This window comes from Orcinus orca, chromosome 13, assembly GCF_937001465.1.
Source record: "Orcinus orca chromosome 13, mOrcOrc1.1, whole genome shotgun sequence".
Taxonomy (NCBI): Eukaryota; Metazoa; Chordata; class Mammalia; order Artiodactyla; family Delphinidae; genus Orcinus; species Orcinus orca.
Genome location: NC_064571.1, coordinates 31,582,919 through 31,694,315, shown reverse-complemented (window position 1 = coordinate 31,694,315; position 111,397 = coordinate 31,582,919). Strand labels below are relative to the sequence as shown.

At 50.6% G+C, this 111,397-nt stretch overlaps 4 protein-coding genes across 4 annotated transcripts; 3 read left to right on the top strand and 1 right to left on the bottom strand.

Moving 5' to 3' along the window:
• The first annotated feature begins 4,438 nt into the window (after positions 1-4,438).
• On the top strand, positions 4,439-30,952 carry VAX2 (ventral anterior homeobox 2). Its single transcript, XM_004277044.1, has 3 exons — positions 4,439-4,676; positions 24,099-24,286; positions 30,515-30,952. The coding sequence occupies exons 1-3, from the start codon at positions 4,439-4,441 to the stop codon at positions 30,950-30,952; spliced, it is 864 nt and encodes a 287-aa protein (XP_004277092.1).
• Positions 30,953-33,172: 2,220 nt separating this feature from the next.
• On the top strand, positions 33,173-60,033 carry ATP6V1B1 (ATPase H+ transporting V1 subunit B1). Its single transcript, XM_004277045.2, has 14 exons — positions 33,173-33,356; positions 39,963-40,018; positions 52,642-52,740; positions 52,949-53,042; positions 53,633-53,710; positions 54,592-54,731; positions 55,671-55,772; positions 56,290-56,387; positions 57,366-57,489; positions 57,635-57,785; positions 58,026-58,108; positions 58,951-59,055; positions 59,252-59,381; positions 59,472-60,033. Exons 1-14 carry the CDS (start codon positions 33,239-33,241, stop codon positions 59,633-59,635), a joined length of 1,542 nt encoding a protein of 513 aa, XP_004277093.1. The 5' UTR covers positions 33,173-33,238; the 3' UTR covers positions 59,636-60,033.
• Positions 60,034-73,066: 13,033 nt separating this feature from the next.
• On the top strand, positions 73,067-78,563 carry ANKRD53 (ankyrin repeat domain 53). The gene is made up of 7 exons (XM_049696254.1): positions 73,067-73,099; positions 73,173-73,318; positions 73,600-73,738; positions 74,075-74,274; positions 75,570-75,734; positions 76,109-76,229; positions 77,844-78,563. The coding sequence occupies exons 1-7, from the start codon at positions 73,067-73,069 to the stop codon at positions 78,561-78,563; spliced, it is 1,524 nt and encodes a 507-aa protein (XP_049552211.1).
• A 654-nt stretch (positions 78,564-79,217) lies between these two features.
• Positions 79,218-87,684, bottom strand: TEX261 (testis expressed 261). Its single transcript, XM_004277046.4, has 6 exons — positions 87,494-87,684; positions 86,528-86,607; positions 84,952-85,105; positions 83,034-83,101; positions 82,253-82,355; positions 79,218-81,914 (listed from the first exon to the last, which is right to left on the bottom strand). Exons 1-6 carry the CDS (start codon positions 87,561-87,563, stop codon positions 81,799-81,801), a joined length of 591 nt encoding a protein of 196 aa, XP_004277094.1. The 5' UTR covers positions 87,564-87,684; the 3' UTR covers positions 79,218-81,798.
• Between the last annotated feature and the right edge of the window lie 23,713 nt (positions 87,685-111,397).

The following is a 111,397-nucleotide window of genomic DNA, read 5'->3' as shown; positions in this document are numbered from 1 at the left end:
CGGAAGAATAACCAGACACAGGAGCAGACCTTTGAGGTTCCAGGTTCTGAGCACCAGAAGAGGATGCTGAAGGCTCCTGCCAGAGGCCAGAGCTGCAGGCCAACTGGCAGTGGGGGACTGGAGGGCTGGGCAGGCAGGTATAGGTAGCTCCTGGGGGAACCCAGGATCTGACTCCCATCCACCCACATACACACCTTGGCTCCCCTAGAACCCCACTTCTGATCCTAGAAAGCCCTGATGCTGGGTGTGGGAGGGGGCTATTTACCCGCAGGTGGCTGGGACCCCACTCTCAGCAGCCCAGCAGCTCGGGAAGTCAATCTCACCCACTGAGGCGCCAAAAGGCATGGAGAAGGTGGGTGGGGAGGGACTGAAACGTTCTTGGAGAAAGAGTGGAATAGGCTTACTCCCTGGCAAAGTGGCAGGAGTTGGAAGGAATTGGAGACTTATGGTACTGAGCCAGGCAAGGGGGTTCTTGCCCCAACTCAGCGGGTTCCTTGAAGAAACTCTCTGGAAACCTAGTCCTAAGGGGCATCTGAGGGGAGCTGGGGTTGGTGGCCCCTTCCTGATGGCCCTCTCCCCACTTCATCTGCTGTGAGTGGAGAACCTGGACCACCACGTGTCCGAGGAACTCCTAGTGGCAAAGTGTCACCCGACTCCAGCCCGGGACTCACCAGCTCTCTGTGCCCAGACCCACTCATCCCCTAATGCCCAAGGCCACTAATTCCCGGGGACCTGCTGAGGCCGGAAGGGAGATTGATAGCGCAGATCGAGCTGGGCCTCGAGCTGCCAGGGCCCTCCGGAACCCCGGAAGGGACGGATCAGAACCTGGGGTTTGTCTGTACTCAGCTGTCTCGGGACCAGAGCCACTGAAAAAGCAGTTTAGGTTATCGCCCCGCCCCCTATCGGCTGAGATCGCCCCACATCTCCCAAGCTAAGGTTCTTCAATCGCTTTACAAAAAGGGTAAGTGTGTGGGTGGGGGCAGAGAAGCAGAGGAAATTCTAGGGGTTCCTTGCATCTTGGCCGGGTCGAGATGTGTCAGACGGCGGTTGGAGACTGGCGGTGACGGTGAGGGCAGTAGGCATAGGCCACGGGCCCTCTGGTCCCCGCTGCCCGGTGAGGAATCCCGGATCCACCCAGATCCTCGAAAATTCGAGCCAGGCGGACTCAGGACATCTGGAGCTCTGTGTCCCACTTACCCTCCTGGGAGGGAGAGTCCTGGCAGAGCCAAACAGCGTTCCAACCTGTCCGCAGGCGCGCGCGCACGTGCGCGCGCACACACACACACACACACACACACACACACACGCACACTCAACAAGGCCGATCCTACACATCCCTGCCACGTGGCCATACAGAGCACTGGCGTTCCCAGCCTTCCTCAGCCAGGGCTCAGAGGATGTAGTCCGGCAGGGCACAGGTGGGAGCCCAGTGGACTCGCTTCCTGGACGGGGAACTGGGCAGCCTAGGCAGTGTGCCCCAGGAGGGTTCAAGAGCCTGGGTTTAAGGGTCGCCCAGGCTCCCGGATCGGCTTGGTCAAGGTCTCTGCTGGGCGAGAGCGGGGGATTGACGAAAAGCTGCAACCCACCACCATCCCCAGCCATACACACACGCGCACCACAAACTCCGCCTCAGGGAGCAGAAGCCCTGCGTTCCTCACTGGATCCCCGCTCGCACAATCACGGAGGCCGCGATCCCATTTCCCAGTCCTGCAGAGTAGAGAGAGCCGGGACTTCTGCGGGACGCCAAATCCCTTACTGCCTCTTAAGAGAGAAGGAGAGGAAAGAAGAAAGGGCGCGGGAGGAAGACTGGGAACTCCCAAGAGTCAACCTGGGGCTGGCCTGTAGCCGCCTCCCATGCTCCCTGCCGGGCTCTCCCAGCAGACAGGAAAGGGGAGGCGGCCCCAACTTCCCAGGTCACGGTTCCACGGGACCCTGCGGGAGGCCACCAGCCTCTCTTGGAGAACGGCCCGACTCCCCCGGAAGTGTGCGCATGCCCGGAAGCCCATCGACTGACTTTGGAAGAGGACGCCGGGACGTAGACCTGAGTTCCTGGCGCGTAAACCATCATTCATCAAATGAAAATTTAGAAGGGTGAAAACAAACAAAACCTGGTAGGGTTCAGCAGGTGCTGTTCTATTTTTCTTTGAACAGAAACCCGGGCCTCCCATGTGGTCGACGGAACAGCGAGGACTTGGGGGCCGGGGAGATTCCAGCCGAATGTTTGCTTTCTGCTTAGAATTTTTCTACACCAGACACGTCTTACTTGAATAATAAAAATAAACTTGAGAGAGCCAGAGAGGAAAGACTGAAGTGCAGAGCGAACATGACGGGGGCTGGATCAAGCGACCAGCGTCCTACGGGGCTGGGGTGGAGGGCGGGCGCCCTGGCCCATTGAGGCGGGGTGGGGGGGATTCACAGAGGAGTTCGGCATCCCCTCAGGCACCAGGCTCCGAGGGACCAAATGCAAGTGCAGGGCTCAAGGTGCCACGCGGCATGGGTCCTTCCAGCCGAGCTGGGTCCCTCTGGGTTACACTCCCTAGACCCCTTCTGTAACTATAACCCTCCTTTTTTCCCTCTGAGAGTTAGGGCGCCACAAATTCTCAGGCCCCGCAGCTGGTCCGCGCTGCTCTCACTCTGCACACCCTGCCCTACACCCTGGGCGCGATCCCGAACTCCCCTCCCCCACCCAAACTACCTTGCGACAGTTTCCTTCCTTTCTCCCTCTCTCCCTCCCTCCCTCTCTCCCTCCCTCCCTCCCTTCCTTTCTTTCTTCCTTCCTTCCTTCCTTCCCTCCTTTCCATTAGTACGGACCAGCAGGCCTCCTCCCCTGCCCCCTTTACCCTCCCTTTTTCCCGTCCCCAACCCTGTGGGGAGGCGCCATTAGTCACCCAATTAAATAATTGGCGCGCCCCTCCCACTTCGCCTTCAGTTGCGGACATTTGAGATTGGACACATGCACACACTCAACCGCGCACAAGCACACTGGACACCCACTAAGGCACTGACTCACACGCTCACTCATTTACCACTCCTCCGGCTCAGGGAGTCATGGAGGCTGCACCAGCAACGCACTTTGCCACCCCACTGCCACTGGCACCCGGCACAGCCATGGGCCCTGCCCCCAGACACTCTCGATCGGACACAGCGAGGCACCCCCGCTCGCTAGCATGCGGCACAGAAAAGGGAAGACAAGTCTGAAGTTATAGCGTTTTAGGGAAGGGGGTCACGGGCCCTCCCGCGCGCACACACAGGTTTGCACACACGTCTTCGCTGCGGCCTCTCAATCTTTCTGCCAAGCCCCTTTCTGAGTCAAAGGAAGGGAAATCCGGGCCTGGCCTCTCCAGGCGCTGTCCAAGGAGAAGCTCGACTCACGAGAACACTAGGATCCTCATAATGTGCTTGGGACTCGGAGGGCCCAGGGGCCCCACTGCTCAGCTTCAAAACCCAGCTCGGCTTCCAGCCGCCCTCACCTCCGCCCTTCCCCTCTCCCCAGCCCGGCGAAGCGGAACTGGGACCCCGGAAAACCTCTTCGGGGCCGGGAGTGGGGTGGGGGAGACAGGGAGATTTTCACCTTCTATCTCAGTCTGAGATACCCCGTGTGAAGGCCTCAGAGCCGCAGGGGACCTGGGCGTTTGCAGCCTACCACAGTCTCGGCCTCACTCGACCCTCTCGGCTCCCGGACCCGGCTATCCGTCTGCAAATCTGTCTTCTCACCCCGGCGAGTGCGGGTCATTCCCTCAGTACCCTTGCTTCACTGTCTCGGGCTCTTTTTACCACAGTCTTGGCCTTGCCCTGCAAGGAGCGCCGGGAAGGGCCTGCGATCTGTGCTCCTGAGTGTGGGCAGAGTCTGGAGGCAAGGGCGGCCACTGAACCCCAGGCCTGAGCCCCAGCCCCAGCCCCCCACCCCGCCAAGCGCCCGAGCAAGGCCAACTTCCTGTTTTCTGCTCGGTCTCGTAGGTGTCGCCTTCCTGGAACACTTGGGTTATTGATCCCGCTGAAAGAGCCGGCGTGCGGAGACAGCGCTTCCCTGGGGATGAAGGGAGTGGGGAGGGGAGTAGGCTGGTGGTTGGGGGAGGGAGTTGATACAATTCAGGAGAGGATGTAGGGCCTCCCTGGCCTCCCTCTGCCGGCCTAAGTGTGGGGCTAGACAGGGTGGGGGAGCAGGGCCAACGAACCCCCATCCCAAGGCGCAGCTCCCTCGCGCACCGCTGGGAGTCGGAGAACCCCGACTCGAGACCAATCAGCAGGGAGGGGTGGAGCGGCCGGGCTGGGGCGGGGCCGGAGGAAGAGTAGGCGGGCGGGGGGCGCGGGGGGGCGCGGGGGGCAAGGGGGGCGAGGGGGGAGGGGGCGGGGGGCGGGGGGCGAGAGGGGCGGGGAGGAGCAGGCTTGGCCGGCCCAGGCTGGCCAGGCGGTGGCTAAGGCGAAGGTGGCGGCCGGCATGGGCGATGGGGGCGCCGAGTGCGACCGCGGCACCTCACGCCGGGAGTCGCGGAGCGGGCGCGGCGGGGACCGCGGCGGAGCGGAGGACTCGAGTGCTGATGCCTGCGGCCGCAGCCCAAAGGAGACTGCCGGGACCTCCGCCTCCAGCCCCGCGGGCTCCAGGGAGAGCGGCGCCGAGAGCGACGGGCAGCCGGGGCTCGGAGAGGCAGACCACTGCCGCCGCATCCTGGTGCGAGGTAAGAGGACAGCTCGAAGCCCTGGCCCACCGGACGCCCCTCCCATCCCCTACTGGCGCCTCCGACCTTCCTGCATCCTCCACCTCCCAATTCATATATTCATTCAGACAGTCATCATTCAGTCATTCATTCAGCAAACATTGTTTTGAGCGTCTATTGTGTGCTGGACAGCGAGCTGAGTGCAGGGGACAAAGCGGCGCCCGGTACCGAAGAAATCCCCATTTCACCGCCTTACGATTCTCAGCTTCCCAGGCCCATCCGGGCGGGTTACTGTGGCGGGGGCGGAGTTGCGAGTGCGGGATGCAGAGAGCCGAGTCCCCGCCCCGCGGCCCTCGCGGCGGGTGCGGAGAAAAGCGTCACGAGCGCTTTGCGGGGTCAGGACGAGGAGGCACCAGCGTCCGGAACCGCGGGAGGAAGAGGCCAGGCTCCGCTCAGCAGCTGGGGCGCTCCCCGACCCCTGCCCAGCCCTGTTTCCCGTTCCCAGCCACGCAGACGCACCGGGCTGCTCCCGGGAGAGGGTGCCGGGACGCGGAGGGCGGCGTGCGCCCCGGTCGCCCGCCTGGGCTTCGCTTTCTCGGTTCCCACTTCCTCGCGGCGCCTGGGCGCAGCCGGCTCTCGGCGCGGCCTTCTCCCGGCCGGGCCTTTTGCGTCTCTCCCGTTCTCCCTCACCTTTCGCCCTCCTCTCTTCTTTCCTGGCCATTTCTCTCCGCCGAGCTCGCATTCCCTTCCTGCAAGCGTCCGAGTGCCCAGCTCTGCCTGGCTTCCTCGCCGCGAGGCTGAGGCTACCCCGGCCCCCAAAGACAGCCTCACGCGAAGCTCTAGGCTCGCCTTTAGCCGGACCCGGGCCTGGCCTAGCGAGATGGGAGAAGAAAGGGAATCCCAGAGTCTTGCCTTCAGCCCGTCCGTAGGCCGTGGTCGGAGCCTGAGGTCTGTTCCCCCATCATCCCGGAGTCCCAGGACCGGGAGACCCAGCGCCTAGAAGAGGCCACTCGAGAGTAACGGCTGCCCCGGCCTCCTCCTCCAACTCGCTCCCGGCTTCCTCCCGCTGCCTTTTTCTTGCCCCTTCTTTTTGAGCACCTCTCCTGCAAGCCTAAGGGCCTAGAAAGAAATCAGCCAGAGCTGATTTCCTCGGCCACCGCCTAGGGAAGGGAAACCAGCCTGACTGACACTGGCTCGAGCTCGCTCCAGCGCTAGGACCCCGAGTTTGTCTGATCTGGGCTGGGCTGTGTGGGAGCTACCCACACGCAGACTGGGACACCTTGGCCTGGTCGGGCACAGCCGCTGGGTTTGGGTGGCTCTGGGCAAAGGGGCTAAGGTAGAGCATGGAGGCGGCCCAATGTGAAGTTGACGGATGACCATCTTGGACACAGACTCAGGGACCCTGGTCTTCAGAAAACACAGGAAACTCCAGGCCAGGTATGGTCACCCAGCACTGTTCTGGGTCAGGCTTGGGTCAAAGGACGGTATGGGGAGGTGGTCAAAGGACAGGGTATGGGGAGGTGGTCCCCGCCCAACAGGGATTCCAACAGGTATGTGGACCTGTTGGGCACCTGGGATTAAATTAGATCTCATTCCATAGACTGTGGGATGTCCTGGGTACAAGGTGTTAGCAGCCAGCTTGGAGTTCCATTAAGGAAATCTGCAGGGCTTCCAGAAACAGAGAAATCAGCCCCTTAAGCCCACACTCCCAAATTTAGGACCTCAAGTCCCTGCAGGACACTCACCACCTCATACTCCATCTATGGATAGTCATTTCCTTCTGCCTGGACAATTGTGAGTTCTGTGTCCACCTACCATCCCTTCTGCTCTACTAACTCCACATGTAGATCGAATAGATTTTGTGTATAGATGTCAGTCAAATAAATCCTAGGTAAAAAAATAATAATAATAACTCCTAGGTGTAGACTCACAAAAGGTAGGAGTAAAAAATTACCCTCCAAGAGACCACCCACTCTAGGAGCAACCCACAGCCAGGAAGAGATGGACCCCCTACTGTATGTGGGGCAGCTTGTGTGCATTGGCAGGTGTACTTTTGCAAATGCGTGTAGGCAATACAGCAGCGCCATTACACTTATACAGCATAATGGAAATAGAGCACAGAGGAGGTATTTATGCACCTAAAAGAAATAAAAGGTAAACAGGGCCCTCCTAAATCCCTCTGTCCTTTCCATTTAATGACAAGGAGGTTATTACAGGCCTGAGATACCAGGGACCTCATTTACCGCTAATCCCTCCTAGCCAGGGTCACCTGTGTCACTCCAGCCCCACTGGGCCCAGGGCAGAGGCTCTGACAGATGAAAGGCCCTGCACTGGTGAAGGGAAGTCTGCAGCATCTTGGCCCCTGGCTGAATGTCCCTCCAGTATGCTCTAAGCGAAGAGTACAGTTTACCCTTGACTTCCAAGGACACATCCTCCCTAAGTACCCTTGGAGGAAACCATAAAAAGGGGGGAGGTAGGCGGTTAGCATCTCAGCTGTCAGGTTGCTGGTGGGGTGAAGATTCTGGGAAAGAGCCCCACTCTCTCTGGGTCTTTCTTTCTGTCTCTTTTCCACTCAGCACTTGCTCCCTTGAGGGCTCTACCCCAGGGTAGCAGATCTGCTGGGGGAGTCCCAAGGTGCAGGGGAAGAAGAGGAAAGCCTGGTGCTGGAATTAAGTGAAGTTGGCTTGCAATACAGGCCTTACTACAGCCCTTTGAACTTGAACTAGTGTCTTTGCCTCTCCGTGCCCCAGTTTCCTCATCTGTACAAAGAAAGCATAGTGCTTCCCTACAAGGGCTATGCTAAGGGTCAGAGATGGTGTCTATAAAACTGCAACCAACCGACAGGATCTCCATAAATATTCCATTGAATGAAAGGGGAGAGAACTCAGGAGACTCAAACTGCTTCAGGCAGTGGGCCTACTTCCTCAGAGGCCTCCCCAACTGCACCCCCTGGGCCCAGAGGCTGTGTTAAGTGTTGGGAGGTGAACGGCCAAGGGGTCAAGGACCGGCTAATGAAAGGAGGCCCAGTGCCACCTTGCAGACCACGCAGTGCGGCCCCCCGCATCCCCTTTGAGGAACCCTTGCTCCACCAATCACTCACGTTTCCCTGCCTCTGCAAAATGTGGGTCAGGGAGCCAGGGAGGCTGACCTTGCTGCATCCCCTGCCTCAACATGGAGGCTGCTTCGTGCCACACATGGGCACGAACAAGGCCACTGGGATGACGGACGTACACACAACAGGCACCCCACACACCCCACCGGGGACACAGCTAGGCTTCCACGGGGACTTTAGAGCCGCCTAGGCTGCCCCACACCTCTGCTTGCACAGCCCCGTTGACTGATGAGGGGAAGGGGTGGGAGATCCTTTTGTTTTATGTTTGGAAAGGACAAGGCGTGGGCAGGAAGCAGATGGAAGGAGAGCCATGGCTCTAAGTTAGCTGCAGCCTTGGGCGCTATGGCTTTTTCGGTTGAGCCGGGATCCCTGCAATCAGAAGAGGTGGGACAACTCTCCCCCCAGAACTCCCAAACCCCACAGTCTACGCACACTCAGATGCACCTACGTGATTCGCAAGTTAATCGAGAGTCGAATTCAACAACCCCTCTGGAGAGAGCCGGAAATGGCTGCCTGCCAGCGTCACCCCACCCAGCAGATGTTACGAACAATGCCTAGCGCTGGTCCCAGCTCACCCAAAGCGTCCCTCTGACCTGCCAGTCTCAAAACCCCAATCGGGCCTCACCAACTCTGTGCTGCCACCTTGGCCTGAGTGGAGCAGGATTTAGAGGCTGCCGGCCGGGCACTCCCGCACCTTGAGGCCTGCGGCACTCCGGGCCTGGCTCAGCACCCCTCTGTCTGGGAGCAGGGAGACAGGAAAACTGTGGAATCCTTTGACTGAGTGAATGGCTACCCCCTCACCCCATAGCACCGACACCCACGAGCGGAAATGCTTTCATCTGGGAGCCTGGTGTGTGTGAGCAGTGGCTGGGGATGTGGGAGGACACAGGAAGTCCAGGGCCTCTGGCTGTGGCTGAACAATTCTCTCTGTGGATGTGGGTTTGCGGCAGGGGGTCATTGAATTTAGTGGTGTTGCAGCCCCCTGAGAATCCGAGTGCAGTGATGGACCCGCGCTGCAGAAATGCATGGGTCAAAACACAGCACAATGGTGTACACCAGGCAGGGCACTGGACGGATGCTGCAGACATGTCTGAGGACGCTGGGCAAGGGGCCAAGCCTTCCGGGGCTTGAGCTAGTATCGACCCATGGGAACAGACAACCCCCTTCTGCAGCCAGGGCTGGGCTCAGCGTTGACCAGCGTCGCCTCCCTTTCTACTTGAATTTACAGCAGCCCCTGGACCTAGGAGGACTCCGCCCAGACCTATCAGTCCTCTCCCGGCAGGTTGTGGCAGCTCCACAAGGGCACACCTGCCATCTTCCTGATGGGGTATTTTGGCAGTGGAGTCGGTGAGGCAGAGTGTTGTATTGGAAGGAGCACTGGATTGCGAGTCCCAGCACCTGGGCCCTCCAGACACCGGACCTCGGGACTATAGCCTCAGTATAAGTCTGCTAAGAGAGGCGATAACCCAGGACCAGCCCACCAGGCAGTGGTTAAAAGGTTTAAATGATTCATGCAGGGGATTGCATTTTGGGGTTTTTGGTTTTAGTTTTAGTTTGGGGGCTTGTGGCAGGTATTAGGTTTCTTTTATATTTTCCTGGGATTGTATTTGTTTTATGTTTATGCCTTGTTTTTGGCAGAAGGACCCACATTCTCGGGCGGGTCTGTGCTGGGCCCTTTCATTTTTGCTCTTTATTTTTCTCCTTTATATCCATGCCCCCACCCCACCCCCAACACACACAAGCAGAAGCAGACCAAATGCATCGTCTTGTTGGTGTGTCTTGCGTGCACCGTTTCATTTTCAGGGAACTGTGCAGGGCGTTTGGCGGCTCCTTGTGTTCTCAGCTCTTGCTGCCGCCCTGGGTGGGCTCTTGAACTCGGGTGCCAGTGGACCCGCTGCCGCATCCCGCGCGCGCGCGCGCGCGCGCGCGCTCACACACTCACACCTGAAAGGTCTGAGCTCCCAGGTGGCCCACAGGTGACCCAGCCGGGCAGGGAGGCTGGGACTGCATGTAGGTACTCGGAACTGGAGGGGAGGGAACGGACTGCAGCAGCGTGTGTCCCTGGGCCTTTGTACGGTGACACCAAACAGATTGGGTCTCCGCACACTGTGCACCCCCCGTGGCGACAGAGGGCTTCTAAGGCTCCTGTTGGCCCTACGCTCTTTCCTCATTTATGCCGGACTCAAGTCTGGGGCCGTAGTAAACAACGCGAGCTCCCTCTCAGTTAGCAGTTGCTTTGATTTGTACTTTAAGTGGGCGTGGGGCCGGCGGGGGCGGGATAGAGAAAAGCATGTGAATTTTGCCTTTTATTTCCTGTTTGCTTAATATAAACTAAAGATCGGCTTGACTCTCCTCGGAAAGCGGGTAGCGGATTGCTCTCCGTGCGTCCGCGGAGTTGCGTACCCCAGTTTGAACATCTCTGACAGAGGACGCCGAGGCAGAGTAGGCCTGCCCAGGGATCCCCGGGACCAGGGCTGGTCAGTGCGCTTGGTTTGCCCCACACCCCGCGCCCATCCAGGAGGGAGGTTGGAGGGTCTCGGCTAGGGGTGCCGGGGTGGCAGTGGACACTACGGAAAGAGGTGGCAGTGCCAGGACCGAATCTGGCCTACAGAGCCGGGGAGTGGGCGGACCCGGAAAAGCCAGGGCTTCGAGCGCGGCCGGGGGATGGGGGCGACCGTGGGATGCTGCTTGCCACCCCTGCCCCCAGGCCTAGTAAAATCCCCCGAACCAACTCTCCCACGTTCTCCCGTGATCTTGCCCTTTGCTTGATAGTTGATTTCATTCCACAAACATTAATGAGTACCTACTACGTGCCAGACCGACGCGGTGGGGCTGCAGGTGCTCAGCTTACCAACCGAGAGACTGCCTCGCAAGCGGGGACTTGCCGGGGTCCTGACCCGCCCCGGCGGCGGGGCCCGGGTGGCGAGGGAGCGATGTCGGCGCTAAACTCAAGGGAAGCGGGCGCCGGAGCCCGGTTCCCTTGATGCCCCGCGGGGACCACGTAGGAGGTCGTCACCGCACTCGCCAAACCCACGCGATCTCCCCAGACGCGTTCCGTACACATACAGTAGGCACTCGGTAAATATTTGCCGAACGAATGAGAGGAGGCGAAACCATCCACATCTCGTGTTTCACGAGGTAGGAGGCCGCAACGCCCCTCCCTGGGAAGAACATCTGTTGTGAAATGACCTTATTTTTTGACGTTACAGAGTCGTTCCTTACATGAAATGGTGATGACGCCAGAGCACAGAATAACTGTTAAAATATAAAGTTGACGACGCCATGTTTCTGTAATTTCGTGCAATCCTCAACTTGGGAACCACTGAAATACAAAACCTGAAGAAGTTCAAATATGGTTTGTTTTACTGGTTCCTTGGATCCCCAGGGCCGGGGAGGCCTCCTAGAGGAGCAGGAGGCCGAGGGAAGCACAGGGCCGAAAGGGCGGTAGTGAGTCTCCCGGCTCTCTGCAGCTGCTTAGGGTGAGGTTCCACCCGCAAAGCCAACCAGGTAAATAACTAGATAAATCCGCGCTCCTCCTCCCCGCCCAATTCACACGTCCCCAGTCCTCTGTTGGAGCTTGAAATAACCGGGTATTTAAAGTCACGGTTTGTTCTGTGTTTTGCTTGTCCCGCCGCCCACGGCGGAGCTGCGGGGAGCCAGGGCGCGGCGGGTGGAGGACCCCCCGCGAGAATGTAATGGCCACGCTCACGATGTAGACAGGAAGATAGAGAAATTAAATTCAAAAAGTAATACGTGCTCAAGGTAAAAACAAACAAACCGAAGTGGTAGAAGCCAGCATACCCAGTTTCAGGTGTGTTTCAGGAGGTTTCCTCGCTCTCCTATACAGACAGTAGCGAAAGCGGAATCATATTACATAAGCTGTCTTGCGATTTACCATTTAAAAAAAAATACAGTCCGCAGGGATCACCTCTTTGGCCCGTTGCACACAGTTCCGTGACTGTACAGTACTCCTCTGGTGGGGGAATGCCGGATTCTCCTATCCTCTGGGAGGACGTTCCTGTTATTTGTCCCTGGTACAGGGAAGCATTGTTTGTAACTGTGAAAAAGTAGAACCAACCTGAATATCCATCAACAAGGGATTGGTTAAATTAAATTTTATTATATCTGCTTTATGCAGTGGTTAGAGCACTTCCAGATACAAAGATTTTTTGTTTGTTTGTATGTTTTTTTGCGGTACGTGGGCCTCTCACTGTTGTGGCCTCTCCCGTTGCGAAGCACAGGCTCCGGACGCGCAGGCTCAGCGGCCATAGCTCACGGGCCTAGCCACTACGCGGCATGTGGGATCCTCCCGGACCGGGGCACGGTGTCGACTCTCAACCACTGCGCCACCAGGGAAGCCCTAGATACAAAGATATTTATTAAATAAAGTTTATCAAATAAAAAAGTAGTCTACAAAAAATCTTACTTTTGTAATATATAACTTACATATTTATTATTTTTCAATTACTCGGGAAGGTTTGGGAGATTGCGAAATGAGCTCTCAGTGCCCGGGTCTTTGTGCCCTTGAGTGTTTCCAAAGGATAAATTCCGAGCAGTGGAATTGCTGCTTCAAAAGGTTTACACACACTAAAAATTTTTTTAATGTGTTTCCTTTAATTTTAAAATAGTAACTATTTCCTTTGATTCAAATATCAAAAAGTTGTTTTAAGCACACAGTGAATAATCTCTCTCCCATCCGTGTCCCCCATCCTTCAGTTCCCACCTGGCTCAAAGGCAGCCATTACTTACTGCTTTCCACTATGTTCTTCGAAATAATTTCTATGCTTATGCAAGTCAGTGCAGCTATATTACCTTTTTTCCTTTTGTTTTTTACTCATATGGTGACATCTCTATATATTTTTCTGCACCTTGTTATTTTCACTTACCAGTGTATCTTGGGATGTTAAGAACTTCTTGTTAGTTTTTTTGCAGATGCATAGTATTCCATTTATAGAGACTGGATGGACCATAATGTATATTATATAACCCGTGCCCTAATGGCAGACATTTAGCTTTTTTCTTATCTTCTGTTACTATATACAATGCTGCAATAAATCAGCTTGTTCCTTGGTCATTTCCACATGTGTGAGTATATCTGTCAGAGAAGTTCCTGAAAGTAGGTTACTGGGTCAAAGAGTATCTGTATTTGTAATTTGAAAGACAGTGCCCAGGAGCCCTCCATAAGATGGTACCCACCCACTGCCCAGCAACGCCTGAACGTGCTTGTATCCCCAAATCTTGCTATCACAGTTCACACTTTGTATCTCGATAGATGTTAAGTTGTTCTTCCAGGGGAAAAAAATGTTTAGCAATTTATACCCCCGCCTTTGCCCTTTCCCCATATTGGACATTGTATATCTTACATACCTTTGCTAAGAGGTACCTCACCGACATTTTAATTTTTATTTCTTTGATTATTAGTGAAGTTGAGCATTTTTTCATTTTTATTGGCCAGTTGTATTTCTTCTGCTATCTATTAATTCATTTCATTTGACCATTTTAATTTTCAAATATTCCTTTCCTTACTGATTTGTAGAAATTCTGTATTATGGACGGTAGCTCATTGCTTTCAGTATATGTTGCAATTGTTTTTTTAGTTTATAAATTGTTCTCTAATTTTGTTTCTGATGTCTTGTTTTCTGAAATACAAAATATCTTTCTAATTACAAACCAATCTGTGCTGTTTTGCTGTATCATGTAAAAATGGAAAGTTCTTCATTTCCTCCACATAATACACTTCTACTCCCAATATGCAATCTCCCAAACTTTCCCTAGTAATTGGAAAACATAAATATGTAAATTATATATTACAAAAGTGAGAATTTTGGCAAACTGCTTTTCTTCATTTAATAAACATCTTTCTGTCTAGAACTGCCTCATTATTTTTAACAGCTGCATAGTACTACATTATGCAGATATAATAAACTTTTATTTAACCAGTCCCTTGTTGATGGATATTTACATTGGTTCTAGTTTTTCACACTTACAAACAATGCTTCAGTGAACATCTTTGTATCCTAATTTGAACAGATTTTTTTTAAAGTCTCATGAGACAATGTGAAAAATATGTAAACAGATGAGACATTTTATTATATTAAGAAATGGTTGTTAATGTTTCTAATTGTGACAATAGTATTGTGATTGCTTTTTTAAAGGAGTCTTTAGAGATACGTATAAAAATGTTTCTGGATGAAATGATATGATGTCTGGGACTTGCTTAAAATTACAGGGATATAGAAGGAATGGGACTATTCCTGAGTTTATAATTGTTGAAGTTGAGGGATAGGTATATCAGAATTCATTATACTATTCTCTCTCATTTTGTATGTTTGAAATTTCTCATGATAAAAAATTTTAAATTATAAACATCATTTCACATATGTCTGGTATGCATATAATTACAGGATAAAGTCCTAGAAGTGAAATTTTAAAATACAAGTATATATGCTTAAAACTGTGATTGTTATTTCTAAATGCCAAAAATGTACAAATTTATACTCGCAGAAATTGTATATAAATGTGCCATTTCTCCACATCCTCCCAACCCAGGATATACTCAATCTTTTAGAGTAAAATCTTTTCAAGTGAAAAAAAATCTTATTTTATTTGGCGTTTTTAATTACTAGTGAGGTTAAACATATTTTCATATACTTATTTTTCATTTTTATTTCCTCTTCTGTGAATTTTTCATTCATATACTTAGCCATTTCTCTATTGGTTTGCTCATTGTTTTCTTATAGTAGTAAACATTATTTATACATATTTATATATCAATATATGTTATATAAATATACTTATGTAAACATATAACATATATGTAGCATATGTAAACATACAAACATATACATATTTTAAAATATTTTATAAAAGGGAAATGATCCCTTTTTCTGTGACGTGTTGCAAACATCCCCAGATCTTTTTCTTTTTCTTTTTCTTTTTTTTTTGACTTTGCTGTGAGTTGGGGGGTTTTCTGAACTCAAATTTAAACTTTAATCACATCTCATGGTCATTTCCTTTTGGGCTTCTACATTTTCGTTCTCAACTAGAAAATTCTTCTCCAACAAAAGGTAACAATATTATATATATTATATATAATGTATATGTTATATATATTTATAATACAATACTCTTAAATTTTGTTACAAAAAATTCAGTATACATTACAATTTTTGAGTTTATAATTTATCTTTTATTTTTCTTTCTAATGTCTCTTCATTTTTGAAGTATAAAATATCCATTTTTAAAATTTTTTATTTTATATTGGAGTATAGTTGATTAACAATGTGTTAGTTTCAGGTGTTCAGCAAAGTGATTCAGTTATACACATACACGTACCTATTCTTCTTCAAATTATTTTCCCCTTTAGGTTGTTACATATTATTGAGCAAATATTAGGGAGTTTGAGATTGACACGTACACACTGCTATATTTAAAATGGATAACCAACAAGGACCTAGTGTATAGCACAGGGAACTCTGCTCAGTATTGTGTAAAAGACCCTTTAATTACAAACCTAATCCATGCTGAAATCATGTGAAAGTTGAAAATTTTTCATTTCCCTCATACGATACACTTCCACTCCCAAGACGTAACCTCCCAAACTTTCCCTAGTAATTGAAAAACATAATTATGTAAGTTATATATTACAAAAGTGGGATATTTTTGCACACTGCTAAAATAGTCTCTTCACAGAAGTGCATAAAGTAAGATGGGAGAGGGGCTTCCCTGGTGGCGCAGTGGTTGAGAGTCCGCCTGCCGATGCAGGGGACACGGGTTCGTGCCCCGGTCCGGGAAGATCCCACGTGCGGCAAAGAGGCTGGGCCCGTGAGGCATGGCCGCTGAGCCTGCGCGTCCGGAGCCTGTGCTCCGCAACGGGAGAGGCCACAACAGTGAGAGGCCCGCGTACCAAAAAAAAAAAAGTAAGATGGGAGAAATCTTCTCTCCCAGACCAGCTCCCACTCCACAGAGCAAGCAGAAAAGAGAGGTGTTCTACCTGCCAGACTTAATTCTACGTAGGTACAAGCACGCACACACACAAAGTTTAGTTTTCCCTTTTGTTCTTTATAAAACTGGGTTTGTACACATGTACTTGTTGTTTTCACGTAGCAGGATTTAATGGACATCCGTTCAGGTCAGTGTATGGAGATGTACCTCATTCTTGTTAATGTCTATATAACAGCCAAAGGCAAGACTATACTGTGACTTTATCAACAGTATTCCTGTTGATAAACATTCAGCTTTTTCCTTTTTTTTTTTTTTTTTGTCCTCTTACAAACTGCTACAAACAGTGAGTCAATCTTTATGAAAGTACACCAATATTTCTCAGGGGTAGAAACCTCTATAAAATTTCTGAAACAAAGGAACTATGCATTTTTTAATTTAGCTAGGCATTGTGAAATGACCCTCCAAGAAAAGCTTATTTTGTATTAATTTGCATTCTCACCAATAGAGCTTGAAAAAAACCTATTTTCCCTCACCTTTGCCAGCACAACTTTCCCAGCCTGATAAATAAAATATGGTATCTGAAAAAAAATTATCTCATTGCTGTTCTAACTTTCATTTTCTCTAAGTCCCTCTGAGCTTGAGTATTTTTTCATATATTTTAGCCATTAGTATTTCTTCTCCTCTGAATAACCCTTTCGTTTAATTTGTTAAGTTTCCCACTGGACTGCTTGACTTTATTTATTAGACTATAGAGGCTGTATGTGTACTAGACATTAAGACTGTTATGCATGTATCATTAACATTTTCTCCCAATCCGTCACTTGTCTTTTAACTGTCGCTCATCCTGCAGAAGCTTTTATTTCTAGGAACTCAAATCTGCCATTTATTTTTTTAAATTCTTCAGAGTTTTTATTCCATTTTTAGAGCTTTGTTTTTTACATCTAAAGTTTTAATCCATCTTGTGTATATTTTTGCATGCAGTGTGAGATAAGTTACTTTATTCCAGATAATGAGCTAATCGTCCAAAAGCCAGGTCTTTAATAATCTCGTCTTTCCTCCAACTAACTTGAAATATCTTGATAATATACCAATTCCTCATATAGGCATGGATTTCCTTCATAACTCTTGTGTCATCATCATACCATTTTAGTTGCTGTAGATATGTAATATATTTTGCTGTAATGGTAATACAAGTATTCTCTCCTCATTCTTTACATTTTTTCTCAACTATTCTTCCATTTTTAATTTTCCCAATAAACTTGAGAATGAATTTTTTATAAGGAATTTTTATAGTGATCACATTATGTTTGTTAAGGCAGGAAGGACCTTGTCACACTTAAAAATCAGCACAGGACTTCCCTGGTGGCACAGTGGTTAAGAATCCGCCTGCCAATGCTGGGGACACGGGTTCGATCCCTGGTCTGGGAAGGTCCCACATGCCACGGAGCAACTAAGCCCGTGCGCCACAACTACTGAGCCTGTGCTCTAGAGCCCGTGAGCCACAACTAGTGAGCCCGTGTGCCACAACTACTGGAACCCATGCACCTAGAGCCCGTGCTCCGCAACAAGAGAAGTCACTGCAATGAGAAGCCTGCGCTTCTCAAAGAGTAGCCCCGCTCCTTGCAAATAGAGAAAGCTCGTGCACATCAACGAAGACCCAATGCAGCCAAAAAAAAAAAAAAATCAGCATGTTAACAGCTTATCATGCAAAGGAACTACCTGGGTGCTACCTGGATGAAGTCGGGTAGGACTTTGAGGGGGTCTATTGGGAGAGGTAGGTGGAGAGGGTAATTTTTGGTCCTGGAGGTCAAGAGCATTAGCTATCTGTTATCAAGCAGGGGTCATCACCTCTCCCATGCAAAGGCTCTTTGGATGGAACTCACTCTCCCCTCTACCCCTAGGGCTCACCTCTCTTTGAGGAGATCTGAAAGACAGCAAAACTCAGCCTTCATTCCAGTTAGACTTAACGCAATTCACCCTAACAAGACCCTACCCACAAAGAGGCTCTGCAGTTAAGCTGCCCCTCCTTCCTGGTGCTTCCCCCGCAACCCCACCTAGAAAAGGAACAATTCCGGAAAGGGGGCTCTGTCAGTAGGATGGACTAGATTTTGCTGCAGAGACAACCCAAAACTTCAGAGGTTTAACAAAACACAAGTATATTTCTAACTCACTTGATAAGTCCATCACAAGTGGGCAGGGGCTGGTCTTGGTACTCAGAAACCCAAGCTTCAGCTTGGCTCCTGCCTCTATGACTATCACAGTAGGGCGAAGGCAGTGTGGCAAATCACGAGCCAGCTTTTGACGTGTTCTCCTGAAAGTGCCTGCATCCTTTCCTCTTGACTAAAACAAATTATATGGCCACATCTGATTGCAAAGGGCAGAAAATCAGTGCAACCCTACCACGTGCCTGGAAGGAATTGAAAACACTGGCGAACAGCATTCATGGCTTATACATTAACTTGACTTTGATGAGTGGCCTTCTCTGCCACTCCTGGCTAAAATAGCAAATACAAAAACACACACTATGACTCTTTATTTTTTTTTGTCTGCCTCGGGTCTTCGTTGCTGCACTCGTGTTTTCTCTAGTTGTGGTGAGCGGGGGCTACTCTTCATTGCAGTGCTCAGGCTCTAGGCGCACGTGCTTCGGTAGTTGCAGCACACAGGCTCAGTAGTTGTGGCTCACAAGCTCTAGAGCACAGGCTCAGTAGTTGTGGCGCACCGGCTTATTTGCTCCGCGACATTTGGGATCTTCCCCGACCAGGGATCAAACCCACATCCCCTGCATTGGCAGGTGGATTCTTAACCACTGCGCCACCAGGGAAGTCCCACACACTATGACTCTTGTATGTTAGCTATTTGGAGAGGATCAGTAATATCCCCTTATCTTGTTTTATTTTCTTCACAGCATGTATCAGTACCTTTCATGTTCGTTTTTAAATTTATCATCTGTCTTTCTCCCTTACACAAGGTCTATGGGAACAGGGACCTTGTCAATTTTGCCCATTTCTGTATCCTCAGACCTGAGAATACTATTTGGCACATAGTAGGCACTTATTAAATTTATGTTGAATGGTTGAATAGACACAGTTGTTTTATTTACATAAATGGGGTAGTACTACTTACTTTCTTTCACTTAATGTCAGTTCATATAGATATTGCCTCATTCTTTTACATTGCTACATGGCATTTTATAAAATATGAATGGTATAAATGTACCACAGTTTGTTCAGCCATTTCCCTTACAGGGAACACTCAGGATGCTTTCGAATTTTCAACATTTTGAACAATGCTTCAGCAAACATTCTTATATATACCTTGGAGCACGTGAGCCTGTGCTTTTCTGGATAAATACCTACTAAACTAAAATTGCTGGGGCAGTAGTTGTGTGCATCTTTAAACTTGACAAATGCAGCCTTAAACGTTGTGACAATTTATGGTTCTACCAGCAGTGAATGGGAGTGTGTTCCCCAACAGCGCATCATTGCTTTATTAATCATCTGCTAATGTCTTTCCAACCTTAAGGGAGATAAATGATTATCCATTGTTGCTTGAACTTGCATTATCCTGATTACTGTGAAGCTGTGCTCATTTTTTCATATATTTATTGGCCATTTGGATATCTTTTCTGTGAATGGCTCACATAAATTACTTGACCATTTTTGCTGTTAGACTATTGCCCTTTTTAAAAAAATTGTGTATTCATAATTGCATTTTATATACCTGGATATTATTTCTTTGCCTTTTAAAAAAAGATTTTCTTCAATTCTGTCTTTCATATTTTATCTTGGTTTTGGTGCCTTTGTCATACAAAAGTTTTTAGCTTTAATGTAGTCAAATACATCCTTTATTTTTCCTTTACAGTCCAGGTTTGCATTTTGCTTGGAAAGCTCTTCCCAAGCTTAGGATTCTAAAAATAGCCTCCTATATTTTCTTTTAATCCCTTTATCATATTATAGTCTATGATTTGCTCTCTAATCCATTTGAAACATTGTTCTTTATGGCATGAGATGTGAAGTTAACTTGATTTTATTCCAAACGGATAATTTATGGTCATCAATCTACTTAACTCCACTGATAGACTAGACCAACCTGTCCCCATATAGAATGTTCCCTTTATCATAAACTCTGTCACTATATGTACATGGCTCTATTTTGTATTCCTTATTCCATTTTGTTTCCCAATATTCAGTTATTTGAATACCAACTTTACTATTTCTATTGTATCCATGTTTCATTTATTTACTTAATATTTTAGCATAATATATTTTAAAATGAAATACCTACTTTAGCTTCATGCTAAGCATAAAATCATAGATTTAAATTTTTTCTAGTAAACCCTAAAATAAGTGCATATCTTTTGAAATGACAAAGGTTTATTTATGTACCATTTTAAATCATCTTACAAACCACAAGTGAAATGCAAAGGCATTTGGGGAAACACTATTGTATTCTTTCCACTAATGGATTTGTCATTTTCTGTGACAAAACAACATTCTAGCTTCATGGCATGTTTTGTTGTTGTTGTTGTTGTTAATGTTTTATTTTGAAGTAGCTGGAGAATCACAAGAAGTTGCAAAAATGGTAAGGAAATCCCATGTATCTACAACCTAGCTTCTCACAATGGTCACGTCCTATGTAACTAAAATAATGATCAAAATCTGGAAATTGACACTAGTACAATGTAATTAACTAGACCACTGACCTTCAGATTTCACCCATTTTTTGCATGCACTTTTTTCTTTGTATATAGTACTATGACATTTTATCACAGTTGTAGATCCATATAACCACCACCCCAATCAGATACAGAACTGTTCTGTCACCACCAAGAAACCCCTATATAGTCACAGCCTCCCTTCCCTAACCCCTGGCAAGCACAGATCTGTTCTCCACTTCTGGAACTTTGTCATTTTGATAATGTAATATACATGGAATCATACAGTACGTAATCTGAAGGACTGCCTTGGCTTTTTTCACTCAGTATAATTTCCCTGGAGATGTATCCAATTTGTTGTGTCTATCAATAGCGATTGTGGTCCCACGGTTTGTTTGTCCATTCACCTGTTGAGGGACATCTGGATTGTTTCCATTTGGGAGCTACCACAAATAACGCTACTATGAACAACTCCCTGTAGATTTTGATGTGAACCTAAGATTTCGTTTCTCTGGGATAAACGCCCAGGAATGAGGTCACGGGGTGGTTAATATAGGTTAAACTACCAGGTCAGTTTCCAGAGTGGCTGCACCATTTTACATTCCCACCAGCAAGGAATGAGAGACCTAGTTTCTTGGCATCCTCACCAGCCTATTGGCACCCTTTTTTTTTAAATTGAGATGCAATTCACGTAACATAAAACTTGACTTTTTTTTTTTTTGGCTGTGTTGGGTCTTCGTTGCTGCATGCAGGCTTTCTCCTGTTGCGGCGAGCGGGGGCTACTCTTCGCTGTGGTGTGTGGGCTTCTCATTGCAGTGGCTTCTCTTGTTGCAGAGCACGGGCTCTAGGCACGCGGGCTTCAGTAGTTGTGGTGCACAGGCTTCAGTGGTTGTGGTGCACGGGCTTTGTTGCTCCGTGGCATGTGGGATCTTCCCAGACCAGGGCTCGAACCCCTGTCTCCTGCATTGGCAGGCAGATTCTTAACCACTGCGCCACCAGGGAAGCCCCTCAGTCTTTTAATTTTTGCTACTCTGATACGTATTTCTCCTGGTTTTCATTTGTTTTCCCCTAATGGCTAGTGATGTTGAACATTCTTTCATGTGCTGATTTGTAGGGCCTGTTTGGATATCTGGGGACCAGTCTGAGGTGCCTTTGTTCCATGCTCCTGCCTCTCCTGGCCCTGAGGAGGAGGGCTGCCCTTGTCTGCTCCCCAAGGCAGGAATGCTCCTCTTAGCTCCTCTACAAAGAGGAAAGGGGGGGCGCTATATGGTTTGACCTCAGTGGTCAGGAGCACAGGCTCAGAGCTTCAGGTGGGCTCCAGGAGGCTTACCCGGAAGAGGATATGAAGCTTCCAGCACCACGTATGATACCCCTCACCCTGTCTCCTGTTCACACCACCCCCCAAGACACTTTTAATAAAATCAGTGTCTGTGGAGCTGGGCTCACTTGAGTGTTGTGAGGAAAGTTCTGAGACTGGTTTCACAGTTGTAGACAGTATAACCTGTGCAAAGGGGACCCAGTCACAATGGGATCACAAATATTATGCCACTATTTTAAAATGTAGAAAGTATCGGGGTGAGGGGAAGCTTGAGTTGTCCCCAAAGGCCTATGGTTCTACCAAGCCTCCAAGAGCAGGGCGCCCTTCCGTGTGCTGTGCTCTGCCCAGCGCCCTGGCAAGACTAGCCCAGTGGTGGGGGAGGGCAGCCTCTGGGCCATGACTCTGTCCCCCACCCAGGCTCACCTTCTCCCCGAAGGCTGACTGAGAACACGAAGGTGCTCGAACCTCTGAGATCGGGGGCAGGACCTTCGAGCTAGGAGCCCATGAAGAGCTGAAGTGCACCCCGGAGGAGTGAACATTAACTGGCCCTAGCAGGAGGCAGGAAGAACCGGTCTCATAAAATACACTGAGGGACTTGGAGGGAGAGGTCTCAGGTTCACCCTCTAGAGTAGGGATTCTGAAAGTAGGCTTTACAGTCCTGTGGCTCAGAAGCAGCCTCTTAACAAACAGCACATCCCAAATGCAATTCCTTTCCTACATCTTCCAGGGCAATGATGAACACGTTCAGAAGATTCCATTTTCTACCCATGACAAAAGTTTTCTTCACTATAACCTATCAATTGAATCACTAAGGATTACTAAAAGAGGGTATTCATCAAGTAAAATGAGGGTGTTTCTAGACCTTATTAAACACTGTCAGTATGAACTTGGGTAAGTGACTTAAAATTTGTTCCTCCATTTCCCCATCTGTAAAATGGGGATAATAACAGTTCCAACTTCACTGAGACATGCGCAAAGTTTAAGTGCTTAAAATGGTGCCTGGCCCAGAGCAAGCATTGCAGAGATGTCAGCTATTATTATGAGTGGCCACAGCCACTTAACGCTTCTGACCGCATTGCAAACTTCCACTGTGCATGCCCCCTGGAGATGGGCAGAGTTCCTGCAAGCTTGGAGGTTTGCTTTGTTACCTGTGCTTGGTAACAAGTGCTGCCTTGAGTTGGTAAGTTTCCCAGTGACACTCACCTTCCTGTGTAACAGTAAATTACTCTTAGTTTAGCTTTATCGTTATTAACAGCACGTGTTGGGAGAGGTTTGGTAAATCCTACAGAATATGATGCTGCATATTTCCACACTTTAATTTTTGACATAAAACTTTTCTAATAACTAGATTTCAAGCCATCAGTGTATGTGGTTCAGACGTGGATCATCTTTGCCCCTATACTGAAAGCTGATGTGTGTATATATATATAAAACCCCCCACCCCAAGAAAATTTGCTTTTGCTGAGTTCTTTCAGTGGGACCATATGGTGAATGTGGGCTACAGATTTTTCAACGTTTCCTAAGTAGGCTCGCAGGGGACACGGGTTCGTGCCCCGGTCCAGGAAGATCCCACCTGCCGCGGAGCGGCTGGGCCCGTGAGCCATGGCTGCTGGGCCTGCGCATCCAGAGCCTGTGCTCCACAACGCGAGAGGCCACAACAGTGAGAGGCCCGCGTACCACAAAAATAAATAAATAAAAAATATTAGAAACCCCATGCATGGAGGGCATCGGACCAGGGCCCAGGAGGGTGGCCCTGCTGAACAGAACTAGGCACACGAGGAGTGGCAGAAGTTTCCCCTCTCAAAGGCACCCCAGAAGCTTGATACAGTGGCAATGGTCCTCGGGCTCCTCTTGGGGATCCCAGCTCTACCCCACACCAGCAAGCCTCTTCATGGACCCCAGGAGGGTCTGTGGACAGAGACTGCACCCATACACACTAGACACACACACACACACACACACACACACACACACACACACACACACACACAGGGCTTAAGACCTGGCTCTGGACATTTCCTCTGGTAAGCCTTACCTGATTGATCATATCCAATTCTAATCCATCTTTTCCTCTGCACTTGAGGACTTGGTATTTCTCTTTCCATTTTTTGCTTATTCTGCTAAGGGAAGACAATCCTGACTGGGTCAGACTGAGTCCTTTCTGACCAGGCTATGATGATAGACCTGACATTTGTGCTGAGGCCCATTCGCATACATACATTAGATACAACATACTGCATTGGGTGATTAAGGAGGTAAGGCCCAGAGAGGGTAAACAACTTATCAGAGGTCACACAGCCAGGCCCAGACATGAGGAGCTCCCCATCAGATTATGCTGCCTCTCATTAAGATCCTCATTGGGGGCTTAAATCCTTAACTAGTGAACTAACTTGCCTCTTTTCATGACCCCTGCAGATGCCAAAGGAACCATCCGGGAAATTGTCCTGCCCAAGGGCCTGGACCTGGACCGGCCCAAGCGGAGCCGCACATCCTTCACAGCTGAGCAGCTGTACCGCCTGGAGATGGAGTTCCAGCGCTGCCAGTATGTGGTGGGCCGTGAGCGCACTGAGCTGGCCCGTCAGCTGAACCTCTCGGAGACCCAGGTAAAAGGGCAGGGCCAGGCCACTCCATCCCTGCCCTGGCAGCCCGGGGAAGTCCTTGGGGTGTGAGGCCTGTGGGCTGCTGCTCGGAGACCCAGCTTTGGAGTTCAGACATGTACTAGGGGAGGGCTTAAAGTTACAGATAAACCAGAGCAAATAAATATAGTGCTGACAAGAGAAAGTTGGTATATGCCAACAGGGTGTGGGTGAGGGAGTCGGGGTGGGGGTGGGGCTTCTGAATGTATCAGGTGCTACTTCCAGTGGAGTATGGGAATGGGAGGAAGGGTCATTCAAGTTGCCGGGGGGTGTCTGTTGGTGCAGGAGGGAGCCTGCAGGAAGGCATGGTGAGGGTGGGCTTGCTGGGAGCAAAGATTCAGCGGCGAGATGAGGCATTACAAAATTGGGCTCGGGACCTCTCATTTCCCCATTCTGGGCCTTTTCCCATCCTCCCTTCATCCCAGTGTGCCTCTAAACCTCCTGTTGGAGAGAAGGGGTCTGAATGCCCCCTTCACCCAGGAAGGGCTTAGCACATAGCACTGAGCACCTACTCTATGTGAATGGAGGTATTTCAAGCTGGTAATAGAGCTAAATAATAATAATAGTAATAGTACTACTAATAGTATTGGGTTGGCCAATAAGTTCGTTCGGTTTCTCCATAACATCTTAGGGAAAAACCTGAACGAAATTTTTGGCCAACCCAAAAATACTTCCCCAGTACTTACTGTGCTAAGGCACTGTTCTAAGTTAGTTGTTAGTTTACTAATCCCTCCCAACAACCCTATGATGTAGCTACCAATATTATCCCATTTTACAGATCAGGAGAGGTTCTGTCCAAGGTCATATAACGACTAAGTTCCAGAAGCAGGATTTAGACAAGCAGCCCGACCTCTTTATGCTGCCTGTAAACTGGGTAACCACTCTGGAGCTTGTCAAAAAAGACTTAGACACTCTAAGTCCAGCTACAGGTAAACAGCGAGGGAGGTCAGTCAATAAATGTATGGAAAGGGCCAAACCAGGACACATGAAGGGAAGGGGAGAGGAAGGAGAGGAGAAGGAAGCAGACAGTCTGGGGAAAGCTGCCAGAGGACCTGTGAGGCTCTCCGAGCACCGCCCGCTGCCGCCCTGGCCCTGGCCTTGGTACCGCCGTCCCGCGGCAGTGAGGTCAGGATCATGGGCAGCTGGGAGCAGCTGCTGTCCTGCAGGCCGGGGCATCTGCGCCTGGACTGTTTTCCTCCACCTGCCCCTGTAGAGCCCCAAACAACCCGGGAAATGGCCTGGGGCAGCTGGGCCCTCGTCCAGCTGAGTCACTGGGGCTGGAAACCAGGCTGTGTTCAGGGGGCCTGCAGTGGCCAGGCGGGGCCAGAGCTCCAGGTGGAGAGTCAGGGAGACCCCCTCAGACCCTGAGGTCTAGGCACAGAGTCACCCCTCCTCTTTGCCCTAATTTCCCTCTGCGTTGCCTAGCTTTACCCCCAAACTCTCCCCTGAAACTTTCTTTCCAAGGGCACCTCAGATGCCCAGGCCAGAAGCTCCTTCTCAGCGCTCATCCTTCCCCTGCCCTGCCTGCAGTACAGGCTACATTTATCTGCCCTTGAAGGTCAAGGCCAAGCCCCTTCTCCCCCAGGAAGCCTTCCCTAAGCCTTCTTGACTTTGCTGCAAGACCTATTCCACATGGCTTGACCTGTAAAAGTGTGTGTGTGTGTGTGTGTGTGTGTGTGTGTGTGTGTGATGTGGTGGGCACCAACCAGTATGCACTTCCCAAAAGCAAGAATGTATTTGAAAGCCACATCTGCTCCTCAGCCCTCCCTGGGGAGCCCAGCACACAGCTGGGCACCCAGTGGGCCCTCAGTGAATCCTCGACTAACTGATTATTGCTTACAACCCTCCTCCTTCTTTCCCCAGTCCTGGGGTTTTGCAGGTAATTTACAGTGTAACTAACACTTACTGAGAGCTTCTGTGCACCAAGCACTGTTCTAAGTGCTAGATGTGTTCTCACTGGTTTAGTCTTCACCACAGCCTCGTGGGATAGGTGTGCAGTTTTTCTTCTGACACCACTTCCCACATTAAATGTGTGGTGTTCTCCCACACCAACAGCAACCAATTCTCCAATACCAGCTGGGTTTTCAGCAATGCAACTCCATTCAGTTCTGACCCTAACTCCTAACTACAGGTTAAGGGCTCAGCCTCATGGGACAGTCCCACATCAGATGCCAGTAGCAAGTCCCAGGGCCACCCATACTTCTGACCAGCTACAAATGGGGGGTTCCCACATCCCCCTCCTTAGGCTTGATAATTTCCTAGAATGACTCACAGATACGGATTGATTATAAAGAATACAACTCAGAAATAGGCAGATGGAAGAGATGCATAGAGCCAGGTATAGTGGGGAGAGTTCATGGAGCGATCCTCATTGTTCAAGAGACTTTATAACCCAGTCTCCAGCCCCCTCCGCTACCTGGAGGGGTGGGGCTGAAAGTTCCAACCCTCTAGTCACAGGTCTAGTCTTTCTGCCACCAACCCCCATTCTGAAACTAGGGGTCCACCCTGAGTCACCTTATTAGCATAAACTCAGGTGTGCTCAGAAGGAACTGGTTATGGATGACAAAAAGCTCTGGGCCAAGAACCAGGTACAAAGACCAGGTGTGTTTTTTCAGTACACCAGAATGGCGCTTTATTATTTTTACGTTAAAGAGAAGGAAACTGAGGCACACAGAAATTAAATCACATGCTCAAAATGTAAAGCAGGCACATTCATTAGCTCTTCTAATCTTTATAAAAAGATGACTTTCAGGGCTTCCCTGGTGGTCCAGTGATTAAGACCCCGCACTTCCGGGCTTCCCTGGTGGCGCAGCGGTTGAGAGTCCGCCTGCCGATGCAGGGGACACGGATTCGTGCCCTGGTCCCGGAAGATCCCTCATGCCACGGAGCGGCTGGGCCCGTGAGCCATGGCCGCTGAGCCTGCGCGTCCGGAGCCTGTGCTCCGCAACGGGAGAGGCCACAGCAGTGAGAGGCCCGCGTACCGCAAAAAAAAAAAAAAAAAAGACTCCGCACTTCCAACGCAGGGGGTGCAGGGAACTAAGATCCCACATGCCATGTGGCATGGCCAAAAAATTAAAAAAAAAAAAAGATGACTTTATGGGTAATATTATCCCCAGTTCAGAAAGCTGAGCCTCAGAGAGGCTAATTAACTTGCCCAAGTTTATATGGCTAGAATTTTGTGGAATTCTCAGTATATTCACCCATACTTTGGGGTGAATATATTATTGAATGCCTGCTATGTACCAGGTGCTGTTCTAGGCATGCCCTCCCCTCTCTGTTACACCCAGAGCTGCAGCAGGACTGGATGGGTAGGAGATCACTGGTGAAATCTTCCCTCATCATTGGTGGCACCCCTGTTACTGCCACTCCCTTTGTACCTACTTGCCCTCCGTCTGCTGGGAGCGGTCAGTGCCACTCTCCACTACATCCTCAGATTCCCGAGGCAAGGAGCCATGACTTCTGCGTCTGTCCTCTCCCTCTAGTTCAGAAGTAGGAACAGAGAAAGTGAGCAATAAACGATACCTCACACTGAGTGTGGGCCAGGCTAAGCCCTCTACAGGGATTGCCTATTTGATCCCTGCCACAGCCCAGGTTTTTTGTTTTGTTTTGTTTTTTGGCTGCGTTGGGTCTTCATTGCTGCACAGCTCTTCTTTGTGGTGCGCGGACTTCTCATTGCGGTGCGCGGACTTCTCATTGCGGTGGCTTCTCTTGTTGTGGAACACGTCTAAGCGCACAGGCTTCAGTAGATTGTGGCTCATGGGCTCAGTATTTGTGGCTCGCAGGGTCAGTAGCTGTGGCACACAGGCTTAGTTGCTCCGCGGCATGTGGGATCTTCCCAGTCCAGGGCTCGAACCCGTGTCCCCTGCATTGGCAGGCGGATTCTTAACCACTGTGCCACCAGGGAAGTCCAGCCCAGATATCTTTATCCTCATTATAGAGATGAGAAACTGAGACTCAGGGGTGCTTGGGGGTGGTGCCTGGCCTGAGGTAGGCGCTAGCCTGGCCGAGAACCCAGGAGGCTTCGCAGCAGGGGAAAGGATTGCAGTGACACGCAGAGCCACGGTCCCCACGGGTCTGGTGGGGCCACTTCCTGGAGCAATCAAATTCCAGAGTAACTAATAGTCACTTCCTTCAGCCAGACTTGGTTGAATCTTCCTCGGCCATCCCTTACCCATAACACCTTCAAATGTCACCTCTTCAGAGGTGCTGTGTTTGCCACCCCACCGATAAGATAGTCACCTCCCCGCCTCTCCCCTCCTTATTGTGCCTCCAAAGTGGCAGCCCACACACTGTTATCTGTGCATGCCAAGTTAAGTACAGAAATGGAGAATACGTGTTTAGAAATACACACAGCAATTTTTCTAGTAACTCATTTTAATTGTAGTTTACAAAAGTATTGGTCCACGACAGATTGGAAACTTAAATAAAAAGTGGTTCCTCACCACGAATAATTTGAGAGACGCTGCTCAAAGCACTTACTGCCACCCGACAGCCACGCCTGTTTGTTTTTATTGGTTGTTTATCTTCTATCTCCCCCTCTCCCGTGTGTCCACTCCACACGGCAAGGATTTGCTCGGCTTCGTGCACTGCTGATTCCGCCCGCCTAGAACAGCGCCTGGCACAGAGTGGGCACTCAATACCTATCTGCTGAATGATGAGTGAGTGAGTGAATGCAGCAATCAACGTCAAGTAGATCCCGGAACTCCCTGGTCACTTTCAGTTATTGAAACTCAATGCAATCCCGTTTAAAACACCCAACTCACATCTGTTTCAAATCTTTTCTTCCCTCCCCCTTCGCCCACTCAGAACAGGCCTGACTCACTGCTGGAGGGACCTGCAGGGGAAGAGCCCCTCCCATCACAGCCGCTAGAAGGGAGTGTGCTCTGAGCCACCTGTCACCCTCACCCACCAGCAACCTCCCCCAGGGTAGGAGGGCAAGGAGAGTGGCACCTTCTGGCCTGAAGAGCCTCATGGCTGGAGGTCTTTGCTAGAGGGGCAGTTGCTCCCACAGGTGGCATGTCAGGCATGGCCCCAGGCAGCCTTAGCTCTGCGCTCACCCTGCCCAGGCCAGCCTCCTCCTCTCCACCTCTCCTTCACCCGGGACTACATGAGTTGCAGCTTCCCTTATGTCCTCTGAGGTTGGAGGGAAACAGCGGGTCTCCCCATGCTTTTCTTTCTGGGCCCTCCACTCCGTGGTCCCTCCTGGTCCTGCTGGCACAGCTGGCCAGCCAGCTGCCAGCCTGTGGGCCAGAGGCAGAACCAGCCTCTGTGCTCCTGGGGACACGGGTCTCGGTGCTGCAGTGATTGACATGTTTTCCAGCTGAGGAGCAACTGTCAGTCTCTCCTTCTCTCAGGCATTTCCAGGTCCTGCAAGTGATTCAGGACCCAAAACCTGCTTCCTGGGGGGAGCACCCTGTCCTTCCCAGAGAAGGGAGAAAATCCCATCACTGTCAGGGGGCCCGCAGAACTGACCACTGAGCTCCTCCCCAACCCCCAGCCTTCCTTTCCTTCTACAGACTAGGATGGGGTTGGACTGCTGGGTGCTGGGTGCCGGGTGCCGGGTGCTGGCAGAGGGCAAGTTCTCCTCCTCTCAAAGGCCTTGAAAAAGGTCTCTTCCCTTTGGTTGGTGGCTTCATTTAGGATGTCCCCAGCTTTGGGTGTGTGGCCGTTGGAAGTGTCCCTCACCATCCTGACACATCTTCTTACACTTGGTGTCACGTTGAGAAGCCCTTATAGGTGATGGGGTAGGAGGGAACTGCTGAGAGTTTCAAACAGGGGGATGGCCAGATGGGCTAGGGAGCTCCCTTCAGAGGCAGCATGGGGGCCGAGACAGGAGGAGGGGGGTGGCTAAGAGTGGAAGGAGTGCGGGCCAAGAGGGGAACTCATCTGTGCCCTCCCACCTCCACCCTCCAGCTGCCGATCCACCCCTCCATCCTAGGGTCAGCGTAGCAGTGGAGGGGTGCCCATGATTTGGGGGGCCAGTGTCTCTTATCAGTTCCCCCAGTCAGCCTGATTGTGGGAAGATCTTAATGACAGTCTGATTACTCTTCTTTCCTCTCTCACTGCACCCCTGCTCCCCCCTCCCCACTCCCCTGCCCCTTTCTTTGCTCGCCCCCACCCCCACCCCCCCGTCGCCACTTTGCTCTGCCTGTCCCCTCTCCCTCGCTGACACCCCTCCCCTTGCTCCACCCCAAGGTGAAGGTCTGGTTCCAGAACCGCCGCACCAAGCAGAAGAAAGATCAGAGCAGAGACCTGGAGAAGCGGGCGTCCTCCTCGGCCTCCAAGGCCTTCGCCACCCCCGACATCCTGCGGCTGCTGGAGCAGGGCCGGCTGCTGTCCCCGCCCAGCGCCCCCAGCCTTCTGACGCTGACCCCCGGCCCGCCGCGCCTGCCTGCCAGCCACAGGGGCGCCTCCTTGGGTGACCCCAGGAACTCGTCCCCGCACCTCACCCCGCTGACCTCAGCCTCAGCGTCGCCCCCGCTGCCGCCCCCTCCGCCAGCCCTCTGCTTCTGCACCGCCCCGCTCCTGGACCTGCCTGCTGGCTACGAACTGGGCTCCTCGGCCTTCGAGCCCTACAGCCGGCTGGACGGGAGGGTAGGCAGCCCCGGCGGCGGCAAGAAGGCCAGCGCTTAAGTCTCCACCCCCCGTGTGACACTGGGTCCCCAAGCACAGCACCACCCTGGCCTCCTGAGCCCAGAGACGAGAAGGGGCAGCCACACACCCTGCCCCGCCCACCCTGCAGCTCAGAGACTCTCCAGTGGATGACGTTGGTACCGCAGCTTGTGTGTGTGTGAGTGCAGTGTGTGTGCGTGTGCCTCTAACTGAAATAAAAGGAAAACAATGACAAGAAGGGAAACGGAGTCCCCACAGCACTGCCACTGCCCCGCAATCCCCTCTCCCGCTCCTCACCGGGAAGGAAAATGGGCTACAGTCAGGGGGACCTCTGATGGGAGAGGCGGAAGCTGGGGCCACGTTCGCAACTGCGAGGGATAGGGGTACCCACCTGACTCCCACTGCCTGTTAGAGCTCCCACCGGGCGTTACAAGTCCCATGGTACCACCAACGATGCTTTCGTTGGTAAGCATTGCCCTCTGCAAGCTTCTCTTTCAAACATGTACTCGAGAGGGGGGATGTCAAGGCCTTGGAGAGGGTGATTAATGAAGGGTGACACCAGGATCCAGAGAGCTGGAGAGAGGGTATCACAGGTAAACCCAGGCATGACCGCACAGTGCTTCAGAGGACCCACCCATCACAAACACCCCAATTTGAAGCACTTTTTAAAATGTTTTCTTGCTTAAAGAAGACACTTTTATTTAACTTTTTATTTTGCAATAACTGTAGACTTATAGGGAGTTGCAAAGATAGTCCAGAGAAATCTGAGTATCCTTCACCCAGTTCCCCCCAATGGTTGCATCTTCCATAATTACAGTATAGTATCAAAACTGGGAAACTGGCATTGGTGCTGTGTGTGTGTGTGTGTGTGTGTGTGTAGTTCCGTGTCATTTTATCACCTGTGTAAGATTCGTGGAACCACCACCACAAACAAGATACAGAACTGTTGATCACCACAAAGATCTCCCCTGTGCTGCCCTTCGAAGTCACACCCATCCCCCACCCCAGCCCAAGAGAGTTCTTTGAAAGACTAGGAATCGTGAGGGGGTTGAACCTGAAGTGGGAGACGGAGAACCCTGAAATGGGTTCTCAGGTCGGAGGACGCAGGGTGAGATTTTGACTCTGAAGGAAGAAAAGGCAAGCACCTTCAGCCCCAGTCTGCTCTGGGAAGCATGTTTGGTTTCAAGTTGGCTGCCCTGAGTTACCCAGAAGGGGGTGCTGGGAGACAGGGAGCCCCAGACAGCTGTGCTGTGGGGCAGTGTAGTCTGGGGAGGTCCTTAGAGAGGCTGGGAGATCCTGAGTCTGCAAGGAGACACGTAAGTCACCGGAGCAGCCAAACACGGGTGCCCACGGTGCCTTGCCCAACAGACCTGTGCGTGCTCCACGGCCCAGGGGACAACTTCTTTAGCCACCAGGCATGAAGAGGGATCCTCTATTTGTACTTTCTACCTTGGGTTGAAAATGTCAGGGCAGACCTGCTGTCTGGGACCCTGGAGGTGAAATATAAGGTGAGACAGGGTCCTGTGATCAACGGAGAGAGACATGCCCTGGTTCTCAGGGAGCCCTCAATATTATGAGACAGAAAGGCTTAAGGAGACCCAAGTCTGATGGCACAACACAGGCTGAGCTCGTGGGGGCTCATAGCCAAGTGGTGGCAATGAGAGAACTCCCCAAAAGGCAGGACATAGGAAAGAGATCAGATGTGTGGTGAATCCAGGGTGCTGGAGGATCCAGGGAAGGCTTCCTGTAGGAGGTGGCACTGAAGCTAGCCCAAGAATGATCCTCTATAGATGTGCGGAAAAAAGATGATGATGGAATTTTGCGGGGGAAGAGGTACCCAGATGTGGTCAGGGCAAGGAGGGCAGGGTGAGAGCAGGTTGGGAGGACAGTGAGAAGACCTGAGGAGATGGCAGCCTGCCGGAAGCAGGGTGTGGGAGGGAGCCCAGCAGGAGATGTGAGGGGCAAGGGGCTGTCAGAGCACCTGAGGTTCCGAGGGAAGGGCTGACTTCACACCGGCTGCAGGGCCGGGGGCGGGAATGGAGGAACAGACAGAGGTGGGAGAAGCCTGCCCTACCCCTCTGCCCCTCCCCCAGCCTCCCACTCCCAGGTGGCCTAGGGCACCTCCCAGACCTGGAAGAGCTCAGAGCCAAAGCGCCAGGTTTCCGTGTTTACAGTCAACCCCGGGGGAGGAGAGGAGGGTGGAAGGGAGGGGTGGCCGCAGGGGGAGGCCGGCCGGCTCTCTCCAGCTCCAGCTGGGCCAGAAGTATTGGAGGCTCAGGCACTCAGCTCCCAGCCCTCCACCTCACCATGGCCGCAAAGGTAGACAGTAGCCCCGGGGGGGTCCCCAGCAGTGGCTCCAACCTGGGTGCCACCAGAGAGCACATGCAGGCGGTCACCCGAAACTACATCACCCACCCCCGTGTCAGTGAGTATGACCCCCAGTGGGTGAGGTCGGGCGGGCTGCTGGGTCTGCAGGTCCTCCTCCTTAGCCTCAGGGAAAGCAGAGGACCCGAGACCTGGGGAGACCTAAGGGGCTTTCGGTCCTGCGGAGTGATGCGGGTAGGGGGATGGGGTTCCCCAGCCCAGGGTACCCCGGAAGAAAGGGCAGGGGAGTAGCTGCAGGAACCTTCCTGTCATCAGTGATCTTGCACTGAGACCCCAAGTCCACAGAGAGCTCCCAACCGCCCCCAAGAGTGTGTGTGTGTGTGCACTCTTGTGTGCATATGTGTGTTTGGGGTGTGTGCATGTGTACACCAGAATACTCAGTGCGAGGAGTTGTATAATCAAGTGTCCCTGGGGGATGTATGTGGCAACGCAGAGTACGTGTGCGTTCTCAGGATGGGGAACACCTGACACCATGTGTGTCACGTCATGTGTGCATTCTGGGGGAGGGTGCCTGGGTGTGGAACCAGGGGGGTGCCTGGGTGGGCGTGTGCCCCCACCTTCACTTGGGTGATGACATACGTGTGTGAATATGTATGTGACAGCGTGTGTGTGATCAGAAAGGAAATGTGTGAGACTGTGTGTGCGTGCTTGTACGCTCAGGGTGGGGGTGGGTGTGTGCAAGCATGCGTGCTCACGGGGAGAACATGGATGAGTGTGTGGTCAGATGATGTCACATGTCTGTGTGAGCAGCTAGGAGAAGGGCACATGCCTGGCATCCGGGGGTAGGGGTGTGGGGACCACGGGCACTGGAGTGGACCCTTGCGGGCTTCCGAGGGGGCATCGGGGGCGTCTGTGGGTGTGGCTCGAGTGCCCGTCCTGCAGGGGTGGGCCGAGTCCGGGTGTCTGGGACAGAAAACCCTGGAAGTCCCCAGGACCAAAGTGAGTACCCCTGCTCCGGCCATATTTCTTTGTCCAAGGTCACATTCCCTGGTGTGGTGAATTGTTGAATTCTCAGAAGCCCCGTTCACTGGAGTAAACCGGCCTGGCCGGCACCAGCTAAGCAGAGCCAGAGGCTCCCAAGAGGGTGTGTATGGGGAGAAGCTGGCCTAGCACGGCCACCCCTCCCTCTGCAGCCAGCCAGCCCCACCGGGGCAGGGGGAGTGTCTGGAGAGGCAGCTGAGAGCAGCGTGTGCGGCGGGGCCACACCACGGAGAGCAAAGCAGGAGCAGAACGGCCAGGCCCAGGGCTCGGGGGGAGCAGCGCCTCGGCTGGGTGGGCCACCACCTGAGGCCCGAGGCAGGCACCGCGGGATGCGGAACACTCCAGCTAAGGAAAAACTGCCAGCGAGTGGGGTCGGATTTATCAAGAAGGCCCCGCGGGCCCGGGGAGGACCAAGGTCCAGATCCTCCCCGACTGCAAAGCCGGGGTCACCAAGGCCCAGAAATATGCAGTGACTGTGCCCCCCCCCGGGGTCCAGAGCCCGGGCCTGGAGACCTGAGTAGAGTCGGCTGACCTTTGTCCAGGCCACCCCCGCAGGCTCCTCCCCCGTCTTCCCCTCCCCCTGTGAGAACGGGAGAGCCGCCTGGGTGCTGAGTGGGGGGTGGGGTCTGAGGTCTGGACCTACAGCTCGGCTTTCCTCGTCCCTGGAATGTGCCCTCCCAGGGTGCAACCTTACCCGGGATCCCCTCCCAGCCGGCCTCTTATTGATAGTCCACAAGCCCTGGCACTAGGGCCAAGGCCCAGGAGGTTTGACCCCGGCTGGAAGCAGGAACAACAGTGTCCCCCCCCCAACGTTGGCACCATGCGGCCCCCAGCCAGGCAACTGTGTTCAAACCCAACAGCCCACCCAGAGTCACGGGTGAGCGCGAGGTGAGCCCCTCGCCCAGTGCCGCGTTAAAGGTGTTGCTATGAAGACAGAGGCCGCTCCTGTGCTTTCGCTGCACACCGGCGTCCTGTCCTCACAGGTCCACGCTGGGGCCGGCCAGCACCCCCCGCCCGAGGGAGGCTGGACTCCTCAGCGTGCGTCTGCACCTGCAGCTTTCTCCAACACCTCCCTTCCTCCTCGGGGGCCTGGGCAGGTGGACTCCTGTGCCCCTCTGTGCCCTCCTGCCCCACCAGGGGACTCTAAGCACTTCCAGGCAGAACTTTGTGTAGAGGCAGAAGGAGCCTAGGAGGAGAGCTGGGGGACCAGAGGGCCAGGGGACGGGGCAGCTGACTCCCAGCCCCAGAGCTCGCTTGGCCATGGGCATGGGTCCAGGGGAAGACTTCCTGGAGGAGGAGGTGGACTAAACAGGCCAGAGGCATTAAAGGTGATTTCTCTGCAGTGGCTGAGGGAGGGAATAGGGCAGAAAGGGGGGTGGGTAGAATCAGGATGGGGAGGGACCCCAGCAGTATCCACCCTGGGAAGGAAGGGACCCCTCTGCCTTCCTCAGAGCTGGAGCTGTGCTCCACGGAGAGGAGGCGGCAGGAGCTCTATCTGGTGGTGTGGGGCAGAAGGGGTGGGGTGAGGGGTCGGGGCGCCCCGCAGGAGCAGAGGTTAGGACGGACGGGCTGGAGCCCAGTCCGATGGCCCAGGGCCCTGAGTGCCAAACCACTGGCTGCTTTGGTTTCCTCAACAGAAAGGCAAGGGAGGTTACACGGAGAGAGTTCCACCGTCAGGGTCTTGGACCGATTCTAAGAACCCTCCGCCCCTGCCCTCCCTCCCCTAATCCCTCCAGCGGGGATCTGGGAGGAGGTGCAGGGCCTGATCCGCTCCACCCCGCCCCCCGGCCTCACGCATGGACGCCCGCCTCTGCTGGCTCCCAGGACGCTGCAGGTGTGGCTGAGCCGGCCCTAATTAGCGGAGCCCCGCTGAGCCTTTGCCGGGGAAGGCGGTGGGGAGGTGGGAGCAGAAGGGGCCCGCAGCCCGAAGAGCAACCCGAAGTGTCAGCTAGGACAATGGAGAGGGGGTGGGCAGAGAAGCTGGAGGGAGTGTCTGCAACGTGTCCGTGCCCTTCAGGGGTCTTCTCGTCCAGCCCTTGCCTCCAGCACCACCTCCAGGGTCAGGGACGTGCCCCGGGCTGGGGTAGGGCCCTAGGCCTCGAGTGCCACAGGCTACTGTCCTGACTTGTGGTGGGCCCTAGGAGAAATCCGCCGACTTCCTGGGCCTCAGTTTGCCACTCCATGCGACGGACACCATCAGAGCTGGGGGTGGATGCAGACAAAAGACCTGGCTTCCGGTCAAGGACACCTTTGTTGCTCAGCCACCACCTTGGCTGTGTCCAAACCAGACAGCCTCTAAGAAAAGATACTGTCTAGTCCTACAGAGGAGACACCCTGGTCTGAAGGGACAGACACGATCTGTCTCCAGTACCGGACAAGCTGGAGAGCAGGGCACCCACTGGGGTGGCAGCTGTGGGACTTCAGAGGGGAAAGGGCCCAGTGAGCTGCCGTAGTCAGTCAAGGGCGAGGCCTCGGACAAAGGAAGGCAATAGCCAGACACTGAACCGAAATGGCCACGTCAGTGGATTATCTGCGATGAAAGGTCCAGGCTATGGAGCGATATATCCACCCAGCAACTAGAGCCCAGAACCACCGTGTCCTCGGGAATCCTGGGAAGGCAGCTTATGGATGAGGCTGGTGTGATGAGATGGGGACTTAGAGACCTCATGCTGCATAGAATTGAGAAGTGCTGTGCACCCAGCTCTGCTGCAGGCAAGCACTTTGCCTGGGCTCCCCGCAGACCAGCCCCTCCTTGGGAGCTGGAGTGGCCCCCCCACGTCCAGATCGCTCCCCTCCTTGTGCCTGTGACCTTCACCGCTCCTCCCCTTGGCGGGTAGAGTTGTTGGTACTTTAGAGTTGTCTTGGTATTTTCTCCACAGGGCCAGTAAGATGCCAGCTCTTCCCCAGGGCTATTGAAAACGCGGGTCTCCCTGCCCCGTGCTCCTTCCCCTGTTCTCACAATCCTCCACGCTCCCTCTGCTGGGCTCCCTGGCTCCTCTCTACTTCACACAGGCCTAGTAACCCAGAGGGTTTGATCAAAATGCCCCCTGGGCAGGAAGGGCTGTTTGGTGATTTCCTTGGTGGGCAGGTGGATGCGCTGGCCTCTGCCCTAACCCTCCAGAGGCTGGGGTCTTCCTGTGCCTACAACCCCTTTAGCCTGTGTATTCGCTTTATCATCCCTTCCATTCTACCTTCACAGGGGTGGCAGGAGCCAGAGTAGGCGACAGGATCCTCGTTTGGTTTGGGGATGGGAAGGTGTGTGTGTATCTGTAGGGGGAACACATAGGTCCTGATGTGGGATATACGGGAATGGGCTGGTGGGACAAGGTGACACCTTCCATAATTCACCCAACAAGTATTTACTGAGTGTCCATCATAGGCCCACACTCTTCTAAGAGGTGGAATCCAGCAGTGAACACTGTTCCCCAAAGGCCCCAAGTTCTTTCTCTGGGCCCCTGGGCCTCCTTATCTCTGCCAGATGTGCCCTTTGCCCAGCTGTCTGGGTGCTGCCTGGATGACTGCACTTGACCCTGGAGCCTCAGCTCAAATGGCCCTTCCTGCAAGGTGCCTCCTCTGTGAGCTCCAAGCCTGGTGTTCAAGCCCGTTCCCGCCCACCCTGCTCTTTCCCTTCAGACCAGTTGGCAATTGTTTCATCTTTATCCCCTTTTAAACTGTAGGCTCCATCTTTCATCTGCCTCCTTTATTTGCCTAGCCCAGTATTGTGAAGGCATCTGAGAGGCAGGCTTGAAGATAGGACGGGAGGAGGGAGGAGGGAGGAGGGAAACAGAGCTTGCAGGGCGGGAGTGAGATGTCAAGAACCAGGTCCCAGCCTTGAGGTCTCAGCATCCAAAGGTAAGGAAATAGGCTGAGGAGTAGCCAGAGGGGTGGAGGGGAGGGGCAGGGCGGGGCCTCCAGGAACCTGCAGGAGAGAGTGCATCCAGGCCCTGGTCCCTTCCAGGGGCAAAGCCAGACTGGAAGGTGAGGTGTGGGTGGCAGGTGGAGAGGGCAGTGGAGCCGGGCTATGATCGTTGCTGGACAAGGATTGGGGTGGAGGGTGTGATTTTCAGATGGAAAATACCAGAACTTGCTTGATGAGAAGGCCACAGAGAGAAGGAACGCTGGCAGGTCACCCTAGTGCTCAGCCTTCTCTAGGGCCTGGTTCCCAGTGCTGGGGAGGGGCTGGCTTAGATGGAAGATGGGACACCACCTCCGTGGGAAAAGGACAAGAGAGTGGCTCAGGTGCACGTGGGGGCTGGTAGCTTGAGGGCAGGAAGGAGAGGGGAGTGCCCCAGCTCTGGGCCCAAGTCTGAGAAGAACTTAGCTTTCTTGAGTTTTCCTAATAGTCCTTAAGTTCAGGAGAACATAGAAAACATCTGTGCAAGGATCACCTTGCCCAGTCGGTCTTCCTAGATTAAGTCCCCAGGAAAGGAACTTCGATCTGACAAAAATAAGGGGTTGACCACTGAGCCCCGCTTAGCTTCGCCTCGCGGGAGCAGCTGGGCGGCAGGCCTGCTAAAACCATGAGGGCAGGTGGGAGCCCATGTGGTGTGATAGGAAGCACGAGGGGGGCCCTGCCCCTGCTCTGCCACAGGGGTCTGTGTCCCTGGGTGGACTTTCCACTCCTCTGAGCCCCATTCTCCTGGCCCGTTGAGAGGAGGGCTGCACCGCACTCCTGTCGGAGGCCCTTCCAGCCTGGGAGTGACCCAGCGACCTCACAGTCACCCCTGACCATCCTGCCCTGCCAGGTCCCTTCACCCCAGTTGTCCCACTGGCACTTCAAAAGGACCCTGGAAAAGGGCTACCATGTCCCGGGGTCATGGGTGATGGAAGGACCCAGGGCCCCTCAGCTAGCGCCTCACAGAACCAAAGTAAGCTTCCTGTCTGCCAGTCTGTGCTTCTCCTACTGGGGTCCCCAGCACTGGAGCTGGGAAGTATTTCCTGATGTCTAAGCCAATCCCTCCCTGTAAGCCGCGCTCACATCCCCATCTGTGGCTCTCTCCAGCCATCAGGACGGGGGCAATCTGCTTCATCCTCCTTCTTTGTGACTCTGCTCTCTCCCCGCTCCCACAGGCGCCCAGTGAGCCCGGCCTCGTGGCAGCGCAGGGCCCTGGTTGACTTTTCTCACTGATGCCTGCACCCCTAACACACACACACACACACACACACACACACACACACACACACACACACACACACACACGAGTGCCCAGTCAGTGTGGGGTGATGGAGAGAAGTGTGGCCCTGCTGAGGTGCAGGGAGGGCAGCTCTCATCACATCTCTAGCTTTTGGAAAATGCTGTGGGTCAGAGAGGAGGGAGTAGTGGGTAAGTGGGGGCCCGAGGCCAGACGGGAAGTAGCCTCAGAGATGAGAAAGGCCTCTGATGGCTGGGGGTGTGGGAGGGAAGGACTCGAGGGGCCTCTGCCCTTGCCCTGGCCCTCCCCCAGCCTCCTGCAGGTGTCCGAGGCAGCGGGGGCCCTGCGGGCAGGGGCATGACCCTTACAGCAATGGTGGCTGGCCCTGTCACAGCTAATGACCCTGACGGCCCAGGCTCCAGAGAGGGGAGGGGGTGGTGCTTAGAGGGAGGGAAGGTGGAGGACGCTTATGTGTGTGTGTCTGTCTCTCCGGGTGTCGGTGTGAGACCCTCACCCCCCCACCCCTCCCCCAGCCTACAGGACCGTGTGCAGCGTCAATGGGCCCCTGGTGGTGCTGGACCAGGTCAAGGTAAGACTTCTGTCTCTTCCCAGGCACCACAGCCAAATCCCAGTACTCCCGGCCCCTGTGCTTATACTCTTCTAAATTGCCCTGCCCCTCGGTGGCCCCCATGCTCCAGATCCCCAGACACCCACCTCCACATTCTCCCTCCCTGGCCACCCGAGGTTTTCTCTTCCTGCCTTTTCTGTGGGCCTTAAGAGACCTGCTCCTACCAGCAATGAACAGGGGCATTGCAGCTATCGTGCCTCTTTCTTCATCAGTAGAATGGCTGTGTCCAGCTTCCCCGGAAGGCAGGACCCTCCCACCTGCCTTTCATGGGTCTTCTTTTTTTTGTGTGTGGTACGCGGGCGTCTCACTGTTGTGGCCTCTCCCGTTGCGGAGCACAGGCTCCGGACGCGCAGGCTCAGCGGCCATGGCTCACGGGCCCAGCCGCTCCGCAGCATGTGGGATCTTCCCGGACCGGGGCACGAACCCGTGTCCTCTGCATCGGCAGGCAGACTCTCAACCACTGCGCCACCAGGGAAGCCCTCACGGGTCTTCTTTTAAAAGAAAGAGGAGGAGGCGGCAGGCAGATGGATACCAGCCGACTCTCCAGAGCGTGAGGCTTTCAAAGGTCTTTGGACTGTCTCCGCCCGGGAGCCAGGAGCCTGAGCTTGAGGGAAGTGAGGCGGGCCTCACGGAGGAGGTGGGGTGCGGGCGACTTGGTGTCCTCAGGGAACATAGGACCATGGCAGACACTGGCAGTATTCTGAGTCCCGGGGTTGGGGATTCTCGAGGCGTAAAGAGTTCTGCAAAGCTACCCGATCACTCTGCTTCCCCCCCAACCAGTTCCGCCCCTGTCTCCCACCCCACGCCACCCAACCCCAAACTGGAAATCTGGGTGCCACATTGATCCCTCCCTTCCTGGCCCATGTTCTGTCGGCAATCTCCCACCCACCACACCCTTATCACGGCCATGGCCTCAGGGGCCCCAGCCTAGCGCCCTCCCGTCCTCTACCCTGCAGCCATGCAGCCCTGACCCCTTCCCTCTGCTGCTCCAACCTCACTAGGTCTCCCCATGGCTTCAACTTACAGGCCCTCTGTCCTTTAAGGGTCCTGCATACCTCTCCACATCTCATCACTCTCCCTTCCCCACTTAGAAACCCACAGTGTCTCTGTGTGAAGCTGCCATTTGATGTCTCTGGGCCTTTGCGCATACTCTGCCTTCTCCACTGCCTGTCCCCCGGTCCCTTCTTCTGACTCACCTTCTCCTGGAAGCAGTGAGCCTGTCCCTGCTCTCAGCTTTGTGTATTGTCTTGCTGGCAGCATCCTTCAAGGCATTTGGTCACCACCTGGCCCCATGTCTTCTCCCTGCCCCTCTCCGCCCACCACAATGTGCCCTCCTGTTGGACTTGGATGGTGTTTGTCAATCCCAAGCTCCCAGAGCCCCACGGTGGACTTTTACTGAACACCTAGCCCATCATGGGGGCTCAGTTTGTTCAAAGGAAGGGTGAGTGAATGAATGAATGAATAAGAGCATGAATAAGTATGGGCCTGTCAAAATCTGAGCCAACTATATTAAAGAGATCAGACCCACTCATTTCTGGAAAACAGATTCCAAGCTCATGGAGACATCACAATTGGGCCCATTAGTGTCAGGGACGCCCTGGGAAGAAGTGTGGCGGAGTTGGTCTGCATGCGCACTGGAACCAGACCGTGGGATTCAGACTTCTTGAACTTTAATCCCAGATCCATCCCACCCTTTCTATTAACTACCCGTCAATTCTACATCAGCAGCATCAGCACCACCTGGGAACTTGTTAGAACTACAGATTCTCGGGCTCTACCCCAGGCTGACAGCATCAGAAACTCTGAGGGCCCACAAGTTTGTTTTCACAGCCCTCCAGGTGATCTGATGCTGCCTGAAATCTGAGAACCATCCGTCTAGGATTGTAAATCCTGGTTTCCTCATCCATTAAAAGACAACAGGGGACTTCCTTTGGTCGTCCAGTGGTTAAGACTCTGCACTTCCACTGCAGGGGGCATGGGTTTGATCCCTGGTTGGGGAACTAAGATCCCGTATGCCCTGCAGCAAGGCCAAAAAAAAAAAAAAAAAAAGACAATAGGACTGTTGTGAGGATCAAATCAGTTAAATGTATTGTTATTATTCCTCCTTGAGAACAGCTAGCGAGAGCCCCCCCCCCCCCCCGCCTGGAATGCGGAAATGCTAATATGCCTCATTAGATAAACAGTTGGTCAATCTCCTGCGCCTTTGTCCACCTCGGCCACACTCCCTGTCAGTCTATACAGGACTCTGTATGGAGAGTCAGTACCTATGCAGACATCCATTTTCCAGCTGTAAGGTGGGGCTGGACTAGGAAACTGGAGATCGATTCCCAGGCTATGGTTCTGTGATTACTGGACACGTCGGTAACTCGTGTAGAACAGAGTAACTGGGTGAGGGAGACACCCAGAAAATCCTGGGCTTGCAGAGGGAAGGAAAGGAATCAGAAGTTGACAGTCTCATAAGTGCAGGAGATGGAGAAGGCACCTTTATGCACCGCTCTCCACTGTCCCACACGCCTTGTTCTAGAGTTGCTTGGGCAAAAATGCCACAATTCTGTCTCTGTAGCGCCACCTTCTGCCCGAATTGAATCACACAGGCAATAACGCTTTCTGCTTCCAGCCTTCTCAAATGGAAAAATATGGGGGGAAGAATTTTGCATAGATCCAAAGTTCTTAGACAGGTAATCAGGGCCTTGAAATTGTATGAAAACCTCTTAAGGTAGCAGCCTGGGTTGAGGCCCAATAATGTGCATTCCTGACAAGCTCCCGGTGGCTAATGCTGCCGGGAGGGCCGGATCACCCTCGGAACCGCTGTTCTAGAGGATCTTCCGCCTGCTGTATTCTGTGATTCAAACCGGCCCTTGGTTGAGATTCACATTACCCGCCAGACTAGGTTCCAAATGTCTGTGGCTGCTCCCAAACTCTTTAGGGAAAAACTTTCAAAAGTGTGTGCAGGGCTTCCCTGGTGGCGCAGTGGTTGAGAGTCCGCCTGCCGATGCAAGGGGACACGGGTTCGTGCCCCGGTCCGGGAAGATCCCTCATGCCACGGAGCGGCTAGGCCCGTGAGCCATGGCCGCTGAGCATGCGCGTCCAGAGCCTGTGCTCCGCAACGGGAGAGGCCACAACAGTGAGAGGCCCGCGAACCAAAAAAAAAAAAAAAGTGTGTGCATCAGCTCCAAAAACAATTTCCAAAGAGGAGTTCCCAAACTGCCCTGGGCGTTGTCATGGGGAGAAGCCTTGGAGGCTGCACGCCCTGTCCAAGTCCTGCCAGGCTTGCTAAGAACTTCCCAGGCTCCTGAGTGGATGCGACAGCACCCCTGTGCCTGACCCCTGGCTGGTTGGGAACTCGGTTGAATCTCCAGCGGAGGAGGTGGGCTGCACTCCCTGCAATTCTCTTAGTAACCAACAATGAGAGCTGAGAGAATCAGGTCTGCGGCTGGGAAACGGGGTATAAATAAAAGCTCATTGCTGCACATTGGAATTCTCCCGCTGCACACACTGCTCTAAGTGGCTAAACCCACCCTTCCCCCCAAACAAATAACTGGCATTCTCTTCCTAAGGATTCCAGATAACACCCTCCATGCTTGGGCTCCATGGTTCTGAGAGTTCTTCCTCCTATCTGGCTGTAACCTCTCTGCTGCTTAAAGTTCACTTTCTGTGATGTTTCATCTTTCAGGGACACACAGTGTGCCACCTCTTCTCCCCTCTCCATTACCCGCACAAATCCACATACCAACGATCGCTTTTTTTTTTTTAAGGTAATAGAGAATTTTTAAAAAATATTTATTTTAAATGTGCCGGGTCTTAGTTGCGGCATGCGGGATCTTTAGTTGCGGCACGCATGTGGGATCTAGTTCCCAGAGCGCGGAGTCTTACCCACTGGACCACCAGGGAAGTTCCCAAAGGATCGATTTTTATCAGCCTGCTGCCTGTTTTTCATTGGGCCCACTGCCTAATTGCTTTGGGGCCCGCTCAGGCTGGTGTTCTGTCGAGCATTTTTCCTCCTGAGGTTAGCAGCCCACCATCTGCGCCCCAGACAATGAGGCCAGTGGCCATTTCAGAGAGAGAGAGACACACAGGCCCACAGAGACCGGAAGAGGGGTTGGAGCCAGGACTTGTATTTAACTTGTTTCCCAGGGCCTCGCAGTCCTTGCTCTTGGGCTCCCTCTTGTGGTTATGAAGCCAAACGCTGTCCGGCATCAGCCCCTCCGCGGACCTCAGCACTCCTCTTGGGGCGAGCCCCCTCCCCCAGTGACCCCATTCCGTGGGGCCTGACAGTGGTTTGGGAGGGAACAAGATCGCTTTCCTGGCATCCCCAAGCCAGAGCTTCTCTCAGTGACTGTCAGAGCTGGGAATCCTCCTGTCTCAGGTTCAACCTCCGGTCGCAGGGAGCCCTGGGGGGAGGACCCCAGCCGACTCACACCGCTTAGGGGAATGGAGCCATCCACCCCTCTTCCCTGGCCCTGAAGGTCACTGGTGTGTGGACAGCAGGGGATATAATGATAGTCGTGATGGTGACAACGACGTCACTGTACTTGAACATGTTCCCCAACTGCCCCCGCCCTTTTTTTTTTGGGCGCACTGCGCTGCTTGCCGGACCTTAGTTCCCCGCCAGGCCTGGAACCCCGGCCCCCTGCAGAGAGAGCGCGGAGTCTTAACCCCTGGACCGCCAGGGAATTCCCCCAACCCTCCTTTTTTTTTTTTTTTTTTTTTTTACATTTTAATTACACGCACACGCAAAACATGCTTTTTGTAACTACTGAAATAAAAGGCACAAAGTTAACTATTTGCCCCTAACCTCTTTATTCCCACCCTCGTGTGATAACCAATGTAAAGATCCTGCTGTATATGGGCAAATATAAGCAAGTTAGATGTTTACGTTGGTGTTAGTCTCTTAAAATGTATCGAGTATTTTCCTCCATGTCAGTAGATACACATTTTACTCGTTCTTTTTGATAGCGACTGTGGTTTGGACATACTGTGGTGTGGATGTACCGTGATGTATTCCATTTTTGATAGACAATCAACATGTTTCCAGGTTTTGCTATTACAAATAGTATAGCAATATATATCCCTTTTATACTGGTGACCTTATTGCTACAGGTTAGATTCCCCCCAAATGGAACTGCTGGTTCAAAGTTCTTATTTATTTTTAAATAGATATTGACAATTTGGAGCAAAATTGCTTGCCCAGCAAGGTTGTGGTAATTCATATTCCAACCAGCCATGCATGAGAGGACCCACTTCCCAGCATCCTTGCCAGCACTGAATATGTGCTCTCCAGTAATTTTGCCTAATGGTTAAGACTAGTCCTATCTTGCTTTTATTTGCATTTCCCTGATGACTAGCGGAGCTGAGTATCTTTTTATCAGTTGAGATCGCACTTCCTCCTCTGTGACTGTTTCCTACACACTGAGTTGTACGTTTTGCTTTGTTTATTGTTCACCTTTGTTTATGGTATCTTTGCCATACAGAAATTTCAAATATTTATATTATCAAAGATTTCTATTTTTTTGTTTATGGCTTCTGGATTTCTTATCTTGCTTAAAGATGTCTCTCTTATCCAGCTTTTAACTGGATTATTCCATAGAAAAGGAAAGAAGAAAAGCTTCTGGTATTTTGTTTTAGTTTTATATTTAAATTTTTATATGCCTGGAATGCGTTTGTGTTTATGATAGGGATAGATACCCAGTGTATTAGCACCATTTGTACAATAAATTCTTTTTCCCTATGAACTTATATGCCACATTTGTTCTCTAATAGTCTCCTAAAATCTGGGATCTGTTTCTGGACTCTAGCCTTCCAACATCTCCATTCATCTGCCTCACCCCAACACTGACCACTTGACCTCAGTAGCTTTAGAGCACGTTTCAGTTATCTGACAAGGCAAGTCCTCTACCCCTGATCTTTTCCATAACTCTTTTTGGATATTCTCAGACATTTACATGAATTTTAAGATCGTTTTATCAAGTTCCAGGAGAAGCAATCCATTGGGAAAGCATTGAATTTATATATTTTTGAAAAGGATTTATATTTTTGTGATAGTAAGTCATTCTGTCTTGGAAAGCACTAGTGCTCTCCATTTGTTCAGGGCTTGTTTTCTGTCCTTCAGTAAGAGTTTATTATTTTCTTGTACCTTTCTTGTTAAATTTATTTCCAGATATTTTATGGGTTTCGGCCCTATTGTGGATGAAATATTTTTCTCCATTTCCTCTTCCGTTTATTGCTGGAATAGAAAATAATAGCGATTGGTTTTTTTTCACTTTTTGCATAAATTTTGTTTAATGATACGTTTTAATATTCTGTGATTCTTTTGGGGGGAACACTTTTCTTAATTGAAGTATAGTTGATTTACAATATGTTAGTTTCAGGTATACAGCAAAGTGAATCAGTTTTATATATATATATATTTTTAAATGAGAAGCTTTTTTTTCTTTTAATAAATTTATTTTTGGCTGCATTGGGTCTTCGTTGCTGCACGCAGGCTTTCTCTAGTTGCGGTAAGCGGGGGCTACTCTTGTGGTGCGCGGTCTTCTCATTGCGGTGGCTTCTCTTGTTGCGGAGCACAGGCTCTAGGCGCACGGGCCTCAGTAGCTGTGGCACGTGGGCTCAGTAGTTGTGGCTCATGGGCTCTAGAGTGCAGGCTCAGTAGTTGTGGTGCACAGGCTTAGTTGCTCCGCGGCATGTGGGATCTTCCTGGACCAAGGCTCGAATCAGTGTCCCCTGCACTGGCAGGTGGATTCTTAACCGCTGCGCCACCAGGGAAGCCCTATATATATATTTTTTCAGATTATGAGATAAATTAGGAGTGTGGGATTAACAGGTACAAACTACTTAAATAAAATAGATAAGCAACAAAGATTTACTCTATGACACAGGGAACTATACTCAATATCTTATAATAACATAATGGAAAATAATCTGAGATTGATTTTTATGTATTTATCTTGTATACAGCCAAATTCTCTTATTAATCCTGGATGGGGTTGTTTTTGTTTGTTTTCGTTTTTAACTAGATCCTCTTAGGGTTTTTTAGATATACAATATCATCTGCAAATAAAGGGAATCTTGTCTCTTTTTCCACTGGCATACTTTAATTTGACTTTTTATTGAAACAATTTCAAATTTATAAAAAGTTGCAAAAATAAAAATAGTACAAGGAATATCCATCTACCCATTTGTTCTATCACTGCTCTGAGTGTGTGTGTGTGTGTGTGTGTGTGTGTGTGCGCTTAATTTTTTTTTTTTTAAGATATTTTGAGAGTAAATTATGCCCAAAACTCTAGTGTGTATTTCTGAAGAATAAGGATATTCTCTTACACAACCACAGTAGTTATCAACTTTAGAAATTTACATTGATACTTTAATCTACAATCTATATTCCAATTTATAAGCTGACCTAATAAAGTCTTTTATAGCATTTTTCTCCCTCCAGTATAGAATCCAGTCTAGGGCCTGGTATCACATTTAATCATCATGTCTGTTTAGCCTCCTATAACCTGGAATATTTCCACAGCCTTTCTTTTTTTTTTTTTTTTTTGATAACTTTATTTATTTTATAAAATGGGTCTTCATTGGGTCTTCGTTGTGGTGAGTGGGGGCTATTCTTTGTTGCGGTGCACGGGCTTCTCATTGCGGTGGCTCCTCTGGTTGTGGAGCACAGGCTCTAGGCGCGCAGCCTCAGTAGCTGTGGCTCACGGGCTCTAGAGCGCAGGCTCAGAGTTGTGGCGCATTGGCTCTAGAGCACAGGCTCAGTAGTTGTGGCGCACGGGCTTAGTTTCTCCGCAGCAAGTGGGATCTTCCCGGACCAGGGCTCGAACCCGTGTCCCCTGCATTGGCAGGCAGATTCTCAACCACAGCACCACCAGGGAAGCCCTCTACAGCCTTTCTTTAACATTTCTGAAGAATACGGTCTTCCCTCACTACCTTTTTTTAAAATAGAACATTCTCTATTTATGTTTATTGGTATACTTCTCAATTTCTTCTTTTGGTCTTATTGTATAAACCAAAAATTCCAAAACAATGCTATGTAACAACAGTGATACAGGCATCTCTCTCTGTGCATTACCGATTTTATTGGAAATGAAAATAGGCTTAGCATTTTACCATTTAGAAGGATGTTGATGTTGGTTTTGGTCAATAGTCTAGTATTCAAGGAGTTACCTTCCATACCTGTTTTACATAGAATTGCATTACAAACAGCTGCTGAATTATATCAAAAGCCTTTTGATTTCTATTTGCATAATCCTGTAGGGTTTTTCTTTTAGGTTCACAAACTCCCTATTATTATAAATGATGTTGTGAAATGTTGACTGATTCACAGAGGTTGATTGATCTAAGCTTGTATGCTTGGAATAAACCCTATTCGGTCATACATGTTTATTTATTTAATACATTGTTTGATTTGACTGGCCAGTAGTTTATTTATAATTTCTGCATCTATATTTATAAGAGAAATTAGTCTATAGTTTTTGGGGGGTACTAGATTAGATTTGGGGTTTGGGAGTTTTCCATTTTATAGTTTTGTTTTCTTCTAATCTCTGTTTTCTCTTCATCTTATTACTTTGGTTAGTTCCTCCAGTACGATGCTGAATGGAATGATGATAGCAGGCAGTGTTGTTTTGCTCCTAAATTTAAAGAGACTGTTTTATACTTTATACCATTGAGTATATTATCTGTAGGTTTTCTGAGGCTACTTTTTGGGGTTAAAGAATTTCCCTTTTATTCTGTTTTCAAAGAATAGTTTTGTTCTTTGTTTTCAATCATAGTTTTTTTTTAACTTTTTGTAAAACTTGTTGAGATAACATGTTTTTTAATCCTTTAATTCATTAATAAGATAAATTTATTAGTAGATTTTCTAATGTTAGACTAACCTTGAATTCCTGGAATAATCCCAACTTGGTCTTTGTGTGTATGTGTTTATCTTCATTTTTTGAATTTTTTCTTTTATTGTTTGGTTTGTTTGTAACTTGTGGTCTTTTTTGGTACATTGCTGGATTTAGTTTGCTAATATTTGCTTAGGATTTTTGCATCTATGTTCATGATTGAGATTGCCTATAAATTTCCCATTATTATTTTATTTTGTATCAAGATTATCCTTGCCTCATAAAATTAATTAAGACTGGAGTTTTTCTTCCAGTCTTTTGAAGAGCTTAAGTAAGTTTCAAATTATTTGTTCCTTGATTGTTAGAACTCACTAATTATCTGGGACTGGTGTTTTCTTCCTGGAAAGATTTTAAGTTATTTATCCAATATCTTGAAGATTATAGGACTATCCTGGCTTTCTATTTTGTTTTTAATTGGATTTGGTTTGATTTGTATTTTTCAAGAAATTTATTCATCTAAGTTCTGAAATATATTGCATAAAGTTATTCATAATTTTAAAATTATTTTTAATATTATTAGTATAGCTAGCTTTGACTTTTTTTATTCCAACAATTATTTACTCATGTCTTTTAGTCAGTGATGCCAGAGATTTGTCTATTTTATTAGTCTTTTCAAAGAACCAGTTTGGCTTTGTTGATCATCTCTATTATATGTTTGTTTCTATTTTAACGATCTCTGCCCTTTTATTATTTATTTTATTTTATTTGGAATTTTAATGCTGTTCTATTTTCTAACTTTTCATGTTGCATACATTTAAACTACCTCTACCTTTTTTCTTTTCTAATATAAGCATTTAAAGCTTTAAATGCATCGTATGTGTGTTGAAAAATAGTTTCTCATTATTGTTTAGTGCTAAATGTTTTCTAATCTGATTATAAGTTTTTCTATATTTATTTATTTATTTTTGGCTTCATTGGGTCTTCGTTGCTGTGTGCGGGCTTTCTCTAGTCGCGGCAAGCGGGAGCTACTCTTCTTTGTGACACGTGGGCTTCTCACTGCAGTGGCTTCTCTTGTTGCGGAGCACAAGCTCTAGGCACGCGGGCTTCAGTAGTTGTGGCATGCGGGCTTAGTAGTTGTGGCACATGGTCTTAGTTGCTCCACGGCATGTGGGATCTTCCCAGACCAGGGCTCGAACCCATGTCCCCTGCATTGGCAGGTAGATTCTTAACCACTGCACCACTAGGGAAGTCCCACTTTTTCTATATTTAGAACATTTCAAAATTTCCAAATGTATGAAGTTTTTCTAACTATCCTTTTGTTATTGATTTCTAACTTACTTTGATTATGATCAGAAAACACTGATGTGTTCGAAGTGATATCCTTTTCATTATTTTCTGTTTCTTCTGTGATTTTAGTTTTGATTTCTTCTAATGTCCAAGGAGTAACTTAGAGGAGTACTTTAATTTCCCAGAATATTAGAAACATTGCAGGGAGAGATGCAGTCTTTTTTACATTTATTCTTATTGGATTAAGATTATGACTTACCCCTGAAGTGAATCAAGGAAGCCAGGTGGATGGGCAGCAAGGTGAGGGAGCCTGGGCGATGCCATGCATTCTCTCCAGGACCTCCCCTGGGAAGAAGGTGCGGGTGGAGGGCTTAGCTCTCCTGGTGCTGACCAGAGCTGAGGACCAGTGTCAGCTGGGAGCGTCTGCTCTCCCAGCCCAGCTTCTTTGGCTTGGCTCATAGCCTCGTCTAGAACTTGGCTCCTGAAGCACACACAGACAGCGGAGCTCGGGGATTCCCTTGGGGCAGACATCCACCTACCCACTTGCTGCCTGGGTTCCTGGAGGGACAGCCTGATTGGTTTTTAAAATTGAGTTATAATGTGTATCCTATAAACTTCACTCTTTTCAAGTGTATAGTTCAGTGGGTTTTAGTCTATACACAGAGTTGTGCAACCAGCACCACTACTTGATTCCAGGACATTTTCATCACCTCAAACAGAAACCCTGAACCTGTTAGCTGTCACCACCAATCCTCCCTCCTCCAGTCCCCAGCAACAACTAACCTTTTTGTTTTATGGATTTCACCAGTCTGGACATTTCATATCAATGGAATTATATACTGTGTGGCCTGTTGTTTCTGGCTTCTCTCACTTAGCGTGATGTTTTCAAGGTTCATCCATGTTGTAGTATGGATCAGTACTTCATCCCTTATTTTTTTTTTAATTAATTTATTTTTGGCTGTGTTGCACGCGGGCTTTCTCTAGTCACGGCAAGTGGGGGCTACTCTTCCTTGCGGTGCGCGGGCTTCTCATTTCTCACTGCGGTGGCCTCTCTTGTTGCGGAGCATGGGCTCTAGGCGCACAGGCTTCAGTAGTTGTGGTACGCGGGCTCAGTAGTTGTGGCGCGTGGGCTTAGTTGCTCCGTGGCATCTGGAATCTTCCCGGACCAGGGCTCAAACCCATGTCCCCTGCATTGGCAGGCGAATTCTTAACCACTGCACCATCAGGGAAGTCCCCTTCATCCCTTTTTAAAGCTGACATATTCCACTGCCTGGATATCCCACCTTTTGTTTATCCATTTGTCAGTTTGTGGACATTTGGGTTATTTTCACTTTTTGCCTATTATGAATAATGCTGCTATGAGCCTTCATATGCAAGTTTTTATGTGGACATGTGTTTCTCTTTCTCTTGGGTGTACACCTGGGAGTGGAATTGCTGGGTCATATTGTAACTCTATATTTAACCTTTTGAGAAACCACCAGACTATTTTCCAAAGTGACCACACAATTTTACATTCACACCATCAGTGTCTGAACATTCCAGTTTCTCCACAACCTTAACACGTGTTATTATCTGTCTTTTTTAGTACGACCATATTAATGAGTGTGAAGTGCTGTCTCATTGTGTGGTTTTGCGTTTCTTTAGTGACTAATTAGTTGATCATTTATGTGCTTATTGGGCACATGTATATCTTCTTTGGAGAAATGTTTATTTAGATCCTTTGCCATTTTTAAAATAGGGTATTTGTCTTTTTATTGTTGAGTTGTAAGATTTCTTTATATATTCCAGATGTTGGCCTGATGCTTTCTACATTGATAAGAATGAATACTTCACTTGATCTTAGCCAAAAGCAAAGTGGTTGCCTGATTCATTTTTTTCCTGAAGCCTGTGAGGACTACATGTGAATTGATCCCAGCCCCATGGCTAGGGAAAGATTGCCACTGGTAGATGGAGACATCTGGGAGCCGAGGAGAGAACTTTGCCAGTGTGTTCACCATTAGTCCACAGGGGCAGAAACAATGGTGCTGTCAGGAGACTTAAACAGCCATAACAGCTACTATATTTTATTGAGCTGTTATAAGGTCCCAGCACCAGCTAATGACTTTCCATATATTTCATCCCCACAGCAGCCTTATGAAATAGGTGTTGGTATTATTCCTATTTTAAAGATGAGGAAAGTAAGGCTCAGAGACATTAAGCAACTTCCACAAGGTCACACAGCTTCTAAGTGTCAGAACTTCAATTCTAACCCTGGTCTTCCAACTCTGAAGTCGGTACTCTTACCCACCCAGGTATACTGCCTCCCAAACAGAATTTAAGCTTTCCACTTACCAGTCTCTGAAGTTCATTTCCAGGAGTATCTGGGCACAAGATGGGAGAAAGGAGCTTGAGAATGGGTCAAGGAAGTCTGGGGAGGAGACAGGGACTTCACCTCTGGTCTCACTGACACTCTGGGGTGCTCTCCCCTCCTGCCAGTTTGCCCAGTATGCTGAGATCGTCAACTTCACCCTCCCCAATGGGACTCAGAGGAACGGGCAAGTGCTTGAGGTGGCTGGGACCAAGGCAATCGTTCAGGTAAGTGGTGTCAATAAGATGTTGGTGGTTGAATAAATGAATGAATCCACAAGGGTTCCACACTATCTTATAAACTCCAAAGGCAGAAAATGTTCTATTTCCCCTGAGAGAGCTTTGCCCGGAGCTGGACACAAAGGGAGCCTAGAATGGGAGGCCTTGTTCTCCCCAGCAAACCGCTTATTAAACTAACTAACCTCTTACCCTGTAGGTGTTTGAAGGGACCTCTGGGATCGATGCCCAGAAGACCACCTGCGAATTCACAGGGGACATCCTACGGACTCCAGTGTCGGAGGACATGCTGGGTGAGGGGTAGGGATGGGCAGGGTGAGGGCGTCTCTCTGTCCAGCCAGCCCAGCTTCCCTGACCAAGTGCTTACCTAGCAGACCGCACTGTCATTGCCTCTTTACCTAGCCTGCCTCCCCTGGGAGCCCTTTAAGGTCAGAGGTTGTGCCTTGTCTTTGACCCCCAACCCCAGCTCAGGGCCTGACATACAGCAGGTGCTCAATACATGAGGAAGGCAGCTTCAGTAAATTAGAGGCAGAGGAGGTAGCCGTCTATTTGGGGTCAAGCTGGAACGAACTGCACATCCCTAATTTTCTCCCAAGATCTGCCATACCTGGCCCTCTCCTCTTTCCAGCCCTAAAACTCCCCATTAGAGTCATTGTCCTGGGCCAAGGCCTTGCCTGTAAAGGTTTCCAGGAGAGGAGGAAAGACCCCCAAGGAGGCAGTCACTGTAGCCAGCTTCCTGGGGGTAACAAGGGCTGAGGGGAGGGGAACATGGGGCAATTGGGACACGAGGGCTGGGTGAGAGCTGCTGGTGTGGAGGGTGAGTGGCAGTGAGAGACCCAGGGCTGTCCCTGAGCACCACTCAACCCCTCTCACCCACTCCCAGGTCGGGTTTTCAATGGCTCTGGCAAACCCATTGACAAGGGGCCAGTGGTCATGGCAGAGGACTTCCTGGATATCAATGGTAAGTGACCGGAGGTTCGGGACAGCTCTCGGGACCCAGCCCCCAACTACCTTCCCCACCCCAGTCACTGCCTCTGTCACCTCGCCCTTGGAAATTCTGCCCCAGATAAAAGCCAGGGCCATTGCCCAGGGCTCACCCCCAGGACTGGTCATACTAACAGGCAGGTCAGGTGAGATACGAGAAGAGCAAAGGCCCCTCTGTCTGGGGCTAGCTGCATTTCATGTCCCTTTCCTATAAAATGCTATCATCATTGTGCAAAGTTCCCCAGGTGCCCTCACTCTCCTGCCTTCTGGGATCCACGTGCCTGCCACTTCTAATGTGCCTGGGTAGCACCGTCCAAGGGAGCACTGGACTGTGGCTACTGAAATACAGACCAATTCAAATGAAATAAAAGTTCATTTCAAAACCACATGGCGGGACTTCCCTGGTGGCGCAGTAGTTAAGAACCCGCCTGCCAATGCAGGGGACACGGGTTTGAGCCCTGGTCTGGGAAGATCCCACATGCCGCGGAGCATCTAAGCCCATGTGCCACATCTACTGAGCCTGCGCTCTAGAGCCCGTGAGCCACAACTACCGAAGCCCGCGCGCCTAGAGCCCGTGCTCCGCGACAAGAGAAGCCACTGCAAGGAGAAGCCCGCTCGCAGCAAGGAAGACCCAACACAGCCAAAAATAACATAAATTAATTTTTAGAAAAACCCCACATTTTGCATGCTCAATAGCCACACGCGGCCAGGGCTACGTTTTGGGCAGCGCGGTTAGAGCACATTTCCATCATGGAAGAAAATTCTTTTAAACAGTGCTGCCCCGGAGTCTGGGACGGGGTGGGGGAGGGCGGGCAAGGCCTGAACCCTTGAGCAGGGTCCATGGTCACCGTCTCCCAGGCCAGCCCATCAACCCCCACAACCGCATCTACCCAGAGGAGATGATTCAGACGGGCATCTCGCCCATCGACGTCATGAACAGCATTGCCCGTGGCCAGAAGATCCCCATCTTCTCAGCAGCTGGGCTCCCCCACAATGAGGTGAGGAGTTCGAGGGGCCTGTGGGCACGACCAAGGGGAAGGGACGGAGCAGAGGCCGGGGCTGGTGGGCCAGCGAGGGGGGCCTCCTGTGCCGAGCAGGCTGGGGTCTCCGGCAGCTGTCTCCTGGCAGCTCAGGGACTCGGGGCCCCCAGACAGATCTCCAAGCCTCCATCCTGAGTGAGTGGGGCTCGCACTGGCTCATGAGAGAGCCCACGGGTAGCCTCAGTGTTGCGTGTCCTGCGCAGCTGAGCCCACGGCTCTACCACTGGTCCTTTAAATGGTCTTTACTTGCCTACACTGAGTGAACCCCACCTCGGGCCAGCCCCACGGCCGTCTGAAGCCTCCCTGTGCAGGTTTCCTGCCCTACCCCCTCTACTCAGAGTGGACAGCCCATTTCTTCCCAGAGCAGCTGGTGTGACAAGGTTTCTAGAGGGTCCCCCCCGACCACCCCCACTCCTCTACTCCTGGATGCGCCCCGGCTCACCCTCGAAATGCTCAGAGGGATTAGACGGCAGAAGTGTCCCTGCCTTCCCCCTACACACACGCTCATCCTGGATCTGGACATGACGACTGGAAACTCCACACGCTGCAGGCCTGGGGCAAACCCCAGAGATACCCCTAGCAGGCTGCGGGGCAGAGGGGACTCTGAAGGGCCAAGTTGCCCCTAACCCGTGGTAGGCAGTTGCTCTCTGGAACTGTTTTTCCACACTGCTCCTCATGACAGGCACCCTGTGTCCTCAGGTGCCACAGAATAAGGCAGCCCTCCCCTGAGAGCGGCTGTAGGACCCAGGGCAGCCCTTCTTCCTTGCTGACCTTGGGTCCCTCCCACCGAAGGCCTTGGCGGCAGGATGGGCTGGGAGTTACCCTGTCCGTGCACCTCAGTGGTGCTCAGAGGGCTGACTCGAGCTCTGGTTCTGCTGTCCTTCCTCCCATCCCCAGATCGCCGCCCAGATCTGCCGCCAGGCTGGGCTGGTGAAGAAATCCAAGGCCGTGCTGGACTACCACGATGACAACTTTGCCATCGTCTTTGCAGCCATGGGGGTAAGAGGGGCTGGGCCGATTGGCAAGTTCTGGAAGCTATGGGCGGGCAGCCTTGGCCCCTGGCACACCCAGTCTTATGGGGGAGGCATTATCCTTCTTCTTGAGAAGCCGTCAAAGTCGGAGTCTGTCTGGTGAGAGAGGCAAGAGCATGACTGGAGGAGCGGGCAGTGTGTGCCCCACAGAAGCCCAGAGGCCACGGCAGCTATAAGATGAGCCCAGGACAGCTGGCATCCCGGCGGCCCTTAGAGGGCCCAAGGCAGGGACGGGGAGTTTAGCAGGGAAGCAGCGGGTAGGGGAAGGGGCAGGGGTGGCACTGAGCAGAGCTGAGTCTGAAGTCTGAACCTCTCTCTGGGGCTCTGATGAGACCCTATCCCGGCCTGGGCAGCAAACCCAGCCCCCGCCCTCTCAAGCCCCAGGTTCCCCCCAGTGACCGTTAGCAGGTCAGTCAATAGGCATTACTGAGAAGAGAGGGAAGGAGCCTGGTCCCCGCCTCCAGCCCTCCCTGCTGTGTGTCCAGGTGAACATGGAGACAGCCAGGTTCTTCAAGTCCGACTTCGAGCAGAACGGTACCATGGGCAATGTCTGCCTCTTCCTGAACTTGGCCAACGACCCCACGTGAGCCGTCCCCTGGCACCCATACTGCCCTTAGGCAGCAGGCCCTGTCCCCTTCCAAGACCCAGAGTACCAGGTCTCAGGCATCCCAGAACTACAGCCATGGGCCAGAGCTGGGAGAACAGCCCCTCATTGTGGAGATGGGGACACCGAGGCTGGGGAAGAGGTAGGGACAGCACACGGAGAGACAGGGAGCTGGGCCACAGCCCGCCTGCCACCTGTCGCCCCTCCGCCCTGCCCTCAACCTGCGTCTAGCCACCATCCCAAGTCAGGACCCCTCATCCGAGACTCACTTCCACCAGGTCACCACTAAAGAGACATTTCCCTAAACCATTCGCTTAGAAAAACTGCTATTTTAAAAGTTGAGAAAATGTGAGTTTAAATCTGCAGGTTAGGTGATGAAAAAAAAAATCTAATAAACTGTCCTGGGAACTGAAGGTACTCAGAAGGAACTCAAACCAGGTAGCAGAGTTCAGGAGGCCCAGATGACGTCACCAGAGAAAAGCGCCGCAGAGCCCGGGGACTGAGAGTGCCTGGACTGCCCCCAGTGGAAGGGCTGCCAGGGCAGGCCAGCCTCTGACCCATGCCCAGCAAGGAATAGTGAGGGGAACAGTAAGGAAAGGACCCCGAGGACACAGAGTGTGTGAGTGCTCCAGATGCCCAAGCTCGGGTGTCCTGGGGGACGAGGGACACCGTCATCCTCATCAGTCACTCCTGGCCCTGCCTGTCCCTCTCTCACCCAGCTCCCTGCCTGTCCCCGCCTCTGTCCTCATTCCTACCTTGAATAGCAGGACGTGATTGAGGGCCCACTCCCAGGAACAATGGCCTGGATCTGGGGGCTGGGGCCTGGGGCTCATCTTACCCAGTCCTCTGCTGCTGTGCACTGTACCAGCTTCCCAGTTCACCACCCACTCAGCACTGGGGCTAAATGGAGCACAGGCCTGGGCGTCGAGGCTCTCTAAACATTGGCCGTATCTGCAGGATCGAGCGGATCATCACCCCGCGCCTGGCACTGACCACGGCTGAATTCCTTGCCTACCAGTGTGAGAAGCACGTGCTGGTCATACTGACGGACATGAGTTCCTACGCAGAGGCCTTGCGGGAGGTGAGGTGGCTGTAGTCACTGTGCCCAGAGCTGGCCCACGCAGGCCTGTCCCCACCCCTTTCCTCATGGTCACTGAGACCCCACTCCCCTTCCTTGTGTCAGCCTCTTGCCCCCTTTCTTACCCCAAGGCCCACGAACATTGCAGGTCTCAGCTGCCAGAGAGGAGGTGCCCGGGCGCCGAGGCTTCCCTGGGTACATGTACACAGACCTGGCCACCATCTACGAGCGGGCAGGCCGTGTGGAGGGCCGGGGCGGGTCCATCACTCAGGTCCCCATCCTCACCATGCCCAATGACGGTGAGCCGCCTCCCTGCCCACTACCCTCTGCAGCCCTCCTGCCCTCCCATCCTACTCAAGACACTTAAAGGACCCATGCTTCTTTATATAGGTGTGCAGTAGCTCTGTTCCTCCATCAGGGTAGACACTGTCCCTTCCTTGCGTCCCCCGAGCACCCACTCCCATGAGGGAATAGAACCTACATGGCCCTGAGTGGGTGGAGACCTGGATCTACACTGACACCAGTGCCTTTCCTTGCAGACATCACCCACCCGATTCCAGACCTGACGGGCTTCATCACAGAGGGACAGATCTACGTGGACAGACAGCTTCATAACAGACAGGTACTGTCCCCTCCTTACCCACTTCCTGCTCTCTCCACCATCTCCAAGTACACTGACTAATAACCAATGTCCCACCACCCCCTGTACTTCATCGCCCTGTGAATGAGGAGGGGCCGGACAAGGCTAACCGCTAACAGGAGATAATCCCCAGGAAGACTGTTTGGTTCCCAGACAGAAGACAAGTCTGGGTGGAATCCAGCCTACCTGGATGTGGGACCTTGAGAAAATCATTTCATCTCTCTGATCCTAGGTTTCCTCATCTGTAAAATGGGAGTGATAATATATGTCACACAGTTGCATTGTGGAGAATAAAATAAAATAAGTTGGCCCACAGAAAGCATCTAGCAGATCGTAGATACAAAATAAATATCACTTCTCTTTCCTTTCTAGTAATTTGGTGAACAAAAACAATAGGTAACGGACACAAGTAGGTGGTGAATAATGTACCAAAGGGTTAGAAAATGTGTCTGTCCCATCTTAGGCCACCCCCTTACTCTTTCCTCTTTGTTTGGCAGTTTTTCTTTGCAACTATGAACTATTAAGTTTCTACCTGGCTTTTGTCCAAATAATCAGAAGTTTTGAAATAGCGAGACTTTCATGAACTAATATCATGTCATCTCCCCCCTCCACTCTCCTGTCTAGGTGCGCACATGTAGACACCTGTATACCCAAGCCCTAGAATTTGTGGGCGATAGAGGGCGGGGTGTGGCCAGCTGACCTCTCTGTGGGATGAATAACGACCAGTCTGCTGAGAACCACAGGGGGAGGGAAGACAAGTAGAGGTGGGAAAGAAGGGAAAGTTTGGACCCTGCCTTCTGACACGCCTTCTTCGCCCCGCCCAGATCTACCCCCCCATCAACGTCCTCCCTTCCCTCTCGCGTCTGATGAAGTCCGCCATTGGGGAGGGCATGACGAGAAAGGACCATGGCGATGTCTCCAACCAGCTGGTAAGGAGAGAGCCCAAGGGCTGGTGGGGAAGCTAGTTTCAGAAGCTGGAGATTGGAACCCTAGCTGGACCACGAACTTTTCTCCTGGAAGAAAAAAATTCCTCCCCTTTTGGGGTCCGCGCACAGTCACATGGGGGAACACGGGACTCCTGCGGTAAGCCTGCCGTGACCGCTGAACCCCTCCCCCCTTCACCAGTATGCCTGCTACGCCGTCGGGAAGGACGTGCAGGCCATGAAGGCAGTGGTGGGGGAGGAGGCGCTCCTTTCCGAGGACCTGCTCTACCTGGAATTCCTGCAGAAATTTGAGAAGAACTTCATCAACCAGGGTGAGGCGCGTTGGGGGCGTTCAGGCAGCAACCCCCTTGGTCCGACACCCACACACGCACACACCCTTAACACTCCTGCTCTGTCCCTAGGTCCCTACGAGAAACGCTCGGTGTTCGAGTCTTTGGACCTGGGGTGGAAGCTGTTGCGCATCTTCCCCAAGGAGATGCTGAAGCGCATCCCGCAGAACATTATCGATGAATTCTACTCCCGCGAGGGGGCGCCGCCGGACCCCGAGCCCGACACGGCGCTTTAGCCCCGCGGGAAGCCTGGCCCCGGAGCCAGGTCCTGGCACCGCCCTCGCCGGGCGCCCGATCTACACACCCCGCCCTATCGTCTTGGTCCGCACACCTTAACCCATCGCTCCGTGCCCACCCTCAGTCCCCTACAGGTTATGGGGGGCTCCTACGCTCCAGTCCTCTCCCTGGATTCCCCGACATGGGAAACAGAAGGTGGTTAAGCCTATATTCTCTGTCTTGTTCTGATAGGAGCATTTGTATTTTAAAAGTACCACCGCCCTCTCCCAAGAATTTATCTCATGTAAATACAAGATTGGCAAAACACTGATAATTGTTGGAGCTGCGGGGGTACATGAGGTTCACTAAACTATTCTCTCCACCTTAAAAAAAAAAAAAGGCTACATTAGTGTCTTAACAGGTGACAACAGAATTCTTCTTAGGGAGATATTTATCTTTGTTAAAAAATATCTTGATAAATTTCTTGGGTGGAATGTGAGCTCATGGGCCATAGAAAGGACAATCTCAAGGCCACAAAAGATGTGTCTGATTCTAAACAGCTCTGCCTAAGAGATGCTAGGAAGGAATTTGGTTTGCTCCAGATGGGGAGGGGAGTTGCTGGGGAGATGGCCTGAGGAACAGTGGGGGCAGTGTGCAAAGGCTGAGGAAAGGCCCCCCAGTTAAGAAATGGGCGAAGAGCTTCCTAAAAACCAGGATACCTGGTGTTCCTTTGAAAGCTGCCTGCTCTTCTGTAATGCCATCCCTTCCTGTCTCCTCTGCCCCACCTACGATGAAGTCATGGGTGCTTCCTAAGAGGTAGGGCAGGTTGGGAAGATAGAACATCAGCAGAAGGCTGAGTTCCATTTCTGGGTCAATGTGTTGTGGAACCAGGCCAGAATTCTTGGATTCCCATCCCCAAGACAATTTCCAGCCATTTTAGGGAAAGCTTTTGGGTGTCCACGGGACATAGGGTTGTTCTGACTTAATAACAGCTTTACTGAGGTTGATTCACGTACCGTACGGTTTACCTATTTATAACTGTACAATTCAACAACTTTTAGTATATTCACAGAGTTGTGCGATCATCACCACAATCAATATTAGAACATTTTTATTACCTTAAAAAGAAACCCTGTACCCCAGGTTATCACTTCTCAAACCACACTTCTGCCCCCTCCCCAGCCCAAGACAGTCATTCATCTTTCTATCTCTGTAGCTTTGCCTGCGCTGGTCAACTCATATAAATAGAGTCACAATATGTGGTCTTTTGTGTCTGGCTTCTTTCACTTAGTGTGATATTTTAAAGGTTCATCCATGTTGTAGCCTGTGTCAGTACTTCTTTCCTTTTTATTGCTAAATAATATTTCACAGTATGGATACACCTTTTATCTCTTCATCAGTATCTGGACATGTGGTTGAAGCAACTTTTCACTGTCATAAATAATGCTGCTATGAACAATCATGTACAAGTTTTTGTGTGGATGTATGTTTTTATTTCTATTGCGTACATACCTAGGAGTGAAATAACTGGGTGTCAGATGGTGACTCCCTGTTTAACCATCTGTGGAACTGCCAGACTGCAAAGCTACTTCCAAAAGTGGCTGCACCACGTTACATTCCCCAACCATGCAAGAGGGTTCCAATTTCTCTACAGCCTCAAGCACACTTATCTTCCCCCCCCCCTTTTTAAATTGAAGTATGATTAACTTCCAATATTAGTTTCAAGTGTACAACCTAGTGACTCGATATTTTTATACATTACAAAATGATCATCACAAAAGTCTGATTACTGTCTGTCACCATAAAAAGTTGTTACAATATTATTGACTAATTTCCTATGCTGTACATTACATTCCCGTGACTTATTTATTTTATCTACAAGTTTGTAGCTTTTTATCTCCCTCATCTATTTCACTCATCTTCCCCTACTCCCCTCCGGCAACCACCAGTCTGTTTTCTGTATCTATGAGTCTGTTTCTGTTTTCTTGTGGGTTTTTTTTTAGATTTCATATATAAGTGAAATCATACAGTGTTTGACTTTCTCTGTCTGACATTTCACTTAGCATAATACCTTCTAGATCCATCCATGTTGTTGCAAATGGCAAGGTTTCTTTCTTTTTATAGCTGAGTAGTATTCCATTGTGTGTATATATGTATACACCACATCATCTTGATCCATTCATCCATCAGTGGACACTTAGTTTACTTCCATATCTTGGCAACTGTAAATAATGCTGCAGTGAACATAAGGGTGCCTGTATCTTTTTGAATTAGGGTTATTGTTTTCTTCAGAGAAATACCCAGATGCAGAATTGTTGGATCGTATGGTAGTTCTATTTTTTTTTTTTAAAGAAGATGTTGGGGGTAGGAGTTTATTAATTAATTAATTTATTTTTGCTGTGTTGGTTCTTCGTTTCTGTGCGAGGGCTTTCTCTAGTTGTGGCAAGCGGGGGCCACTCTTCATCGCGGTGCGCGGGCCTCTCACTATCGCGGCCTCTCTTGTTGCGGAGCACAGGCTCCAGACGCACAGGCTCAGTAGTTGTGGCTCACGGGCCTAGTTGCTCCGTGGCATGTGGGATCCTCCCAGACCAGAGCTCGAACCCGTGTCCTCTGCATTAGCAGGCAGATTCTCAACCACTGTGCCACCAGGGAAGCCCTGGTAGTTCTATTTTTAATGTCCTGAGGAATCTCTGTACTGTTTTCCATAATGACTGCACCAATTTACATTCCCACCAACAGCACACGAGGGTTCCTTTTTCTCCATCTCCTTGCCAATACTTGTTATTTGTTGTCTTTTTGAAATTAGCCATTCTGACAGGTGTGAGGTGATATCTCATTGTGGTTTTGATTTGCATTTCCCTGATAATTAGTGATGTGAACATCTTTTCATGTGTCTCTTGGCCATCTGTACTCTTTGGAAAAATATCTGTTCAGGTCCTCTACCATTTTTTAATCAGGGGAAAATGTCTATTCAGCTATTCAGCCCATTTTTCAATTGGGTTGTTTGTTTTTTTGATGTTGAGTTGAATGAGTTCTTTGTGTATTTTGTTTTTGTTTTTGATTTTCAGGGCTTTTTTTTGGCTGCACTGGGTCTTCATTGCGCCCCACAGGCCCTCTAGTTGTGGCATGTGGGATCTTAGTTCTCCAACCAGGGATCGAACCCGCGTCCCCTGCATTGGAAGGCAGATTCTTAACCACTGGACCACCAGGGAAGTCCCTCTTTGTGTATTTTGGATATTAACTCCTTATCAGATTTATCATTTGCAAATATCTTCTTCCATTCAAGGCAGTCTTTTCATTTTGTTAATAGTTTCCTTCGCTGTGTTAATCTTTTTAGTTTGATGTAGACCCAATTTGTTTATTTTTGCTTTTGTGTCCCTTGCCTGAGTAGAATATTGCTAAAACCGACAGCAGAGAGCATACTGCCTGTTTTCTCTAGGAGTTTCATGGTTTCAGGTCTTACATTTAAGTCTTTAACCCAGTTTGAGTTTATTTTTTTATATGGTGTGAGTCCAGTTTGATTCTTTTGCATGTAACTGTACAGTTATTGTGTCTTTTTTTTTTTTTTTTTTTTTTTTTTTTTTTTTTAGCGGTACGCGGGCCTCTCACTGTTGTGGCCTCTCCCGTTGCGGAGTACAGGCTCTGGACGCGCAGGCTCAGCGGCCATGGCTCACGGGCCCAGCCGCTCTGCGGCATGTGGGACCCTCCCGACCCAGGGCACGAACCCGTGTCCCCTGCATTGGCAGGCGGACTCTCAACCACTGCGCCACCAGGGAAGCCCTATTGTGTCTTTTTGATTAATAGCTATCTAGGGGGTGTGAAATGAGATCTCATTTTTGGTTTTGATTTGCATTTCCCTGATGACAAATGATATTGAGTATATTATCTTTTCATGTGCTTATTGGCCATTTGTATATTTTCTTCGGAGAAATGTCTGTTCAGATCCCTTGCCCATTTTAAAATTAGATTGTCTTTTTTATTGTTGAATGTAAGAGTTTTTTATATTTTCTAGACACAAGTCCTTAATCAGTAATTTGTAAATATTTTCTCTCATTCTGTAGGTTGTCCTTTCACTTTTTTGATAGTATATTTTGAAGCACAAAGGATTTTAATTTCAGTAATGTCCAGTTTGTTTGTTTCTTTCAATGTCATATCTAAGAACCTATTGCCTAATCCAAGGTCACAAAGCTTTGCACTTATGTTTTTTTTCTAAGAGTTCTATGGTTTTAGCTCTTACATGTAGATCTTCCTTCATTTTGAGTTAATTTTTGTTATGATACGAAGTGAGGTCCAGCTTCACTCTTTTGCGTGTGGATATTCAGTTGTCCCAGCACCATTTGTTGAAAAGACTATTCTTGCCCCCATTGAATTATCTTGGCACTTTCATAAAAACTCAATTGACCAGGGGCTTCCCTGGTGGCAGGGGACACGGGTTTGATACCTGGTCCGGGAAGATGCCACATGCCACAGACCAACTAAGCCCGTGCGCCACAACTACTGAGCCTGCGCTCTAGAGCCCGCGAGCCACAACTACTAAGTCCGCGTGCCATAACTACTGAAGCCCGCACGCCTAGAGCCCATGCTCTGCAACAAGAGTAGCCACCTCAATGAGAAGCCCGCACACGGCAACAAAGAGTAGCCCCCTTTCGCAGAGAAAAGCCCGCGCGCAACAACGAAGACCCAACTCAGGCAAAAATAAATAAAATAAATAAATAAATAAAAAACTTGATTGACCATTAATGTGAGGTTTTTTCCCCCTGGATTCCAGATCTATCCCATGGATCTGTATGTCTGTCCTTTTGCCAGTACCAGGTTCCTTAAGATTTTCAATATACAAGATCATATCATCTGTAGAGATAGTTTTACTTCTTGCTTTTGAATGTGAATGCCTTTTATTTCATTTCCTTGCCTCATTTCCCTGGCTATAACCTTCAATACAATGTTGAATAGAAGTGGCAAGAGTGGACATTATTGTCTTGTTCCTGATCGTAACGAGAAATCAGTCTTTCACTATTACGATGTTAGCTGTGGATTTTACACAGATACTCTTTATCAAGTTGAGGAATTTCTTTCTATTCCAAGTTTGTTGAGTGCTTTATCTAGAATAGGTGTGGAATTTTGTTAAACACTCTTTCTGTGTCTGTTGAGATGATCATGGGTTTTGTCTTTTATTCTATTGATACGGTATATTACATTAATTGATTTTCAGATGTTAAGCCAATATTGCATTGGCTGGGATAAATTCCTGGGATAAATTCCACTTTGTCATGGTGTACAATCTTTTTTATATGTTACTAGATTCTGTTTGGTAGTGTTTTGTTGAGAATTTTTGCATTTTTATTCACAAGAACTATTGGCCTGTAGGATTTTTTTTTTTTCTTGTGATGTTTGGTCTGATTTTGGTATAAGGATAATACTAGCCTTACAGAATGAGTTGAAATTGTTTGATCTTTTAGTTTTTACTTTGGGAAGAGTTTGTAAGTAATTGGTAATAATTCTTCTTTAAATGTTTGGTAGATTCATCAGATGTCTAAACCTGGGATTTTCTTTGTGGGTAGGTTTTTTAAAGTTTATTATTACTAACAACCTCTTTACTTGTTATAGTTCTATTCATATTTTGTAGTTCATCCTGAGTCCATTTTGGTACTTTTTGTCCTAAGAATTTGTCCACTTCAGGGAATTCCCTGGGGGTCCAGTGGTGAGGATTCCATGTTCTCACTGCCAAGGCCTGGATTCAATCCCTGGTCGGGGAACTAAGATCCCACAAGCTGCACAGTGCGGCCAAAAAAAATTTTTTTTAATTAAAAAAAAATTTGTTTTAAAAGAAGAATTTGTCCATTTCATCTTAGCTATATAAATTGTTGGAAAATGATTGATCATAGTACTCCCTTGTAATCCTTTTTGTTTCTGTTAGGTCTGTAGTAATGTCCCCTCTTTAATTCCTGTTTTAGGAATTTAATTCTTCTTTTTCTCTTGGTCAGTCTAGCTAAAGATTTGCCAGTCTTCTTGATCGTTTCAAAGAATCATCTTTTGGTTTTGTTGATTTTATCTACTGTTTTCTATTCTCTATTTCATTAATTTCTACTCTAATCTTTCTTTCCTTCTACTTGCTTTGCTTTACTTTGCTCTTCTTTTTACATTGTTAAGGTGGAATTTTAGATTATTCATTTGAGATCTTTCTTCTTTTTTAACATAGGCATTGACAGCTATAAATAGTCTGCTTAGCACTGCTTTAGCTGCACCCAATAAGTTTTGGTATGCTGTCCTTTTGTTTTTATTCATCTCAAAGTAATTTCCCTTGTGATTTATTCTTTGACTCATTTGTCATTTGGAAGTGTGTTTCTTAATTTTCATAGATTTGTGAATTTCCCAAGTTTCTTTCTGTTATTGAGTTCTAATTTCATTCCAGTGTGGTCAGAGAACACACAATTGGACGATTTACATTTATTTAAGTTTATTGAGGCTTTTTTAATAGTCTAATATGTTGTCTATTTTGCAGAATGTTCCATGTACACTTGAGAAGAATGTGTATTCTGCCATTTTTGGGTGAAGAGTGCTATAGATGTCTGTTAAGTTATTTATTTATAGTTTTGTCAAGTCTTCTATTTCCTTGTTGTACTCTGTCTCCTTGTTCTATCCATTGTTGAAAGTGGGGTGTTGAAGTTTCCAACTATTATTGTTAAGTTGTATATTTCTTCTTTCAATTCTGTCAGTTGTTGCTTCATATTTTGAGGGCTGTGTTGTTAATTGCATATTTGTATAATTGCAATATCTTTCTGATGGATTAACCCTGTTATCATTGTGAATTGTCCCTCTTTAGCTCTAGTAACAGTTTTTTGTGTTAAGGTCTTTTTTGTCTGATACTAGTATAACCGCTCCAGCTTTCTTATGGCTGCTGTTTGCAAAATATAACGTTTTCTTTCCTTTTATCCTTTTACTTTCAACCTATTTGTGTCTTTGAACCCAAAGTATATTTCCTGTAGAAGGCATATAGTCGGATCTTGATTTTTATTCAGCTTGATCATTTCTGTCTTTTGATTGGATTGTTAAATCCATTCATATTGACTATTATTTCTGATAGGGTAGGATGTACATCTGCCATTTTACTTTTCATTTTCTATATGTGTCTTTTTTGTTGTTATTGTTCCCCTATTCTTCCTTTAATGCTTTCTTTTACATTAAGTGAATATTTTGTAGTTTAACATTTTAATTCTGTTAATGATGAGTTAAACTCTTGTTTTTTATTTATTTTCTTAGTGTTTCCTCTAGGGCTTACCATATACAATCTCACCTTAGCAGAATATATTTTAGACTTACATTAACTTAATTCCAAGGAGATACTGATCTTAACGAGTCCTATATGTCCTGTATATCTCTATTTTCTCTTCCACTTTTTTGTAATATTATTATTCATATTACAATCTGTATATATTACATATGCATTGTTACTATTGCTTTATGTAATTTTACATCCTTTAAAGAAGCTGAGAACAGTATATATTTATAGATTTTGTTATACTAACTTTCTAATTTACAATTTCTGGTTCTCTTCATTTGTTCCTGTGGATTCAAGTTAAAATTGTACTTTCTGGGACTTCCCTGGTGGTCCAGTGGGTAAGACTTCGCACTCCCAATGCAGCAGGCCCGGGTTTGATCCCTTGTCGGGGAACTAGATCCCGCATGCATGCGCAACTAAGAGTCTGCATGCCACAACTAAAAAAGATCCCACATGCCGCAACGAAGACCTGGCGCAGCCAAAATTTAAAAAGTAAATAAATAAATATTTAAAATCTTACTTACTTATTTTCTTACTCCATACAGCTTTGCTCCCATCTACCTCCTTTGTAGATGTAGTTGTTATTGTGAAATATGTTTCTATATGTTATAGGCCTAACAATACAATTATATGTATATTGTTTTATTCAATTTCTTTTAAAATCAGTTAAGAGAAAAAGGAGAAGAAATACACATTTATATTGTTTTTTATAAGTACATAACTACCTTTACCAGTGCTCTTCGGGTTTTTTGTTTGTTTTGTTTTTGTTTTACAAGGATCCAAATTATGGCATGGGGTCACTTGCTAGTAGCCTGAAGAATCTCAATTAGTAATTCTTGTGAGGCAGGACTGTTAGCAAAATATTTTCAGTTTTTGTTTTCTGTTTTTGGGGGGTGTAGGCAAAGTTTTTATTTCATCCTCATTTTTTAAAGATAGTTTTGCTGGATATAAGATTCTTGATTGACAGTTTTTCTCTTTCAGCATTTGCATATGTCATCTCACTTTCTTATGACATTATTTCTGATGGCAAGTCAATTGCTTATCTTTTTTGGATCCCCTTGTATGTGGTGAATCACTTTTCTCTTGTTGTTTTCAAAATTTTCTCCTTGTCTTCAGCATTTTTAGTATGATTGCCCAGGTGTGAATCGCTTTGTGTTTTTTGTACTTTAAGTTTGTTGAGCTTCTTAAATGTGTAGATTAATCTTTTTCAACCATTACTTCTTCAAGTATTTTTTCTGCTCCTTTCTCTCACTTCTCATCCTGGTACTCCCACTATGTGTATGTTGGTGTGCCTAATGATGTCCCATATGTATTTTTCTTTTTTTTTGAGGATCTGTTCATTTTTCTTCACTCTTTTTTTAATCTCTGTTCTTTGAATTGCATAATCTCTATCCACTTATCTTCAAGTTTGCTGATTCTTTTTTCTGCAAGTTCAAATCTACTCTTGAGAATTCCTAGTAAACTTTTCATTTCAGTTATTGTATTTTTCAATTTCAGAATTTTCATTTGGCTTTTTAAAAAAAATTTCTCTTTATTGATATTCCTTATTTGATGAGACACTGTCATACTTTCTTTTAATTCTTTTTAGTATGGTTTCCTTTAGTTCTTTGAAAATACTTACAATAACTGTTTTGAAATCTTGGTTTGTTAAGTCTGATATCTGTGCCCTTTCAGAGACAATTTCTGTTGTATGCTTTTTTTTCCCCCTGCTTATGGGTCATACTTTTTCTGTTTCTTTGTATGTCTCATAATTTTTTGTTGAGAACTGGACTTTTTAAGTAATCTATTGTAGCAACTGTGGATACTGATTTTCCCGCCCCCTTCTCCAAGGTTTGTTTGTTGTCGTTTTCTTGTTTATTCATTTAGTGACTTGGATGGAATATTTTAGTGAAGTCTTTTTCCCCATCAATGTGAAGCCTCTGATATGACTGCTAAGAGGATGCAGCTCTGGATATATGCAGGTAACTCTGGGATGGCAGTAGTTTTAGCAGGACTCTCTCAGACTGTTTCTTTCCCTGAGTCCTCTGTTAAACTGGCTGTCTCTGCTGGTATCATACCCGACTTTTAGGCTCCACTAATTGTCAGCTTATTGCTCTATTGTCAACAATGCCCTAGGACATAAATTGCTCTAGGGTCCGATTCAATTAAACTTGGGTCCCTTTGTGAAGGTAGTTTTTAAAGCCATTCTTTGAGGTTTGTTCTGACCCCAGGAGGGCTCTTCTAAGATTTCTCTTTCCCTGGTTCTCTCTGGTAAACTAGCTGGCCTACAGCTTGTTGTTTTTAATTGCTTACCACCAGAATCTCCATTGTTTTCAGAGAACTCTTAAGTTTGAATGTCCCCATGCTCTGTTCCAAATAAAGTCAATGATTTTTTTTTTTTTTTGGTGGGTTTGTGGCTTGTGGGATCTTAGTTCCCGGAGCAGGGATCGAACCTGTGCCCTCTGCAGTGGAAGCATGGAGCCCTAACCACTGGACTGCCAAGGAATTCCCTAAAGTCAGTGGTTTAGGGAAGAGCTTCGGAGCTCTTAGTTTTTATGGATTGACTGGGCATAATCTCTGAGTCTCTGTTGAGGAGCTGAGGGCAAGGACAGTGGCTCATATCTCTCAGAATAACATCTGGCTTTGAGAGCAGGGTTCTGGGCACTGGTGGTAGCCTCTGATCCTGTCGATGGACATTTAGGTTGCCAGTTAGCCTCTCCCAACACAGAACCCCTGCCCCATGAGCATGTAAGCTGGGACAAGGGTGATCAGTATTCTCAGACTTCCATGCCTGAAATGAAGCCTCTGCCCTCTTGGTGAGGGCTGGGTGAAGGAAGGGAGCCCCAGTCTTTTGGCTACACTCACCAGGAATTTAGCCTCTACAACTTGGAGCAGAGAAAGGAGGCATTGGTGAGATGCTGGCAGCCTGCTCCTCTCAGTGAGATACCATATCTCTTGACTGGGAGCTGAGGGGAAAAGGAACCCCATTTTCTTGGCCACACTCACCTGGATCAGAGCTTCAGTCATTGCTCTGAGATGGGGAGAGAGGAGGGAGGGAGCAGGTTGTAGCTTAAGTGCCACAGACTCTCACTGTTCTCGCTGAGATTTAGTAGATTTTCTTGAATAAGTTTCTTCATTTGCTGTATGCCCTTAGGAAAATTTCCAGAGACTTTTACAATTGATTTGTAAAATAATCTTTACCAGTTACGGTAGGACAGTGGGTCAACAGAGCGCCTCATGCTACCATTCCAGAAGTGGAAGCTGGCCATAGGGATTTGAGACAAACTCACTCTAGCTCTCAGCAGTTCAAGAGACATTAGAATTACATTTTAGATCCCTTCTGGGGTTGTTAGAATTAAGCATGATACTCAGGTGCTAGCCTGATTAAATCATCTCCCTGTTACTGAAAGCTTCATGATAACCTCCAATCTCTGAGACACTCGGTGGTGGGTTGAAAACACCAGCCCAGCTAAGGTTCTGCTGATCCTTTGGAATTGCTCTGAGGCTGAAGCAAAGGATTCATTCAGATTTGACGCCTTCATTGAGAGTACTAGGGAGAACAGATAAGAAAATGGGCACACAAATCTGAAAGAGGCCTCACTCTGTGACCTTCTTTCCTCAGGGGTTCCTGTCCTGAACAGACTCCACCTCCATGCTCACAATGTAATAGGCACCCAGATTCCTGTCTTTCTCCAAATCTGGTCTCAAGAGGCAGGCATTCCCTCTCCTACCTCTTAGGACCTGTCTTCCAAGCTTCCTTTCTACCGCAGATGGGAGTGTTTACCCCATCAAGGTAGCATTATTCCTCCCTCCCACAACTACAGCTCAAACTACCTCAAAATCAGTCAGCCCTGTTTCCTATGCCATTACCACCACAGCCAGAAACCAGACCCATCACTCGAGGACTTCAAGTGCTTGCAGCCAAGATCCCCTGTCCTACGACCATTCTCAGACAATGTGCTAGCACCGGCCAGGCACAGTGAGAGTGCCAGCCTCCTCCTGCCCTAGCCCAAGTGAGTGTGCCGCTGCTCAAACCAACCAGTCCTGGCGTCCAAAGCACATCCACCCCTTAGGAACTGGTCCCAAGGTCCTCTGGGGTTCCACAGTGCCCTGGCCCACACAGCATCCTCCAGGGACCACCCCACTGGTCCCAATAACTTGTTCCTATGGAGAATTTAACCTCAGGAAGTTTTTACTAGTCGGCCTTCAGTTAAAAGCGATAGAAACAACCCGAACTAGCTTAAGCTTCGGAAGGATCTCGGAGCGGCTTCGGGAGCAACGAGGCGCGGGCCTTGGGCATGGGACCGGGGTGCGGAGACGGCAGGCTCTGAGGTCCTGCCTCCGCTTCTCTCTGGGTTTGCCTCTTCCCTCTGCCTTCCCTCACCCTTGCCTGGAGGCTGTCAAACCAGTTGTTCAGGAGATATACCCTTACCATCCCCTTCCAGAGAGGAAATCCACCCGCTCTGGGCACTTTCTGCCCTCTGCCCTCCCCGTGGTCTGGCTTCTGTTGTCCCATCAGGCACTGTCTGCCCAGCCGCATGGCTCTAGCTCTGGCCAAGGGGTCTTTAGGGTAAAAGCCATCCTCTCCTCCCATCTCCTCCTGCCTCCCTCTGTGACCTTCTTTCCTCAGGATCATCGGCAGCCTCTGGCCTCCTCAGGACGAGGACGGAGGCAGGAATGCCTCAAAGTCCTTCTCAACCCTGGCCGCATGTGACAATCACCTAGAGAAATTTACAAAACGCCAACTGCTCAGGCTCTAAACCAGATCAATTAGTTGACCCTTTAACAACGTGGGGGTCAATCCTCACCTAACGTAGAGTTGGCCTTGCATAAACGCGGTTCCTCCTTATCCGCAGATTCAACCAACCAGGGACCATGTAGCATTTACTATTGAAAAATATGCACGTATGAATGAACCCACGTTGCGCAGTTAAAACCCGCGTTGTTCTAGGGTCAACTTGTAATTTGAATCGCTAGGCACAAGTCCCCCACATTGATATGCACCCCCCCACCGCCAGGTGATTCCAATGTACAGCCAGGGTTGCAACCACCGCTATAGAGACCGCAAGATACCCCAGGTGAAGATAAAGAGCGTTTACTTGAAGAGGTCCTGAGATACACCCTCCGACCCCTAACACAGACATAAGGTCTTGCTGCCATTGTTTGGATCCTCATATTCCAAAAGCAACAGCCCAAAGAATCCCTCAGCTTCCAGGAAATCCTCAAAATCTGTCCCTGCAAAGCACTGTCACTTTATCTTACTTTGAAGCCAGTTGCTAAGGCCCCACCTGGGGCAAATATCCAGTAGGAGTTGCTGGTTTTCAAAGTGCTCAGGAGGGATGCTGACTCCTTCTGACCACTGGGATTGGAAGGCAAGAGGGCTACAAAAGGAGGTTTCCCTGGAAAGGGGGAGAGGTCCTTCTGGTTGGAGAATCTGCATTTTTGTCTCTCCTTGCAGGTCACTGTGGTCATAAAAGACCCTCTCCCCTCCATCATAGACCTTCCCAGTGCAAACACTGGGAAGTCCGGTGCAGAAGGAAGAAGGTCGTTAGAAGTGGGTGGTGTGGCCAGATAAGCCTAGAGTCGACCCTGGGGCCTCAGTAGCCCTCTAATAAGCTTGGGGTCTGTTTCCCCTGAGAAGGGGTGAAAATGTGGATGGTTCAGTAACACTAACACTGATTCAAGCAACACTTATTGCTTGGCTACTTGACCAAAGTCACGCGGCTGATTTACAGTGCACCTGTTTCGCTTCAGGTGGAAGTGTAAGGGAATAGAAAACCTTGCTGGAGGGCAGTTTGGAAACGTATATCAACAGCTAAAAAATGTTCATTCCCTTTCACTTAGTAATTCTACTCCCAGGAATCCATCCCAAGAAAACAACCAGAAGTGAGCCATTTAGTTTTCTGCAGCACATGTGAAATTGACAGCGCACCCATCACGATGTTGGGCTCTGGTTGCGTCATAATACACGTTTAGGATGTGGACTGACAATGGAAGCTGGCTCATAATTTAGCGCTGAAAGAAAAGAGGCACAAAAACGTATACAATATGCATACGCATAGAGTAATAGACCGTGATTTCTGTGGGTGGTGGGATTGATTTTTAATATCTTCATTGTCCTTTCTGTTTGGTACAATCAGCACTTAACCAATTTTATAAACAAGAGGTACGCGTCTTTCAGTGTGGGGTGTGTGCGATGTCGGGTCTCCAGGACGACTGGGCCGCGGGGGTGGGGTGGCAGGCTGGGCGGCGCCGGGGCCGAGGAGGCGAGCGGGACCGACACCGCGACCCTCGCCCGAAAGCGCCCGCCCGATCCCCGGAGCGGGAGCTGGAACCTCGGCGGGCGGGCGGCACCCCGCAGGCGGCGGCGCCTCTCAGGGGTCGTCCCCATGCAGCTGGCGGAGAAGGTGTCAGCCAGGTGCGGCGACTCGGCGGCCCGGCGGCCCAGGTGGGCCTGGGAGCGGGTGTGCGGGCGTCGGGGCGCGGGAAACCGCTCGGGCCTCCCGGAGCGGCCGGGCGTGGAGCGGCGGGGGTCGGCCGGGTCACGCTCGCCTCCTGAGCGGTGCCCGGGGCCTTCGACGACGGTCGCGTCCCCATTGCCCTGCCGCGCAGCGCGCCCTGGCCCGGCCTCCAGAAAGGCCTTCGTGCACGTGGGGGCCTGGCCCGCGCGGGCCCCGCAGGCCGCCGCTGCCCGGCTCACTCCCGCCTTCCTCCCCGCGCCTGCTCTAGCTCCGTGAGTCTCGCCGAGGTGTGGGACCAGAGGGCGATCGGGAGCTACCACGAGCTGTTCGCGGCCTCGTTGGGCAACCTGGAATGGTTGCGGTTCTGTCTAAATCGGCACCGGGGGAAAATCCCGGCCGATGACAAGGTAAGGCCTCGGAGCTCAGGGGCGGGGACCGAAGTCGTCTCCACCCCACAGAGAGCTCCGTACGTAGTAGTTACCTGGCGAAGAGTGACAGTGGAGCATCCGGAGATGTCCTTTTCTGGGTAGATGGTCCTAATTCACCTTCCGACCGTCTGGAAGGCCATCTTGGGGGAGCGAGGAAGGGTGAGCGATACGGGAGTGGGAAAGGGGTACGTGCGATTCCCCGGGGGCACAGAGAAGAGGGGGAGGGTAACCCCAAGAAATTGCTCTCTAGGTTAGGTTGTGGGCCCTGGGTGCCAGTCCTGCTCAGCCTCTTCCCGCCTCCTCTGGCCCCCACAGGGTTTCACTGCCATCCACTTTGCAGCCCAGAGCGGCAAGCTTGCATGCCTGCGGGTCTTGGTAGAGGAGTACAAGTTTCCCGCGGACCTGCCCACCAACAATGGCCAGACACCTCTACACCTTGTCATCCGCAGTGACAACAAGACCACGGCCCTGCCCTGCATTCACTATCTGATTAAGCAAGGGGCAGCCCTCAACACGTGAGTCCAGCCTATGAGGGGAGAGTGGCTTGGAGCCTGGGCAGATAAGAACCCCACTTCCAGGCAGGCAGATCCAAGCAGGACAGGCAGAGGGGCTGTGGGATGACAAGGATTGATTCCCACATGAACAGTCAGAGAGCCCACATGGTGTCGTGGTTAAGAGATTTTGGGAGAGGACAGACCTAGTTCGTGTCCCAGCTTTGCTACCTGCTACCAGACAGAAAAACCTCAGGCAAGTCACTCAACCCTAAGCCTCAGTGCTCTGGTTCCCAAACCTGTCTGTACACTGGAATCACCTGGGGAGCTTCAAAAATACCAATGCCTGTGTTCCAATCCAAAGGCTGTCATTTAACTGGTCTGAGGCGTGGCCTGGACTCTGGAAGGCTCAAAAGATCCCCAGCTATTTCCCATTTGCAGCAGAGTTTGGGAACTTCTTGCCTCAGTGTCTTCAACTGAAATTTGGGGGGATGACAGTGCCTATCACGTGAGACTATTGTGATAATTGAGAAAATGCATGGAAAGTGCATGGATGGCATATAGGAGACTGCATTCATTCAAAATACTTATTCAGCATGTAATGTGCTAAGCGCTGGGCCAGAGCTGAGGAATACAATGGTGAACATACAGCAATGGTCCCTGCCCTCATAAAGCTGATATACTAGCGCAGGAGCAGACAGCCAATTAGCAAACTAATGAATGAACAAAATGACAGAGTGTGGTAAGTGGTTATGAAGGGTATAAACAGGGTGGTGGGGTGGTGAGTAAAGCGGGCAGGGAGAAGATCTATTTGGGAAGAGCAGTTACCTCTAAGAAGAGAATGGAGAGGTGAGCCAGCCTAGCAAAACCAAGGACAAGTGTTCCAGGCAGAGGTGTAAAGGCCATGCTGGGAGAGAGTGGGGCAAGGTCAGAGGGCAAAGTTGGGGAGGAAGCAGGGCCCCGGCCATGCAGGCCTTGTGGGCCATGGCTAGGTGTGGGGAAGGGGCAGGAGGGCTGAGTGCTTTAAGAGGAGATGAGGTTAGTGGTCTCTGAGCTCCAGCCAACCAGCTCTCCTTCTAGCATTTCCTCACGGGCACACACCCCATAATCAGACTTTTGCTGTTCATTTAGTACAAACCCTCCTTCTACAGTTGAAGAAACTGAGGTACAGAGAGGAGAAGGGACATGCCAGGGTCACCCAGTGGACTGGTGGCAGAGCAGGCCTGGAAGCTGGTTGGCTCACCTATCTGACAGGCAGATGCCCTTGGTCCTTCCTTTCTGCCCTCCTCCCACCCCCACCCCGGCGGGGCCCTCCACAGTCAGACATGCAACGGCTCCACACCCCTGCACCTGGCAGCCCGCGAGGGCCTGCTGAGCTGTGTGAAGGTCCTGGTGCAGAAAGGTGCCAATGTTCATGCCCAAGATGCCATGGGCTGCAAGCCCATCGACTACTGCAAAATATGGAACCACCGCATCTGTGCCCGGTGAGGCTGTGAGAACCAACCCAGCCTGTCACCCTTCCCCAGGGCCCTCACCCAGAGCTGAGCATGTAAGAGGAGGGTCTGGGGATGAGCCTGCAGAGGGCGCCTGTCCCCAAGATGCTATTCCCAGGGCTGTCCACAGGGCCTCACCCCTGGGGTTTAGCACTGCCGTGAGGCCCCAGCTCCTCGGCAGGGGGGTGGTGATCCATCAGACGCTTTAGCCAGAGGGGCCTCGGGCAGTGGGGATGGGTCATCTTGCTCATCTCACCTCTGGCAGCTCTGCCCACTCCCACCCAGGCCCTCAGCAGCAGCCAGTCTTCCCTGCCCAGGGCGAAGCTCAGTCACTGGGGAATGACACACCCCCGCCTCGGCACCAGGTTCTTGAAGGATGCCATGTGGAAACAGGACAAGAAGGACTTTGCCCATGAGATGGGGAAACTGAAGAGGCTCAAGAACCAGCTGGCCCTCATGGAGGAGGACTACCTGACTGAGTATCAAGTAAGGGGTAGGGCCAGTAGGACGGGCAGCGGCACCGGCCATCCAGGCATGTGAGCAGAGGCAGGGACCCACATGCACAGTTAGTTAGAAGAGTGGCTAGAAGTGGTCCCATCCAGAAGGAGCCTCCCTCACCCCCTCCTCTGAGGAGGAGGGCTCCAGGAGGGTGCCGAAGGGATAATGCTCAAGAGGACGCTTTAAAGGTGGGCAGCAGTTGGCCACATGAAGAATCAGGAAAGGACTAACCTGGTAGAAGGAACAGAGAGCCCTGCGGAGGGGCATAGGGGCACATGAGAGCGTGGAGTTCGTCAAGAAGTGCAAATTCAGTACAGCCAGGGGATCAGATGTGAGCTGGAAACTGACAAGCTAGAGACCCGGCAGGGGCCCAGATCAATGTCAGACCTCAGCTGGGACAGACAAGGAGAATAAAGGATTTTAAGCAGGTATAACGACACAGGATGTAAGAACCAGAAAACCCCAAAAGAAGATGCTGGGACTCCTAAGTGGATCCGGGAGTTGGGAGGGCTTCGGGGCTGGCAAAACCCGGTACTCCAGCTCTGTTCCAGCTGCATTCCTCGCCAAACTGCCCTGTCCTACCCTCCGTTGTCAGTGTCACCCAGCCTTCACAGTCATGTATGTATCCAGAGGAGGCAAAGCCCATCTGTTCCCGTGGCTCTAAGATTTCCCAGAAGCCCCTTGAAGATCTCCCCTTATCTCTTATTGGCCTCAACTGGACCATGTGTCCATTCTTGTTCCAATCCCTAGAGCTAAAAGAAAGCCATGTGTTGACTGACTTAGGTCTGGGGCGAGGCTGATGGAATTACTATGATTGGCTTAGCCTAATCAGAGCCTACATCTGAAGCTGGGTCAATCTCCAAACCACCTGACTGCTTAGCAACAGTCTGGCAAGTGAGACACTGAGATGGGGAGGGGGGAAGGGATCGGTTCTGTGACGAGTTGAAGGTTCAGCTCTAGAGCAGGCAAGGACAGAGAGCATCACCCCCTAGCCTGGAGAGCCAGCCAAAACTGTCTCTCTCCCTACACTGACCACTCAAGGCCCACCACTTCCAAGAAGCCTGCCCAGATTAGCTCCATCCAGTTCCTAGCCTTCCAAACTTTTCTGCTTTCTCCTTCCAGGGTCAAGGATAACCCTACATCACTCATTTGCCTTTTTCCCCATCAACCCAGAGACTCTCTTAGGGCAGGCATGTCTCCACCATCAGACTGGGAACTCCTTTAGTGGGGGTGGAGGCTGGTCTCCCCCATTAAGACTCAAGTTTTTCCATAGGGCAGGGACTGTGTCTCCCCCCTCAAGTTGGAGACCTCACCTAGGGCAGAGGCTGTGTCTCCATCAGATTGGAGGTCTCGCCTATGGGAAAGGCTCTGTCTGTCCCATGAGCCCAGGGGCCCCCTCCAGGCAGTGGCTGTCTCCCCAACAGAACAAGGGCTCCCACAGGCAGGGGTTTCTCTCATCAGACTCCGGGCTCCCCGGAGGCAGGAAGGTATCTACTCAGTCAGGAACCTGAGGTTTCCAGGGCTGCAGCCACAGGGCCCCCTTCCACAGAAGCACACGGGGGGTAGCCCTCCAGAACTATCTTGTGCCTTCTGATGTTGCAGAAAGAGCACCAAATTCTGAGAGAAGCTGCTTTCAAGAAGTGGCTCCATCGCAAGCTGCCGCCCCAAGGCCCATCCCCCAGCCGCGACACTCAGGGAGAGCCCCATCCTCCACCCCAGGCCACCGTGCTCTCCAAGACCCCCAGGCACGGGGCACTGCGGCCTCCCAAGAGCTTCTACCCCTCCCAAGAGGCGCGCCTGCGGCAGGCACTGCAGCCCAGTCAGCCCTCGGTGATGCCTATACCCACCTGCAAGCAGCTCATGGTCAGGCGGCCCAAGGTGTGGAATCTCAGCAACAGCCCTGTCAGGTCCCCCGCCGCCCAGATTGGCTACCCGCAGGGCACCCGCCTGGGCGTGCATCCCGACCCCAGGCCGGAGCACGACTTCCGCTGCTTCCTCGAGGTGAGGTCCGACGGGCACGGCGGTGCGCTCCTGCGCACAGTGGCCGGCAACCAGGTGGCGCCTGTGCCCCGGCTGCCTTTAGAGGTGATAATCCGTGAGCTGTACCCGTCGCTGCAGCCGTGCAGGATGAAGGTACCCCAGGGCTTCTGTTCTGTCACCATAAGAGAGGTGCCCCGGAAGCGGCGCCTGGGCGATGGCACCTTCTGGACCGACACTCTGAGCATGAACCTGCGAGAGACGTTTGACGAAGGCTTCCTGGCAGCCGTGCGAGCCCATCAAGGGCTCCCCACTCTGCCCTCCCCCAAACCACCCCCCACTTAAACTTATTTTGGTAGCCTCCCGACTGGAGGCTGCCCAGTGAAGGCTAAGGTGTGGTGATTCTGTATGGATGGGGAGGAAGGGGAGTGCCCACAGGCTGCCCACCCCCAAGCTCAAGGATTGGAGCCCCCTCCCCGACAAAACCCAGCTCCCAGGTCTCCCTTCTCTCCACAAAGGAATCTCTTGGACCCCCCAGGAGATCCAAGTTAGGGCAGTAGCCCAAGGCTGAGTGGGGATCCTCCTCTATCCTGGGCCTTACCATTGTAAAAGTGACACCTTGGTGTCCCCATTTCCCTTCCTCACACCCAACAGCTCACCAGGGACAAGGATTCCAGGATGACGGACCACTGGGAAATTCTGCCTCTTGTTCATATTAAGTCCTTCCTGCTGCAGGTTCTAAGCCTCACTCTGCATCTCCAGAACAGGGAGGAAGAGAGCTAATGTGTCACCCTGCCATTGGCTTCCCTGCCACTATGGGCTGCCATCCTTCATTCCCAGCTGCCACTGGGGTTTCTGCAGCACAGGGAGGCACAGGCAGCCTTTCTGGAGAAGGTAGGGAGGACCTATGGCTTCAGTTTGAGACTGAAAGCACTTGTACTTTCTCCAGGAAGCTATCCTGGGTCCCCTGCTATCCCCTGTACACACCACTACAAATCATTCATTAAACAAACATTTATTGAGTACTTTCTACGTGCCAGGTGCCAAGCTAGGCACGGTTGATACAAAAACTGAAGGACGATTCCTGCCCTCAAGGAGCTTACAGTCTAATGGGGAGATAAACCAGTAAGCAGGCAAGTAAGCCCAGAGTGATCTGTGTGGTGTGCTGGAGGGAGAGGGGACATTCAAAGTTCCTTGGAGGAAGTGAAATCTAAGTTGAGAACTGACAGAGAAGGTACTCAGGCGAGCAGAAGGGAATTAAAGTGGCATCTCTGGATACAGGAGGCTGAAAATCAGAATGCAAGGTGGCAAGTGATGAGGCCAGAGGCGAGCGAGAGCTGGGACACCACGAGCCTCACGAGCCATGCTCAGGGGTCTGGACTTTATCCTGACGGGGGGAGCCATGGAAGGTTGTAAGCCAGGGAGTGACTAGATCAACCATGCATTAGAAAGACAACTCTGGCTGTGGGATAAAGAAGCAGAAGGAGGCTGTCACAATAATCCAGGTGAAAGGTGCTGACAGAGGGAGTGGCTCAAATCAAGAGATGTTAAGAAGGTAAACTTGACAGTTGTTAGAGATTGGATGTCAGGGCAGAAAGAGAAAGCAGGTTTCTGGTCGGGCTCCTGAGTGATCTTGGGGCCAAGGCAGGTACCCAGAAAAGGCAGGTTGCAAAGGGTGGCACCAAGTGCAGCAGAACTGTGGTTCAGAGGACCGAGAGGGATGCTGGGGCTGGCTGTCGGCTCTCAATTCCTTGAAACCATCAGCACGGATGGGCTCCTCCAGGGAACACACGACCGAACCCTGAGAAACCCCACTGCGCGGGGGGTGAGCGGAGGGGCCTGCACAGGACCCGGAAAGGAGCAGCCAGAGAGGGAGAACCAGCCACAGAAGTGCTTGGGACGCTGGGGGCGACGAGCCCTGCCCGACGCTGCACAAATCCAGAAAGAGGAGATATGAAGAGGGTCCGCTGGACTTAGCACACGGCCACTGGCAACCCCCAGAACACTGGCAGTGGAGTGAATGGAGGGCAAAGCCCCACCACTGGGGTGAGAAACAAAGACATGGACAGCAACGGAGGGCAAGGCCAGCTGCTGGCCAGCAGTCAGGACACTGGCCTCCAGTGTCCTCCACCTTGTCCTCCCTTGTCTGCATAGGACAAAAGGGCCTGGCAATCTCAGTGCCACTGAGAGAAGGCCAAAATGAACTGCTCCTCCCCAGGAAAGGGGAAGGCTGGTATTTTTAAGAGAACGGGAATGCTAGACCCGAGGAAATGAAGGGCTACGGTGGGACTTGAGGCAGGATGTAGAGGTAAGATCTTCAAGCACAGAGGTCTTCCCTGCGGCTGAAAGGTACCACATGTGTGCAGTCCAGCTCTGCACCTGTCTGCTTTGCTTTGAGGTGCAGGACATGTCCGGTGATGGCTCTCGTGGGGACTTCGCATATGTACTGCTGAGTACTTGTAAGGCACTGTAGTTGGAACGCAAGGTCAACAAATGCGGGCCTGTGCCCAGGACCTGGCCTGCCTTTTTAGAAGACTGATCACCTCCCCAGGAGCCAAGACCACTCAGAAGAGAGGGCCAGCCCTTGTGTGCTCTTAGAGTGACAAACAGCTTCTCTCACCAGCCCTGTTTCTTACAAAACAGGCTGTAGCCCGGGCTGCCAAGAAGCCAATTTTTAATGTTTCTCCTCGAGCCTGAGATAGAATTCAGCCAGAAACCGCTCTCTTCCCTAGGCGAAGACTTATAAACAGGACACTGTACATGCTCTCCTGCAAAATCTAACCCAGGCCCACACCATCCCCTCTCGCCCCCAGTCTGACAGTCACAGAGCCCTGAGGAAAGAAGAGATGGAAGGAGAGAGAAGGGCGTTAAGAAAGGCCGCATCCATCCCCACTCCCCCGCCTCCCACTCCAGGCTCGGCTCCTCATCTCTGTCCCCTTCCCACTAAGGGCCACAAGAACAGTCCCTTCGGAAAGGCAAGACCCAAACCCAGAAAAGGAGCCCCTGGCGCAGAAAAGCCAGTCCAGGCGGAAGGTCAGCAGGAAGAAAGGAAGATGAACTTTCAGGGTATTAAGGCAAACAGAGCCACCTAGAATCTTTATTCAAACGGGAATCAGCACTTGGACAGAAATCACAGTTCAACAGCAGAACTTTCTCTTGCAAGTGCTAAGCCACGGCCCCTCCCCATGGCCCTCTGCCCATAGCAGTTATCACTGTCTGCTCTCCAGCTTCACGGCCCCTGCCCTGCCTGCCCTGGGAGAGCCAGAACTCCGGACCCATCACAGGAAGGGGCGGGAGGGCCACAGGAGCTCAGCTCTGCACACCCAGGTGGGCCACGGCCTCCTGGCTAAGCAGGCACCGCATCCTCCCTGGTGCCCTCTGAGGTCTCAGCCTCCGGCAGCATCACATCTGAGCCAAGCTGAGCCTCCTGAGGACGGTGGGGATAGGGGCTTCCGGGGGAGTCGAGGGAAGGAGGGCCAGCGCTGGGGGAAGGTGCCTTCCAGCTCCCGGCACCCACCTACTGCAGAGGCCCAGGGGCCTGACTCTCCTGATCTTGCCCCAGCATCCCCTCCGCAGAAGTTCAGTACATCTTCTGCCGACTGGGTAGAATGGCCTCTTTGATGAAGGAGAAGACAACCAGGATCCCTAAGCGTTTGCCCCGCTTGCCTTTGGTGAAGTAATTGGAGACCACGTCATCTGTGGAGACACAGGCAGGGAGATGAGTGTGTGTGTGTGTGTGTGTGTGTGTGTGTGTGTGTGTGTGTGTGTGTGTGTGTGTGTGTGTGTGTGTGTGTGTGTGTGTGTGTGTGTGTGTGTGTGTGTGCAGGGAGATGAGAGAGTGTGTGTGTGTGTGTGCAGGGAGTGTGTGTGTGTGTGTGTGTGTGTGTGCGTGCGCGCGCGCACGTGTGTGAACACAGCTCTGCCCACACAGAGTCCAAGTGTCTCCATCACAGGGCGGGCTCCAGCTCCCCCAGCAACTCAGGCCTTGCTGGCGTCCTCCCACCATGCCTCCCACCTTACAAACCCCTTCTCACCTCCAGGCTGCATGGTGGAGGGCAGGACGTTCTCCCCAGCCGACAGTGACACAAAGAACGCAAACGGGATTATCCACAGACAGAAAGTGAAATAGGCCAGGACCTGGCAACAGAGACACTGAGATGAGGGTACCCCTGGAGATGCCAAGGCTGGGCCAGGTGTGCTCACCATGTATCTTAGGTGGTCAAGCGTACCCCACACTTGATCTCTGAAGGGGACCAGGGCCCGGGAAGCAGAGACAGGACACCCCCAGACATGGAGAAAATTCAATGGGGAAAGGTGGAGACCAAAGATGACTGTGTGGCCACAATCCCCAAATCGTGGTCACTAGGACAAGCAACTCCTCTGAACCAAAGGAGGTAGATGGAGGGCAAAACCATGAATGACCCATGTTCCCTAGAGAAGCGACCTTGTTCTTCCCCAGGGGTTCAAACTGGAGTAGCAGGGTTCAGGGTTGTGGCCCACCCCTGCCCTGTGAGGTCTGCGTCAGACCAGGCCACCCCACCGCCCCTTCATGACCTTAGGATGCTAGGCTGGGATGCTGGCATCCCCAAAGGACTCACTGGGAGACAGCAGTGTCCTCCCCACCGCAGCCAAAGGGGTCCCTGCTTCTCATCCTCACTGCTTTCTAAAATCACCTATACCATTTTTTTAAAAAATGTGTCATCCCTGAATAAACTCAGTTTCAAATCATAGTCAAGTTCACAAAGGAATCACGCAAGTCCCTTTTACTCGCTCTGTCCCGGTTAGTAGTTTGATGACGTACTGAATACTTCTTACCTCTGAGAAGGGATAATATTCCTCTGCAAAAAACTGAAACGCTAGGTAATGATTCACCACCACTAGCCCTGTTGAGGGAATGAAGAGTCATTTATTCTGGGGTGGATAACATAAAGCAGACTTTCAACCTTCACAAGGCCCCGGAGGTTGGAAGCCGACGCTTAGTCCTGACCTCACACCCAGCTCAGAGTACGGCTCCGTGCCAAGCGCACTACTCTCCAGAACCTAGTTTCCCGTCTGTTAGAACGGAAGAACTAGCCCCCACCCCACCTGCCCGCTGCAGAGGGCACTCATGAATCCAATTAGAAGTAGGTAAAACACTCTTTGAATATTATAAAAATGAGCCTCCAGCGCTACACACTCCAAAGCATGGTGCCAGTTGACCTGGCCTTTAGCAGCCATGAGTCCTGAAGAGAGCTCCGCAGGGCTGTGTGGAAGGGTGTCACGGGCGTGCAGAGCACACGCTCCCAAGGAGTCCACTCCAGTCGGGGCAGCAGGGAGGAGGCTCTCACTCCTCAGGAATGAAAGGGCACAGTTTGCTAGACGGTTTGCAGTGCAATCTTAGGGTTCCTCAAAATTCTGGGGGAGGGGTCCGTCCTCAGAATAAGGTTCACTGGTGTGAACTGGTATGTTCTGGATCCCACCACCTCCTTAGCATGAGCCAAATTCAGAGAGAGATCCCGGGGACTCGCTGCTCCGAGACAGGCATTCCTGCCGGTTCCCACGGTGAGGTGAAGGGCAGGCACCAGAACAAGGCATCCCCTCACACCCAACACCCCTCACATACACCTCACAGCCAACTGCCACGAATCTTTCCTCTTTTCTCCTCTCTTGCCTCTCCCCTTCTAAGGCAGACAACCACAGCTCTGCCGCTCCTAGCCGCGCTCTAGGGCGAGGGCATACTGGAAGATAGGATGGTACCTGACACCCACAGATCTTCAGAAAAACTCTCCCAGGCACCTTGAGGGCAAGTCAGGGGAGTGACAAAGGGAAGCCAAGGGAGCTCCCCAAGGGGTGGGGGGATTGGGGAGCACCCTCCCCCCTGGGAAGACGCAAGAGGAGCCTGGTCTCCAGGGAAGGACTCCTCACACCGATCCCCGCAGAACAAATCCTTTGGTGGAATCACACCAAGGCACTCAGTCCTGGCTTTAACACTGTGCCCTCCTTGTGAGTAACAGTCCCTTTCCAGATTCTCTCACAGAAACAGAAAAGCAGCTCTAAGAAACCCCAATTAATCTGATATCTTGACCAAAGGCTACGATGACCAGTAATGACTAAAGGGAGAAAAGGCAATCCCGGTAACCAGACACTGTCTAGAACCTTTTCCGAGAATAACTATAGCATCTATGTGCCAAATGAGTCTCCTAAACATCACTGAACAGATGGAGAAGCTAAGGCCAGAGAGGGGAAATGACTCCCTGGGGTCAGAAACTGGTGGCAGAGCAAAGGCAGGAAGGCCAGGGTCCTCCAAACTGGGTCTGTCAACCCCAAGGCAGCTGTCTGCAGGGACCCCCAGAGCCCCAGGAGGCTCGTCTTAATCACGGCTTTGGGCCAGAGGACTGGATGGGGAGCTGCCTGCAGGCCAGGGAAAGGCTTTGGGCTTTTCCTGGCCAAGTGGTTTCTTAGGGGCTACAACTGCTCAGCCAACCCACCTCTTTTCCCTTCTCAAACCCTTTGTCAAACTTACCTCCCTAGGAAAGCCCTCCCTTTCTGAGTATCCCAGCCCCCCAAATTCTAGTCATTAGAGCCAACGCGGGCTCTAGGCTCCTCATGTGTGAGAACCCCAACCTCCAATCAGCCTGGTCTCCTGGAGGACCTCAGTGGTTTGCCTCTTTTCTTTATATCCCCTTCAGTGCCCTAGACTGAGCTGGGCACATCCAACCAACTCAGTTGCCTCCCCAACTATGTCCCCTCTCACCGCACGACAGGATGAAGTTAGGCGAGGTCAGCATGATGAAGGGGAAGGTCTGGAGGAGGCCAAAGTAGACAAGGTTGGTGAAGAGGCCCACACCAATCATGTAGGTGGGGAAGCGCTCAAAAACGTAGAGGCCAATCAGCACAGCTGTGGAGAACTGAAAACAACCAGAGGCACACAGTGCGGGGAGCTTCTTCCAGGCAGCCTTTCTGGACTCACTGACCCCCAGCCTACTCAGGGCAACACTCTGTTCATGTTTCAGTCTCTCCTTGTTTCACAGCCACAGTTCTGACCTCCCCAGCTAGTCTCTCAGCTCCCAAAGGGCAGCACTTTTCAATCTCAAAGTTTGTTTGACAGCAACCCACAGTAAGAAAAATAGTTTACACTGTGACCCCAACACATGTACATATACGTGATCAAAGTTCAGATTTCAATTCTAGTCTTTCCCATTCCTTATTTTTTTTATTTTATTTTATTTTTTTTTGTGGTACGCGGGCCTCTCACGGTTGTGGCCTCTCCCGTTGCGGAGCACAGGCTTCGGACGCGCAGGCTCAGCAGCCATGGCTCACGGGCCCAGCCGCTCCGCGGCATGTGGGATCTTCCCGGACCGGGGCACGAACCTATGTCCCCTGCATCGGCAGGCAGACTCCCAACCACTGCGCCACCAGGGAAGCCCTCCTTTTTTTTTTTTTTTAATGCTGATAATGATCTACTGAATTGATTGCACAACCCAATAATGAATCCTTCCTGCAGTTTGAAAAACATTGTTCTGAAGGACTTATAGCTGTCAGTGCTCAACAAAAGGCAGGCAGTTGGTTGAATGAAGGTCTAATTCCTGTACCAACACTCATGAGCTGGGCCTCTGAACCCAGAGCTGAGAGCTATGGTCTTGTCTCCACCACTAACTCCCTACCCCAGGCCATGCCCAAAGTGGAAGTGGCTTTTGACAGCAGGTGACTTGAGAGGCACTGGGCTCGTCCTGTCCAAACGTGCCCCCAGACCCCCCCCAGCCTTTCCTGCAGCTGCAGAAATCTATCCGCCAGCAGTCACTCCTGTGGCTTGGACATCAACGGCAAGGATTGTGTCTTCAGGAAGAGAAGCCTTCCACGAGCCCTGAGCAGAGCAGGGCAGGGCCTGGGGCAGGGAAGGTGTCTCCCTCTTAGACCAAGTCACTTGATCCAGTTAGAAAGAGGGCAAAGAACAAGTACTCAAAACTGTCCTTAAGGTTCCTCTCAGTTCTAAATGCTGTAAGCAGAGCAAGGGGCTAAGACCACTGAAGGTGGTCAAACAAAGGCAAAGCCACGGTCCTGTCAACAGAGAATGGGCACTCAGCTCTCGCCTTAAGGAACCAAGAACGAGGCCCGCAGTGAAGCGATGCCACTTGGGGAAGGAGGCCAGGGAAGACATAGGCCCAGGAGAGCAGACCCAGGGGGACAAGGTACAGGGCAGGGAGGTAGGGGGTGGTACCCTCAGGAAACAGCAAGGACACAGGTCTCATCACCCAGGCCAAACTTTCCCCACTTCCTCCTTCTGAGGCAGGGCAAGAGTGAGGGGGATCCTGGGGAAAACTGCCACTTACCCAGATCATGTATTTTATGATCCTGCTGGTGGCCACTGTGTATTCTTCTATCAATTCTGCCAGGTAATAGAGTCCGGCCGCTGGCGGGGGGAAGCAAGCAGGGAGAACATTAGCCAGTGTCACTCCCACCATGCTGATCACTCCTCTCTCTGCAGCTGGATTCCACTCAACCTTTCATGATTCCATTAGGTAAGAAACAAACCAAACAATCCGTGTGTTACCCTCCCAAGTCGGAAGTAAAACTTTGTCAGGGCAACTAAGGAGAGATTTCATAAAAGTGAATGGAAACCTGTATCTGATGCCTCCGCACAAACCTAACCTCTGGCCCATAAAAGGGAATTTCTTTCGCTCATTCAGTAAATATTCGCTGGCATTTAGTATGCGCCAGCTGCTGGGCTGAGAGCTGAGTACAGCACGAGACAGACGAGGTCCCTTCCCTGACCAGCTTTGCGGGGGTGCGGGGGTGTTGAGTGGGAAGGGGAGTCAGACGACCCCAGTAGCACAAGTCAAACCCCATAAGGAGTGCTTCCCGGAGGAGGTGAAGTCTCAGCTGAGATCAAGAGTAGGAACTAGCCAAAAAGGGAAAGGCCGTCAAAGTCAGAGTGGGAAGCACCAAGGGCCCGAGGTGCAAGGGCGGGGGTAGGTGTCTGGGAAAAGTTCGGTGCGGCCGGCCCCGCGACGGAGGGCGCGGCAGCGGTTGGCCATGCGCGGGCAAGGGGCACTTGAGTCAGCCTCCCCTGGGCACCGCTGGGGCGGACTCTGTGACTCCTGGAAGGACCCGAGGTCAGGCTAGGCTACTGGAGTCAGGAGGAGGGACAGGACCAGGCGGGGCAGGAAGGGGGATGCGAAGGCCGGAAGGAACGGGCGGGGGTCTCCCGGCTCTCTCCGGCGCCCTCGTGATGCGACCCCCGGCGAGCACAGATGCCGGAGCTGGAGCCCGCGCGGCCCGGGGTCGCGCACTCTCACCGACGGCCAGCGTGATGAAGGCCACCTGGATGAAAAGCGACAGCCAGCTCAGCACATACATGAACCACATGGCGCCCCCGCCCCGGCCGCCCGCCAGCCCGCCAGCCCGCCGGGACGGGCCTGCGCGCTCGGGCTCCGGCAACACGGAGTCGCCGCCACCGCCGCCGCGTCCCCGCCCCGCGGACGGTCGTGCGTCGCCGCCGAGAGCAGCCCGGCCCGAGCACCGCCCCCAGCCGGGTCCGGACTAGCGCCGCCCGCCGGCGCGGAGGGCCAACCGCTGCTGCCCAGACCGGCGCGCGACCGCGGTCCGCCGGGCTCCCGAGGATGCAAAGAGGGGGCCGGTCGGCAATGCAACCACGGGGAGGCGGGACGGTCCTGAGGCGCGGGGACGCAGCGCTAGTACCGGAGCTTGGAACGTAGCCACCGGCCCCTCCCTGTGCACTCCTGCGCCAGCCTGGAGTTGCCCAGGGCTTTCTTTTGCTCCCGCAGGTAACAGGAACAAAACTGTTGAGTGCCTAACGAGTGCCAGGCACTATGCTAAAAGCTAGGCTGTAGGTTCATGATGGAAATTAATCCGATGATGTAGATCAATTTATGGATGGGAAGCCAGGGCCTAGGAAGGTTACTTTGCCTCAGGTTATTGTACATCTAGGAAGAGGCACAGGTAGGAATTGGGGCACCTTTGATTAGTCATCCTCAAGCCTAACTCTCCCTCTCTGTTGACTTCGCCCATTAGGCGCTGAATGCATTTACTACACCTCTGGAAGAGCTAACTGAGGGGCCCCAAGGAGCAGGGCAGCCCTCGTCAAGAAGTTCCCCATCTGGTGGCCGAGACAGGCATGCCAAAATAATGTATAACGGGCCCCTGGTATGTTTCTTATCTCAGAATTTTTTCATGTATAAAAATAAATAAATATTCCTCAGAAAAATTAAACATAGGATTACCATGCTATCAAGAAATAAAGAAGCCCTTATGTATTTTTTAATCGTGGTAAACTATACATAACATAAAATTTACCATTTGAACCATTTAAAATGTACAGATCAGGGCTTCCCTGGTGGCGCAGTGGTTGAGAGTCTGCCTGCCGATGTAGGGGACACGGGTTCGTGCCCCGGTCTGGGAAGATCCCACGTGCCGCGGAGCGGCTGGGCCCGTGAGCCATGGCCGCTGGGCCTGCGCGTCCGGAGCCTGTGCTCCGCAATGGGAGAGGCCACAACAGTGAGAGGCCCGCGTACGGCAAAAACAAAAAACAAAAAACAAAAAAAACCACATAAGATTACAAAGCAAAGAAATTACACTGAAATACAGATACCAAGAAGTTTTTTAGAAAACTGTGTGATATAATAATATATATGTTTCTTTATTAAAGCGTAACATAACCCAATCTAACAGAAAGTCTAATAACTACCTCCCAGTGACATAATAAGAAACATATATTTGGTCTCTGCCCCCAGTTCCTGACACAGAACTCCTAAATTCCTCGGAATTTCCTGGGTGATAGGAGCATCTTCTGTTCTAATGAGGTGACTCTTGGTGGGTCCTGGTTAGCTTCAGTAAGGGGGCTGGTCACCAGATTGGAAGCTTGGAACTGTTTCTTCTTTGGCCACACTGCGTGACTCGTGGGATTTTAGTTCCCCGACCAGGGATCGAACCTGGGCCATCAGCAGTGAGAGCGAAGATTCCTAATCACTGGACCATCAGGGAATGCCCTAGAAGCTTGGAACTCTCAATCCTACCCTCCATCCTCCAGGTAGGGGAGAGGCACTGGAGATTGACTTAATAATCAGGAGGAAGCCTCCATGAAGATCTCGAAACCATAGGGTTCGGAATGGTGAATACATCCACATGCTGGGAGGGTGGTGCACCCCACCTCCACGAGGACGGAAGTTCCTGAGCTCAACCCTTCCAGACCTCACCTCTTCTCTGGCTGTTCATCTATGTCCTTTATAATATCCTTTACGATAAACTGGTAAACTAAGTAACTATTTCTGAGTTTGGTGAGCCATTGTAGCAAATTATCGAACCTGAGGGGAGGTATGGGGGAACCCCCAGTTTTGTAGCCAAGTCAGACAGAAGTATGGTACCACAGGGGCCCATGACTGTGACTGGAATCTGAATTGAAGGCAGTGTTGTGGGACTGGGGTCTTAAAGCTGTGGAGTCTGACGATACCTCCAGGTAGACAGTCTCAGAATTGAATAAAATTATAGGACACCCAGGTGGTGCCCAGAGAGTCGGAAAATTGATTGATGTGGGGGAAAAAAACCACACATTTGGTGTCAGAATTGTGGTGAGTAAAGAGACAGTTTTCCTTTACTACCACAATGACAAAGGAGGGATGAGTGTAAATATTTTCAAAATATCTTCAATCATATAAGAAGAGAGAGTCACAGATACTGCCAACTACTGAGTTTGTTGCCTGCATTCATAATGGAAGGAAATGTTAAATTTCAGTTAGACCTTAGTGTAAATAAAGAGGGGAACTTTTTCCCTTCCAACTTTCTAGAGTCCTTCAGTTTGTCTCCCTGAATTTTATATCTGCTGACTTCTTAGGGGTCCCCACACCCCTGGTTAAGAATTTCTGAGGGTTGTGTATAAGGAGAAGTGGGACCTTAAATGACTGTGTGCTTGGACTTCCCTAGTGGTCCAGTGGTTAAGACTCCACACTTCCACTGCAGGGGGTGCAGTGGGCGTGGGTTCAATCCCTGGTCAGAGAAGGGGAAGTTCCTTGTGCCGCCATGCGATGCGGCCAAAAAAAAAAAGACTGTGTGCTTACTTACAAGGCTCTTCATTACAGCACCGGGAGAGACTGAAAACAAGCTAAATATTCATTATTAGGAAACTGGACAAGTACGTTTTGGTACATTATAAAGCAGAGCTGTAAAAACAATTGAGGAGGGCTTTCCTGGTGGCGCAGTGGTTGAGAGTCCGCCTGCCGATGCAGGGGACGCGGGTTCGTGCCCCGGTCCAGGAAGATCCCACATGCCGCGGAGCGGCTGGGCCCGTGAGCCATGGCCTGCGCATCCAGAGCCTGTGCTCCGCAACAGAAGAGGCCACAAAAAAAAAAAAAAAAAAAAAGAACAATTGAGGATGTTCTTTAGGTACCCATAGAGGAGGATCCTCTTTTGAAAAAAGCAAAAGAATCTGCATAGATATTTCTTTATATGGAATATCTCTGGAAGAGTCCATTAAAAAATGGTAACTTTGCTTGCCTCTTAGGAAGAGAAAGAGTGGGGTTCAAGAGTAAGAGGGCATTTCCTCCATATTCCTTTTTATATCCTTAAAGCATTGAACTATGTAAATATATGTAAATGTATTACCTATTCATGAATTAAGTTTAAAATTTAAATGTTTGTAGTATGCTGGACCTGCCAGGATGTCTCAAGTTGTCTGTCGTGATAATCAGTCCCTTTGTGAGAAAAGCATGTGGCGCCTTACAGGTGAGTCAGCTAACCTTGGATCATGTGACCTGGCCACCGCTGATTGGCCCAATAGGGGAGCTTCATGGTTAGGTCTTTTCTGTTGGGGAGTTTGTATTTGAGACACAGAAGCATCAGTGAGTAGAAGCACAATAAAATCTCAATTCGTCTTAGTTTTTCCTAAATGTTATCCTCCCAAGGAGGAAGGAAAATATAAAAGTGTTCTCCCACGCCTCCCCAGAATTGTAGATAAGGGAAAGTTGAGGCTGGAAAATGTTAAGGGCATTCAGATGGCTGACCCAGGACGGTTATTCCAGAGCTGGGCATTTTGACTTCCCCACAGTCTCAGAGCCAAAACTGGCCCCAGGTACCAAGGCTGAGGATTCATGTTTCCTCTGGACAGCAGGAAGAAGCCATGATTTCCCAAGAAGGTGGGGCAGGGCTCATGAAGGCTCTTTGGGACCTGTGCTTAGGCAGGAGGTCACCAGGATGAAAAAAAAACAACCTCTCTTGAAGGAGGGATGGGGTGAAGCAGAAGGGCTCCCATGCTCAATTCAAGGAACCCAAGAGTGAAAAGATTTGTAGATTCAAAGGTTTGTTTATTTACATATTGACAGACCTCAGTAACTACATACACTTATACCAATGTTACACGTACTCCTTTAACTTTTACTGATTCACGAGCTCATACGTTACCATTTGATTTCCACGTGTGTGGGGGTCAGTTCCCATACATCTCATGATGATGTTCTAGGGAAACTAGCTCTTTCAGCATCATGTGGATCTCTTCCTCACAAGACAATCATTTCCTTTTGTTTCTTTTTATAGTTTCTATAAGTGCACTCTAGTGCGCATATAGTGTTCTTACTCTGCGCCAGACACTGTTCTGAGTGATTTGTATGTTTTAACCCATTTAACACTCACATCTAGCATAGGACATAATGCTATTACTGTCTCCATTTCACAGATGAGAAACCGAGGCTCAGAGAGCTTCAATACCTTCTCTAAGGTCACACAGCTAGTACTTGGAGGAGCTGGGGTTTGAATCTGGACAGTCTGGCTCCAGACCCACGTGGTTTTCTCTGGTCTCTTTAACTAACCTGCTGTCAGGGTGATTCTGCCTGCCTGGTCGTGGGCTGGGCCCCGCTTTATCTCCCTGAAGGCTGCCTGGTCCCCTGGCTCTTCCTTGTATCCCTCTACCTTTATCCTTATAGGAGCTAATGAATACACATCAGGGTTCTGGCTTTGGCCACCTCTGTTCACCTCTGGTCCCCATCAGCATCTTCCCTAGCTAACCTCACATTCTCACACACTTACACCTTCACTGCACCCAAGGCTGGGGACTGGCTTTAGTTTGTTCTGTGGTCCCAGTGGTTATATGGCTGGGGCCTGAGCATCCCTAGGTGCTCAGAAGGGCGGGGAAGCGTGGAATGAAGAGGCTGGGCAGTGCGGGACCCTGCAGCTCCAGTTCCCCTGACCTGGCTATGTTCGCTGCCGCCCTCTAGTGGCGACCAGAGGACCGGAAGAGGACCAAAGCCAGGGCCGGTTCAAGAGAGAGCGAGCGCACACGTGCACACTTACACTACACACAGTTGGAGACAGGGTCTACCTCAGCATCCGGGCCTCTGCTGCCCCTTCCTGGATTGGCTACAGACAATGATTGTTATGTGAGAGACACCATGGAGTCAGAGACAGGCAGGGACAGGCCTGGAGATCCAGGCCCCTCTTCCGTCCTCTTCCTCTCCTCCCGCTGTGTAGCTCTTGCCCCTTTCCTGGCCAGAAGCACAGTGTTGGGGTAGGTACCTGTCGCCCCCCTCCCACTCTATCCCTAACACGTACAAAGTCCCCTCTCTAAGGTGCCCACACCGTAGAGGAACACCTTTCCTGTGACAGTCCATGTAGTCAGCAGGTTTCTCGTTTGGAAGCTCACCTCTTAGGCCTTGGTTCTGCAGCAGGTCAGCTAGAGGAAAATTCTAGGAAGAGACGAACCAGAAACAGTGAAAAACAATGGCCACTCCTATGTCCCCATAATCCACAGGCCTCCTGACCCTGTTTCTCTGCTATGCCTCTGCCCCCACCCAGGCAGCTGCCCTGGTGTTCCTGGCACCCCTCCCCCATCCCTGTCACATGCCTGGGGCCCCAGTTCAGGTGGCTGAGTTAAAGAGCTTTCTAGTGACAAGTCCTCAAAAGGCTCTGTTAATTGCCTCAGCATTGTCTTCAGCTAAGCTGCCAGGCCTGCGAGCTGAGAGGACTGGATTGGGGGTGGGGAAGGGTGTGTGTGTGTGTGTGTGTGTGGCTGGAGAATGACAGGAAAGAACAAGGCAGGGGAAGGCAATACTCTGGATTCGGCACATATCAACTGAGACCCTTGCAGATGTCTCCCTCTCCCTCTCCCTCTCTCTCTCTCTCTCATACAAACACACACACACACACACACACACACACACAGAAGAGCCCCTGAGCAGGGTTGTGGGACCTCCTCTGATGGAAGTCCAGCCAGAGCTGGGAGCTCCTCTCCAAGGAGAGGAGGTGGCCCCAGGAGCCCGGACAGCAGCCAGCCATTCACATTCACTCCACCTTTACCCACACAGATAGCTGGAGTTTCTCCCTGTCTTGATTCAAGCAGCTCTGAGTGGTCCCCCGTGACAGGAAATCCTGATTAGAAGAAGAGGGACAGCTGTCTCTGACGAGCTAACTCCCCTCGTGGGGGGAAAGAGGAGGCTGAGATGAATATATCGAAGGACTAAGAAGGGTCAGGGCCAGGAGGAAGTTCTACCTCCCACTTCACAAAGCAGGCCCAACATGTGCCTTTATTTGAACACCTTGAAAATTCACTACCCCATGATCTGTGAGGAAATATTTCTTTGTACTGAAGAGAGTGGTCCAGTTTCCCCCTTTGGGACTACCCAGAAAAAGTCTATACACCTGCTGTGATATTGTTATTAATGGCTAAGATTTGTTGAACATGTCTTTGTGCCAGGCATCGAGCTAGGTCCTTTATACAAACTCTCTTGTTTAATCCTCACAAAAAGTCTTTAAAGTAGGTATTATTTTTATACCCATTTTACGGAGGAGGAACCCAGGGCACAGAGAGGTTAGGTAACTTCATCAAGGTCACACAGCTAAGAAGGCCCAGATTGGGTGGCCAACCATGCTGCTGCCCAGGATACAGGACTTTCTGGGCCACAACCAGGAAAGTCACGGGCTAACTGGACTGAGTTGGTCACCCCCAGTCCCTCGTCTTCCTGGCACCGGTACCCGCGTGCTTAACCCCAGAACATCTTGTACCCGTAACCAGTGCCAGAGGAGGACTCCAACTATGGGGATCATCACAAAGGTCATCACAGCGTCAGCCACTGGAACAAAAGTCCAAACACTTCTGCCTGCTGCATCTGGGTGTTGGAGTCGCCAAGGAAAACACAGCACGGTCAAGCACTGAACTGCCCAGTGCTTTCTTTACTCGTGTGAAGACAGAGCAAGGGCAGCTTCAGCCGTGGGCCTTGGTTCCTCGTGGCCAGCAGGTGGCCCTGATGGCAGGTGCAGCCACTGCGGGGCAGCTGGCCTCTGTGCACCCCTCTTGTGCTGAAGCAGAAGCATCCCAACCCCTCCTTCCTGGAGTCTGGAATCCTGAAAGCTGGGGGCATGCCGGAGGGGCACTGATGTGCACGTATAAGTGGGACAAAGGAGCACACGCTGAGCTTGAAACGGGGAAGGATATTCCCACACGAGGCGATACGCCCCGCACGGGCTGTATGCGCTCATTATCTCTTGGGGAGGAAACGTTCCAGGCCCAAGGCCTGTCCTTAGGCCCAGTTAGGGTAGAAAGACTGCACACAGGAGAATGCCTTTCCCAACAGATACACTGCCTCCGAATATCCACTCTTCAGATATTTCACACACACACACACACACACACACACACTCCCCCCAGCCCTCTCCTTCCAGTCGTTCTCACATGGAACACTTTCGCTTCCTATGCCAGCCTCCTCCGCTTCTGCAGGCTTTTCGTATCACCGCCTGTGATGGGCAGAGTCAGGTGCTTACCGTACAAGGGAACGAGGATGTGTAGACTGAAGGGCTGCTGCCCGATCGCCCTCTTTTCCTTTTTCCTTCCTAACAGAACATCTATTTTGCTTAGGGCGGCGATGTGTCCTGCTTTTCAAACAAAACAAAACAAAGCTCTCTGCTATCAACTTCAGCCCAACCACTGGGGGATTGGGTGGTAGCATTAGGCAGGGGAAATACGGTGCATATCAAACCCAAACTGCACCTTAGCGCAGTGCCCCATTAAGGGTCCCTCCTTGCGCAGGCGTCTCTCTCTGTTCACACAGAGTTAAGGGAGTTGGAGGTTCCTTCTCTTTCTGTGGTGTTCTTGCCTGAGACGCAGACTCCCCAGCCTCACCCGTTACACCCTGTCCCACCTTTCCACCTGGCAAACTCCTACTCATTCTTCAAGACCCAGCTCAAATGTTTCCTGAGACGGCGATGAGCATGTGCTCATTTCCTTGTCCCCAGTGCCCAGCACAGGGCCTGGCACGCAACAACCATCCTGCCTACAGGGCTGGCCCCTGCAGCAATATTTAGCCAGATCACACTACAGATCACACTAGGGGCGGATCCTTAAGGACAGCCAGATTCTCTTTCCCAGAAGTGGAAAGGCGGCCTGAGAGAAAGCGGGGCCAGCCTGTGTGTAGCACGTGGCACTTAGCCAATAAGATGTCAACCTGAGAGCCCACTCTGTGGGTGACAACAAAGGAAGCTAGGCTGTGGTGAGAAGGCCCCAGGCTGATGTGTGAGAAGATATGGTCAGTGGGGTGTGGCTTAGTCTTTCTGGATCCCAGTTCCAATCCCTTCCCATCCCAGCTTCCTCTTATCGAAGTTTCTGTTTCTTGCAACTCAAGAGTCCTAACTGCCCCAGGGGAAGAGGTTACCAGGGCTCAAAAGACACTGATGTGAAGTTTGCCCGCCCCCCCCCCCCGCCCCCGCCTTCTCCGATGTCAGCTGCATCTACTCCCCCCTCGTTGTTTAACCCTGAGTCAGGGGGTTCTTGGTCCGGCTGCACAGCGTAATGACTTCAGACCAAGTGGGATCACACTCTGGGCTGGGGCCCCGGCTGCAGCAGTTTTTCAAATGCCCCCTTTGCACCGGATACCCCACTGTTTGCACAGGGCTTCCACAGGGCAGCCAGGATGGGATCCACTGCCCTGGGGGAGAGAAGTACACAGGGCACCAGAGTCTGGAGTACCCACCCCCCTCAGGTAAGACAGCAGTAACGTTGGCCGTGGAGGGGCCTGCCTGTGTGGCCAGCCGTGCCCAGCCTGCCCTTCTTCTCCCTCCCCTTCCTTCCAGCCCCTACTCAGCAAAGGGCAATCCCTGAAGCTTTCCCGGCTCTATCCCCCAGCCCTACACGACACTGAGTCATGGCCCTGGAGCCCTAAAGGACCTTGCTCCTCCTGGCTGCCTGCCCTGCACAGACCCTCCTCGCCCCACTCACAGTGCTCTTCCTGCCCTTTCTCTCTGCCCATCCAGTCCCTACCAGTTTTTCAAGACCCACTTAATATTCCTCCTCCAGGAAGTCTTCCTGAGTGTTCCAGCCCATTCTAGCCCCCGTCTTCTCCGGCCTCCTGTTTGCATCCAGAGTCCACGGTCCTCACTGGGCTCATTTACTGCCTCCTCGTGACTCTTCCAGGAGCTGACATTTTACCTCCGCGGCCAGCATGTGAGACCCACGCCTGCCCTCCCCCAGTCTGGCCAAACCCTGGGGGAAAGCACGTGGACAGGCTCAGAAGCCAGGGCCCTGGTTGCCGCCCCCAGCCCCTCCCTCTCGCCTCCTCACTCCTGAGTTTCAGTGAGGGCCCACCCTTAGGAGGGTCCAGAGAGAGTCAGGTTGGAGGGGAGTACACAAAGATGGAACTGTGCCGCTGCGTGGATACACTGGGGAGGGGGCTAGATTCCCTCTGAATTGCCTCCCAAATCTGATATCTCTGAGCCCCGCCCACCAGCTGTCGTCCAACCAACCCACCTCCTCTCCTCGCCGCCACACTCCGTGCCCCTTCAGGGTCGGCGGTGGCAGTGACGAGAGTCTGAAACCACAGCCAGAGGTCAGTAAGAGGCCACGATCAGTGCGGGACTGGTTTGGGGGCCACCGGTCTGGCCAGCCATGCAGCGGCGGGTGACAGTGACAGCAAAGGCAGAGCTAGGTGCGGGCCTGTGCCCACCAGCCCAGCACTGCCGCATCCCCCAAGAGCTGCTTGTCTCCCACCACCCAGGCCACCGCCTGGACCAGAACGCAGGAGGCGGCTTCTCCCTGAGAGCTTCGGGGTCATGCTAGGGAGCAGAGTGTTACAGCTTCAGAGGCTGACAGGCGACGTACCGCGAGACCCCTCACACACTCACACCCAGAGAGGTACGTACCCAGAGAGGCCCCCACAGAGCCGGCACGTGCGGGGGCCACGGAGGTGCTCATGGGCGCAGAGGCACGGGTACTCGCCCACAGACACACAAACAACCAGGAAGGACCCAGCCTGACCCAGACACCCGATGCGCACCTGTACACACGCACACAAACAGACCCGCAGACGCAGCTTCCCAGCAAGACACACGGACACGGGCCCCACGCCTGCCGTCATCCCGAGACACCCCAATCCGTCTGCCCCCCTGGAAGGAAGCCTCTGGCTGGTTTGATGGGGTGACAACAGTTTTCCCACCTAACAACCTCCCTTTCCTTTCATTCACCCAACCTCTGCCGGAGGCCTTCTGCAGCGGGCCCGCTAAGCTTCCCCTCCTGGGCCTGCGAGGCTCTCTGGCCAGGGCTGCGGGGTTTGGGAAATGGAGGACAAGGTCCGAAAGCAGCTTCTGGAACCTTTGCTGGGGTCTAGAGCCTGTCCTTCCCATGGAGCGGCGGGGTGAGGGGCAGTGAGGCCTCCAGCTTTCCCAAGGCCCAGCCCTGGTTGCTGTACGCGCCAGGCCTCGCAAGGGAAAGTCTGGGCTGAGGGAGCCTGGTCCAGGGTCTCCAGTGTCCCCAGCAGCCTCTTAGCAGTCCCATCACGCCATCTGCCAGGGGGCTCCACACATCAGGGCACCCACAAGCAGCCTTGCCTGGTCAATAGGACGCAGCTTCAAGGCCAGTGTTGAGCCCGCCTGTGAGAGCCCTGTTCTCTTTCCCTGGGCACTGGCTTCTCCTGTTGCTGGTCACCATGCAGACACATCGGCAGAGCTGAGGGGCCTACCTGGGGATGGTGCCTCGCTGTGCTGGACAGTGGGATCGGACTTAGGGAGGGTGTCAGAGCTGCCCCTCAGAGCCGAGTCGGGCAGGTAGGTTCTCGCTGAGGGAGGTCCCCAGGCCTGGTCCATCAGATGTCATCCCAGCCGTGCGGTCTCCCTTTTCCTCCCATCCACACCACGCCCACTGGCCACGTGGTGGAATTCCAGCTCCCTCACTCTGCCCCCCCCCCTGCTCTCTGTCTAAGGCCCTCCTCCAGATATTCACAGGATGCCTCCTCCGCACTAGGTCAAGGTCACGTCCACAGGGGGCCCTCCCTGACCCCAGTGCAAAATAGGAACCCCATCCCATTTCCTGCTTTGCCTCTCCTCGCAGCACTTTCCACTACACGTCAATATAGTAGGTGTTTACTTGGTTCTCTTCTGTTTCTCCCACTAAAATGTAAGCCCCGTGAGGGCAGGGACATTGGCTGGCTCAGTCCTCGAGTTCCCAGCTTTTGCCAGGTAGGCCCACAAGGCACGCACTAAACATGCTGAAGGAACGTGAGCAGGTGCACACGCGCACACTGACACACGAGCCCTGGGTGACGCATGTGTCACACGCACCACGCGCATGTACACACACAGGCAGAGGCACACGTGCTCATGCGTCTCACTTGGCCCAGCTCCTCTGAGCCCAGGAGAAGTGTTACCACCCACACTCCCCCATGCAGGCAGCCTCCAGCCAGATTCCACTCAGCCCTCCTGGTGCTAACTTGGCCTGACATGCCAGTTGCATGTGGGGGTTCTCGTGGAAGCCGAGGCAAGCCCACTACCACTGTGGTGGCTGCTAACTGGCTCTGTGTTGGGCCCTGGGTCACCGCTCGGTCAGCCATGGCTGATACCTTCTTCCCACTTGTCTCAGGAAAGGCGCTGCTGTCCCCTCTGCTTAGGCCTCAGACAGTCACTGAACCGCACATGCCCGGCCGCGTGGGACTTCTGATGGTGGGCCCTGCCCCTCTCACTCTTGGGAGAGAGCAGAGATGGCTCAGCACACAGGACTGCCCTGGGGAGGGGTGAGGTGTGATGACAAGGGTATGAGGAAGGCCCCAAGCCCAAATATCTATGTAGGATGACCTGTTAACAGTGACCTGTTACAGGACTTCCAGGGAAGTCCCTCTTCCAGAGTTTTTCAAGCTGGAATTAAGAGAAAATCTGGGGACTTCCCTGGTGGCTCAATGGTTAAGAATTTGCCTGCCAATGCAGGGGACACGGGTTCGAGCCCTGGTCCAGGAAGATCCCACCTGCCGCGTAGAAACTAAGCCCGGGTGCCACAACTACTGAGCCTGCGCTCTAGACCCATGAGCCACAACTACCGAAGCCCGTACATCTAGAGCCCGTGCTCTGCAACAAGAGAAGCCACTGCAGTGAGAGGCCCTACAGCAAGGAGGGGTAGCCCCCGCTCACCATAACTAGAGAAAGCCCATGTGCAGCGACGAAGACCCGATGCAGCCACAAATAATTTTGTTTAAAAAAGAGAGAGAAAATCTATGTGTGTGTGTGTGTGTGTGTGTGTGTGTGTGTGTGTGTGTGTGTGTGCTGGCAGGGGCAGATGTATTAGGGGCTTAAAACCTCTTGTGAGAAAAGACTCTCTTGGTGCCACCTTGTTTATTGAGCCATTAAACAGGACAAAACGGGTTTCTCTCCTTTGGGGCTTTTCTGAGCCTTAATGTACTGATGGGCAGCCGGACTCTCCAAGCAGGGTGGAGCAGGAAGACTGAAGAGGACTCAGCCCAGGGCACAGGAACCCTTTGTTCTGGAAGCACCAATTAAACCTTCCAGGAAACACCATTTGGGAAACAATGCAGAACTGATCTGTGGAACAATACCTCATTCTGTTATCAGCAGTGACAGGTAAATCCCGCTCAGAAATTATTGGAGGACAGTTTTATAGAACTGAAAACCAAACACTTCTCCTTCTAAAGACACTTGAGCCATATAACCTGTCATGGGTCATTGGGGCGACTGACAGAGTTGCCCTAGGACTCCTCTCCAGAAGTGATTTTTTTTTTTTTTTTTTTTTTTTTTTTGTGGTACGCGGGCCTCTCACTGTTGTGGCCTCTCCCCTTGCGGAGCACAGGCTCCAGACGCGCAGGCCCAGCGGCCATGGCTCACGGGCCCAGCCGCTCCACGGCATGTGGGATCTTCCCGGACTGGGGCACGAACCTGTGTCCCCTGCATCGGTAGGCGGACTCTCAACCACTGCGCCACCAGGGAAGCCCCCAGAAGTGATTTTTTGATAGAGCAACCAATTCATCCCATTTTTAAAGCTGAAAGTCCCATGTCACAGGAACTCCGTCAGTCCTGAGCAAACCAGACCATTGGTCTCCCTATTTCTTAGCAGGTATTGAAATAGGGGGGATTGGCTCCAAAGAGCCCTTTGAGACCTGCAGGGCACCATGAAAGGGACTGTTTTAACTGATTAAGCGGTTGCAGGAAAGAACGTCAGGGGAGAGAAGACGGTGGGAGAGAAGACGGTGGTGTCCCAGGTCTCAGGGCCTGGGACGGCCGCCACATGTGAGTTCTTGGCTTCTTGCAGGAAAGAATTCAAGAGTGAGCCATAAAGTACAAGAAGTTTTATTCAGGGAGATACACACTCTACAGACAGAGTGTGAGCCATCTCAGAAGGCGAGAGAGGCCCCCCAGATCTGAAGTGGTTAGTTTTTATAGGCTGGGTAATTTCATAGGCTAACCGAGTGGGAGAATTATTCCAACTATTTTGGGGAAGGGGTGGAGATTTCCAGGAATTGGGTCACCACCCACCTTTTGGCCTTTTATGGTCGGCCTCGGAACTGTCATAGCGCCTGTGGATGTGTCATTTAGCGTGCTGATGTATTACAATGAGCGTATACTAAGGTTCAAGATCTAGCGGAAGTCGACTTGTCCACCATCTTGGACTCAGTTGGTTCTAACCCGTTTATGTCGTGTCCTCAACAGCTATGTAATTCTTTTAAAGGTTGTGCCCTGCCCTCTTCCTGTCTCAAAGCTACCAGCCGGCCCTTCCTCTTCCATCTGTCCAGTCTCCCACCCTGCCGGTCACACTGGCCGGGTCTCCTGGGCAGGTGGAGAAGAAAAGGAAAGCTGCCTGGCTCTACCCCTTGTCCCCGCACGTGACACTCTGAGTCATGGCTCTGGAGCCCTAAAGGACCTTGCTCCTCCTGGCTCCCTGCCCTGCACAGACCCTCCTCCCCCCACTCACAGTGCTCTTCCTGCCCTTTCTCTCTGCCCAGGCTTTCAAGACCTACTTAACATCCCTCCTCCAGGAAGCCTTCCTGGGTGCTCCAGCCCATTCTAACCCCTGTCTTCTCTGGCCTTCTGTTTGCACCCGGAGTCCACGATACTCACTGGACTCCCTGACCACCTCCCTGTGACTTTCTGGTGAAACCGAGCAGGACCATGTGGGGCTCCTGGGCATAAAAGTCTTTCTGTGTCCCCCATTTCTTGTTTGTAGGAAGTAGGCTTCGGCCTCCATGACCTTCCCTGAGTTCCAAAGGGCAATTTTAAATGGTTGCTAATCAGGGAAGGGAGGGGATGCAGAGACAAGGGAGGGGCAGTCAACAAACAATAGTGCAGCCTTGGGGCAGGGTCCTGGTTCCCCCTCAAGGGATATATATCACTGTATCTTTAAAACCACCTGACTCTGGATTGAAGAAATGCAGGCCCTGCAGGTACCCTGATCCTTATCAGCAACCCATCCCCTTGACTATAAAACTCCTCACAGCACCAGGAATTCCCTGGTGGTCCAGTGGTTAGGACTTTGCGCTTCCACTGCAGGGGCTGAGGGTTCAATCCCTGGTGGGGGAACTAAGACCCCCCCATGCCGCACAGCACGGCCAAAAAGCAAAACAAAACTCCTCACAACACCTCCCCATATCCCCCTGTCAGGACACACAGTTTTTTTTAATATTTATTTATTTATTTGGCTGTACCGGGTCTTTGTTGAGGCATGCAGGATCTTCAGTTGAGGCATGCGAGCCCTTAGTTACAGCATGGGGGATCTAGTTCCCTGACCAGGGATCAAATCCGGGCCCCCTGCATCGGGAGCATGGAGTCTTAACCAATGGACCACCAGGGAAGTCTCAGGACACACAGTTTTGTGGGCATTAGCCCACTGTGGCCCCCTTTGCCTGACAAAGCGATAAAGCTGTTCTCTTCTACTTCACCCAAACTCTGTCTCTGAGATTCAATTCCGTGCTGGTATACAGAGGCCAATTTTTGGTATCACTGGCTTATTGAACTCTCCAGGGGTTGACTCCTTGCCTCCCCAGCCCGTCTGGGAGACCCATGTCTGTCCTCCCCCAGGCCTGGCCAAACCCTGAACGAGGCACCTGGAAAGGCTCAGAAGCCGGTGCCCTGGTTGCCCCTCCCAGCCCCTCTCTCTCATGTCCCCACTCCTGAGTTTCAGTGAGGGTCCACCCTATGGAGGGTCCAGAGAGAGTCAGGTTGGATGAGAGCACACAAAGATGGAATTGTGCCACCGGGATGGATAAGTTGGGAAGTGGTCTGCAAGCCCTCAGGATTCTGGGAGGAAGGCACTCAGCCTGGAAGGAGAGTCTTTGGGGCATGTGGTAGGGAGTGGCTGAGCCAGTCGGGACAGCGGTGCCCTGAGCAAGTCTCCCAGCCCCTGATTTCCTCACACACTTTGTCTCCCGCAGGCTCCAGGTCCCTTCTCTCAGCTGGGATCTCCCTGGGGCCCTGACCAGTCCAAGACTCCAGCTGCCTGCATATACCCAAAGCAGAGACTTAGTGCTTGCTAAGGAAGTCCTAGCCAGGATCAGCTCCAGGAGCTGAGGATAAAGCTTCAGAGGTGTCTCTCCTGATTTCCCACCTCCTCCAGGAACCCTCCTGGCAGAGGTCTGTCTGATCCTGGCACTGCCTCTGTGCTCATCTTGCCCCTGGTAACAGATGGTGCTGGAACAGGTGGTGACTTGCGCTGAGAAGAGTCTCTGCCCAGCCCCCACCAGCAGCTGTCTGCTCCAGCCTCTTCCCACCACAGGTCTGAGCATAAAGGGAGGCCCTACTCTAGGCAGGCACTAGTCTGGCCCCAGGCCCGGTTTGCCTCCTCTTTTCATCCTGAGGCTCTCATCAGCCCCCTCTCCCTGCAGACAGTCCCTCCAGACCCAAGGAGGGATTCTCACATGCAAGGGCTCGAGGGTTGGTACCAAAACAGAGCTGCTCCTCATTTCCCAGGTTCTTCTGTGAGGCTCAAGAGTTTGCAGATAAGGATCCATGACTTTATAACGTTTATGTACATTGCATAGATTTTTGTATTAGTGAAATATTTAACTAAAAGGAAAGACAGCAGCACTATTTACAATAGCCAAGACATGGAAGCAACAATAGTGTCCATCAACAGATGAATGGATAAAGAAGATGTGGTGTATATATACAATGGAATATTACTCAACCATAAAAAAGAAACAATGCCATTTGCAGCAACATGAATGGACATAGATACTATCATACAAAGTGAAGTAAGTCAGACAGAGAAAGACAAATATCATATGATATCACTTATATGTGGAATCTTAAAAAATGATACAAATGCACTTATTTACACAACAGAAATTGACTCACAGACATTGAAAACAAAGTTATGGTTACCAAAAGGGAAAGGAGGGGGGATAAATTAGGAGTTTGGGATCAACAGATACACACCACTATATATAAAATAGATAAACAGCAAGGACCTACTGTATAGCACAAGGAACTATTTTAATACCTTGTAATAACCCATATATATATATATATATATATATATATATAAAACTGAATCACTTTGCTATAGAATCACCTGAAACCAACACAACATTGTAAATCAACTATACTTCAATTAAAAAATATATAAGAGGGCTTCCCTGGTGGCACAGTGGTTAAGAATCCGCCTGCCAATGCAGGGAACACGGGTTCGAGCCCTGGTCTGGGAAGATCCCACATGATGCGAAGCAACGAAGCCCGTGTGCCACAAATGCTGAGCCTGCGCTCTAGAGCCTGCGAGCCACAACCACTGAGCCCACGTGCCACAACTACTGAAGCCCACGTGCCTAGAGCCCATGCTCCGCAACAAGAGAAGCCACCACAGTGAGAAGTCTGCGCACCTAGACGAAGAGTAGCCCCTGTTCGCCACAAATAAGGAAAGCCCATGTGCAGCAATGAAGACCCAATGCAGCCAAAAATCAATGAATAAAATAATAAATAAATTAAAAAAATATATATATATAACAACAACAAAAAAGAAATATACAATATCCACACCATGGAATACTACTCAGCAATGAAAAGGAACTATGGGACACGCCACAGCTTGGATGAACCTCCAGGGAATTATGCTGCATGAGAAAAGGTTGCGCAGTGTCTGGTTCTATTTACATCCCCTTCTTGAAATTATAACATTTTGAAAATGGAGAACAAATTATTGGTTGCCAGGAGTCAGGGGCGGGGGTGGGGGGAGGGAGGGCAGGTATCAAAGGGTGACTTGAGGCATCCTTTGCAGATGGAACTGTTCTGTCTCATGACTGAGGTGGTAGATACACGAACCTATACATGTGATAAAACTGCAGAACTAAACACACACACAAATACTTGTGAAAACGGGTACAGGTGAAATAGGAGCAATTGGAAAGACTGATGGATGGAATCTGTCAACATGTGGGTTGTGATATTGTACTATAGTTGGGCCAGATGTTACCTTTGAGGGAAACTGGGACCTCTCTGCAGTATTCCTTACAACTTCACGTGAATCTACAATTATCTCAATAAAAACAATTATTTATTTATTAAAAAAGAATAAATTTTATAAAAGGGGAGCTCTGGTTTCCTCACACTTGCTAAGGGGCAAGACAGGAGCCTGAGAGAGATGAGGCTCCTCCTCTACATGTCTGTCCAACCTCCCTTGCAGGGGGACCTCTTCCAGAGGAGGATTCTGGGAGAATCCGGCCTCCGTTCTGCTCCACATAACCCACCCCACCTTGAGTCTTTGGGCCCTCTTTCTTAGGACATAGACTGTTAGTAGCTCAGAAAGTTCTGTGTCCAGGGCTCCAGCTAGGCACCAAAAACAAATCCTGATAAAGGAGCGGGACAAGCTGGGGAGGAGAAGTTGGTGAAACTTACGCCACTGGCTTTACATGTGACAGACTTCCTAGAGGAGGTTCAGCTCACAGCCCTCCCTCCACACACACTTATTTCTGGCATTCCCGTTGTACCGCAGTGTTGGGAGCAGTACCTGCTGCTACAGGGTCAAACGATGGAATTGGGAATTCTATGATTACTTAAGTACCAGTGGCCTAACCCATCATGATCAAAAGCTTGTACCAACTGCCCCTAATCCACGGAGAACTGGGGAAGTCTGGTAGAGTGGAAAAAGCTTTGGAGTCAGAGAGAATTGAGTTCAAATCCCAGCTTGGCCCCTGACCTCTGGGAATTTCAGCCTCTATAAGATTTATCTTATAGGGTACTGTGCTGTGAGGGGATGTGACACTGCTTCTCTTCTTCTGTGACTCCTGGAGGCGGCAGACTGGAGGGAGTTCAGGAAGAGGGAACCAAAATCTGCCCTGACACCTGCCAAGACTACAGGTTTCAAAAATGGCAACGTGCACTGGGAAACTGGATTCTTCACAGGGCCGAGGGAATCTCAGGAGATGTCCGGAGACTGGATGCGAATAAGCAAAGGCCTGGATGGGAAAACCGCACCGTCTCAGCAGATGCCTGGAGCCGCCCCTCCTCACGGCTGCTGCAGTGCCCTTTACACCTGGCCCTCAGACACAAACACGGGGAACCAAGAGGCGGACGAGTGTTCAATCTAAATTGAACCTGAAATGCCCGAGTTCCCCTATAAGTGACTAGATTAAGAGCGGAGGGTTGAGACAGAAATTACTTTTAGTTGTGGGAAAATACTTAGTTGCATTTTGGCACCCCTAAGTCTGTGGTCTATAAAAAAATTGGACACATTACATAAGACACGCTTTCGTATACGTTACTTCTGCACTGATATACACAGATCACCGACATTCTCACACATGACAAACATCTATCCAGTGTGTGCTGGTAAATGTTTAACAGTCAGCTTTCTGGGAAACAAAAATAACAACAATGTGATTGGTACCAGTTGCTGATTTCTATGGTATAAATACTCACACCGTGGTAAGTTAGAGCTACCAATACGATACCACTGAACAGAAGTTAGAAAGATGTGCACAATTAGCTCTCTGTGAGCTAGTGCAGGCCAGCTCCAGCACAACCTGCAAAGTTACACTTGTACATCTGTGCATCTGCTCAAAGGTGCCTAGATAATGCAGGTTGCTTAGGTTCCTTTAAGAATTGAAATGCTGGTACTTCCCTGGTGGCTCAGTGGTTGGGAATCCGCCTCCCAATGCAGGGGACACAGGTTTGAGCCCCAGTCCGGGAGGATCCCACCTGCCACGGAGCAACTAAGCCCGTGCGCCACAATTACTGAGCCTGCGTGCCACAACTACTGAAGCCAGCGCACCTAGAGCCTGTGCTCTGCTACAAGAGAAACCACAGCACTGAGAAGTCGGAGCACCACAACGGAGAGTAGCCAAGTGGCCCCCGCTCACAGCGACCAGAGAGAGCCCGCGAACAGCAACCAAGACCCAATGTGGCCCAAAATAAATAAATTTATAAAAAAAAGAATTGAAATGCTAATTCTAATTCTGTACATACACTAGTACAAAAGTGCATAAAGATATTATCTCAGGGTCCTCCCTGGCGATCCAGTTGTAAGACTCCACGCTTCCACTGCAGGGGCACGGGTTCCATCCCTGGTTGGGGAACTAAGATCCCACATGCCTCCAGGGGTGGCCAAAGAAAAAGATATTATCTCAAATCATGCACTTGTAGACACGTGTAGTCACTTAGAAACATATACAAAGACGAGTTCAAATATATAAATAAATGTACACACACCTACATATAGATGACACAGCCAAAACACGCATATAAACACATACATAAACACCCACATGCCCAGTAAGAGGGAGAAAACCAACAGGATTTTCTGGGGTAGCTGCCTTGGCCCAAAGCCCCCCTTTCAGAACCACTTCAGATCAAGGCAGAGGAGACTTGAAGGGTAGACTGTGTATAGCCAGGTATCCACACCTGCTTCTGTGTGCACCCCGCCCCTTCTGGATTGTTCCTGGGGGACCTGCAGGTCTGGAAGAGCTCTTGCCTTACATCAACCAGCCTCAGAGTCCCACCTCCACCCTTAGCAAGGCAGCTCCTCACCTCTCTCTCTTTCTCTGTAAGAAAGCCAACTCCAGGCTCTGTCCCTGCCCTCATCCTAGATCAACAGAGGACGAGGTCAGTATGATCCGCACCCCAACTTCAATCCCTTCCCATGACCTCTGCCCTGTCCCTTATCACTTCCTTGTTCATCTCTTGCCTGGGCCATTGCCCCAGCCTTCTAAGTGTCTCCCTGCTCCAGGCTCTTCCCTCCCAGTTGTCCTGCTACAAGGAACCTGCCAGATTAATTATCCTAAAGTGCAGTGCTGAGGTCACACAGGTATCTCCCAATGCAGGACAGATTAGGGCTAGATCCCTCTGAGGCCCCCTGACCACTTGTCCAGCTCCCACTTCCCCAATTCGCAGTTTCATTTCTATTTTCTCCAAACGTCTTTCTCTTCCCCAATCTGTTCTGCAAATTGGCTCTGCTGTAGAATCTGCTTGCTTCCTTCTTTAGTTCACAGTAGCATTTACTAGCTCTCATGTTTGTGGTACAGTGCTTTATAAAGTACTCTCAAAACCATTCATGGACCTCCTATCTTGTGCCCGATAGTGAGGTTAGCCCTGGAAATACAGTGCTGAGTAAAAACAGACGTGGTTGTGCTTCCATGAACCAAGTCAACACAACCTGTTGAGGATCTTGGGTCACTAAATCCTCTGTCCCAAAATCTTTAAGTGGATTTGGGAGGGGAGATATTTTTCCCTCCTGTCCCTCTTACCTGACCCCTCCATCCCCCAGGAAATAGGGCCTCTCTGGAGTCATGGGGTCAAACTAGAGAAGACAGAAAATGAAACTGTGGCTTGCAGATACTTAGAGGACTTTACCAACCTCGTGAGCTTCACAGGAGCAGCTGTCAGGATGCTGCAAGTCCAGTACAAAGGGGCATTAAACTTTTACAAGCTATACAGTGGTGAACAGTTGTCTGCCTTGCAACATCTTTATTTCCTTCCCATTACGGGAACTACCCACACACATTTTAAGCAACATCTCTTATTTGTGTGAACCTAGGCTAATAACTTTGATTTCAGAGTTTCCTCACTTGTAGTATGTGGTTAGAAATCTGATATTTTCATGGGGTTGTTAGAATGATCAAATGATAAATGTACCTAAAAGAGCTTTATATAGAACTTTAATGTACAACACAAATGTACAGTCATTTATTCAATGCAGTTTTCTTCTTTAAATCAATCATAGTTCATAAACAGGTACTCAATGACCGAAATATTCTGGCCCAGATGTCTAGGAGACAGGATATAAAATAGCACCGTGCAATAGACATGTGTGAGCCACATGTATAATTTTAAAATTTCTAGTAACTATATTAAAAAAGATAAAACAGACTGGCAAAATTGATTTTAATAATATATCATTTTAACCCACTATCTCCAAAATAATATCATTTCAACATGTAACTTGTGTAAAAGTTATTGGAGATATTTTACATTCTGTCTTGGTACGAAATCTTTGCCATCCTGTATTTTACACTCACAGTGCATCTCATTTTGGACCAGCCACATTTCAAGTGCTTGATAGTCACATGTGGCTACTGTGTTGGATAACAGACACTGATTAGTAATGCCAATAAAAATTAGTTCAGATCTATGTAGTACTTTACAGTTTTCAAAACTCTTTTGATGGTTAAATCCTGTGTTAGCCTGAGTAGGCGGCTGTTTATCATCTCCATTTTGTAGAGGAGAAGCAGCAGCAATTATGTGTAATTCACCCAAGGTCATCCACTAGTAAATGGTGAAAATTCTTATCTTCACACCTTTCTCTTTTACTTCCTTTTCTAACAAGAAATACAAAGGGAAACTTTAATATTATCATACACATAGATCCCAAGACTCATTGCACTAGTGCATGGAAAGGTACAGTCTTTTCAAAATCCACCTACATCTCCTTTCCTTCAAAAATCCTCCCTGTTTCGGGACTTCCCTGGTGGCGCAGTGGATGGGACTCCACGCTCCCAGTGCAGGGGGCTCAGGTTCGATCCCTGGTCAGGGAACTAGATCCCACATGCTGCTGCGGCTGAGAGTTAACATGCCACAACTAAGGAGCCTGCTAGCCGCAGCTAGGGAGCCCACGTGCCTCAACTAAGGAGCCGGTGAGCTGCAACTAAGGAGTCCACCTGCCGCAACTAAGACCCAGTGCAACCTAATAAATAAATAAATATTTTTTTAAAAAATCCTGCCAGTTTAATTTCACCAGAATCTATTACTTCCATTATTCTAAAAATATGTGTTTGTTGGATTAAGCACCTTCCAGGTCTGATGTGCTATGGATGTAAATGATATAGGTGGGCATTAAAAAAAAAATCCTACTCCTCTCTCCAATATTCCCTATGATGCAGTGCTTTACTTTTTAATTATTCTTGGGGCTTAAACTGAAGTGTTTCAGTGTCCCAAATATGTAAGAACTGAAAAGACTCCTCTCTTCTAGTTTAAAAAGTACATATACACCAAATGTTCACACCAAAGCATAACCAGACCCAGCTGGCTATCAGGGAAAGAGGATCCTAGTGCAGGGTTTCTCTTTAAGAAGATGGGAGTCCCATCCACTGCGCCACCAGGCAAGTCCCCAAACTGGCAGTTTTGAAGGAAAGGAGATAGAGGTGGATTTTGAAAAGACTGTACCTTTCCATGCACTAGTGCAATAAGCCTTGGGATCTATGTGTACGACAATATTAAAGTTTCCCTTTGTATTTCTTGTTAGAAAAGGAAGCAAAAGAGAAAGGTGTGAAGATAAGCATTTTCACCATTTACTAGTGGATGACCTCGGGTGAATTACACATAATTGCTGCTGCTTCTCCTCTACAAAATGGAGATGATAAACAGCCACCTACTCAGGCTAACACAGGATTTAACCATCAAAAGAGTTTTGAAAACCATAAAGTACTACATAGATCTTAACTAATTTTTATCGGGCAGGTAGATGGGGGTGGGGAGTGGGGACAGGCCAGCTTGAGAATGGCCCTGCTAAGGACCCCTCCCTAGACTGATGTTCCAGAAGAGACACGAAGGGCAGCTGACTGTCCTTCCAGCACGAGTTGCTGCCCTTTACGGGCCCAGAACCGTCTAGAGGAGCCCGCAGAGGCACGCAGGAGCCCCAGCTTGACTCCCAGACCTGGCATCTTTCCCCTTTGTCCCCCCTTTCCCTGTCACGACCCCGTGTAAGGAAGGAGAGTGCAGTGGTGGCTGGAGGGCAACAAAAGGCTTGTAAAACCTGTCAACAAAAAAGTAATCAGTTGATCTAAGAAAGAAATGGAAAGTTTTATTCCAGCCAAATTTGAGGATTATAACCCAAGAAGAGCATCTCAGAAAGCTCTCAGCACTGTTCCACCTGTTAGAAGTCAAAGCACAGTAATAACAAGTTTTTTGAGAAAGATGGCTGTACATTAAATGATGTATTATTGACAGTTTACATAATCCAGATCTAAGTGCCATGTGACCGCTTATCAAGAAGGAATGTTATCTTTAAGGAGTTGTCTTACCGATGTTAGGAGAACGTTGCTCTTTATGATTAAGCTGGTAATTCTGCCGACGGAGGTTTTGTTAGGGGAACCACTGACCGAAACCACCCACACTGGCCAGGCTCCAAAGTAACCATTTGCACAAGTAGTTTTATGGCAGGAGGTCCTGGTAAGCCACCACCAAACCAAAGAATTTGGTAAAGGTCAAAAAGAGACTCCAGTCCATATGTCCTACCAACCTTCCAGAATCCTCCTCACTGGAATCCATCTTGGATGAGCGATGCGTGCACCACCACGAAGGACCCTGAGTCAGAATGATGGGCCAGAGACAACCTGGAAACCAATCCCAACACCATAAAACCCGAGACCACAAGCCACGTGGCAGAGAAGTCCTCCTGGGTTCCCTTACCCTCCTGCTCTCCACCTGGGAGCCCCTTCCCAATAAAGTCTGTTGCTTTGTCAGCACGTGTGTCTCCTCGGACAATTCATTTCTGAGCGTTAGACAAGAGCCCACTCTCC

Excerpts from the sequence above, each read along its gene's own strand:
- TEX261 (XM_004277046.4), bottom strand. The coding sequence starts at position 87,563 with ATGTGGTTCATGTATGTGCTGAGCTGGCTGTCGCTTTTCATCCAGGTG. Across the intron at positions 82,356-83,033 it reads AATATTATCCCTTCTCAGAG|GTCCTGGCCTATTTCACTTT; the intron begins GTAAGAAGTATT and ends CTCTGTTGCCAG. Across the intron at positions 81,915-82,252 it reads CTCCACCATGCAGCCTGGAG|ATGACGTGGTCTCCAATTAC; the intron begins GTGAGAAGGGGT and ends GTGTCTCCACAG.
- VAX2 (XM_004277044.1), top strand. The coding sequence starts at position 4,439 with ATGGGCGATGGGGGCGCCGAGTGCGACCGCGGCACCTCACGCCGGGAG. Across the intron at positions 4,677-24,098 it reads CCGCCGCATCCTGGTGCGAG|ATGCCAAAGGAACCATCCGG; the intron begins GTAAGAGGACAG and ends TGACCCCTGCAG. Across the intron at positions 24,287-30,514 it reads TGAACCTCTCGGAGACCCAG|GTGAAGGTCTGGTTCCAGAA; the intron begins GTAAAAGGGCAG and ends CTCCACCCCAAG.
- ANKRD53 (XM_049696254.1), top strand. The coding sequence starts at position 73,067 with ATGTCGGGTCTCCAGGACGACTGGGCCGCGGGG. Across the intron at positions 75,735-76,108 it reads AACCACCGCATCTGTGCCCG|GTTCTTGAAGGATGCCATGT; the intron begins GTGAGGCTGTGA and ends CCTCGGCACCAG. Across the intron at positions 76,230-77,843 it reads ACTACCTGACTGAGTATCAA|AAAGAGCACCAAATTCTGAG; the intron begins GTAAGGGGTAGG and ends CTGATGTTGCAG.
- ATP6V1B1 (XM_004277045.2), top strand. The coding sequence starts at position 33,239 with ATGGCCGCAAAGGTAGACAGTAGCCCCGGGGGGGTCCCCAGCAGTGGC. Across the intron at positions 53,043-53,632 it reads AGTGTCGGAGGACATGCTGG|GTCGGGTTTTCAATGGCTCT; the intron begins GTGAGGGGTAGG and ends ACCCACTCCCAG. Across the intron at positions 57,786-58,025 it reads CCTCACCATGCCCAATGACG|ACATCACCCACCCGATTCCA; the intron begins GTGAGCCGCCTC and ends CTTTCCTTGCAG.